The sequence below is a fragment of the Nyctereutes procyonoides genome, unplaced genomic scaffold, assembly GCF_905146905.1.
Source record: "Nyctereutes procyonoides isolate TBG_1078 unplaced genomic scaffold, NYPRO_anot_genome, whole genome shotgun sequence".
Classification (NCBI taxonomy): Eukaryota; Metazoa; Chordata; class Mammalia; order Carnivora; family Canidae; genus Nyctereutes; species Nyctereutes procyonoides.
Window position 1 is genome coordinate 9,508,800 of NW_026575131.1, and position 144,179 is coordinate 9,652,978.

At 43.8% G+C, this 144,179-nt stretch overlaps 1 protein-coding gene across 2 annotated transcripts; it reads right to left on the reverse strand.

Moving 5' to 3' along the window:
- Positions 1 to 26,731: 26,731 nt before the first annotated feature.
- LMCD1 (LIM and cysteine rich domains 1) lies at positions 26,732 to 85,483 on the reverse strand. 2 transcript variants are annotated; one of them, XM_055344569.1, is made up of 6 exons: positions 85,318 to 85,483; positions 55,639 to 55,727; positions 49,728 to 49,983; positions 42,593 to 42,922; positions 29,785 to 30,000; positions 26,732 to 27,419 (listed from the first exon to the last, which is right to left on the reverse strand). In XM_055344569.1, exons 1-6 carry the CDS (start codon positions 85,357 to 85,359, stop codon positions 27,261 to 27,263), a joined length of 1,092 nt encoding a protein of 363 aa, XP_055200544.1. In that variant the 5' UTR covers positions 85,360 to 85,483; the 3' UTR covers positions 26,732 to 27,260. The 2 variants fall into 2 exon arrangements, with proteins under 2 accessions (XP_055200544.1, XP_055200545.1); XM_055344570.1 differs by lacking the exon at positions 49,728 to 49,983.
- Between the last annotated feature and the right edge of the window lie 58,696 nt (positions 85,484 to 144,179).

A 144,179-nucleotide genomic window follows, 5' to 3' on the forward strand; every position in this document is an offset into this window, starting at 1 on the left:
ACCTGAAGGAGAGCAAAATTTCTCTGTTGGACACTGGGCTTATTTTTGGTTTGAAAAATGTTTCCCTATAGTAGGTGATCTTCAAGTTAGCCCAGGTCATTTTGGCATTCAGGATGCTTCTGAATTTGGGAACAAAGCCTGAGAGGGAGCAGCTAACCATCGGTCAGTGTGATCTACTGGAACCGGGACCACCTGTGGGCTGGAAGCCGGGGGGGGGGGGGGGGGCGCAGGGAAACCAGGAGCTCTTTAGAACTTTCTGGGAAGAGCATAGATTCTCACATCGGTCTTGGGTTTCCATTGTAGCTCTTCCTCTCACTGTATGAGTGATGTTGAGCCTTTTAACCCTCTGAGCCTCAGTTTTCCACATCTGTAAAATGTGGGTAGTGCTTTGCAGTGTTAGTTGTGAAGATTCATTGAATTAGTGCAACACTTGGTAATAGCAGACATTGTTACATCTCTAACAGCGCTGAGTTCTTTTTAAAAAATCTGTCCCTCTTTTAAAAAGGAAAACAAACTAGTGGAGACTATGAATAATGTAGATTCCATAGGCGGCTTGAATTACGGTTTCAGAATGATTTCTAATATATGTCTCTCATACACGTCACTTTGTGTAAGTTTGTCTTTCTTCACTGTTAAGTTTTGTTAGAAAGTTTTTTGAGAGAGAAAAGTGCAGCTGCATTTCAAAAGAAAGATGTGGGGCTTGCCTTTGGGACAGCTGGGCCCTACAGAGCAAGGGGGAGTCTGTCCTGATGAGCAATGACAGGTGGGCCCAGGCAGGCCCTGATCTGTGCAGTGAGGTGGGGTGTAAATTGGGGAGCCCCCGGGCTGCTGAGTTGGAAGCACCTTTGTGCGGCTGGGACAACAGGACAGAGCGGTGGTGTGCAGGGGGTCATCCAGGAGAGACGTTGCAAGGCTTTGCCACTCACTACTCCTGGGGTCCTGGCTAGGGAATGGGGTGCAGGAGCATCAAAGTGGGGAAGATCCCTCCTGCTCTTCTGGCCTTCACTTCCTCTCCCCCATTTTTAAGGCCAAACTTTGCATTCCATGTTCTCCGTGCCACCTACTGTCCTCAGTTACCTGCTCACAGGGCTCAGCCTAGCCTGGCAGCCAGCTCACCGCAGGTCAAACTGAACCTCCTCTGTTGATCGTTTCTCTCCTGGAATTTGTCTCCCTTTCCCCTTCCTCCCGAGTCCCAGTGTTGCACATTGTCACTAGGATTTCCCAACTCTGAATTCCATGATACAGCCAGCCCATGCCATTCCTCATTAAGTTAAGTCAGCAGATTTCATACTATTTATAGGATGAGGCAGCAGTTTAGACCTGGCGGCTTGGAGGCTGGCCTTGTGGCCACAATAGACTTCATTTTCTTTTCTCTTTTTTTTCTTTATTCTCTGAGTTTTTTTTTTTTAAGATTTTATTTATTTATTCATGGGAGAAACAGAGAGAGAGAGGGAGGCAGAGACACAGGCAGAGGGAGAAGCAGGCTCCATGCAGGGAGCCAGATGTGGGACTCAATCTCTGGACCAAGATCACACAAGACACTCAACTGCTGAGCCACCCAGGTGTCCCTTGCTGATGCTACGCCATGCATAGTGTCACACACATGGATGCCAGGAGAGTGGCATGACCATGACTAGGTGGGAGAAGACGATGGGATCCCCATGTTTGGTCCCTCTCCTGGACTCTGCCCTATGTGCCTCTTCTCTTGACTGATCTTAATCTGTATCCTTTCTCTGTAATAAACCATAACTGTGAGTGTAAGAGTTTTCATGAGTTCTGTGAGTTTTTCTAGCAAATTATTAACGCCGAGGGTTTGGGGCAACCCCCTGCATTTGCAATCGGTGTCAGAAGTGAAGGTCATCTTGCGGATAGTGCCCTTTGACTTCATAGTTGGCCTAACTTCGTCACTTGTGTGAATTTACATTCATGTGTATATGTGTATGTGTGTGAGTGTCTCTAAAATTATATAATTGAGAATTCTATTCAGGGTTCTGGAACTTGAATTATTTCATTTTTTGCATGCTTGGAGACCATCTTTTAAGGCTTCTGTGCCTTAGTTTCCTTGGGTATAAAATGCGGTTAGTAACACCACCTGTATCCATAGGGTTGTTGTGAGGAATAAATGAGAGAATATTTTTAAAAAGTTCTTAATGCCCGACATGGACTTAGGGCTACGTAAGTGATGATGATGATGATGATGATGATGATGGTGATTTCCATGCCAGACCTCTGAAGTCTAGCTTATTGCTTTATTTTTTTTGAAGATTTTATTTATTTATTTGAGAGAGAGAGAGAGAGAGAGAGAGAGAGAGAGCGCACAAGCAGGAAGGAGAAGCAGACTCCCCGCTGAGCAGGGAGCCCAATGCAGGACTGGATCCCAGAACCCTGGGATCGTGACCGGGAGCTGAAGGCAGACTCTTAACTGACTGAACCACCCAGGCACCCCTATCTTATTACTTTTAATAGATGATTAATGGTCATTAATTCTGTTAGTTCCCTTTGGATACCCCACAGAGTAGTAGGTTGGGGGCTGGAGTGCTTTATGGGAAATGACTCTTTGCTGCACTACAAGGTCAGATAAATCAGCCAGCTGATCTAGAACAAGTGTTTATAGAGTACCAATTATTTATCAAGTCAACATTAATTTGGCACACACCATGTGCAGAAGCCCTGTCCTGAAAACTGTGGAATTATATAAGCAAATGTACTGGGGGAAGGTAAACGAAGAGAATGAGCAACCATTGGAATATCCACTAAGTGTCACACGCTGTGAATCTGTTATTTCATTTTTTTTTTTTTTAAATTTTTATTTATTTATGATAGTCACACACACAGAGAGAGAGAGAGAGAGAGAGAGAGGCAGAGACACAGGCAGAGGGAGAAGCAGGCTCCATGCACCAGGAGCCCGACGTGGGATTCGATCCGGGGTCTCCAGGATCGCGCCCTGGGCCAAAGGCAGGCGCCAAACCGCTGCGCCACCCAGGGATCCCTGTTATTTCATTTTATCCTCACCACACCCCTATGGGAAAAATGTTAGGACCCTCATTTTCTGGAAGAGCAAACTGAGTCTCAGGTTAAGGACTTGCCCACAGTGACCCCAGCCAGGATGTGTTGGGGGTAGAATTGAAGGCCGGGCATGCTGTTTTCAAAGCCTGCTCATTTTGCACTATGTTTCACTGCTGCACAAGATGTGGGCCTTGCCCTGAGAGAGCTCACTGTTTCTTTGGAGAAGGTGAGGTAGAGGTGGGAAAGACGAGGCACGACACAATTAAGGAAAGCTCCAATTCTTAGAAGCATGTCCCCATTTGTAAAGTTGCTTTGTCAACCAACGTAGCATTGGAATTTTCAGAACGACTCTGACACAGGCAGGCATCATCATTCTCGTCCGCAGATGAGAAAACTGAGGCTCAAAGGGGCTAAGTGCCTTGTCCAGCTTAAACATCAAATAAGAGGCGGAACTGGGAGTTGAATCTACATGCTGCAACGAGTGGGCTTAGTGGTACCACTGCGAGTGACCATCTCGGTGACCAGGAGGGCCAGGCTCCCCAGGGCAGGACCTTGCCCACCCTGCCCCTGCCCTGGAGAGTATCTGCATCTTCTCTGATTCCTAACTCCTTTCTCTTCTGGGCTAGCTGCTCCAGTCCTCAGGACACTGAAAACACATTCCTTCAGACTGTTGGTAATGGAGCATTTCAAAATTGAACCTAAATTAAAAATAAAAGCTTTAATTAGTTTCTTTTGCAGTTTTATCTGCAAACAAATAAATGACTGCCTCTGGAGGGCTTTCTTCATTTTTCCAGGCATGATTCATCGCCAGATACATGCTTCCTCCAAGATACAGTAGAAAACTAATGAGCATCTAATCTCTGCTGAGTAGAGTAGGAAAAACGCAAGTTGAATGCAGGGATGGCCACAGGGCATGTAGCAAGCGACTTAGAATGCTGTGGGACCTCCTGTGGCCTTCACAGGGGTGGCTTTGCTCAGAACCACCAAAATAAGACCGTGAGTGAAACTGGCATTTATTTTCTGTGAGCTTCAGCTGGTGAGACCCTGCCAGCACTTCACCCTCCCTGTGGAGAGAGCCCAACTACACAGTCTTTATGCAGATACCAGCCCTTCTTCCCTCTGGCACAGCTGTGATGTCCTAAAGGTGTCCCAATCCCTCCTGGAAACTGGGATCTGGTTTTCCTCTTTGGAATCACAGATAAACTGGAACAAAGATTGGGACCATTCTCTCAGGTTCCGAGGACCACAGGATTGCTGGGATGTGGGGAGTCATTCAGAAACCATCTGCTCTGAGAAACCTTTGTTCAGAGGAAGCAAAACCAATTAGTTTGCCCATTCATCCAGCTACTTTTGACTGAGCACTGACTGTGACGCTTCCAAAATGTGAGGAACCGAGGGCACAGGCAGGGACGGAACAGATGTGGACACCCCCTCCACCCCTCCGCTACCCCTGGGAAGCTTGAATACTCTTTGGTCATGATGAAGAATTTTCACAGCCAGCCTCAGCTGGTACCCACAACAAGTACGTGGAGGAGGCAGAGATTGCTCATTCGAGGTGACAAAACCGAGGTTGGAGAAGAGAAATTTGACTTGGTGACAATTGAAAACCAGTGTTGGAACCAGGTCTTCGAAGTCACAGCTTTTTCTGCCCCCCCCCCTTCCAAACTCATACACTTTGCTAACTTCGAGCAAGTTACTTCATGTTTCAGAGCCTCAGTTTCCCCTCCTATAAGGTGGGGCTAAGGGACTGTAGTCTGCAGACTTGCCAAGGTAGTAAGTTAGATGATGTAGATGAATATTAATAGCAGATATCTGTCTGTAGAAATAGATCAAGTAGATCATAATATGGTTACAGCACTTGACATTCTGCCGAGACCATGAGCCCAATCACCATTACAGCATTAATACCAGCTAATCTCTATTGAGTGCTGACTATGTTTCAGGCAAGTTCTATTACAATCTCCATTTTGCACTTGAGAAAACCTGAACATTCAGAAGTGAGGTGATTTGCTTGATGTTACCCAGTTTACTGCTCAAGGTGATAAGGCAAGTACTCAAGGCCACAATACAGGCACATGTTCCATATAACTTTGGGAACTACATTCACTTTTTTTTTTCCACTGGTAGAAAGAAAAGGCAATTATTTTGGACCCCACAGAGGAGTTTCTTTCTTCAAAGAGCTTATACTCAGACTTTGCAGATGCTAAGCTATGCATAAACTCCTGAAGGAAGACTGGGGCCTTAGTGGTCTCACCTGTCTGACGGGGGATGGTGGTAATTTTCCAAGCTTGTGGTGAATATTGAATAAAGAGTCTGAAATGCTTTGCCCTTGGACTGCTGCCTGCAACAAGAATGGCTTGTCCTCATTTGTGAAACTCAGAGGTCCAGAGCATTTTGTGCTCTGTGTAATGATGCCATTCGACACAGAGATAAATCATTTTTCTAAACTTCCAGCCCAGAAGGTGGTATTTTATTGAGACAAAAGGACACCCAGCCGATTATTTTGGAAACTGCAAGTAAACTATCTAAATTCAACACCGGGGTTATTAATGACCTCCTGTTTCAACTGAAGACCTGACTTTAATGTCATTTTTTTTTTTTGAGAGAGAGAGAGAGAGAGAGAGAGAGAGAGAGAGAATGCTGGTGCAGGGGTTAGTAGTGGGAGGTCAGGGGCAGAGGGAGAGGGAAAGAGGGAATCTTAGGCAGGTTCCATACCCAGCCTGGAGCCTGACATGGGGCTTAATCTTACAACCCTGAGATCATGACCTGAGCCGAAATTAAGAGTCAAATGTTCAGAAGACTGAACCACCCAGGCACCCCTAATCTCATTTTGAACACACTTGTTCAGAAGCTATTTCCTCATTCTCATTTTGCCTTTAAAAACCTGCCTTTTAGAATATCCACTGGAAAAAAGACAGTCTCCTCAATAAATGGTGCTGGGAAAATTGGACATCCACATGCAGAAGAATGAAACTAGACCACTCTCTTGCACCATACACAGAGATAAACTCAAAATGGATGAAAGATCTTAATGTTAGACAAGATTCCATCAAAATCCTAGAGGAGAACACAGCATCAAAACACCCTTTTTGAACTCGGCCACAGTAACTTCTTGCAAGATTCATCCACGAAGGCAAGAGAAACCAAAGCAAAAATGAACTATTGGGACTTCATCAAGATAAGAAGCTTTTGCACAGCAAAGGATACAGTCAACAAAACTAAAAGACAACCTACAGAATGGGAGAAGATGTTTGCAAATGACGTATCAGATAAAGGGCTAGTGTCCAAGATCTATAAAGAACATTAAACTCAACACCAAAGAAACAAACAATCCAATCATGAAATGGGCAAAAGACATGAAGAGAAATCTCACAGAGGAAGACATAGACATGGCCAACACTCACATGAGAAAATGCTCTGCATCACTTGCCATCAGGGAAATGCAAATCAAAACCACAATGAGATACCACCTCACACCAGTGAGAATGGGGAAAATTAACAAGACAGGAAACAACAAATGTTGGAGAGGATGCGGAGAAAGGGGAACCCTCTTACACTGTTGGTGGGAATGTGAACTGGTGCAGCCACTCTGGAAAACTATGTGGAGGTTCCTCAAAGAGTTAAAAATAGACCTGCCCTACGACCCAGCAATTGCATTGCTGGGGATTTACCCCAAAGATACAGATGCAATGAAACGCTGGGACACCTGCACCCCGATGTTTATAGCAGCAACGTCCACAATAGCCAAACTGTGGAAGGAGCCTCGGTGTCCATCGAAAGATGATGGATAAAGAAGCTGTGGTTTATGTATACAATGGAATATTCCTCAGCCATTAGAAACGACAAATACCCACCATTTGCTTCGACGTGGATGGAACTGGAGGATATTATGCTGAGTAAAATAAATCAATCGGAGAAGGACAAACATTATATGGTCTCATTCATTTGGGGAATATAAAAAATAGTGAAAGGGAATAAAGGGGAAAGGAGAAAAAATGAGTGGGAAATATCAGAAAGGGAGATAGAACATGAGAGACTCCTAACTCTGGGAAACGAACAAGGGGTGGCGGAAGGGGAGGCGGACAGGGGGTGAGGGTGAATGGGTGACGGGCACTGAGGTGGGCACTTGACGGGATGAGCACTGGGTGTTATTCTATATGTTGGCAAATTGAACACCAATAAAAAATAAATTTATAGTAAAAAATAAATAAAAATAAAATAAACACTACACACACACACACACAAAATAAAAATAAAAACCTGCCTCTTGTCTTAAAATAATGCTTGATGCCACTTTATTGAGGTGCATAATTCAAAGGGGGAAAAACAACAGAATATTGAAATTTCTTTTATCTCAGTAAGCAAAAAACTAGAAATACCCTGTACTACTCCACCAATTTTCAGATGTGATAAACTTAAGGTAATAATTTCTTTCTGTAGATTTTTTTGCAAGAGTATACTTTCTTATTGTGATAAATATACACATACATAAAACTCAGTGACATTAAGTATTTTCAGTGTTGTGCAGCCAACACCACCATCAATTTCCAGTACTTTTTCCTTATCCCAAACAAACTCTATAACTAGTCATCATAAAATCCCCATTTCCTCTTCTTTTCAGCCTGTTAACCTCTATTCTACTTCTGTCTCCATGAACTTGACAATTTTGAGTACCTCATCTGAGTGGAATCACATAATATTTGTCTTTTGTGTCTGGCTTATTTGCTTAGCTTAATGTTTTCCAGGTTCATCCATGTTATAGCATATATGAACTAAATTGTGTTCTCTGGCCAGCTAGAATTCATATGTTGAAGTCCTAACTCCTCAGTACCTCGGAATATGACCATATTTGGAGATAGGGTCTTTACAGAAGTGATTAAGTTTAAATGAGGTTGTTAGAGTAGGCCCTAATCCAATATGACTGGTGTCCTTATAAGAAGAGAACATTTGGATACAGACACATACAGAGGGAAGACCATATAAAGGGAGAGGGAGACTATGACCATCTGGAAGCTAAGGAGAGAGGGCTGGAATGGATCCTTCTCTCCCGTCTCTCAGAAAGAACCAACCCTACAGACATCTTGATCTTGGACTTCTAGCCTCCAAAACTGAAGAAAATAAATTTCTGTTGTTTAAGCCACCCAGTCTGTGGTACTTTGTTATGATAGCTCTAGAAAACAGCATGTACCAGAAATTCCTTCCTTTTCATGGCTGAAAAACATTCCACTGGATGTATAGACTACATTTTTCTTAATGCATGCATCTGTCAATGGACATTTGGGTTATTTCCATCTATTGGCTGTTGTGAATAATGCTGCTTTGAATTGTGGTATACAAGTATTTGCTTGAGTGTCTACTTTCAATTCTCTTGGGTATATGCCCAGAAGGAGAATTGTTGGATCATATGGTAATTCTGTTTAACGTTTTGAGGAATTGCCAAAATGTTTTCCAAAGTGGCTGTACCATTTAATTCCTACCAACAAAGCACAAGGGTTCTAATTTCTCTGCCAATTGCCAAATGGCAACTGCCATTGCCAATACTTGTTATTTTACTTTTTTGGGGATATGTTTGTTTTTTAATATTTGTTCACCCAGAGGCATCAAAATCAACAACAAAGAGTTACACTTCCAGGATGACAGAGTAGGCTCCTAATAGGCTTTCCTCCCACAGAGAACAACTGTGAGCTCTGGATAAAATACAAAAATCAGTACTGAAGCCTCTGGAAAGTGCATGAAAGTGAGCAGATTTTGTAGAGGGTCAAAACTTGAAAGAAGAGAACATTAAATAGTTTTTAATTTTGGGGTCTTTAGCTGGAAGGTGGGGTGTAATCATTGTGAAATGAACAGTAGTGAAAACTCTGGTGGAAATCCTGCCATATTTCTGGCCTGGGAACTAGATTTCAGTTCTGTGAGGCTGTTGTGACCACTGGAGAGCAATAGTAGAGTTCCGGACAGGAGAGAGCTGGAGAAGGGGACCGCCCCCCGCATGTTCTCCTTATTCTTCAAAATGCCTCTGGCTGAATATAGAAAGCACATTTGCAGGACAGATGTAAATAGATTCCAGCTAAGGTTAAACAAAATTATATGTGTTTTTATGTATTAGCAGTAACAAATTGGAAAATGACATTTTTAGACATTACAATATCATCAACTATTTAGGAATTCACTTAACCAAAGATATCCAAGGCTTTTTCAATGGAAGACATTTACAGTTAGAGAAGTAAGACTTACATAAATGGAATGATATACCGTATTTATGGATTGGATGACTCAATATTGTTGAGATGACAATTTTCTCCAAATTGATGTACAGATTCAGCACAATCCCAGTCAAAATCCCAGCAGAAACTTTGGTAGAAATTAATAAACTGATTCTAATGTTTATGTGGAAAAGCGAATGACCTAGAGTCAACCAAAACAATGTCAGAATAGAGTTGGAAGATGTACACTATCTTATATAGTGTAACTATAGTTTCGAGACTTACTATAAAATTGTAGCAATCAAGAGAGCGCAGTATCAATGAAGAACAGACATATAGATTAATGGAACAGAAGAAGAGTCCAAAATAGACCTACACATACATGATCAATTGATTTTATTGGTTTTCAACAAAGGTGCTGAAGCAATTCAACGGGGGAAAAGAATAGTCTTTGTGTTGTGGGCCAAAGCCATTCCCAAAGCTAGTCCAGAATCAAGGAACAGGGAAGTAAACTCTACCTCTTGATGGAAGGGGCAGCAAAATCACATGGCAAGGGCTATGGAGGCAGGGAGACATGAAGGACTGGATTTGTTTTAGAATCTACCACCCCAAGCAACCTGAATGAGGCTTTGAGACCACTCATCAGATCACTCTGTCTACCTAGACTTCAGCTCAAAGGCCACTTCCTTTGAGAGGTTTTCCCAGATGGTCTACCTCAAGGTGACCCACCCATTACCATTTATCACACTGTTCTGTGCAGCCCCTTTATAGCTCCTCTACAATCCTGTTTCATCATTTGTTCATTAGTCTGTCTTCCCCATTAGGATATGATTATAGTTTAAGATGGCTTTGAAGTAGGTGGAAAGAATTGAGGCTGGAAGGGTAGCCAGAGGCCAGGCTGGGGCTGCAGTGTTCCAGTAGGGAGTTCAGACCTTAAGCTGTACAAAGGGTCAGGAGTTTACAGCAAGGGCGTAACCTGATAAAATGGATATTTTCTGACAAGACTCCTGTGGCAAGGGCACCAGAGTAGAATTGGGAGAGGTGGGTGGGAGAAAATTGTGAGGTGGGAAAATTGTGAGGTGGGAGAAAGGGAGAAAGGGAAGGGGTGGGAACAGAGACAGAACGCAGTCCATTTGAAGGTGGCTGTGTCAGTCCAAGGGAGACCTTGGGCAAGGAGGGTTAATGGGGATGGGCAGGCAGGTCCCTGAACGTGGATATGGCCCAGCCCTCTGATTTTTCAACAGAATATGGCCATTTAGATGTTCTATGTGGAATCTCAATGTTTTTCATAGTTGACAAGTAATAAAAATGTTTAAGCTGTGTTGGATAGTGGGGCGTGGCCTGAACCCCCCTGATGGCCTCTCTGCCAGGCGTTATAATTGATTGCACGGGCATAATTATAACTTAACTTGAATGGCTGGAATCCAGGTTATTGCTCTGAATGGCTTATATGCAGCCCATGATGCCCCACCTAGGAGACAAGGTTAGAATGTGGAGGGCAAGGAGCAAGGGAACATGATGAGCCCCCCGAGTAGAGGGAGGCCCAGCTCTCTGCCATCGCTGGGAGGATTCCAGTACATGATGAGTGCTCATGGACCAGCTCTGCCATTTCTTCGTTGGACTTTCTTCCTCTGCAAAATGGGAGTAGCTCTGTACTTCCCAGAGCTGGTTGGTGGAGGAAGCAAGATCATGTAATCCCTTATGTGATGATAGTCATGCACCACACCCATTTCTGCACCCTTTGCCTAAATGAATTCACGTAATGTTAACAGCAACTCTGTGAGGTTGTTATCATGTATATGTATTTGGTACTTTTAGGCCAAACCTGCCAAACCTGTAGAGGGGAGAGGGGCTGGAAATTGAGTTTATAATGGATCATGTTTACATGATGAAGCCTCCACAAAAACTCCTAATGTGCAGGGTTCAGAGAGCATCCAGGTGGGTGCACACTTCCACATGGTGGGAAGTTAGCCCACCCCCACTCCACAAGGACAGATACTCCCATACTTGGGACCCTCCCAGACCTATATATCTCTTCATCATATCTTTCATAATAAACCTGTAAACATAAGTGTTTCCTTGAGTTCTGTGAGTCATTTTAGGACATAATCACACCCAATTTGGGGATTGTGGGAACCCTGATTTATATCCAGTTGATTGGAAGTACAGCTGACAGCCTGGAACGTATGATGATATGAGGTCTGCACTAAGAACTCCATTTTAATGTCACAATTAAGTGAAATTTAGGACACCTACCTGGTGTCATAGAGTTGGTTGGTGTGGGAAAAAAGCCATCCATCTGGTTCCAGAAGTATTTTGTGGGTAGTGAGTATACTGAGTTGGAGAAATATAGTTTTCCTTTAGTTGGTTGTAGAGGAGTTTTTCCCTTATAGGGGTATAATGCAGAATGACTGGGGATGGGCCTTTCAGATAAGGTGGCCAGAGGTGGCTCTATGAAGAGGTGATATCTGAGTTAATGCTGGAGCCAACCATGTGACAATCTGGGGCAGGAAGGAGCATTCCTTGGCATAGCAAGTGCAGAGTTCCTGAGGCCGGGATAGGTTTTGTGTGTTACATCTCAGGCAAATGTAGAAAGGTCTGAATGACTGGACTGGAGTGTGGTGAGCAAGGGAGGGAGTGGGAAGAGAGGAAGTCAGAGAGGTTGACATGTATCAGATTTTACAGACTGGGTTTTATTCTACAGGGAGATGTTGTAAAGCTGTACTTAGGGAGTGACTTGAGCCAATGCATGTCAGACATCAGCTCAGAGGAAATGCATCATAGTGGGGGTAGGAGTGGACATGAATCGGGATAGAATTGAAGTTGACCAGGTGAGTGATGACAGAGCACCAGTCACAATGCTGGGCATTGAAGGGGCCACAGTCCTCACTGACAGCGTGGAGAGCAGACCATCAGGGAATAAATCCTTACATACCTGGGACAGAGACAAGCAGCTCCTCTCCCCAAAATGCCAGTTTCATGAGTCTTGTCTTCCTAACTGGGCCATAGGGTTCTCAAAGTGTCCAACTTTCTCTCCTACATTGCTTTCCTGCTGGAAGAAACCAGTAGAACCTCTTGTAAAGTAGCTACTCCCTGGAACAGCACTTAGTAGTATATCCTAGGCTCCTAACTTTCCTCCTCACTGTGGTCTGGGTGAACTGTGAACAGAGCTCCAGCATGTGCCTTGAATGTGGGTGGCTCTGTAGGGGTCACTGACTATTTTCTCTGCCTTTTGTTACATGTTCTTGTTGAAGTATACAACTTAGAAATATTACCCTCGACCAGTCGGTATTTTAGTGTGGATTCTGTGAGAATGAAGGTCATGTTTGCCTGTCCTGGTTCACTGAACTACATTCAAACTCTGGTTGACTCAGGGACTCTATCCACCGCCAAGGACTAGGCTCAGTGTGGATTAAACTATTTAGGGTGGCTTGATTTTTGTTTGTTTTTAAATGGAGGGGAAGACCAAACTGCATCACAGGGAGAGTCTAGTAAAGAGTGACAATAAAACTAGAAAAATGAATGGTTTTTTTTTTTTCCCCTTAGGGATTAATTCTTCCTTTGCCCACCTACCTCAATTAAAATATCTGAACTTTGGTCAAAAAATGATGAGAGAAGTGCCTGGGGGGCTCAGTTGTTCAAGTGAGTTCAAGACTCACACTGGGCTTCAGGCTGGGCATGGAGCCTACTTAAAAAAAAATGACAAGTGAAACAATAGCAAAAATAGTGACAAAATTATCTGTAATAATTGCTTCCTGTTGCATGAGTTGCTATCACTGTTCTTAAAGAGGAGTAGAAAGGTCTCAAGGCCAGGAACCAGGAAGCAGGTTCTAGTTCTAGTTCTGCTACCTCCTAGCCCTTTGGTTTTGAGCAAATTCCATTTCTCTCAGGGTCTCAGTTTCCTTGTGTATAAAATCCCTGACACATTTTATCATCTATGAAACTCAGTGACACCTATCCTGCTTTGCCAACTAGCTGCCAGGTGACCCTGGGCTTGCTACCTCACCTTCCTGAGCCAGAGTTCCCCATCGGCACAGAGGAGTTAGAACACCTACTCTGGTGTAGGTAATTTCCGAGGCCCATGGTAGGCCCCCTGGACACATGATTCCGAGGCTGTATTCCTGGCGGTAATGTCATCCTACTGAACAGTCCTGACATTTTCCCCATTAAAATTTTCCTTCGCTCCACACTTAATATCCTATGATCTACAATGACACAGTCATGGAAAAACGAACACAATTGTTTTGAGCTTGTTTTTCCAGGTGCTGGAGGGTCTGTCAGTTTTGGGGAAAGAACAGGATCAAGCAAGTCCTCACCAGTTACACGAGGCCAGGAGCTGGGATCGTGTTTCATGTGTTGTCGGATCTGTTGTCTACTGTTCCAGGGTGAAGGTTCGTCACTCTCGGGTTAGCTCTGGCCCATTTTCAAAGCTGATTTCCTTCCTGACATTGCCATCCTGGGTGGGATAGTGGCCCAAGTCTGCTACCCCAAAGACCCCAAAACTGGTCTGGCAGCCAGTAGCTCCAGGACCAAAATGCTGCTCCAACTGGTTGGTTGGTTAAGAAAAACAAATGTGGGGAAATTTCCCTTAGTTCTGCTATTCATCACCCTGTGTATTGTTTGGCCAAATTGTCTGCTGTACCTTCCCACCCCTTTCTATGTCCTTCCTCAAGGAGCTTCCAGAAGGAGCCATCCTGGCAGGATGGTGGCAGCACAGGACACAGAGGACGTTAGCTCCTGTCTCTGTGAAGTAGTCACTAGCCAGGGAGGAGTCTAGTGGCAAGGTCTAGTCTGGAGCTTTCTGCCTAGTTCCTGGGAACCCTGGGGTCTGTGGGGAGACCGCAGATGATGCCATCAGTTTGAGGCACAAGCTGATTGGGGTGAGGGGGTCTCCTTGCATTCCTACTTTCATTGCTTTCATATACAAGGAGGCTGTATAAAATTTCATCAATATTCAGAACATGAGAGACTCCTAACTCTGGGAAACAAACAAGGGGTAGTGGAAAGGGAGGTGGGCGGGGGGATGAGGTGACTGGGTGATGGGCACTGAGGGGGGCACTTGACGGGATGAGCACCGGGTGTTATGCTATATGTTGGCAAATTGAACTCCAATACAAAATATACAAAAAAATGCGTCAATATTAATAGTTCAAAAATGTTTGAACGTGTCTGAGCTAGCCCACTGGATGCTACTGAAAGAATGTTCATCTCAAACTGCTTTAGGAGAAAGCTGATATTTCTTCTGGGAATATCAAAGAAGTAGGTCATACATGAATAGGACTCTATCATTTTTGCAAGTCCTTCCTGTCTGCTGTCCCAACCGATCCTGTGGCAATCCTGAGAGGTGGGCAGGATGGATGCTATCGCCTCCATTCTATAGGTGGCGGTTGGGGTTTATAGGGAACATGTGACTTGCCAGGGAGCAGGAAAGTTTAGATCTGACCTCAGGCTTTCTGCCTTATAGGCCAGTGCTTCCTCTGTTTTATATCTAGAACCCCCCAGAAGAACTGGGAGTCAGCCTGCTGAAAGGACCCTGGCAAGAAAAAGCCCTCAGCTGGTGAAGTGTAGCAGAATAGGTGCCACTCCAAGTGAGCTAAAGGCCAAAGAGAACAAGTGGATTCCTAAAAAGCTGTTAAAACAGGGCACAAAAGGAAATCCATGTTTATAAAGTAAATTTGTATTTGTAAAGGTGTCTTCCTTTCCTGTAATAGGAAGAGAAAGTCTTAATAACTCTTATCAGTGGAGAAAGCATGGATTTAATTCTACACAACAAACCTTACTGAACAATCCTTATTTACTGTACGGTTCTGGTCATCTTTCCATAACTTGCCTCTCCCTTCTGGAAGCCCCAAACCCCTTTTCCTTTGTTTGGACTAAGATGATCTATAAGCCTCATTCATCTGGCTACCTCCTTGAGCCACATATTTCTTGGCGAACTTCGGTGCATAGGTATGTGATTGAAACTCATTTTTTCTTTTCGCTCCTCGTTTTAGTCCACCTTTTTTCAGTTTGATTCATTGGTTTCAGTCAATGAACCTAGGATATATGGAGGGAGAAGGAAGTTTTTTCCTCCCCTACATTGGTCTGCCAGCAGTGCCCAGGGGTCAGGACACCAGTGGCACGGGTACAGAGAGCAGAGCATCAGCATGGTGTCCTAGTCTTCAGCCTCCTCTGGAAGATCCTATCTCTAAGTAACGACTGGGGCTGACTCCTTCGGTGTTGAGTTATAATCCCTACCATTTTTCTTCTCCCTTAACCTTTCCCTGCTGCCCTGCAGTTAGAGTTCACGGAAGGGGAGAACCCAGGTGTCTGGCCTTGAGTTAAGACTGACATGGTAACCCCCTTTCATCCTCCATAGAAAGGAGGCCCACTTTGGCACGTGTCTCTAACATATTTGTTAGAATAACCATCTGGACTGCTCACTGCCCAGTTGCCTGCTGATGACTTAGCCTTTTGGAAAAAAGCCATCAAATTCTAAAGAATTAGAGAAAATAGCTCATATTATACATTATAAATGGAACGGACAAGATCCAGATTAGCTCTGTTTCTCATTATTCTTTTTTTTGGAGAGTTTCCTAGTGTGGAGGATGCCACTTTTGTCATGAAAACTTTGCCTGGAACTGGGATTGCCTTTAAACTTTGGGATGGAAAGAAGTTTCATAGAGTGAATGATGTCCTGACTCCAAAGTGAAATTGGTCCCCAGGCCACTGTTGATAGGAAACTGATGGCTGATAAACAGAGCCATGTGCGCATCCCCAAGCAGGGGACTCTTTTGCAAGACAGTAGAAAGCAATCATGGTTTCAGCAAAATCTGGAAGATCCCTTTCTACCTGGCAGGCTGACAACCTGACAACAGCCTGACCAAAACAAATATGTGTACCCATCAGAAGGCAATGTTGACTCTGAATACAGAAGAAAAAAGGAAAGTCAGGAGGCCTGCAGTGGGCTGCCAGATATTTTATAACTTGGGGACCTGACTTCTCATTTGTTCTTATGAAGTATCTCTGGAGCAATGTAAATTGCTGTTTAGTTGTTCCAAAATAAGGTGTTTTCATTTGAAATTGTGGGCGTTTCATTTAGACTACTTGGCATTTTTTTTCCTGGCCCCTATTTTGAAAACCCTTTCATTTAAAAAATAAAAAAGCTTTATTTTAAAAATGTGAGTGTTTAGGTGCAGTTGTGGTTCATTCTCTCAGATCACATGCTAATTTAGAATTTGTGATAGTTTACTGAATTGATTGTCTTTAGGGAAGTTACAGTAGTTGGATGTGTGTGAAAACCACCTGTAGGGGAGGGGGGTAGAGGTGGGGGTGAGCATTCAACCTCTGAAAGGAAATGACAATTTTCAACCTCTGGTTTCAAAACTATCCATACTATTAATGGAAGCAAGCCATGAAGTTTTTCCTAGGTGGAAAAGCAGGGGTTGCTCTGGTTTAGAAATTCAACTTGCATACCCTCTCGTGTTGTAAAACAAGAAGCCAAGAACTCTGTGTCTTCTCCCCTTCTCAGGTGGATTTCTTTGTATGAGTTGTTTCCAGTTGATGTGATGCTTCCTCAGGTGTGGATTTTTTAGGTCACTGTGCATACCACCCACTTAGGTAATAACCTTGTAAGGGGCTGGGGCAGGGGTTGGAAGAAATTCTCTCATATTAAATGTACACTGTAACTCTACAATGAATCCTTGTTGTAGGAGTGTGGCGTTTTCATTTAATGTGTACTTTGGAAGTGAGGATACAAGACCCTCAACTTCTGTCCTCCATTTCTGAAAACTCACAGGAGCACTTCACTGATATTGAAAGACACAATAAGTTGCATTTTACATTGTTTTATAAGTCATAGTTTGTATGAATACAGACACTAGCACCCCCACCCCCAGTTGTCTAATCGGCTTAGGCAGGAGCCCACTGGCCAGATGCTGATTTTGTAAATAAAGTTTTATTGGAACCCAGCCATGCTAATTTGTTTACATACTGTCTGTGGCTCCTTTCCCACTACAAGAGCAGAACTGAGTTGCAACAGAGGCCATATGGGTTGCAAAGCCTAAACTATTTACTACCTAGCTTCTTATAGAAAAAGCTAGCTGACCTTGGTGTAAGGTTATGCAAACTGGCCCCCCACAGACTACATAGCCTACAGGTATGTTTTGATGGTGTTTTAAAGAATGAAGCAATAAGCAGGCTACAAGCAGCCTGGCTCCTGCTGTTGCCACTGGACCTCCTTCATGCATTACCCTCATTGCTGGGCACCTGTAGGCCTTAGATCCCCAGTCCTGATTAGCAGACTCAGGAAGGGGCTTGACTTGGAAGTCTGGAGACTCATCTGGCAATCTTGCTCCACCTTGAGCTTACCATGTGACCCTAATAAAGCTGCTTCTGTTCTCTGGCCTCAGTTTCCCCATGTCTCACTTGGCTTCTAACCAGCCCTTTCAACTGTAACACGCTCCAGCCTCACTGTTCCAAGTGTGGTCCTCAGGCCAGCAGCAGTGACATCACCCACTGCTTGCTAGAAATGCACAGTCTCAGGCCTCAGCCTAGACCTGCTGAACCAGAATCCATATTATAACAACCTCTCCATCCCGGGATTCTCATAAACCGTAGATGTGAGAAGCACTTCTCCAGAGTATCAGCTTCCTAATGTGATGATGTAGCATTGAAGTGAATTAGAGGCAGCTGGGGATTTCAATTTCTGAGCTGTTTTTAGTCCTAGGGTGAGTTAGGAGAGACATAAAATGTGTGGTCTAATATGATTAATTGTATCATTTCCCTAGGCACTTGCTTAAGATTTTGTGGGACCCACTGTGAGTCTGAGGGTCAGCAGAACTGCTCACCATTCTTAAAACACACATGGCACCAATGCAGGACAGGTACCACCTGGCTTTGAAATGGTGGGTTGACTTTACCAGTAAAGAGAGAGTATCTGTATTCACAACTCTGTGTGTGCGTGTGTGTGTGTAGCAAAATGCTGAAATGTCTTTCTCAATGAGGAGGTCCTATTTGGGCATTTGCTAGAAGGTCTCAGAAATTAGAAATGAGAAAACTGAAGACCATGTTTGCCGATGGTCTGTTGTTTTAAGAAATAGAACAAAATTTTTAAAAATTGCTGTTTCCAAGAGTAGAGGAGATTACGTTTGAGTCATCTTCTTCCAGGGTCCACTGTCTGGTAACACAAACAACAATAATGGTAATAACCGATACTTACTGAGCACTTACTATGTGCCAAGAGCTGTTCTCAATCTTTTAACATGCATAAAACCCCTTTAATTCTCAGAGCAGCTCCATAAGAAATACTATTACTATCCCCGTTTGAGGATAACGGAGAAACTTGGGAACAAGGTGAAACAATTTGTCTAAGGTGACACACTAGAGTGGGATTAGAATGGAGGCCTCTAGCTCCAAGTTGTCAGTAACGATGTTCTGCTGCCAGACATGTTGATCTATTTGGTGGGTAACCGGGAAGGACCAGGCTGCCAGGGGCCTATTGCAATATGCCCTGGGGAATATCTTGGGAAGAGATAATAGGCTCGATTGGGCTTGGATGCCCTCTTGTCTGAGTAGGTAATTGTTATTTATTCCTCTCCTCTGATAGATTTAACTCCTTCGCAGCAGGAGCCATGTCTCCTTTGTCTGTTGTTGTATTTCTAATGCCTTAGCACAGTGCTTGGGCTATAACAAGAGCTGAGTAAATGAATGAATGAATGAATTAATGAGTGAGTGGCCTGTTGCTTGGAAGACAAAGCACAGAGTCTGACACAAGTGCAGTCTGGTCAAGGGCTGAATCCCTCACATGACTGAGACTCTGAACATGGAAAGAATCCCTGAGGGCTTCCTGGAAGAGGGAGTGCTTGTGCCGAGCCTGGAAGCAGAGTGGTGGAATGCTGACCGCTCAGGTGGGAATAAATATTGAAAGCACAGTGTTTGCAAACTCTGGCCCAAGATGTCACAAACACGTCCTGCAGAGGGGACCACACAGGCAATGTGTTGAATGGATACCTTCCTGCATAGCTTGGGGTTTTGGCTGGAGCATGCTCTTCTGTCCAGCTTTGGCACCACAGGGTCCCCTGGCATCAGCTAAGGATGCCTGCCTGTCTGTTCCTTCTCCCTCCCCTGCTTATCAGCTGAAGATGAACTCGTAGAGCTCTCCTGTCATCTGAAGCACAAACCATTCCCTTGTAGGGCAAAGGCTTGTGATTCTTTGCAACAATATTTCATAATTTATATATTTGATTAAAAACCAGAACCTTTGCCAGCAGCCTGCATAATCCAACATATTGGGATCATTAGCTGTTTGTGTCACTCTTCTATTTTAAAACTTTCCATATTTGAACTCATGGAAGTACATCCTTCACATTTATTAAACTTTTCCCATAAAAACAGTTTAGTAAGTCTCCATCATCTCTCACAGAATTAAGAGAAAAGGCCACAATAAAACCCTTTAGACATTTCCTTTAGGGAATACCATTTTATTTAGGCCTTTAAAAACATTTGTCTTTTTTTTTTTTTTTGCCAGTAATTAAATAAAGATCAAGACAAATGAGAGTTTTAGTGGCTTGCTAATTAGTTCAAGATGAGCTTTGTGACTTGGCTTCTATCCTTGCTCTTGGGGCAGCTCCTCCCAGGCCTCGCAGGAACCTGCATTCCCCAATCCTGGGATAATCTTAGCCCCTTAGGTTCCTTGGGTTGGTTCTCTTCCAACTTCTTAGACTGTTCCTTTTCTGTGCTTTGCTCCTGTTGTTTTATCCACCCTTCCTCTCTGGAGAGAACAGCTTGACTTTGCCCAGCAGGTTTTTTGTCCCCCCTACCTCCAGCTCTAACAGGGCCTCTCTCTCACTTGTTTTTTTCTTCACAAGAGGTCGTTTTAGGTGATGTACTTGTGGCTACCTTTGTGAATCCCTTCTCTTCCATCTGCAGTTGGCTGGTTGGCAGGGGATGGAGATACTGCCAATCACAATACCCTGGTCCTCTGGCACAGGGATTGGTGGAGGCATAGCTACATGACTCACATAGGGCTGATAAGAGTCATTCCCAGAAATCCCCAGAAAGATATGGTCCCTTTTCTTTGGGCTTACTAGCTCCAAGGGCAAAAGCGACCCTAGCTGCTGCTAGTGGCCAAGACTCTGACCATCTAAGTGAGCCTACCTGTGGATGGTGCCAACATGGAGGGAACCAGAGGTGAAACACGGAGAAAGGAATCAAATTCTTCACTATGTAATTAGAATTCCTACATCCATTTGTTCCTGACATTGGTGCTCCTCTTGAACTCTCTGACTAGAAATGTAGATTCCCTCTAATTTTTGTGTTTGTTCAAATTGGTTTAAATTGGAGTTCCTTCAGTTGCAACAATAGTGTCCCAAAAATATTTATTCTGTCCAAATCCTTTCTGTGGTTCAAGAACCAACATTGTCCCAAACTCAAACCATTTATGCTGATGCCTCTCATTTCTGTTACAGAACAGAGAGAATCAGACCAAGAGATGGTTTTGCTTTAGATTAGTAGAATCTGACCAAATATAAATAGCAGTTGAGAAAAGAGCCAACACAGTTTCCTTTAACAGCATCACCTCCAATGTTAGCATTTGCATAGCCTTGTCTTTTATGTAAATTTCTTGTATTTGATTGCAAACATTTGAAGCCAAACTCTGATAACCCAGTGAGTCAAGCACTCATGTCACTATCACTTGTGTCCCCATGGGACAGACTTGATTAAAAATCCAAATGAACTAAGGAGTGTAATGGCTTCAGAAGTATGTAATGCACCCAAACGTTTTTGGTATCATTCATGTTGTTTTTGGCTAGAATCAACAAGACCTCATTAATGAGAAACTATATGATGAGGAAATATGTCCCACAAAGAGGAAATGTCTCACCCCATATAAAGAATAATGAAATGTATCATCTCATGTAACAAGAGGCCCAGGGGCATGTTCACTGGCTAGATGACTTAACCAAGTACCTAGGCTATGTTTGACTCTCACATCTATCATCCTCAGTTTACTGGCTGGGTAACTTGTCTCCTCAAGGTTCTAAGATGGCACCAGGAGTTCAACCCAACTGCACCTCACTTAGGAAGAGGGGTTTCCTTGAGAAATTGCTGATTCTAAAGCTGGGGTAAAGAGAACCCAAGATGAGCCGTGAACCCCTGATTGTGCCAGAATGTTAAAATTGTTTAAAGAATGGTAGTGACATGTCAAAAGGACATAGCCAGTTTGAAAGAGCTTTCTTGGGCCAAATTTGGGACAGTTTGAACATCCAAATAAATAACGATAGTATTAGATTATAAGTGATTGAGCATCAAAATAAATAATGATACTGTTAGCTTATAGGTGATTTAATAAAATAGAAATCTTGATCTTCAAATTGATATAAACAAGGGAATACCTAGAAGAGAGAGGTTTTCCTTATAGTAGAATGCTAACTAATAAACATAGAAGGGATGACTTGATTAGAAAAATCAACATTTGGCAGCTATCATATTAATTAATTAATTCCATCAAGAAACATCAATGGAGGGATCCCTGGGTGGCGCAGCGGTTTAGCGCCTGCATTTGGCTCAGGGCGCGATCCTGGAGACCCGGGATCGAATCCCACGTCGGGCTCCCAGTGCATGGAGCCTGCTTCTCCCTCTGCCTGTGTCTCTGCCTCTCTCTCTCTCTCTCTGTGACTATCATAAGTAAATAAAAATTAAAAAAAAAAAAGAAACATCAATGGATACTTAGAAGCAAAGGGTGGCTTGTTGATGAGGTACAGGATGTTAACATAATATCAAATATAAGCACATCTCATTTTACTGCACTTTGGTTATTGCATTTCACAGATATTGTGTTTTTGTTTTATTTTTTTACAAATTGAAGGTTTCTGGCAACCCTCTAGTGGGCAAATCCATCGGTGCTATTTTTCTCTGACAGCATTTGTTCACTTCATGTCTCTGTGTCATCTTTTGGTAATTTATTTAATATTTCAAGTGTTTTCATTATTATTATATTTATTATGATCTGTGATCAATGATTATGACTTGCTAGAAGCTCAGATGATGGTTCTAACTTTTTAGCAATAAAGTATTTTTAAATTAAGGTATGTACATTGTTTTTTATTTTTTTAAAAGATTTTATTTATTTATTCATGAGAATACACAGAGAGGAGAGAGAGAGGCAGAGACACAGGCAGAGGGAGAAGCAGGCTCCATGCAGGGAGCCCGACGTGGAACTCGATCCCGGGTATCCAGGATCACACCCTTGGCTGAAGGCGGCGCTAAACCGCTGGGCCACCAGGGCTGCCCTGTACATTGTTTTTTAGACATAACGCTATTGCTTGCTTAATAGACTATGGTATAGTGTAAACACAATTTTAATGTGCACTGGGAAACCAAAAAATTCATTTGCCTCACTTTATTTGTGATACTTCAGTGGTGTGGAACTGAACCTGCAGTATCTCCAAGCATAGGCCTGCACCTTCCCACAAAATGCTTATTTAATACAAAGGAGAAAAGAGTAACTTTACAAAGGAAAAACCTAGCTTAATCATGTTGAAAATTAATATCAACTCTTTATAGCACAAATACAAATCTTGTATCATCTGTTAGGGCATGATGAAAAGAACACAACCTCACTTTCATGACATTTCCACTAAAAATGCATAACCTGAATCTAATTATGAAAGAATATCAGACAAACCCAATTTGATGGACATTTTACTTAATAAGTGGCTCTTAGATGTCGAGGTCATAAATGTCAAGGAAAGAACGAGAAACACTTCCAAATTACAGAACACTAAAGAGACAAGATAACTAAATGCAATGCGTAATCCCGGACTGGCTCTTTTTGTAGTAAAAGATACTATTGGTACACTGGCGAATCTGAGGATTCAATGTAGAGTGTTAATTTCTGATTTTGATGGTTGTTTTGTGGTCATGTAGAAGAATGTTTTGTTCATAGGAATTGTACATTCAAATACTCAGGAGTGGTGGGGCATTGTGTCAGCCACATCTTCACGTGGTTCAAGAAGAAAAGTTCTTTGTTCTCTTCTTGAAACATTTTTTGTGAGTTTGAAATTATATTAAAAGGGGGAAAAAAGGGGATCCCTGGGTGGCTCAGTGGTTTAGCACCTGCCTTCGGCTTGGGCTGGGATCCTGGAGTCCCAAGATCGAGTCCCACGTCGGGTTCCCTGCATGGAGCCTGCTTCTCCCTCTGCCTGTGTCTCTGCCTCTCTCTGTCTCTCATGAATAAATAAATAAAATCTTTTTTTAAAAAAAGGGGGTGGGGAAAGGCAGGGCTATTTCTTCCAGAGCGTCTCTTTCCACTAAGGAAGAAAACGTTTCTAAGCAGCTCCTCAGTGGAGAAGCCCCACTGGTCAGGACTGAATCACATGCCCTTTTTTTGGGAGCCCAGGGCCACTGGCAACAATGGGTCCTTCAAGAGCCCTAGGCTGCTTGTCCTTGCATTTAGGTGCAAGGTGCTCCAGTAAGGATTGGGGAACCAAAGAGTGAGGCTATCCTTCTCAAGAAATTCATAGGTGGAGCCTTTCAGGAAGTAATAATTATAGCACAATAGCATCCATCAATGATCTCAGAGAGCCTGGGATACTCCGAGAGCACAGATGAACCTAAAACACCCCAGAGGGGAGGGCGAGGCCAGGGAAATCTTCCTAGATAATGGGAGGAATGGGAATGGCGGCTCTTTTTGCTGAATGAGGGATAAAATCATGCACAAGTTTAACACTGTAGCCTTTGAAAGCATACCACCTTCCAGTTCTGCTACAGAATGCTGCTCAGCCCTGGTGGTCCCACAGGAGGGGCAGCTGTTGAACAGAATGCAGGGAAGTCCAGGGAAAGGGAACAACCTGAGCAATGGTGCAGAGGTAGGGAAAGCACAGAGCATGTAAAGGTTCACCTGGCTTCTGAGCGGGGAGCAGGAAGCAAGGTGGTTTGGGGCCAGGAAAATAAAGAAGCTTGATTGTAAGGGCTAAGAAGTGTGCAACAGGGAGCCCCTGACTGTTTTAGGAGAGGCCTGTTTCTGAGCAGTTCATCTGGGCGGCGCGTGAAGAGGATGAGTTCATGGTCGGCAGACTCACTAGGAGACTATTGCCAGAAAATGTTCAAGGTGAAATATGGCTTTGGGGAGGGGGGTAAAGCCATGATGGGAGTGAAAAGGCTGTGTTGAGTGACCCATCTGACAGGAAGGGAGTGTCAGAGAGGATTTAGGTGTTCCAGGTGGAAGCATGGGGAGTGTCATTAGTAGACAGGGGGATGGTAGGAGCCCACTTTGGGTGGTATCTGGGGGTGTGGACAAAAAAACCAGGACAGGGGATCCCTGGGTGGCGCAGCGGTTTGGCGCCTGCCTTTGGCCCAGGGCGCGATCCTGGAGACCCGGGATCGAATCCCACGTCGGGCTCCCGGTGCATGGAGCCTGCTTCTCCCTCTGCCTATCTCTGCCTCTCTCTCTCTCTCTGTGACTATCATAAATAAATAAATAAAAATTAAAAAAAAAACAGGACAAAATCAGGCATCATGCTGGGGTTTAACAGAAGATCTCTCCTCTGTTAGATGCACGATTAGATGCATGCATCTAATAATCTTTTAGTCATTACCACCGCTGCTTAAAACTCTTTGAAGGCTCCCCATTTCCCCTCGGACAGAAGAGACTGGTCTTTTTTTCTTTTTAGATTTTATTTATTTACTCATGAGAGACACACAGTGAGAGGCCGAGACATAGGCAGAGGGAAAAGCAGGCTCCATGCAGGAAGCCCGATGCGGGATTTGATCCCCAGACCCGGGATCATGCCCTGAGTCAAAGGCGGGTGCTCAGCCGCTGAGCCACCCAGGTGCCCCAGAGACTGGTCTTTTCTGTTTCCCACAAAACTTTTCTGTGCCCCACTCTCATCTTCCCTCCCTGTAGGACACACTTCCCATCCATGAGCCACAGCACCACTGTATTTCCAACACTAGAAAATAGGGATTGAATAAACTGATGTCACTTCAGCCACAGGGTCTTTGCACATGCCATCTGTGCATCCATCCTTAACCATCTTCCTTTCCCTCTTTGCCTGCTCAGAGTTTACTTACCCTCTAGATCTCAGTTCAAGTGTTGCTTTTCCAGGAGCACCTCTCTTGACATCCCTGACTAGGTCCAATCTCTTTTATATGCTTTCTAGAGACATGTAATTTCTGTCTCCCCTTTCTGTAGTTTTACATCAACTTGCAGGAATATTTGTCTAAGGCCCATCTCCCCCACGGACTGTAAAATCCATGGGGCAGGGGGCAGTGTTCTTCCTGTGAACACTCTATCTCCTGGACTCAGCATGGTAATGGAACTCTGTGATGCCCAGTGGATATTTTGCAGAACGAATTAGTGAGTGAGTGAACGAATGAGTGAATACTCCATTGGTGCTTCCAGAAAGGGATTGAGAAGCAGGTTATGCTTGAGAAGCACCTTATAGGATGGAGTTTCAAAACGCAGGTGATGTTGGTCTTTAAGAAACCAGCACAGAACTAGCCGAAGCACAGAAGAGGGCTTGATCAAAGGCAGTTGGTGAATCTCTAGGATAAATAGGGAAATGGAAATAAAGAGAAACAGAGTTCCAAGGCCAGAAAGACAATTAAGCCAGACTTTGGAAAGATTCAAATGTCAAGGGGAGGTCTTGGTTCTTAACTTGAGACACTGGGGAGCCATGGAGGTAGGTAAGGAAGAGGACACACCCAAAACTTCTCTCTGCTGTGATGGACAGGACAGGGAAGCAGGTGGGTGGAGAGAGGAGCTGGAAACAGAAGATCACCAGGCAATTGCAGTAGCTTTGGTCAAAAGTGCAAAGTCGGGGTATTGTAGGTAAGAGATGAGCAGGGTGAAATTTGGGTGGGGAAATGAAAGAAACTTGGCAACCGATGGGAATTTTAAAAATGAACGAAAGCCATGGGTGACTGGGCTGTGAGCTCATAAGACTCATGTCTTTTTTGTCTTTGTATCCCCAGTAGAAAAAGAGATTCCTTTTCTTAGAAGTCGTGGAAAGGAAACTAATCTGGGAGCTGCAAATGCTCAGAGAGGCCATAAAAAGAGAAGAAATCTGGCCCAAGACCTATTCTGTTTGGCTCATTCAGTGTTCACTTGGCAACATTGAAAAGCAGAGAGATTTCTCATAAACACCCCACATTTTTTCAGTACTGCCCACACTGGTCACCATGTCCCACAGGGCACCCGTTGGCTGAGCTCAGGTGGCCCCATGTGGCTGCTTCCCAAAGGTCTACCTGGTCTTACTTTCAGAGGAGTTCACTCATTACCTGTGAGGGCAGCTGACCAGCTCCTGGGGGGCTGCTTTTTGGTGTACCGTGAAATCGGACACGTTCTGCCACTGATCAGGGGGACGCGGGTTCTGCCCCGAGGACCCACACTCTCAAATCTGATGAGACACAGTTAACATAGAGGCACAATGGCACTTACGGCACCTCCTGCCACCACCTGCACTCAGGGTCACAGAGCTCGCAGGATGCCACGATAATCACGGTAGTTATCTATGGTGTAAATAACTGCATCAGGTGATATGTGAACTACATAAAACTTTTATTGATACGTTTATCATGCCAAAAAAGTTTTTATTTAAAATTCAAATTCCATTTGAAAAGGAGGCCACAAACGATTGTTGGGATCCCAGCCTGCTCCTTGGAGGAGCCCCCACGTTCACAAGAAAGCACGCACATTCTACAGCTATGTGATTTGATCACCCAGAACTGTATTCTGGGAAACTCCTAGAGATTCCTTGCAGGATGCCAGTTGTGTCTTTAGTCGGTAGCTGGGAAACAACAACAACAACAAAATAACTCCATTCTAAGACTTCTCAGAACATTTCTGGTTTTGCAACTACTGATCCTCAGGGACCTACCACCACCCAACCTAGAATATATGTATGTATGTGTGTGTGTGTGTATATATGTATATACATATTCCCGCTGAAAAATCACTGTTTTTGTTGCTTGCTGCTGTCACATCAGACCCTTAGGATGGCTTCAGCACACCTGGCTTTCCTTCTTGGTGGGATCCTGTGGATTCTGGCTGTGGATGGATGGGCAGGCCCCTCAGGAGCGTTTGGACTTGCTACAAGTTGGGCACAGAAGCTGCCCCTTGGTGACGATATATGCCCGGCCACTCAGCTGCTGCTCACAGCCCTCGCAGACAAAGTGCTTTCGGTGCCAGGCCAGGTCTTCCACGCGCTGGTAGTCCTCTGAGAATATAATCTGGGGAGGGGAGCAGAGAAGATGTACGACTCAGGTTCTGTCCCCCATAGAGACAGTGTATGGAGGACTAGCTGTAGAATGGCGGTTCCTCCTCCTCCAATCTCATCTTTTTTTTTTTTTTAAAGATTTTATTTATTTATTCATGAGACACACACACAGAGAGAGAGAGAGAGAGAGAGAGAGAGAGAGAGAGAGAGGCAGAGACCCAGGCAGAGGGAGAAGCAGGCTCCATGCAGGGAGCCCGACGTTGGACTTGATCCCAGGACTCCAGGATCGTGCCCTGGGCCGAAGGCAGGCGCTAAACCGCTGAGCCACCCAGGGATCCCCTCCAATCTCGTCTTGACCTCAAATGTATCAGTGGAGGATACTGATCTAAATCTCAGGCAGCAAGTATAATATTTGGCACAGGTCATGATTGCATTTTAGCTTCTTAGATGGGGAAAAAAAAATTCTCTGCCACAGGCGGTTTTTACTTATCTAGCTCTTAATACTCTTTTGCCCAAATTCAAAACCCAGTTGTGTTCTAAGATGGGATTATATACCCCAGTGAAGACAGCCCAATGACAGCTAAGGGCCAATGGCCAGTCTTCAACAATGAGGTCACATGGGGTCACTTGGGCTTGGAATAAAGTGACACTTTGGAATATGTATACATATGCTGAGGAATCCCTGAGGCTCAAAAAGAGGAGAACAGCATACTTATTAAATGTGCTTTCTGATTTGGGGGTCCAACAGGAACCAGGGAACCAGCTGCATGACTTTGGGCAAATTACTTAATCTCTCTATGCCTCAGTTTCCCAATCTGTGGAATGGGGATATAAATACTACTCATCCCACAGGGTTTTATGAATGCTACACATGTTACTACATAGGAAGTACTTGGCATAGTGACTGAGACACAGCCAATGCCATGTGATTGTCACTGGCCTCTCTGAGCTGCTCTCTTTTCAAATGTAAAATGGAGATAATGACTATCTCTCACTATTGTCAGATGAAAATGACATCACAGATAACGTGTGGAGCAAATGGCTGACCCAGTGTAAGTCCTTAATAATGGATGGAATGTTGTGATTCTAAGTATCCTGTTGTCCTCATAAAAATGAGGTTGTGGGGACTTGGGGCACCTGGGTGGTTCACTGGGTTAAGCATCTGCCTTCAGCTCAGGTCATGATCTCAGGGTCCTGGGATGGAGCCCTGTGTCGGGCTCCCTGCTCAGCGGGGAGCCTGCTGCTCTCTCTCCCTCTGCCTCTCTCCCTGCTCATGCACTCTCTCTCTCTTTCAAATAAATAAAATTTAAAAATCTTAAAAAAAAATGAGGTTGTGGGACAGGCCTGCTAACAGTCCTTTCCCCTCTTAACCTCACTTGACAACACAGTTATTAGGTAAGACAGCTGTAGGACTTTAACTTCATATGAAGAGCAACATGTGGAAGGTCAGGGGGAGGAGGCAGATATTGGCTCAAAATGAAGAAGTTTCTAACCCTCATTTGTGCTAGTGATGAAGGTAGTGAGTTTCCCGTTGTCACAGGCATGCAGACTCTGTCACTGCTAATGTGTCTTAGAGCTCCTCTAGCCTGAACTCATATTGGAGAGTCAAACCCTTTTCATAGTATCTCTATTGTATTAAGTTAATGTTTCAGTATCACGTCATATTATATTACCTTATAAGACTACCAGTAGCTCCTATTTATGAATTACTTGGTCAAGTTCTGTGCCATGCATTTTCATGAATCATCTCATTTTATCCTCATAGCAACCCCTTGGGATGGGCCTATTTTCCTCCCATTTCATAAGCGATAAACTGAGGCACAAAAGTTAGGTAACTACACCACTAATTGTGCACAGCCAGGTTTGAGTGGGGGCAGCCTGCTTTCTGGGACCCACCCCTCATCCCAGAGTGTTCTTCCAAGCACTTACTAAGTGCCAGGCATCATGCCAAGGATAGGACCTGACAAGAAGGGACGCCTGGGTGGCTCAGCGGTTGAGCATCCGCCTTTGGCCCAGGGCATGATCCTGGAGTCCCAGGATCGAATCACACATCGGGCTCCCTGCACGGAGCCTGCTTCTCCCTCTGCCTGTGTCTCTGCCTCTCTCTCTGTCTCTCATGAATAAATAAATAAAATCTAAAAAAACTTGACAAGAATGACATGTCTGACCCATCCCAAACAACCCCATGAGTGCAAACTAATTTCTGCCCCACTTTGCAAATGAGGAAACCGAGGCTGAGCGCAGGAAGAGAGCTCTGAGCTTCAGTTTTCCTGTCTGTGGATCACTATCACCCATGAAGCCACTCTCCCCTTGGCCTCCAGGTCCCGTCCCACAGTAGCGGGGGTACCCTCCACACTGTCCAGCCCCCCGATTCTTACCTCATCGCAGCCGGAGCACCGGGGCCGCAGGCTCTCGCAGTAATGACGGCCACACCAGGGCGCACCGTCCTTCCAGAAGTAGATGAGGTCCACCAGCGGCTCGGAGCACTTGACACACACAAAGCAGGTGGGGTGCCACTGCTTGCTGTAGCCTGCCCTGTCTGAGTAGACCACAGGGCTGTCGGCGGGGGCCACTCCCTTGCAGAACTCACAGACCTAGAAGGGGAGGAGGACACCAGGGATGCAAGGGGGTCAGAGGACACTGTGATATGGGTTTGAGTTTCCACTCAACTTCCTGAGGGAGTTTACTTCACTTCCTGAGGGTCCTCCAGTGAGTTACTGTACCTCTCTGTTCCTCAGTGGTCTCATCTTCAAACTGGGATAATAACAAGGCCTACCCCGTAAGTTACTGTGAGGACTGAGTAACGCTAGTAGTTTAGCTCACTGAATCTCAAACTTTTTATCCTCCAGGACTCTTTAGGTTCTTACAAATTATTGAGAACCCCAAACAGTTTTTGCTCATATAGGTAATAGCTGTTGAGATTTACCATAAGAAAAATTAAAACTGATTATAAGACTAAGTAATTACTTAATAATTCACTTAAAAATCATAAACCAACGTGTTAACATAAATAGTCGCAATTAAAAATAACTTTATTTTCCCAAACAGAAAAATTTAGTGAGGAGAGAGGCACTGCTTTGTATTTTTGCAGATCTCTTTAATGACTAGCTCAATAGAGGACTATGGGATTCTCACAGCTGCTGTAGCTTTGTATCTTTTGCAATATGTTGTTTTCTTTGAAATATATGAAGAAAATCTGACCTCACACTGGTATGAAGTTGGAAAAGGAAGGGAGGAATATTTTAAGAGCCTTTCCATATAACTATGGATATTGTATCAAAACTGGACGAGTGGTAGTTTCCCCAAAGTCAGTGTGGAGTCTCAACCATATCAACCTTCCATCCTAGTTACATTAAAACCCACTGGATCACCTGCACTTTGAATGGATCTTTTATCCACATATAATTATCTTTTAGTGAGCTTTAAGTTTTAGAGGAGTTCTAAACTTACAGAAAAATTGTGAGGATAATACAGAGAGTTCTCATATACCCCACACCTAATTTCCTCTGTTTTGAACGTCTTAAAGTAATATGATATACTTGTCACAATTAATTAAGCAATACTGATGTTAATATTAACTAAAGTCTCAACTTTATTTAGATGTTCTTTAGATTTTACCTAATATCCTTTTTCTACTCCAGGATATATTACATTTAGTCCTCCCATCTCCTTAGGTTCCTCTTGGCTGTGATTTATCAGACCTCCCTTGTTTTTTGTTTTGTTTTGTTTTTGTTTTTGAGGGCGTTAGAGAGAGAGAAGCCTGAGCTCAGGGGTGGGGGCCGAGGGAGTGGGAGAGAAAGAATCCCAAACAGGCTCTACATTCATTGTGGAGCTGGATATGGGGCTTAATCTCATGATCTGAGTCAAAACCAAGAGTCAGACACTCAACCAACTGAGCCACCCAGGTGCCCTAGACTTCCCTTGTTTTTGATGATCTTGACAGTTTGGAGGAGTACTGGTTAGGTGTTTTGTAGAGTGTTCCTCGGCTGGGATCTGATGTCATTGCCATGATTACATCGGGAGGAAAACCACAGAAATTAATTGCCATTCTCTCATGACATACTATCCAGAGTACATATTAAATCTATCAAATCTTTTGAGTCATTTTGGAGTTATTTCCTGCTCCTCAAAATTCTGGTGATGCTGATGCTGATGGTGATGCTATCGTTTCCTTAAGAGAGGTCTGTGTCCAACACTATGCTCAGGATTCCATGCTCCTTACTAATACCCCTTACAGAAACCCTGGAGAGTTATGCCCCCTTCTAATTCAGCTCCCTTTTAAGGAAATCATTATTTCCCTCCAAACATTCCCTCTCAGAGACGTTCAGTGGTTGCTCAGTAATGCACAGCTGGGAGGCAAAGCTAGGATTTGAACATGGGCCAAGCCTGACTCGGAAGCCGAGTTTCTTACTACGACCCTGTGCATAGGCATCAGCAAACTGCAGCCATAGCCAAACCTGGCTGCTGCCTGTTAAGACCCACCAGCTAAGAATGGATTTTACATTTGAACTCCAAGTCAGTGAAATGTTTTCTTCCTAGAAAGAATTCCATTTTTCTCATTAATGAACTTGAATTATGGAGTGAATTGTGCCCCTCTAAATTCCTATGTTCAAGTCCTAACTCCCAATGTGACTGCATTTGGCCATAGGACTTTTAGCAGGTAATTAAGGTTAAATGAGGTCATAAGGGTGGGCCCCTAGTCAGATAGGACTGGTGTCCTTATGAGAGACCAATCACCTGCTCTCCTTCGCTGTGAATGCACAGAGGAAAGGCTGTGTGAAGACACGGAAGGAAGGCACCTATGTACAAGCTAGGAGGAGAGGCTTCATCAGAAACCTACTGTACCGGCACTTTGATCTGGGACTTCTAGACTCCAGAACTATGAGAAAATAAATTTGTTATTAAAGCCACCCAGTCTATGGTATTCTGTTATGACAGCCTGAGCTGACTAATATAACCTGTATTACAGAAATCTAGGCTTAATGATATTATTAGATTCTGAATTTCAGAAATAGAAAACTTGGTGGAAATTTGTTTTCTCTCCTGATACATGAAGTACCTATATGATATCAGTTTTGGCTCTTGGTCTAGAACACCTGAGATATTTACCACCTGGCCCGCCACAGAAAATGTTTGCAGACCCTGGCTTTAGATGAGAAATTGATCTAAGCACCAATTATATATCAGCCCAAACAGAAACATTATTTTGTCGCGCCAAGATGAGGAGGCATATGTTAAGAGCTTAAACACTTGGTATTCTTAAGTTATAGACTTGAATGACACACTTAATATATATTCTTATATACGAAGAGGATGAAATAAGAATTGTGATGATGAAAAGTAGGGAAAGAGAACCAAACGACAAAGAACGCCCATGTACTGACAGGGGTCCCTAAGCATAGTTGTTGTGGAATGAATGGCTAGATAAAACATGTATTTGGATAACTAATCTGGACTGCCTGACAGTGTTCCTTAGAATGTGCTGGCCTTGTTTCAGTTATGCCCCCAAGAATGAATGGTGTGAGTCCTTCACTACAATGAAAACCCTGTTCCCCTGCACATGACCGAGTCCCAGCTCCCATGGAGCTCATCAGAGGGTCTAAACCAAAAACAAGTGATGAATCATCATTGACTTATTTTCACTATCCTTTCAGCACAGCTGGGAAGTGTAAACTCTTTGGCAAGCGCTGTATGAGTACCAAGTGAGTTTTCTGTCTGACTGGCTTTCTAAGTTTCACTGGACGAAATTTCCAGCCCCTTTATTCCCACGCAGATGGGACTTAATGTCAATCCACCACCTAGTTGGGCATCACTGTGATATACCAGCGGGGCTTCCAACTCCAGATTTCCAGATGTTGCTTAATGTGGAAGCAGGGAAAGGGGGTATAAATGCATCTGGATGTGTCTGGGGACCCTTGGAAGGCACCCACAACCCACAAAAGGAAACGGGGACGGAAGGTCAGAGAGGCAGTTTGGGGGACCATGAGCCTGGGTTATGGTTTTGACTTCTGGAGGTAATGGGGAGCCATTACTGGTTCTCGAGGCTGGGAACACCGTGTTTGGTTCTCACTACAGGGAGATAATTCCAGTGACAGCAGCAGCCCAGAGGGGGGAAGGGAAAGAGATCTGTGCCCGCAGAGCTTGGTCCTCACTGCGTCTGAAAGTGCTGTCTCAAGTGACTCCCTCAATGAGGAGCGTCCCTTCCCTCACTGTTCCCCCAGCATCCCTGGCTCATGGTCTCCTTACTACCAGTAGCCAGCCCTTTTAAAAGCAAACAGTGTCACTGCCATTTTATGAAAACAAGATGTCCAAGTAATGAGCCCTGTCAACATGTGTCAGGAACCAATTTTCTCCTCTGGCCTCTGAGTTATTTTCTGTGCTTTCCTTGTCATCTCAAAGGATAGTAGATCTAACAGTGTCCTGGCTTGTCAGCCTAGTGGCTCCTCAGGCCCCAGGGGCAGGCTGGCAACCAAGAGTCAGAATGCCTAGCCTGCTTGGCTCCTAAGATCCTGGGCCTGCCTTTCTCTACACAAACTTATTCTGCTACATCTTTGGTACTGAAGTTAACAATTTCTAAATTGCAGTGGATGATTGAGAGTCGGGCTAGGTGTGTGACCTTAGTCAAGTTACCCAACCTCTCTGTGCCTTAGTTTTTTCACTCATCAAGAGGATACTAATAATATTAATATCATATAGTTGTTGCATAGATTAAATAAGAGTTAATGGACTTTCTTAGGTCTCAATAATAATTACCTAAAATTATCCATACTCAAGTTCTCTTTATAGATGAAAGACCTGTAGCTCAAAGGGTTAAATCACTATCCCAAGATGAGAAAGACATGTTGAGGGCAGGATGTGCTTTTGGTTTCGACTTTGGGGTTTCTTTCCATAACACCACGTTCACATAGATTGACAGGACAGGACATTATTCCTCCCGTCAACGAGCTTTGTTTTTTCCCATCTCCATTTTATCCATCTGTGCATGGCCAGAGGATAGAGTTGTGTGAATTGCACGGTCACTCGCTCCCCCAGGCTGACGGACAGTCAATCCCTTCTCCCAAACCACCCCCTGTAAGACAGTGATTCTCAGACCTGAGTCTGCTGGGCACCCCCAGAGGGCTTGTTAAAACAGATTTGTGCCCCGCACCTGGAGTGTCTGATCCAGATAGGTCTGGGATGAAGTGCAGGAATCTGCAGGCTCCTGGGGATGCTGGTGTGGTCAGGGCACCATTTTGAAAACCATGGTTACAGACTGTTTAAAATGACCTTAAAAATAAACTCAGCAAAAATGACACCACCAATTCAGTTCAGTTACAGCAAAAGCCAATCTGAATTCCTGGGATGCTTTAATTCTAGACGATTCTTAAGAAAGCCCAGTGTGGTCATTCTCAGGCTACTTTCCCTATGAAGGAGATAGTGTGGCCAAGTAAAAGTCCCTTGGGACTATGTTAAGAGGCAGAGAGAATGCTTATCATTAGCCTATTAGTTGGTTCTTATTCATACTCTCAACGGTCTAAATTCGGAGCTTGCTGTTGAGAATCTTCCTACATTTGCCATAGAGCTTAGTTTGCACGCTATTCCCCTCTGTGGGGAGGAGGTATGGTACAAAACTTTCACTGGTGGAACAAACGTGTAGTTTGTCCTTGTGCCACTGAAGTTTTGCCCTGTCCCTGTTCAAATGGTCAGAGATTCTTAATGAAAAGGGTCTAAATGAAAGGGTTTGAAAATTCTGTACTTTGGGCCTTTGTAATCTGTAAAAACACCTGCTTTGAGGAAGCTGAGCACTATTTTAGATTTAGCTGTCTCAGAAGCTAAGACTTTGAAGGGTTGGGGTTCCCTCGGTCATGGTGTGTGGAAATAACATTGGCAAATTCTTGGACACTTCTCCAACCAATGAGGTGTCAAAGTCACTTCCTTTGATTGTGGTCCCTCCTTAATGACTTGCTTCTATTGAACACAATGTAGTGGGAGGGATGTTACAGATTCCTGAGGTAGGTCATAAAAGACAACAGTTTCCTCCACTGGGATCCCTCTCTGTATACACACCTTGGGAGCCCTGGGCAGGCAGGAAAGGAATCCTGAGGTCTCTTTGCCAGGGCAACCATGTGGAGAAACACACAGAGATAGGGGAAGAGGCCCTTGGAGCCCCTCCCTGGCTGGTCCAGTCCAGCTGTTAGTGTCTTCTTTGCATCAAAGCCACAAACCAGTAAGAAAACAAGCTTCAAAAGACTCCAGCTCCCAGCCTGCAAACTGCTCCCAATGATGCCACATAGGCAGTGTGGCACTCAACCCTGCCCAAATTGCTGATTTGTCGGCAAGATAGGTAATACTTTTTTAAGCCTTGGGGAGGTTTGACATGCAGGAGTAGGTGACAAGAACATTCAATGTGGGCACACAGAATTATTAAGACTTCAGAAATGACAGTAACCGAGAAACAGAGTGTTTTAGGCAACAGTAGATTAGGGACAGTAGCCAAGAGTTACGTGGCCAGAGAACTGTCTCTAAGGACGGAGCTGTATTGGCTTTGAGTGAAGGATCAACAGATAGGCCGAACCCTCTCTGGACCAGTGATAATCTCTCTGTTGGGGTTGCCAGAAGCTCTATCCCAATCATTCTGTTCTTTTCTGGAAGGCTCTTATCCAAAGGCCTACTCAGTCTAAACCCAGAGTGCCTTGTGAAAATCTCACTATTACAATACAGTAAATATTAACACAAGGGCCTTGAATTCAGGCACTGGGTTCTTTCCAACACAAATACTCAACAATTTATTTATAAACAGCATCTCCCCATTTCCTCTTATGGTGATTATTCACCATCTTTGCTTTGCAGCCTCATGTATCCCAAAGGTTTCTTGTTTTTTGTTTTTTTGTTTTTTTTTCTTTTCTTCTTTCCTTTTTTGGCTCCGTGTCATTTTTGGCATCTTAAGACTCGTGTGTTCTCTTCCCTCACACTGTCATCTCCCTGAGACTCTTTGCAGTACAGATTGGGCAGGCTGCGGGCAGTGGTTAGGGTGGTGAGCTTTGGAAGGAGATCTGTACCATTGCTTCATCACTGTGAGCCCTTAGACAAGTCACCCACCTCTCTGTGCCACAGTTTCCTCATTAGGAACATATGGCAGGCCGTGGCTCATAGGAGATGCTCTACATATGGTGGTCACTGTTCTTGGCCAACTGTTTCACCTCATGCTTCTTCTTGGGGCAGATAATTGAACATGTGGCTCTCTGCCAAGCAAGGTAGCGTGTTAGGCATTTCTAACCAAATCTCCCTCATTGGTTATCTGATAAAGGGAGAACACAGAGCCAGGGAGCCTTAATAAATGCTACCCTTAGAAGAGAGGCTGTCAGCCTAGGGTGTTCTCAAATCCAGATTTGACAAGTGTGTTGGCAAGGACTGTCTTCCCACTAAAGGAAAAAGCCATACGTGCGGTCATCCATGTTGCAATGGCCATGTGCAGTGCCTGCAGCTACACATGAATTATGGAAATAGGAGCTTCCATTTGCTGGAGTCTTTGTAGGGTTTAGGGTAAGACAAGGCTTACTTCCAGTTCTGGCTTAACTACTCACAAGTTAGATGACTAGAAAAAGGGGAAATTATGTTTTTTTAAAAGAATTCTTAGGATTCAGTAAAACAGGACTATGTGAAGCCTTTGGCATAGCTCTGGGTACAATCTCGACAGTCAAGGAATGGCAGATGACATCATCATCACCCTATTAACCTATACTAGCAAATGAAGTTGTATAAAACCAAAGTAATTCATAAAAAGCGAATATCCATCTTCTATTGTGTTCTGGTTCTGGGGTGAGCGAACTACATCTATGGGCCAAATCCAGCCCACCACCTGTTTTTGCAAATAAAGTTTTATTGGTATATGGCCATAGTCACCTATTTAGATCCCATCTATGGCTGCATTAGGGCTACAAGGCCAGAGCAAGTAGTTGTGACAGAGACCGTATGGCTTGCAAAGCCTAAAATATTCACCATCTGCCTTTTACAGAAAAAAATTTGCCAACTCCTGTTTTAATCAATGGAATATTATGCGGCACACTCCAGAAAAAAACAAATAAAAAAGATGCTTGTGAAGCCTCCGTGGCAACATGGAAAAGTATTTATAGCATAAAAAAGTGGGATAAAGGGAATTTTCTGTGGAAAGAAATTCCTTTAATGTTGTTAAAATATCTCCGCTGTAAAGGAGGGAGGCAGATGTTGAGAAGCTTGGTAACTATGGTGATTTTCTGGGTCTTTTGGCCTGGGTCCCCTAGCTCAGGCAGGTCTCAGGATGTGGGGGTGGGGCCCCGGTTTCAAATTCCCAGAGAGGGGCTGGCAGGAGAGCCAGCCTGCGGAGCCCACAAGCCAAACATCTGCTGCACAAAGATTTGGAAGTGCCTTGCCCACAAATATGTCCCTTGTTGGGGCAGGAGGCAGGCTGTGCAAGCCAGCTGCTGTAAGTTTCCATCTGAAAGGCGGCCCTTGGTGGGAGGGGTGCTGCGGGGAAGGGGCTGGGTGGGGGGCACCCTGCAAGGATGATAAATCCTAAGGGTGGAGATTACACTGAGTGTTAGGTTTTGGCTTTCTTTCCCCTTTCTTCAGTTACAAGTTTGGGGTGTAGGGAGAGGCAGAAATTCCATGCCCAGGAAATCCGTCTATTTCATTTCTGAGAAAATACCAAGTAAGCATTCTAAAGGGGGAAATGGTTTGGTGAGGCTGTTAACAATCAGAGCATTGAGGTCATTGCCCTTGCGGCCCAGGCGCTCATAGGTTCCATCCAGGTGGGAGTGGTGGGGAGCAGAGGGCCTGGAAAGCCACGTGGGGCTTTGCCATTCTGGAGTGAACGTTCCAGGTTGCTGGAGCTGGCAGTTCTCTGGCCATGGAGCCCTATGAAGCCCTCCAAACCCATAAGAACTCATGGTGGGTGGGATTGGGGTGTGATGGGCAAGTCCTTCCACTCATTGTTCTTGGCATGCAGACCTGGGGTCCCCAGATTTTTTCATTGGGCTAGGCTGTGGGTGACTCCAAACACTACTGCTCATCCGACTAACTCATCAAACAAACCATCCTGTTGGGGGCGGGGAGGAGGTATACAGACCTGGAGTTGGAAAGCTGGGTGCATATCTGTACTCAGATATAAGTAGCTGCATAGCCCAGGTGCTGGGTAAGTTGGGCTCAGAGGGTGCAGTTCCCACAAGCGGGCTGGCCCACCCACTGTTACCTGGCCTCACCCCTAACTCAGTCCGTGGGGGCATTTCCACATGGGCGATTTGGAAAAGGCTTCTGGCAATATGCTCCTCTGGTCTGGATAACCCTTTCCTCTGAGCACATTTTGGTGGAGCAGCCTGGTGAGGAGGACTGGACAGCCTGACTTGGCCATTGCGGGCTTCGGGCCCCTCCCAAGGTCTCTGAGGAAGGACATCACTGTAACAGGCTGACAGAGGCTGGAGAGCCATCCTGCAGTGTAGCAGAGGGGAAAGGCAGACTGTGGCCGTAGGTTGCTGAGCAGTGTGATTGGGTGGGGTGTAAGGCAGTGTATAAATCAGTTCTGTGTTTCCAGAACTCCTCGTGGACCTTTCAAGGAACGGGAGAGTGCCGTGCAATGCCCTCAAAGCTGGACTCCCTAAGCCAGGAGGCCAAATACATCTAGAAAATGCCTGTGTTGTCATCTCTTCGATCCTCACCATATACGAATTTGGTGATGTCATTTTTCCTGAGCCTATATGTAAGATTATTTTTGACTTCTTTAGCAGTGGTTGTCAGAAGTGTGGCCCCCAGACCCGTGCCAGCATCAGCCTGGGTGCTCAGTAGAAAAGCTGATTCTCTGGCCCTACCTGCACCTACTAAGCTGGGGTGGGGCTCAGCCCTCTGGATTTTAACTAGACTTTCAGGTGATTTTAGTTTGAGAACCACTGCCACAGCTCACTGGAGGCTCTCGGAGGTCCTACCACAAAGAAACCCATTTAGTTTTGGTCACTCTGTCTCCCAAACTTATATGGCCATGTAACCCCTTTATGACCTAATATCCATTAGCTTTTCAAGGAACCAGCTTTGGGCAACAGGAAAGATGGACTTGGGGTCTGAGGGATGGTGGTTCAAATCCTACAGCTTTTCTTCCAGTCATTGGGGGGTGGGTTTGGGAGCTTTAAATCAGATACTCTAATACTTGGCGCTACCCTTAGGTCAGAGAAAGCCTGCCAAGTGGTAGCTGCTAATGACAGCAATAATGATCATTCTTAGGGCGGCTATGTCACCAGTGTAGTTCTAGGAAAATAGGTCTCCCATGTCCTTCCTTTTGCCTCCATTTTCCCCCCTAAATCACTGCTTGGATCTGGGGTGTCAGTCTGCGCTGTACAATTTCCTCCCCATATCTGAGTTCTCAAACTGAATGCCCCGGCCACTTCTGGTGAAGTTTATCGTCCACATCAGGGGAGCAGAAATCAGGCTTCCTGCCTGATGCTTGGCTCTGGTAAACTGTCCTACACTGCCCTTTTATGAGAAACAGAAGGCACAGCACACAGAATGGCCAGCACCCATGTCTACTTAACTTGGCCACTCACTGGGGTAAGGCAAAGCAGTCCAGGGAACACACATCCACAAGTAAGTTTGGGTTTGCTGGGGACACACTGCCTATGGTCTATGTCTATCTAGCTACTTTTATAGGATTTACTCCCTGGCTTCAAGGAGATAATCAGGGCATTAAATGAGAGCACCCAGGCTTCTTTCTTCCTGGAACAGATCATAAGCAGGGTTTTATAACTCTGCATCACGTAGTAGGAAAAGTATCAGATCCAGGTTCTCCTCCTTAGAAACGGTGGGAACCTTGGAAAAAGTTACCTACCCTCTCTGAATCTCTGATTCCACACCCATAAAATGGGGTTGGTGAAATTCAGCCTCTTGGCAATTGTGTGAATTAATAAACAAAGACCCTGAAAGAGTGGGCAGTGTTTCTGGCTCAGAGCAGGTGCTTAATAAATAAATGTGAACATGGATCCCATCATCATCCTGACCATCTAAATTGCCCCCATCGTTCGAGGCTCTATTTAGTTAGAACACTCACTTATTCATCCATTTGTTCACTCATTCATGGTTCACACATTTATTGAGCACCTACTACCTCTATCAATGGCACCTGCTGAAGATACAGAGAGGAAAAAGACAAGCCCGCAGCACCTAGAGGTGACATAAATACATGGCATACAGACATGAAGCCGCTAATTACATAACGTGTTATCTAAACAAGACTGGGGTTAGGGTAAGGAAGGAGAAGGCTGTCTTCCCCAGCCAGCCCAGCCCAACCAATACGGGCTTCCTTTGATTCTGTTTATTGTCTGATCTTGTTGTTTATGTACTTCCAAACTGTCATAACTACTTCTTAAACTTGACGGTAGGCAGAGACCCGGGTCTCAGGCCACCTTTGCCCCACTTCCATGTTGTACAAATATGTGGGGCTGAGTCAAGGATAAAATATGATCTCAGATCAGCCGCTCTCTCCTGGGAATGGCAATTGGGAAATGTCACAACGACTCAAAGAGATTGCCGTCCAATTTGGAATTATGTAGTATTTATGCTTTAAGGACAAATAACTATTTGGATAGAGGGCTGGATGGGGAGGAGACTCGTTTATGAAACATGGTAACTGAATCTAAATTTTTAAGTTGCTGATACATGCATTCTTCTTGAGAAGTGGGTCTTTTCAACATCATTGCCAAATTTGTGGTAGGGAAAATAAGTTTTGTTCTTTTGTCTTCAAGTTCTCAGCTTAGAGGCCCTGGGTGGCTCAGTTAAGTGTCTGATTGAGGTAGTGATCTTGGGGTCCTGGGATCGAGTCCCGTGTTGGGCTCTCTGCTCAGTGGGGAGTCTGCTTTCGCCTCTCCCTCTCGCCCTCCCCCCATCTGTGCTGTCTCTCAAATAAATAAAATCTTTCAGAAAAAAAAAAGTTCTCAGATTAACACTATGAGGCCATAGTTCACTGGATGGCAATCCCAAATGAATGTGCCAACAAATGGGGGTTAGAGTTGCAGGATGCAGGTTTTGGATGACAAGACTGGTCCTCTCCGAATGTAGTGACAGCACCATTGGGGCTGCCATTTCTCTGGGATGTCTGACTCACACAGGTGACTGCCAGCCTGTCACGTAATCTGAAAGGCAGGTAATTTGCTCGAGGGCTTCACATATTGGGACATTTATGTCTAAATATCAAATACAGGCAGTCGACGCCAGTTGGCTGATAGGGGCAGAGGACAAAAGGGGGCCAGAGGCCAGGAAACAGCAAACATCAGCCATCTGTGGCACTGTCTCAAGCTAGTCCTTTTACCTCCTATGGGACATATTAAGACAAGCCAGTTCATGAGGCTTTCACCAGACACTCTGGATTCTTCATTTTTTCTCAAACAGCCCCCAGTAGTTCACTCTCTTACAGCACATCTTCCACACGCTGCTTGAGGACACTTTCCCAAGCCCAGCTCACACCCCATGACATCTCCCACTGAAAGCCTGCCATAGCCTCCCATGGCCCTCAGAGGGAAGTCCTACATCCACAGTATTCTCCAATGTGGGGACGGTGTCCTCTGCTTGTTTGATTTCCTGAGGCCTGGTGGGCAGTACAGCCTCGTCAATACTTGAGTGATGAATGGATGGCCTACCTCTTCAGGAAGCGTGCTCCTCCTGACCTTGCCAGCCTCGTGTCCCCACACCACCAGCATACCATGCTTTCAATCACATGGGGACTCAGTTCAGGCCTCTGGCTCCGCAGCACTCTCTGGAACTCAGGTGTTTTTTTTTTTGTTTTTTTTTTGTTGTTGTTTTTTTACCTGCTTACCTCTTTAAGGTGGTACAGGTCTTCCCTGCAAAGCCTGAAGATCTGGATGTGTCCTGGTTATTCTTCCCAGGCCAGGATGGGCCTCAGGTCCTCCTCCAAGCCTACACTCACCCCAACCAAGGTTAGATGCCCTTTCTCTAAGCTGTGACAGTTTGGTAGTCTGGACCTGCCCTGGATGATCAGCCTCTCAAGCACAGTGATCTTATGCTATTTTCTGCAGGATAGTGCCAGGCACAGAGTAAAGGAACACCAAATAGCTGCTGGCAGTCTGTATGAAAGAATGCATGACCAACAGGAAAAAGCTTGGAGCTGGCACCCTGACCCTGCAAGCCCTGGGCCTGGTGGTTTCAGCCACACCAGGAGGCATGGGAGAGACTTACATATTCTTTGGATGGGTCACCGATGCTGCCGTTGGTGGTTGGGGCGGTGGTCTCTGTGACCTCTGGCTTCTCCTGCTGCTTCCCCTCCTCCTTGGGCAAACCACCCTGCCCTGGGAGGGCCACCTCTCCCACGCCCAGTGCCTCGCTCTTGTATTGCTTGACAAATTCTTCCATCACTTTCAACTCATTCTCCAGAAGTCCACGGCAGCGAGAAGGGTCCTGGTCGTAGATGGGGAGCTGGTGCATGAGCTGGCGTCGGCGGTAATAGGCACCCTCGGTGCCTGTCACTGGCTGCTTCTCTTTTGGGATGAGCTCCATGTACTGCAGACCCTGGTGGGGAGGAGATAAAGCTACTGTGATTCTCAGGTACCCAAGCAGACATGTGGAATTGGTGAACAGCTTCCAGCTTCTTCAGGTTTTCTGCAGAACCGAGGACAGTCAAGGCAGGAATGCTGTGAATTTGGCAACACCCAAGAGAGGCCTAAATAAGTTTCACTCTCCTCTACATTGTCACAGATTCACATTCTGGATGAGAATGGTGTACCTGAAGTCAGTGTTCATTTTAGATTTGTTGGCTTTGCAATACAGGTTTGGTTTCCTTCAATACCATTCACCTAATGGCAATGTTCCTAATTACAAAAGAGTCAATCTAGTTTAAAATTGCTTTTCTTAGAAAAGTATAATTAAATAATGATAGGCATAAGGTATTTCATCATTTATTAATTTAAAAACAGGCCAAGGCACCTTCTAATAGAATGAATTGATAAGGTATCAAGGTCATAACATTTCCACATCAATTATGACTGGTAACCACATGAATAGTAATATGTCCATAGATAACTGTCCAATTTTGGCTTTTTTTTTAAATGAACAGTAACCTTATACTTGGGTGGGTACCAGGGATGGGGACAATTGGGGAAGATAAAGGTCAAAGCCACAGAGCATGAGAAAGTGTGAAAGGAGAACTGTTTATCCTTGACAAGTATTCTCCACTTCCATGCCTGTCCCTGCCTATGACCCTGACACCCCCACCAGGTTGCGTGATTCCTACTGCCCGGGTGGCCGTTGCCATATTTACCCTCCTGGAACTTGCCTGCCCCATATCACATTGCTTGGGGCTGGACTTATTTTGGAATTGAATTGTGTTACTCAACATGGAAAGTCATACAATAATTCATAATGAATAACCATATTGGTTGCCTGATGTTATAAGGAGCAGGGGTAAGGGAGGAGAATATGAGTCCAGAGCCTGGTTTGCTGAGTTTCATAATAAATGAATTCTGGATAAGACCAATTTTAGAGAAGGGAGACACAGGTGACCCGGGGTCCTGTGGGACTCATGAAGTGAGAGGTGGCTGTGGATGGTCCCTAGGAGGCTCTGTCCTAGATCCTGGATCACCTGGCTGAGCCGCCTCCTGGCTCTGTGGGCTCACGGCACACCCTCTTACTATCCCTTCATCCACATAGTCCCCAATACTTTTCTAGGTGCTTTTGCCAGACACAGGAGATGGCCTGGGGTGGGGCGTGGACAGAATTCTGGGGTACCAGGAAATTTGAGTTTCTAGCTCTTGCCCTGCTGCTGCTCTCTGTGTAAGACTGAAAAAGTACCCAGGGCCGTGGACCTGTTTCATCATCTACAAAGTTCGAGGTAGACTGCATGATCTTCAGGGTCCTGACCACTGTGAGAAGTCTGTGGTGCCCTTACTCAGTCCTTAGCATTATTATGAGAGAGAAGCAGTAGCACTGACCTGAGTCTACAGCTCAGAAAAGTGGCTCAAGGAGCACATGGATTCGGGTTGGCCAAAGAGGCCAAGATGCTGAACCCCAACAGATGAAAGTGCCAGGGAGCCACACAGCTGACTACATGTTTGGGAAGGGCTGAGTCCTGACTCTGTCTTGGGAAAACGGGGTGCTGTTTTTCCCTGGCTCAGTATAAAACTGCAGGTAGCTTCCAGCACAAACATGCCAAGCAAGCAGGTCTTAAGAATCTAGTCTCAAACTTTGGGGTGCATAAGAATCACTTGATGGCCTTGTGAAAAACCTTCCTGGGCCCATCCTGGACTGTGATTTAGGAGTCTGTAAAGGGCCTAGAAGTGAGCGCTTTAGTAGGTCCTCCTGGGTGTGTGTGAAGCAGGATATCTGAGGATTGGGGCCTATCTGGAGATAGGGGGTGGTGGTGGGACAGGATGTGACCATCAGAGGACAGGGAAAGCAGTGGACCAGCAGCCTACAGGCTGGGGCAGGGCACAGGGCCCTGGGGATGTGGGTTAGGGACAGTGTGGGCGACAAATAACTACCCCAGACATTCTTATTTCGTGTGTGGGGACTGCCCTGCTCCCAGGATCTATGGAAGGATATTGGAGAAGTAGAAACAAGAGCGATGCTCACTGTGCCAGAATGGGCACTCAGATGGCCAACATCTCACTCATTCCAAGTGCTGAAGCAGATCTAGTTGCATGGCTGATTGAGTTCATGGGAGCACAATTTCTTCTCCTAGGAAGGCTACCGACTCCTGCAGGATGAGTGGTCGAAGGCATGGTAGGAGTAGCTAACACTTACATGGTGCTTCCTATGATCTGGGCGCCCTTCTAGGTACCTGACACAAGCTAACCCATTTAATTCTCACAGAACCTCTAGGAGTAAGGAACTAATATTACCCCTCAAGAAACTGAGGCATGGAAAAGGAACCTCCTGAAGCTCCCACAATGCATCTGTGGTAGAGACAGCTTTGTACTCAGCAGAGCTTGGGTCTCATCCATGTGTGTACTACTTCTTTAGGAGATGAATGATTTGCAAAAAGAAAAAAATTTCCTTCAATCTCTAGGGAGGTTTCCTTCGGTCTTTGTCAGAGTGAAGAGGCTGTGTAAACCCTGCCTTGTGCCATGATTCTCCAGTCCCTGGATATGGCTATGACTCTGGTCTGTAACAGGAGGTATCCCTTCCTGCTTAGCTTTACAAATAAACACTGCGGTAGAAGTCCCGCAGCAGTGGCCTTCTGCAAGTGTCAGCCACCTGCTTGTTGATCCCTACATTCAATGTCCTTTCATGGCTCTGTCCTGGCTACAGGTGTCTATAGCCCACAGAGCTCAAGGATTCCTGGCCAGGGCCCTGGAGACAGTGAGTGTTCCTTCCCAGGAACCTAGTGTTCCTGTGGCAGCTCAAAGACCCAGCTGGGTACCATAGCATCCTGCTGCCACTGGCATGTGTTCTGTGATGGCATGCCTTGCCTGGCTGGCCCGAGAATCCTAGTCACACACACCTGCGGCAGATGCTGTTCATTGACCCAGGAGAGGGTATCAGAGTCCATCTCGATACACCATTCAGACAACTACTGTTGGTTTGGCATGGGCTTGGGAAGGAGATGATGGGGACAGAGGTTTGGGTCAGAGTCAGCTGCCTGCGCCTCTCAGAGCTTGTAACAGAATCTCTCAGGAATCTCTCCAGGAAGCTGATTAAGGTCATGTTTCCAAAACCTTTAGCAAGAGACCTTTTCTTGGAGCAGTTAGGAAAGGTTGGTTTGGGTTTCAAGGTTTTCATGAGGACCTTTCTGAGTCATTTGGTGCTTTGCTGTCTGGCTGGGACATCTTGGGTGAAGTGGTTCCCAGAATCGGGCTTCATCAGGAGAGGAATCAAAGGGCAGAGAGAAAAGTGGAAAAGGTACTTTATTCTAAGAGTTGGGCAGTAGGACACACATGGATTTCTGGAATCGGAAGACCTGATCCTGCCTGTTCTTTCTGCTTCTCTAGCTGTCAGGCAAGGATGGTAAATGGGCTTCGTGTTACATGTCAATCCTAGTCAACAGTGGCCACTTGGAGTGTTGTGTCGAAGATTCTGAGGCCAATGAAGGCACTACGAGAGACAATGCCCTGATTGACCAGCCATGTTTGCCTTAGGCATGAGAGTAGAGGATGAGGTATGAGTGCCACACCTGCGTAGGCTCCTCAAAGACTTTCCCCTGTAAAACAGGGTTACGATGCATATAGGGAGTGGTAAGGTGTTGATGATCTATCTATTTATCTGTCATCTACAGAATGTTCAATGGATGCTGGTTCCCTTCATCTTTTCCCCCTTGCCACCCCCCAGATCCTGGATAGCCTTCAAAGATCTGCCCAAGTTCCTCCCTATTCTTAGGAGCCTTCCTTAAAAGTGCTAATCCAAGGTACCTGCTTTTTTCCTGCCTCTCTTCCTATATGTCTGGTTCTCCTGGCCTGGCTTGGTAGCCAAGAGCCTAAGCTTTGGAGTCAGGGAGGCCTGAGTCCAAGGGATGGCTCTGCCATTTAAGCCAGTGATGGGACATTTAGCTAGCTGTGTCACTTCTCTCAACCTCAGTTGCCCCCTCTGTGAATAAGTATAGTAATAGTATATATCCTTAACAGTTAGAATTTTCTAGATGAGACCATGCAAGTACAGCTCTTAGCATAGGGCCCGGTACATGTAAATGCTCAGTAAACATTAGCCATTGGGTTTATTGTTACTAGCCTTAAAGGCTTAAGAATTTCTCCGTTTTTCATTCTGGTTGGGAAGGATGACAGGAAGATTCAGTCCCATTTCCAAAATATAATCAGTCCTGATCACTTGGTAATTAAACAAACATCAGGAGGGTGAATGGGAAGGGACAACTGTCCAATCTCAGAAAGGCAACTTGCTCAGGCAGGCCAGATGCAGGGCAGACAGAGGGGCCTTTATACCATGTGGTTTTACGAGCCAGCATTAATCATAGCCTGACGATGCCTTCCTCTGATTAGTCTGGGGCCAAAGCATTTGGGGTTTTCACCAGCCAGTTCCTGACGTCCACAGCCAGCTCTTTTACAAGCCGCCTGCTTTACTTTCCACTGACATGTTGTAGACCTGGGTGATGGCTTACCCAGACCTGGGCGCTGGAGGCAGACCTGGGTTTGGAGCCACCCAGCATGTCCTGGTACTGCTGTTGTTGGATGCCACCCTCTGGCCCGGATCTGCCCCTGTCTAGCCCCTGCAACTGGTAAAGGCCAACTGACCACGCTGTGTTTCCCTACACGTAAAATAATTCCTACTTCACATGGTGGCTGAGCTCACAAATGCTGACCTATTCTTTTAAAATGTTTTTTTTTTTTTTAAAAAGTACAGCTTTTAAAAAAGTAACTTTGCCAGTCTCCACTTGATCTAGAAGGGATTTCCCCATCTTTCCCTCACTTAAGCTATAGCTTAGAGCTGTGCTGCTCAGACTCTCTATGGTGAAGGATCAGGGTTTTTTTGTTTGATTTTTCTATCTATTGCAGAATGATTTGTGGGCTCGCTGCATGAGATGAGAATGTAGCTCATGCCACATGAGATTCCCACATGAGTCTGAGCATAGTGGAATTCTGTTCAGTGAGAGGAGTTCTCTGATCACAGGCATGGATGTCAATTGCTACTAAATCTCTCCAACATTTATTCTCAATTTCTGTACCTCTCGTTGTGGGCCAGTCACAGGATTTTTATGGCACAGTGTTGGTCCATAGACCACATGTGGAATGTCACTGGCCAGGAGGGTGACATAGCACAAATACCCATCAAGCCTACTATGTGCCCTGCATGGTGCAAGGTGTTGGATAGGATGGGGCACAGGATAGGTATGGCATCTGCCCTTTTGGGGCCTTGCTTCACTCCAGTGAGAGAGATGATAACTAAGCAAAGACATACATAAGACAACCATAGCTTGCAATCAAAGCTTCTAAAGAAACACTGGAGAACTGAGAGAAAAAAAAAATGAGGGCAGCCTGGGTGGCTCAGCAATTTAGCGCTGCCTCCAGTCCAGGGCATGATCCTGGAGACTCGGGATCGAGTCCCATGTCGGGCTCCCTGCATGGAGCCTGCTTCTCCCTCTTGCCTGTGTCTCTGCCTCTCTCTGTGTCTCTCATGAGTAAATAAATAAAAATCTTAAAAAAAAAATGTAGCTGGAGGATAGGTGGCATCTGCTGTAGACTGGGTGGTTAGGGAAGGCCTGCCTTGGACCTGTCAGAAAGACCTAGCCATGCAAAGAGCAGGAAAAGGACATTTCAAGTAGAGGGAACAGCAAGTGCAAAGTCCCTGAGGAGGGCAAAAGCCTAGAGCATTCAAGAGCAGGGAAGAGGAAGGTCAGGGCACTGTAAGGTAATGAGTAAGGGGTCACAGCTGTTGGGGAGTCTGTGGTGGGGATATGACCATGCAGGACTCTGAAGCCTCTCCTTTTTTCCCCAGAAGACATTTAATTAAATGCCAGGCTTGCATCCCTAAAATCGTAGGACCTTTTTACTCTCATTAACTTGTGGAAATCACCTTGGTCTTTGCTATTGCAGGTATGGTCTAGGGGCCAGCAGAATCAGCATCACCTGGGAGCATGTTAGGAGTGTGGAGTCTCAGACCAGCCCCAAGCTCACTAGATGTATTTCTGCAAGCTGTCCAGATAATGTATAAGGTAGTTGAAATTTGAGGGGCACTGGTCTGGTCCCCTGGGTCTTGAAGGTGGCTGCGTGCGGCATTACCTGAGGAGTCAAATACCCATATCTGTTGATTCTGATCCTGTAATCTAGAGCTTCTGATTTAATGGTCTGGGGTGAGGCCTGTGCATGGGGACTTGTTATGGGTTTTTGTAGTGGGCAGCCAGGATGTGACTTTGTGCAAGTCATTTCTCTTTCTGGATCTTGTCCTTCTCTGGGTGCTTCTTCCCAGGGTTGTGTAAAGCTAGTTCAGTTCTCCCTTCAAGCCCAAGAGGTCTCAGTGGTTAGAAAAAAGAGGGGACTATTTCTGTGCTCCACCACAGGCCTGCAATGGGCATATCCCAGGCCACTCTGAGGAAAAATGAACATCTCACACATGAAGACAAGCACTCTGAGAGTCTGGAATCACAAACCATCCTTTGTTCAGAAATGGGGAGCCCAAAGGGAACCATGAATGACCCTGTACCAGAGCTGGAAGGGCCCTTTATAATTCTCAGAAACACTTCTATCCATTTCCTGGATGAGGAAAACCCAGGGCCAGTTTTCACTTCAAGATCACATAGTGAGGCAGGAATGGGCTTAGAATCTTATCTATTTCTATCATCTCGCCCTCTTCCTACCTTGTCTTTGAAATTCAGGCATAGCTAACATTTACATGGATAGGAGAACAACCCTTTGGTTGGAGGATGCTGTCTTACCAGTTTCTGGGTGACTCCAGGGGGGGCCCACTCATAGGTGATGGTGTCAAAGGTGGGATCTTTCCCAGTGGCAATGGGATTGGTCATGATCATCCGATTCCTCTTGTAAATCCGGATGCCGTCCCCACCTTTCACCCGGGCTGTGAGGGTGGAATACTTGGAGTCCATCAGCAAGCGGCCAATTTTCCGATCGTCTTCCAGCTCAGAGCTCAAGCAGTGATCCTCATGGCTGCATTTGCATGACTTGCATATTTTCCTGGGGTGGGAGGTTAATTGGGACAAATGAGATCAACCTCCAGAGAAGAGGAGCAGAGTCTCCTGCTGGTAGCATCTGCCTTTTTGAAAGCAAGTTCAAGGTTTAACTTTAGTAACTTGGAACGGTTTGCAGCAGATGAATGGTAACCTGAGACCAAAAGGCCTTGGGATTGGGAACTGAGTTTAGGAGACTGTCCATCAGTCGGTCTATGGGGAATGTGGGATATGACTTTTGGTGGTAAAAGGAACAACACATTTTTACTCACAGTGATTATGACAGCAAAGGTTGGTTCATTCATTAGAGATGCTTGAAAGCAGGAGTCTTTATGATCTGTGGGCTGAACCTGGCCCACAACCTGGTTTTGTAAATGAAGTTTTACTGGAACATAGCCATGCTCAATTCATTTACATATTGTCTGTGGATGCATTTGGGCTAAACAGACAGACTCGAATAATTGCAACAGAGACCATGTAGCCCACAGAGCCTAAAGTATCCATGATCTGGTCCTTTGTAAAAAAAAAAAAAAAGTTTGCTGACCCCTGCTTTAAGGAAATCTTGAAATGGTCTCCCAAGATTCATTAGCCTTGGAGCTTCAACAACTTTCACTCTTTAGCACTCAAACTGAAGTTAGAACACAGCTGGAAATTTTCTTCGAAAAATGGGTGGATAGGACCCAGGGGGAAGGGAATGAGCTCAGGAAACCCCTTAGGCTGGAGAGATTGATGTTTGCTGGCAAGGCTCTGCTGCGAGGCCGAGAGAAGGAAAAGCATCCTGGGGGAAGCGTCAAATTCACTCGAAAGCCTGATGCTTCTCTCTGACAATTACAGACTACAGCATCTGGCTGCTTCATACCCATGCTGTTGAGGTTTTGAAATCCAGAGGGTTCAAGGTATAGAGGAAAACCACTTCCCTCCCTTTCTGGCCTGACACCTGAGGTGTGCTGTATCGTGGCTGCTCTCACATATGAGATTTAAGAACTTGTTAATAAGTGAAGTGAGCAACGTCAAGCCCTGCGACACGGATGAGGCAGGCCCGAGCAAGAGAGAGGTCAGGGCAGTAGCACGAGTGCTTCACAGCCAGGGATGCCTAAAGGAATCCTCCTTTTCTTCACCAGTAGTTCTAAACGCAGGTCAGTTCTGTGGCAATGTCTGAAGACATTTTTGGTTGTCACAATGGGGTAGCTACTGGCTTCTGTGGGGTAGAGGCCAGGGGTGCTGCTAAACATCCCATAATATATAGGATAGCCCCCCCCCTCCACACCAAAGAATTAGCCTGTCCAAAATGTCAACAGTGCTGAGGTTGAGAAACCCCTGTCTAATATAAAGGGAGGGAGGCCCCACTGCAACCTTCCAGGAGTGCACTGTTGGGATCGGGGAGGGAGAGAAAATCAGACAGAACTGTAACTGTAAGGCTGGGCCACAGGAGGGTTTCATATGCTCTGGGGTGGCTCTGTTGATGTGGACCAGTTCCCCCAGCATGTATGTATGTGGCACATGGCAAGAGGCTCAGTGTGGTAAGTGTGGGACACAGCAGGTTACATTTCTGCAGTGCAAGGCTGATTCTTGTTTTTAATGCAAGAAGCTTGTAGTCCAGTTTCACATTCAGTGGGTTACAATGTGAGAAATGGTAAAATCGATGATCTCAAGGATAATGCTGGTACTCCAAAACAGAGTATGACCCTAAAGATGATGTGGGGCAAAAATAAGCAGTCTTTTCTTCTGGTCCTCATAAGAAGGGGTTGCTCATTTTATAGAATTGGGGCATTTTATTAATAATAAACATTCCCTTTCCTCTCCCTTTTATGAGCCAGGCATGAAGGAGACGGTTTCTCCAACATAGGGGAGAGCACCACTGGTTTACATGTGGGGAGTGACAACAGCAGAGGAGGAAGTGGTAGGAGGAAGAGGAAGGAAGTGAGGGAAAGCCTGGTGTCCCATCAGATCCTCTGAGCCCCATTGCCTACCATGCATGGAGCTGGGTGGAGGAGCTGCCATTTGCTTTTTTTTGTTAAATAAGACTCTCAGGATGCTATTAGAGATGTGGCAAATGCAAAACACTTTAAAATGGAAAATGTTGACGGATATGAGATATTCTTTGAAATTGTGTCAGTGTTATTTCTCCTTTTATTCATATTGTCATGTTGCAAGGCACTGTTGCTGGGATTCCATGGATGAGGAAGACACCTTCCTAGCCCTACTCTACTCTTTCCAGGCACTCAGACTGAAGGGGACACAGACACAACCCAGAAAGATCCTCAATAGTATTGAAACAGCTATTTATTCTTCCTAGGCTACCAGCAATGGAGGAAAAGGCAAAGCCTTGGACTCTTATCCCATCCTGAACACTAGCCCAACACAGGCCCATGGTCAAGTCTATCATCTGACAGCGAGAGGGCTAGTGGGTATCAGGAGTTGGCAAACTACATTCCATTAGCAGAATCTGGCCCATCACCTATTTCTGCACAACCTGTGAAGCAAGAATAGTTTCTACATCATTATAGGGTTGAAAAAAATTCAAAAGGTTACTATCTTATGACCCAAGAAAATGATATGAAATTTGAATTTCACTCCTGAAATAGAGATTGATGGGAACATACGCACATTAATTCATTTACATATTGCCTATGGATGCTTTCATGCTACAAGGGCCACGTTAACTAGTTGTGTTAAGGACCAAACGGCCTGTGAAACCTAAAATGTTTATGAAGAGACTGTTTACAGGATGTTAGCTGACCCTTGGTCTATTTGACGAGTTCCAAACTTTGCTGCACACCTAAATCACCTGGGGAGCTTGGTAAACTTGGAGATGCCCTACCTTGGCCCCAGCAAGTCAGATTCCATGGGTCTGGAGTGGAATCTGGACAGGGATACTTGCAATCCTGTTCAGAGGTGATTTGGATGCACATCAAAGTGCCAGAGTCCCTAGTTGGTTCCTTTCAGAAATGTAAGCAGCTCTGGTTGACTTTCTCTAGATTGTCTCTCAGAAAGCAGAGGAAGCCTAGCTCTGAGGGCAGAGTTATCCGTGAAGATCCACTGCCCCAGGGAGAAGATGCAGAGTTAACATGTAATTCCTGGGGCAGCCGCCTAAGCTGGCATGGAGACAGGACCTCATCAGAAGGGGTGCCATAATGAGGACACCGGGGTGATCCAAAGAATGACCCCTGAAGAATGTAAAATTTTGTGATCTCAAGATCCATTTTTCATACTATCATCTCATTTTTTTCATACTATGTCCCCTCCTTCCCTCAAAGCAGGGTTTTTCTCTATTTACTGAAGCCAGTGAGCATTTTAAAAAAAATAAAGCTATTAGGATTATGATAATATATATATATAAAGAATCTCTGCATGCAAGGAAGAGACTTTCTGTCGGGCTCTCTCTGAAAAGCCTGGAGTCCTAGACATGTGTTTCCCTCTGCCCTGAGGAGCAGTTCAGCACCTTGAGGTTGGCTCCGAAGGCCAGGGAACCTGGCATGTCCATCTGGGAAGCAGGAGGCTGCAGGCTGCTAGGGGAACCTCCCCTTCTGTTTTCATGATTTGCTGTTTCATGAACGTCTGCTCTTGCCTTCACTCTGTACCCTTCGAAGTAATTCTACCATCTGTGCCACCAATACTAATATCATTCTAATTCTGCTGTGTCAATCACTAATTTGATGACAGACAGCTTGCCTCAAACTACGGATTGCGAAGCCAGAGTGGAGCCTAGAGCATATGGGCTCCAGCATCCCCATTTTTCAGAAGGGAAAGGCGAGGCTTACAGAAGGGAAGTGTTTGTTTCAAGCAGAGTCAGGAGGTTAACTTGTCCTGTGATTATCAGTCGAGGGACCTGCTCATTAAACCAGGCTGGCTGTCACTTTGGTTATTCAAATATCTTTCAAACTACTAAAAGTATGAGAACTGGAGCATAAAAATGGTTTCACGTGGTTTCCCATTCTGGGACCTCACTGTTCCAATGTGGCTTGAATTCAGGTCTCCATTAAAGTTATTCAAACTAAGACAACACTTGGTATGTGGGACCCAAGGCTACAATCTGCACTTCTCAAGGATCAATTCACTTGATGTTCAAGTCCTTTGCAGAATGGTGGGGGAATGTAGAGATTAAAACAATGCTGAGACTCCTGGTTACAGCCCCAATTGGTAACCAACTCCTGGTTACAGGCTCAGAATTGCCCTCCTGCCATAAACAGCTAGAAAACCAGACAAAATATGTTAAATGACCCTTTTCAGATGTCAGACAACAGGCAGCAAAGGACTGATCCTTTAGAGGGGGAAACATTGAACTGAGTCAGTGGGTGTATTTGGGGAACATTATCTCCTGCCTTAAAGAGTCTAAAAGGAGGTATCCCAGCTGTCTTTGGAGAGCTGATGAGGAGTCAGCATTATTCTGTAACACCCTGATGGCAGATTCAGGACCAGGGGGTGAAATGATAGGGAAGCTGACTCTCCTCAAGACCAGAAAGGGCTCAAATGGCCAGAATAGATGCGTGGGGTGTTCCCCCAAAGGGGAGTGTGTTCGCTGTGGGAGGAATTTGTGCGGGGGATGGAGTGGGGTTTGGACGACCTTGACGGTCCCTTGCATCCAGAAGACCACATGAGCTCCTGTGAGGTTGAGGACTGTCAGGGAACGGAGTCAAGGAATAATCTTGTGCTTCGAACAAACACAGGACTGGTGAGTGTTTGAGAACATGGTGTGGGGTTCAAGAAGACCCAAGTTTGAATCCTGCCATGTATTGGATGTTTCCCTGCTACCCACTCTTGGTTTACTGACTTGAAAAACGGAGAAACTTTTCCCTACTGCTCAAGGTTACTTCAACGTTTAAATGTAAAAGACTTGGTTCAGCTCAACAAATGTTTTTGCAATTGCCATCTCACTATGGAAGTCAACAACTCTGAGACAATTACCTCCCAAATTGTGCTCCCCCACTGAATGTCCAAGGAAACCCTCTGGCAGGGGAGATAAAAACTCCCTCTTTGCTCTCTTGCCCTACAGAGGTTAGGCTGTCTCTCCCAGGGCTGCTGGGATAGTCACACAGGCTGTGCCCTGCACAAATCCAGTGGGTGATACCCACATAGATGCTGATGGGAACAGTGCCCGGGAGCTGTGCAGTATGGCAGCCCTACTTCTGGCTTTCAGAGTCCTCAATGAAAAACAAGAAAAACTCTGCAGATCCAAGTCTAGCTGTATCTTATGGCCCTCCTTTGTGGGTATGAGTATACTGCGGCCTGGTTTTAAAGTACTAGGGACACAGTGACTTTTATTTCTGGCCCTGGGGTCCTCTGAGGTCACAACAGGGGCAACAACATAGTACAGGGGGATCAAGCACATGCACCAAACCCCAGGGTAGAGCAATCTGGAGAGGACCAGGCACCAATTAAGAGGTACCCACATCTTCCCAGTGTGGTCCTTGGTGGGCTGAGCTTGGAGGCCTCCACCTTGAAATGGTGAGTGAAGCACTAAACTCCTTTCTCATCTTGGCTCCCAAGGACTTCTCAGTCATTTCTGAATTGGGCCATGCAGGAGTACATTCACTCTGGAGCCAGTCCTCCCTGAAACGCATGCATTGTAAGCAGCCGCAGCAGAGAAGAATGACTAGGGGTTCCCAGAAAGGACAGCCAAGAAATGAAGACAGGCATAGCCTCTCCTGACAAACTCTGTTACCTCCATGGATGTGGCTCGAAGCCTGAACACGTCCCCTTGCATTTCAAACAAGGCACACCTCTTGCTGACTGCTGCTGGCCCAGGGACATCTGGAAAAGAAGACAGAAAAGAGGGTGTTTTCCTTCCAAATGTCTTGGACCGGGGATGCTTGACCTCTAAAAGACCTGGCATGCCCGCAAAGGGATTGTGTGGGGTTCAAAGGGCTCAAGATGAATAAGCCATCAGTTACTGTTTACCAAGAATGGAGAAGACCAGCTGGGAAAGTAGCCATAGAGCAGGCAAATGTGGAAGGGTGGGGCCCTTCCCAATAAAAATGGACCAAGGCAGGGTCTTTCAGAGCTGTTGCCAGCCGGCCCATAGGGTTCCCTTGGAAACCCCCTGCTGTGAGGGATCATCTGCTCCTTCCTCCACATTCACCAGCTCCCCTGGTCCACTTGTCACTGGAATGGAATCTTCCAGTGAGTGACTCCTCTCCCTCATTTATTTGTGATTTATTGATAGGGTGGGATTAAACCAAAGCTATAGGCAGACACAAATGTTCATGCTGCCAAATGTTTATAGCTCAAAGCATAACAAATATTTTGCTAAAACATGGAAAATCAGGAGCATTTCAAGACTGGTTGTCCTCTGAAAGGAGAACAACACATGGGATAGGTTTTACTCTTTGTCACCAGCTGCTGCAGCTGCTGTGTTGAGACCCAAATGCCCGAATGGATCTCAAATCAGCAGCATCACAGGAAGCTTGCCAGAAACACAGCCCCTCAGGTCCCACCCCAGCCCTTCTGATTCAGAATCTGCAGTTCAACAAAATTCCAGGAGATTTGTATTATATTAAAATTGGAGAGCCAGTGGATCTGCTGGCTAAGAAACTTACCTATCTCTCCACTGGGGGTGGGGATGACTTGCTCCAGTTACGTACATGTATTATGGTTTTATCAAGAACAAGGCATAAGCTCCTCACATCTGAACAGACTATTGATTCATTTAACTATTTATTTAGCATGTGTCAGGCATAGGGATACATCATAGGACTTGGGTGTACCCTAGATGTACTCACAGACAAGGGGGAGACCGAGCGAGAAACACGTACTTATCACTTGCTCCTGAAAGGGTAAGTTTGAGGCAAAGGAAACTGCCCGTTATGTAGCAGAAAGGCGTGGGAGCCTGGGAGACCAGGATTCCAAACCCAGCTTCATGACTTAATAGCCATACTGGCCTTGGACTAACCGGGCTTCAGTCTCCTTGTCAAATGGGTATGAAGATGATATACGTAAAGTGCTTATTCACACTGGGTACTAAAAAAATGGGAGCTGGTGTAATTTTGCACACAGACTGTAGGTACACAGAGGAAGGGGTGAAGAAACCCGTATGGGAAGTCCAGGGAAGCTTCCCAGAGGAGGTGACTCTGGATGGGGGTTATACAAAAAGAGCAGACAGAAACAGAGAAGGGATTTCTAGAAGGGAGAAAATATGCACAGGAAAAAGATGCAGAAGAGCATGATGGGTGGGATGTTGCAATCTGAGCATTACTCCTTTACTCCCTTTGCTTTTAAATGGGGAAAAAACCAGCAGTGGAACTTGTGAGACCATCCTCATCGCTACTGTTAGAATCCAAAGAAGTACGTGAAAAGACACACTTATTCCTCACAATATTTCTCTTCTGTACCTCAGATCTTCCCACAATGACTCTAGCTCCCACCTCCCACTCGACAGCTGCTGTTTATACCATGTCCTCCCGGGCTTCACTGTTCAAACACACATTCGCAACTCTGGAGAGTAAGCACCATGCTGCACATGTTTGAAAGAGAGCATGTTCACATTTGTGCCTGGTCAGTGCTAGGTTCTTGTTAAAAATGAAAAACGAGAGGATGTTCCCTGTCAAAACTCATCATCCTAAGCTGGGGAGCTTTCATTCACAGGTAGAACTCTGTTCTCTAGAACCCTGGCATATGAAACCTCGCAAGCTTCCACCTCTTGTTCTGCTTCTGCCTCTTGTCACCTTGGATTCTACTAGTTGAAACACAGTGATCCTTTCACACTTAATGTTTGAGCGATTCAACAGCTATTTTGGAAGGTATACAACTTATGAATAAGGCTTCATTGTTGGATCATTTCAGAAGGACCTAGAGGGAGCAAAGCCTGGAAACAGAAGAGCTGTGTGGAAGCGTTTCATAAAGGCCAAAGCACCCTGCATGCGAGCATCGCTGTTCTTCTAACAGAGTGGCTGATTTAACAGTCATCCTATAAGGGGATTAGTCCTGATGCTTGGCCGGAGAGCTGAACTGCTGGCTCAGGGTTTGGCTAGAAATAGTGATGTAAGGCAGCACAGCACAGCAGAGCACAGGCCTGTGGGGCAGGGGGCTGGCTCCATGGTGCCAGCTCTGACATTTATTAGCTGTGCAGCTAGAGGCAACTCATTTCCTACCCCGGCCTAAGTTGCTCCTCTGTAAGATGAGAAAACTGGCCTGGACTGAGGTTGCTGGAATCCTGTTCCACAGAATCCTTGTTCTGTGAGATGTTGCAAAGTGGTTGTTGATGGCTGGGAGTGGGAAGGATTACATGATCAAATAAAAATGGTGGACACGGGATGTGAAGTGGCTTTCAGAGCCTCTCAGGGGCCAGCCTATGTGAAGAGCAAGAAGAGAGGTGGAGGGACGCCGGGGTGGCTCAATGGTTGAGCATCTGCCTTTGGCTCAGGGCACGATCCTGGCCCGGGGATCAAGTTCTGTATCAGGGCCCCTGAGGGGAGCCTGCTTCTCTCTCTGTATCTCTCGTGAATAAATAAATAAACTCTTAAAAAAAAAAAAAGAAAAGAGGTAGAGAACAGGCAGCTATTTCAAGTGAGGAGGTCCAGGCTTTGGGGTCAGAAGGCCTGGATATTAGTCCTAAATTTGTTCCTTTCTTCTGCTGGACTTGGGCAAGTGACTAGACTTGCAGAGTCTCCGTTTCTCCCTCTGGGTTGTGGGGATAATAAGAACCAACCTGTCTCGTGGAGCTACCGTGAGGCTTAAATGGGTTGCCGCAGTGATAGGGCTTAGCATGCATGTATTATGCACTGAGTGTCTACTCTTCTCGTCAGCACACCTTGTGTAAATGGTCTGGGAGGCCCTGACTCAGACATTCAAAAAAAAAAAAATTCATTCTCCAGCTTGAGAATTCTGAGGAATTTTAGAGGAACTACTTTCTAACTCCACACCTCATATACTTTCTTACTGTCTCTTTTGCTTCATGTGTATACGTGTTGCCTCTCTGACTAAGTGCAGGAAGCAGAGAGTTGGCCTTAGTCTCCATCCTGCTAGTGGGACAGTTTCCATGGCGATAGAAGTCCGTGGGAGAGAAAAATAAATGGCCTTGCAAGGAAGAAGCAGATTTGGGCCATCAGGCCACACTTGCAGCCAGTTTCCTGGCCAACTGCTTAACACAATAAATAGCCATTTGTCCCCTGCATGTCAGACAGACCCAGCTATGTCGGACACAGAAAATGATGATCCTGTTTATTAAGGAGAGGAAAACATCAACCAGAAACAGTGCTTCAAACAAGATATTCTGGTTTATAAACAGTAGGTTTCTCTGATGTGGACACCGTCTCAAAAGAAAGATGGTGCAGTGGCTGCTCACAGTGGCTCACAGTAGCTGAAAACAGAAGAGCTTAAAAGGAGTCATCACTTTAAAAAAATGGGTTCCTGGAATGTAACATCTATTCTATCATTTTTCCTGAGGGGAGATAACATGTTTTGACAATTTTCTTTGGCTCGGGAGAGTGGGATATTGTGGAACTGAATTGTGTCAGGGACTTAAAAGGACTCAGCTCAGGCCAGGAACCCTGGGGACACATGGGCCAGGGGCAACAGGCCTCCTTCTCACTTTGAGCATTTCTTCCAGGTGAACCCCCAGGGGAAGTCTAATGGGGGGAAATGTCACCAAGAACAAGGTAGGACAGAGATGAAGGTAAAAGAGAGATGCAATTTGGAGTTTAGGAATGAATGTGGGACTTGGGATTAGACCGTGAGAGTTCTCATATGTAACTTGGTTTCCTCTTCTGCAAAATGGGTTTTCCCTGCCCCTTTTTTGCCTCCACAGGCTGTTGTAAGCAGCAAGTCAGATTAAAAGGTTGTTCTTAGTGTAAAATATTTACCATTGTTAAAAAAATTATCCAAAACTCGAGTGTAAGGCAGAAAAGTGGGTGGCATGTCCTCTCAGTATCATATGGTGGCAATGACATTGGCCCCTGCTCTGCACCCCCTGCAAGGATTATCTAGGCAAATTTACTTTGCTTTACTCCAAGACTTGGTGAGGCTACATGTTACCAGATTTTTGTCTGGTAAACATACAAATATAAGGACTTTTTGTCTTTTTGAAACAGATAAAGGTTATGGTTTCTTGTCCTGTTGGACATTAACTAGTTAAGTACCTAACCCATAAATCTTGTCCTAACATTAAATTGCCTATAAATACCCAACCCCTAAAATAATTTTTGAACTGGTCTAAATATCTTACTTCATTAACTAATGAATTAGATAAACCTTTTGCTAAGTTTTATTTTATATTTGCATAAGAGTCACGATCTTACATTTTTGAAAATTGTATCTTCACACCATCACATGCCCTCCTGATCATCCATGGGTTTGCTTTCTGAGCTAGGGTGTTTTGAATATTGCCACTAAATTTTATTCCAAGCCAATCACTCTGTCTTGTCCTCTACAGGTAAGCTCTATAAGCATATGTGCTATTAAAGATTATTAGCCAACATGCTTTAATACTTGAAAACAAACCCTTTCCTCCTCACCAAGGAGAGAAGGTGGAGTGGAAGTAGTTAAGGGTGGAATGAGGTGAAATTTATGAGAAGGTTTGGAAAAGAACTGCCATCATAAACAGAAAACAATGCTGCCAGAAACTACTCTACGGCTAGCAACAACTCCAAAATGTTAACAGTTTGACAATCTGTGGAGTGATTTTACTTACTTAAGCATTCTCTTTCAGAACACTTATGACAACCTGTGAAGTATCATCATTATTTCCAATCAACAAAGGATGCATGACAGACAGAGGAGAAGCAACTTGTCTATTCTGAATGGTCTAGACTGGAGCTCCTATGGGGAAGGTGTGTGTGTGTGGGGGGGGGTCTCCTAACTCTACCCTCATCTATACTGGCCTTTAAGCAAAAATGTTATAGCTTTCTTAATGATTCTGACTATAGCTAACATTTATTGAGTACACTTTATGTGCCGTGCATATGCCAAGGATTTCATAAGATTTATGGTTGATGACCCTGTGGGAGAGAGGTACTTTTAGTGGCTTCATTTTCAGATGAGGAGGCAGGCCCAGAGAGGTTAAGCCTCTTTTTCAGGATCCAATAGCTAGTAAGTGATGGAGCCAGGAAGTGAAACCAGGTGGGTCTTACTTCAGAGTTGTGCTCTCATCTCATCTGCTATGGTGCTTTCCATCAAGGGTATAGCACTTGACAGTTTACAAAGTGTATTTACATTCCTTATCTCACTTGGTTTTCACAACAACTTTAGGATGTAGACACTCTGCATTTGGCTCATGAAAAAAAAAAACAAGCTCATAGAACTGATGGGATTTGCTAATGCTCAGGACATAATTCACACTCATGTCTTTGGAATCCAGATCCTATGATTTCCTACCACACTGGGAGTCTCCAGACCTCAGACTGCCTCCTACAAGTCTAGCCTTGACTCTGGGCATTAGGCCAGTTGGGCTCAAACAGACGGGACAGTGTGTCTATAGGAGTGGGAGGTTCAGGTTAGGGTTGGGGGCAGCAGTTCAGTATTAGGACCGTGATCACCTTGGTCCTAATATTTCTACCATCCAACTCTGTTCTGCTGAATAAACTAAAGTACGGATGTTCAAGGCAATGGACAAGCCTCAGGGGCAGCTGGAGAGGCAGTAGCCAGAGGAGAAAGTGAATCAGAACCACAAGCAATGCCTGTGGGAGAAAAGCACCAGGACATTGGCTTCCCTCACTGGAAGCGCAAGTGAAGGGCAAGTGGTCACGTACACTTAGTACCAGACCAGGGAGCTGGAGCTCCCACTCCAACTCCAGGCCTCCAGATGACTGGATACACAGTGGCTTGGGGGGCAAGATGTTGAGAACTGTCTTCTAGAAACTCTTAACACTTTAAAAAAGAACAAAACCATCAGAACCAAGAAGCAAGTCATATCTGGGTTTATTCCCAACTCTTAATAGTTTGTTTATATCAAGGACAACTAGCACCCATCTCATTTTGAAGTTGTATTGAGCTACTTTCAAAGGGATAAACGTTTTTGAGTGTTAGATGTCACAGGGCTCCCATGATGTGGTCCAAATTTATCTGTTTCTATTTCCATATCCTCTACTACTTCTATGCAGATTCTCTTTCCAATCACCTGAGCCTCCTGCACTTCTCCTAAATATACACTGAGGTTTTTGCTCACATTCATGTAAACCACAGAGAGCTTCAACTCCACCCACTCTTTAGGGACCAGCTCAGGAAGTCCCATCTTTTTTCCATAATAAAAACAATTAGTCACAGCTGCAACCAGTACTAGGCTTTACCGTTCTCTAGTCACTGGGCTATGCCTGAGCTCAGCCAAATACTATACCTCCTCAGGTAGGGGGTCTTGTGGTGGTTCTCAAAGTGTAGTCCCTGAGAGGTACCTCCGAACTGGTGAGTAGTGCAAATCCTTAGTTCTCACGCGACTCACTAACACAGATAGATACTCAGTGTGGGGCCCTGCCATTTGCTGTTCTAGTCCTTCAGGTGATGTGGATGCACAAGTGAAGTCTGAGAACCCCCCTGATCTTTGTTGGAATCCCCAGGCTGTGTGTGAAGTAAGTGAAGGGGAACGGACTGTCTTGGTTTGCCTGAGACTGAATCAGAGCCCAAATGTCGGGCTGATTTAGTGCTGAAACCGGGAAAGCTCTGGACAAACCATGATGACCAACCACGATGAGTTGGTCTTCCCTAATTAAGAACTATTCAAAGAGGTCAAATTAAAGTGCTGGTGCTTAGATTTGGACCCGCAATCTCCATTTTAATTACACCACTGCACAATCAGTGATGACGAGAACCCTTTCCCTGATAGTTTGGGGCCCTGACACTTATTTTTCAAAGAGCTCCTACAACTGTAGAATTACAAATGCAGTCAGTGCCAGGAATTAGAATAAGACTGTGCCTTGAGTTTGTAGTTTAGTAGAGGGATTTGGCCTGGTCTGTGTGTGTGTGTGGAGGCAGCGTTGCTCAAATGAATCAGACACTCTAATTAGCATAAAGATCAGCCTGGATCTAAATAATATGAAGGTTCTGGTCTCAAGCCTGGATGAGCCTGATAGGCCATCGTTCTACAGACCTCCCAGTGAAAGCTGCTGCCGCTGGTCCACAAACCACACTTTAAGGAGCAAGGGGCCACATCAGCGGTTCCCAAACTGGTCTGCACATTAGAATTACCTGGGGAGATTTCACACTTTCAAAGTCCTGGTTGCATACTGGAGCAATTTAGCCACAATCTCTGGGGAGGAGCCGCAGGGCTGCGGTCATTCTGGAAGTTCTCCGAAGGATTCTAGTGTATGGACGAATTTGGGAACAACTGGGTTTCCCCATTGTACTTTCAGCCACCACAACCTGGACTCAGGGTCTCAGTGCATCGGTTTGACGTCTCCTCCCGCATTCTGCCTCCAGGCCACTGTTCCCTACAAGGTGAGTTTCTACAGCACGACTGACTTTTGTTATTTCATTTTGGTCCCTTCTTCGCTGGCACAAAACCACATCACAGGCTTTCATGCCAAATGCAGGAGAAACTCTCTTAATAGCCAGACAGAAGGGAGACAATAGCCCTCCCTCTGCTTCTAAATTTCACTGGCCGGCTGACTCCCTGAGGGACTCAACACTGATGCTGAGATCCTTTGCCAGGCCTGAGGTCAAGGGTGGTCCTCCCCAACCTTGGGGCCCAGGTATGGACTCAGAAGTCCTGCCAGACAGAAGTGCCCAACCTAGGACACCGAAGGCCCAGAAGGTCACAAGCTGCATCATGGAAAGTTGTCTCTCCTCTTCCCCGCCACTTTAAGAAGTGTGATCCTTTTGGAGAATGACCTTGCTGGGAAGTATAATGAAAGGCCTTACATTCATTTTCCCACTCAAAAACCCTATGGTCTTGACAAAGTCTGGACTACTTCTTCCATTTTTTGAAGCTCTTCAATGACTGAAAGAATGAGCTGCCAAACAGCTTTACAAAATCTTAACAGGGACGCCTGGGTGGCTCGGCGGTTTAGTGCCTGCCTTCAGCCCAGAGCGTAATCCTAGAGTCCTGGGATCGAGTCCCACATCAGGCTCCATGCGTGGGGTCTGCTTCTTCCTCTGCCTATGTCTCTGCCTCTCTCTCTCTTTTACTCTCTGTGTCTCTCATGAATAAATAAAATCTTAAAAGAAAAAAATCTTAATAGAGTAATGAAATCAGTACATTAACCAGTACAATAGCTGTCCATCCTTAACGTCAAAGTGATATTTGCTGCCCTTCCTGAACATAAGCCCTCCCTGTGACAGGTCCTGTATGCTACCAGAGGTAGGGATGGGGGCCCAGAAACCCAGGGATGCTGGGTGAACAACACAGACTCTTTCTAATCTGTTTGCTCTTACATTAGGGGGACTTTTGGCATCCTATTCCATAATGTATATTTATGTTCTTTTCATGTAAAATGGGTGTTCCCAATCTTGCTCCCTCCAATCTTAGGTACAACCTACTGCTCTGTGTTTATCTTCTGGCTTCTGGCTCACTCTCCCCCCTATTGATGCTTGTACTCCGGGTGGGGAAGTCTCAAGCCAGGGCTTCAGTCTGTGGCCAAGAAAACCATTTCCCCAAATAGGAGTTGAAAAGTGGGGCTTGTAGCTTCAATCCTGGGGGGGTTCTTTTATCCCACCCGGCCTTAAGATGGCTGGCTTAGAATACAGTACACCAGTCAGAGGAGTGAGCAGAACTGGCTGCTGGCGGTCTTGTTCAAATTTCTATTCTGCACTGGCTAATCTATGTTTTCTATAATGCCATGCAAATTAGCCAGGGAGACAAATTAGGATAAAGCACCTCCTAAAACCATAGCAAGTCTCACAAAGCCAGCAACAAAAACCATGTCAACATCAGAGGTCATATCTGGGGGCACAAGTATTCTTCAGGGGACTGTGTGTGTACATGGATGTGTGTGCAGATGTACATGCATACACGTGTGGGTATGTGTCCAAATCTACTGTTTTTACCCCCAAGGTTGCTTCTTGGGCATTTCTAGTCTTCTGTCTGGACGAGCACAGATATAAGGAAATCACTTCAACTTAGATACCCTTTTCCTGAATTGTGTAATAAGGATAAAAATGCACAGACTAAACAAATTGAAATTAGCTCAACTGATCTCGTATTCAGAATTCTATGGATGGAAAACTTGTTATTTTTCCTTTTTGTTTTTAAAGACCAATCCTATTTAAAGCAACAGAAAAGGAAAACATTTGGTGGGTGATGAGCTGATGGCAGAAATGCTTGAGTTGTCAGTATTTCGGGGTAAAGATTCAATTATCTTTCTTATTAAATGGTTTGTGTGTATTAAATTGATTCCACGGACCAGCTGTGGTTGGAAGAATTAGTCTGATGGATTTAGCCCATGATGTTAGTTAGGAGTGTCTGGTGTCCCAAACAAAGTTTTGAACAAATGCCCAACAAAAGAGTACTTCTCACTCTCTATAAGAAATGTGTTTTTTTCTCTCTCTCTTCTGTCAAGATAGTTTGTCCTGGCATGACTGTAGGAGAATTTGTGTTTGGGGCAAAATACACCATGTTCTTCTTACTATTGTTCCTCTTACTATTCTTCCTCTAAACATCATGTTTAATACATAGAATTAAGTTGAAATCAGAGCTGCCAGCAAGGAGAAACAAATTCACAGAATCCCAGTACATGCTTCTCTAGAGTGTGTGGAAAGTTAGCAGAAGGCTTGGTCGGCCCGGCCCCTTAAGCGTGGTGAAAGAGGCCTATTGCTCCTGTGTCTCCCCAACCCACTGTCCCTGAAATAGATCCTAATCCTTCTCTTCAGGTTTCTAAATGAATAATGCCCCTGGGGAAGTTCTAGAAACCACTAGCCAGTTCCTCCTACCACTTCTTCAGGAAGCTTTCCCCTTTAAGTTCCTAACCACCATGTATGACCTATTATACACCCATCCACCTGTATGCACACACACATGTGCACACATCCACACATATGCATGCACATGCAGCCTTCTTTGGAACGATTCTATACTTGCAATCATTTGTTTGGTTCTGTCTTCCCCTCCAGGTAAGGAAATTATTGGAGATTCCTGAGATTCACATCATGCGTGAATGAAAAGGGTTAATCCAGCTATGAAAACTGAGTAGAAAAGCAAATCCATATGTGGAAAGGGAAATATGAAATGAAAGGTTTCTCTGTTTAAGACCGTGCTCGTGCCTCCCTCTCTATCCCCCCTCCTGTCTCTTTCATCCAACCTTCACTGATTTCAGGCTGGTTCCAAAAAAGCAGGAATGCCCAGACCCAGGGCCATGAACAGAGTAGGCACATGGAAGCCTGCCTGTGGGCAACAGTTGACCCATCCTTACTGGCCGCATCCTGTATTATCTCCTCCCGATTAGAGCGAGATATTGCAATCATACTCCTCCCTGTTGTCAGACCTGGTTGGCTAAGTCTGCTAGTAATGTCTACCTCCTACCACATCATTACTTGGCATAATGGAGCAGACGCTGTGAGTGCTCTGCTAGCCAAGATAGGGGATTACTGCCCACTTTTCTTCCCTTCTGTCTGTGTTTTGGTAATTTTACTCTTGTATTTTTAGCACTTCATCAAAAATAGGCAAAGAAGCAATACGACTCAAATCAGTACATTTTCCAAGGGTTTGTGGCTCTTGGAAAGACCTGACGTGAGGGACATTTGGATGGAGGAGCTATAGAGATTCCATGTGACAATTCACAGGGCTGGGCTCCTTTCCTGCTCAGCATTGGCCAGAGCCCTTGAAGGTGGGCAGCCTTGAAATATTCGTAGAATATCTCTTATCTTCGCAAGGTGATAAGGCTGGGGTCACTTTGAAATGGGAGAAATATGGAACGAGGCAGAAAGTTCCAAATCCAAAACTGAGCGATTAATGGCTGGATGACTGCATCTGTGTAATGGCAGTGCATGGAAAATGCAGGAAGTTTTCAGGCCCTGCTCGGACTCTGACTCCTTTAACTTTCCTTTGGTAGAGCAAAAATGATGGTGACTGAGAAAGAGAGGAAATCAGCCTCTATGCCGCCAGCTTCCTGCTGACAGCTGATGGATACCCATGGCTGAGTACAAAGCAGGTCCACAAATTTTTTGTATAAGGGACCCTGCTGGCTGAAGTGGTAGGATTTTTAGGATTGAACTGATATTTTTCTTTGACACCAGCTCCCTTTGAACTAGCTACAGATGCTGCCCAGGCTAACATGAATAGCGAATTGCACAAACAGACTGACAAAACCATTCTTTCCTGTTTTTGAGAATTGCCTGTTTTTAGACAAGTCAGCCCATTATTTGAGGGGTGCATTGCTTCTTTAAAAAAAGTCACTGGGGAGAGGGTCCTTCTACCTCCCCCACATCCAGACTTTTTATGGATCTCTTTTGAGACCACCAGGTTCCCAAAGTATGGGCATTGTTTTCACTGAAAGGGATTTCCATAGAGCCAAGAATGGACCTGGCATTTCTTTCCAAAATGTTTCCAGAGGCTCCAATGCTATCTTTTTTAAACTTGTCTTTTTTCTTTCATGGATCAGCCCTGCCAGTTCTTGGGAAGATGTAAGTAAAGCCACTAGGCTCACTCAGAGCCAGAAGTTATCCAGCCCTCTTGGGAATTTTATCAGAGATTTACCAAGTGGTTTGAGGGAAGTTAAGATAAAAGAAAATAAAGTCCTTGTAGGGTTTCTTTATTCTCCCCTCCCCCATTTCCTAAATGAGAACAGGCTGTCGGTGTCCCCAGGCCTAATACCTTCAGGCCATACTTGGAAATTAAAATCTAATTGGCTTCACGGTTCTTAGGTTTCAGCCCTTAGTAGACTCCTCCTCAAATTAGAAGACTGCGGGCTTGAGGCTGGCAATACTTAACTTATTGTACCTCCCCGGTTTTATATGACTCCTGATTTTAGCGGCTGAATGTCTTAAGAATGTCTTCCTATAAGGATATTAATTTGGGGTGTGTGTGTGTGTGTGTATGTGTGTGTGTATGCATGTGTCTGAATTCTTGCAGCATTACTGATCTAAGGATAACACACTTTTACTGGAGTTAATTTTGGAAATGGAGAGACATAGCAAACCAAGTTGGAAGTTTTGTTAATCTTGCTTATCTGAATCTTGATATGGTAATAGGAAGTGTGCCATATAAAAGTACGGCACTATTACTGAAAGTATGAAGGCTTTGCTTATGCAAATGATTCCTGCTGGGAATCTCACACATAAATTCTTAGGTGAATTTATGGGAGTAGAAGCTTTGAGACACACACACATTTCCTTCAGCCAACTTTGGTGCCTTGATGTTAAGAAACTACTGTGTTTCGAATGTCTTTAGCAAGATGGTTTCTTGGTTTAAAACAAAAGTACCCTTCTTATTTTTCCTCTTTGTTTTCTTCACTATCGTATGTTTTTCAAACTAACATTAAATATATTTTCAAATATTTCATCCTTTCCTTGATTTTCCCCCCAATGAGCTTTCTCCATAATGAACCAGTTGCACATACTTTATATAGTGGAATTCTATGTTTAAGAAAATCTGACACAAGGGAATCAGATTCTTAAATGAAAACACCTTACAGAGTATTTAGGTCAAATTTTTCTAAGCCTAGTTTTATGAAACTGCAATTAGCAGATGGTCATTCACTTTGCAAATAATTTGTTTTCAAGATCTCACCTTTGCAGCTCATCTGACACAATTAAAATGCAAAATCAGAACTATAGAAGCCAAGTCACTTTCCAGAAAATTATCTCTTGAATAATTTTAGGATTATTCTTTTAACCATATGCCCCAGAAAAGATGCCACTTTCCTGTATACCTCTGAGTCTGCCCATATGCAGTTCTTTTTGCTTTGAACATTTATCTCTCCCTATACTCGACTCTTATTTGTCATTCAGGTACCCCATCACATTGTCTTATGAAACCCTGTATTTTGTACTGCTTTGCAGTACCCATCATGATTGTAATTATTTATTATTTAATCCTGAATATAACTCCTTAATGATATTCTTTCCTGCTAGACTGGAAGCTCAATGGGGGCAGGGTCCCTATGTACCTAGTTTATTGCTCTATCAGCAGTGCCTCACATACTGCCTTGCACATAGTAGTAGCTCCTCAGTGAACATGTGTTTGACTAGCTTCTTTTGTAACTTTCATTTTTGCCTTCAACCAATGCCTCTTCAGTGCTACATTAAAAGCTAAAGTATAATAGATGTCCTTCATCTGAGGCTGATGCCGACAGGAAGAATTGGAAAAATAAGAATCACCCTGATTTCCTGCAGTTTCTGGAATTCTAGTCTTCCCTGGTTGCCCAACCCTTCTCAGCCCTCCTCAATGGCTCTCTCCTCCCTTGTAAGGTTCTAGAACTGGTTCTTACCTCCTCTTGATTCTCAAGATGCTTCTCCTTTATGCATCAATGTATGCAAATAGCTTCAGCTATTCCCTCTGACTCTCATTGTTATCTCCAGGAATGCTTTCAGTTCCTGGAATCTTTTCGTATGACAGAAGTGCTATCTTACCTTCTTTGCCACCAAACCCACCGGTTCTCTTCTGTTTATGGTATTCCTGCCCATCCAGTCACCCAGACCTGTGGTCTGCATTCTGGTCAGTTGTTCAAGCCACGTAGACATGGAAAGAAATGCTCTTTTTCTTGGGCAGGATCCAGCAGTTCCTCTTTGAGGGGCCCATTTCTAGTTTGTACCATCCCTTCTGGGGTGTCTGCCAGAAGGTAGGAGATGCTCCTCTGATGGGAGAGCCATTTTCTGAACCTTCTGGAAGGTGACTCACCAGATAGAGAAAATCAGACTTCTCTAGAGCAACTCAGAATGCAGCAACCACAGGCTTCTCCATGAAACAGAATATATACAAGCACTGGGAAATTGTGAAAACTAGGCCAGCCTGTGAGAGTCGTTAAGCTCTGTGGACTTTCCATGGCATTTCTGGTCTTGGCTCATTGCTTTGGAATATCCCTTTATCCACTCCTGCCCTTGAAATGATTTGCTGGCAGAGCACTGGGGGAGCACCCGTTCATGTTGGAGCTTGAGGAGTTGAACCCATGCCCTGGCTACTTTATCACTACTCATGTGACCCTGGTGAGTAGTTTCTGCTCTCTGAACTTCGATTTCTTTTCACCTTTAAAATGGATCATAATTCCTACCAGCTTCATGGGGCTGTTGTGAGAATCAAATATGACACTGCATATGAGATGTTGAGAAAACTGAAAAGTGCTATACAGATTAGGGATAAACAAGTATTAGATGTTCAGGAAAACCTATGTTGCTCCTTCATGAATTCTGTCCTCAATATACCATCTGTATGATTGTTTATTTCCCTTAGAGTAAATTAAAAAAAAAAAAAGAAAAACAACTTATTTCTTGAAAAAAAAAAAAACCCTTTACCATAAATGTATTAAAACAGAAGGTAACCATAACAAATACGACAAATATGAAACATCATTACATTCCAGCTAATACTATTGTCTTTTAAAGGGTCTGAGCCTGAGGGCTACTCTCTATCATGGCCCATCTTTCTGGAACCCTGCAAACATGTTACATATAGATAAGAAATGGCATAGAGGGAAGAGGGAGAGCTGTGGATTGAATTTCCCACATTTATTTCACGTTCATCACTTAGCTATGTCACCAAGGCAATTTATTTAATCTGAGTCTTACTCATCTGTAAAATGAAATTTCTGTAAACATTAGGAAAAAACTATGTAGCACAGTGCCTGGCACATGGCCTGTGCTTGATAAGTGGAGTTAATATACCCAGTACAAGAGCAGAGCTTCTATTTTAATCCCTCATATCAAGGGCAGAACTTAATAAAATTTTTGGTGTTTTTGCTTCCGAGGAGTATAGAGTGACTAATAAAACTGAAGAGAAAATTCGGGGCTATTTGTCAACTAGCAAAGTAAAGAGGTGATTTAAAGTGATTAACTGGACCATCCAGACTTTAGAAAGATGGGGAAAATATCAACCAGCAAAGCAATTTCACTCAGCAAAACTTTGAAGAGACTATCCACTCTTTCAAAAGAGTGTTCATAGTGTCCAGGGCTAGTCTAAAATTATAAAGCACTGAGAGGTGGTGATATTAAGCACTTTTTAAAAAAGGAGTGCCAAATCTAAGTCTTCAGGATGAGAAGAAATATGATGGGTCCAGGGCCTTCTCAGAATTTCTTGTACTTCAAAGAGTATGTACTTGGCAATGATTCTGCTACTTTCCTGAGTTTGGTCAACGTGGCTGAGGGAAGGCAAAACTCTTAAAATCCACACAGATGGAACTTCTCCACTGGCCCTATTTTGGTATAAATATTCATCAGGGACTAGAAACTTAAAGTCGATATCGGTCTGAGCTATGAGTGGTTTGGACTAAACTTCAGCCAATTCTCAGTTGTCCCGCTGGCTCTCGTCTCTCAGGAGGGCCAACTCTCCTGAGATGTGGCTGCTGTTGTCCAGAGACCTGAGCCAACTGCCGCCCTAGACCATGGAAATCATTGCAGTTTGTTCTCAAGAAACTTCCAGCCAGAAAGTGGGGGGGCCTCTGGGGTCAGATGAAGGTTTAAGTCAATTGTTTGAAGGAAGGAAACAAATCAAGGCTTGGCTCAGCCACCATCCTAAAGCCAATCCTTTCGTAGGCGAGTCTGCAGGAAGATAATTAAACTTGGGACCAGGCATTAAAAATTCAGAGTCTGGTTTGGAATGGTGCCTTCCCCCAACTCTCTCACTTTCATTTCCTTTTCATCTCCAGATTCTTCCTAAATTTGCCAAAGAGTCTCCCTCCCATGTCTCTGGCCCCGCTCCTACCATGCTGGTTTTGATCTTGGTCCATGGGTCAGAAGGTTTTAGATTAAGCTGCATGGGTTGGGATCCCACTGAGGGGTGCTGGTCTCATGTACTCTATTCCATGTCTGTCTTGTGTCCTTTGCCCTCTCTCTACTTCCACCTCCTCAGGGTTCTTTGTCTCTACCAAACAGTTTCCCAAAGTGGTTGTATCTTTTTGTTTTTTAAATATTTATTTGAGAGAGAGAGAGAGCGAGAGCCAGAGAGAGAAAGCATACACAGGGGAGGAAGAGCAGAGGGAGAGAATCCTTAAGCAGACTCCCCACTGAGTACAGAGCTCCACAGGGGGCTCAAGCTCACGATGGGGGGGGGGGGGAATCATGACCTGAGCCAAAACCAAGACTCAGATGCTTAACCAACTGAGCCACCCAGGTGCCCCAGCAAAGTGGTTGTATCATTTTACATTTTTCCTGGCAGCGTATGAATTCTAGCTGCACCATGTCCTTGTCAATACTTGCTACTGTCAGTATTTAATTTTATTAGTCTTCTGGTTGTGTAATGCTGTCTCCCGGTGCTTTTGTGTTTTTCTGATGAGTAATAACATTGAATACCTTTCCTTTCACTTAGTAGCCATCTAGACATCTTCTTCTGTGACATGCCTGTTCAAATCTCCACCTATTTTTTAAAAAATTGGACTCCTTTTTAAAAATTGATTTAAAGGAGTTATTTATATATTCTCGATATAAGCTTTTGTCTGATATATGTACTGTGAATATTTTCTTTGTGGATTGTCTATTTTTAGTGGCATCATTTAATGAAAGCAAGTTGTTTTTGGTGACCAGCCTTCATATTTATTTTCTGAACATCCCTTCCAGATGGAAAAATCAGCAGGATATACGATTTACATTGCTCTCTTACTGCTCTAGCATTCCATATAGTAATAAACTATGACAAGTTTGTAAATAATTTAAAAAGCTTTTAAAAAATATATTACCTCTGTTTATCAAGGTTTTCTTCTTTACCTTCTTAGCCTTCTCTGATTTCTTATCATCTCCCCCTGCCTCCAATTCTTTATAAATCAAGTATTTCGCTTGTGGATCAGTGCTGATTTTTCATGAGTATTTATGACATGGGTTTGGAGTTCTTAGTGCTTTTGAGATGTCTATCCCCTTCTCTTTTGCCAGGTTTTGTACCTCTTCTCCAAGAAATAGGATAGTTCGGTGGCATAGAAGTGGCCTTCCCAACTGGGTGAGATTAGAAGGAGAGGTAAATATGCTCAGATGGAGAAGGTGGCATGAGTCACCGAACTTATGTCAAAACAAAAACTGGGGGCTGTCTGTTGGCTATCTCACTCAGCTAAAAGCTGACACTAGGTCTCTCAGAAGGCAGGAACTAACCCAGGAAACTGGTGCTTTGACCTTAATCCTGAACAATACAGAGGACTTGGTCAGTTGCCAGAACTGGAACATTAGAAAAAGTGGTCACTGCATCCTTGAACTGAGGAGCTAGGGAAATAGAAGCAATGGGAAGAAGTTGGAGAGACAGAGAGATTTTAGCTCACAATAACAAAGAACTAATATTTAGAGGAGTTCAAAAAACAGATCTCTTCGGGAGCTGCGAGTGCTGGTCAGTGGCATTCTCAGAGGATCTGGCTGTCCTGTCTAGTTCATCTCATGTTTACGGATGGGATGGCTGAACAAAATAGAGTTTGAAAAACCTTTTTGAACCTGAAATACTATGATACCTCAAATTCTTATCCCAGCTCTTGAGCAAGTCACAAGGTCAAGATAGATCTGTTTCCTTCTTTGTTAAATAAGGAGGTGGATCCAGGGAACTAAAGCCCTTCCTACTTCTTAAAAATTAATTGTAGTTGCTGAAATATACAGTACAAGCATTATTCAAATACGTATATGATGATTTCTCTTGTGGTGGCTCCAACCCTGGCCTGGATCCAAGAAAAGTAGAGGCAGGTGACGACAGTCATTCTAGTTACTGTGAATCTTATTACAGGGTGTCTCTCCCCATGAGCTGTTTAGGCATGTTGGCTGTGTAGGAGGACAGACTCAAGGAAACACAGCTTTTCCATCAAACTTTGCCTCTTCTCAGGTCCTTGCAAACACAGGCATGATTCTTACAACTTTATTTTCCAGATAACTGACAGGGAATTATCTGGGATTTTTTTCTTTTTCTTTTCTTTTTTTTTTTTTTTTTTATTTAAAAAATTTTTTTTATATATTTATGATAGTCACAGAGAGAGAGAGAGAGAGGCAGAGACACAGGCAGAGGGAGAAGCAGGCTCCATGCACCGGGAGCCTGACGTGGGATTCGATCCCGGGTCTCCAGGATCACGCCCTGGGCCAAAGGCAGGCGCCAAACCGCTGCGCCACCCAGGGATCCCTTCTTTTCTTTTCTTTTCTTTTTTCTTTTTTTTTTAATACACCATCTACAACTGAACAATCAAAAACAATCTTCCCAGTGGCATTTTGACACCCAAACCATGTGTTTTTCATTTTGAAGCCTCACCTGCTTTAACACATGGCAACAAGGAACTCACACTGTCTGACCAAGTGAGAAATCTGAAGCGCTGTTCAAAAGGAATTGTTTCGATGTAAGATTCTGGATCTTGTTAAACAAGTTCCATATTTCAAAAGTTGGTTTTTTTCTCTTATTTCATTAAAGATTCCTACTTGAGATTTCTTTTGCTCTTAATATCATTTATGGCTTCAGAGTTTAAAGGTGAATAAAACTTGGGGGCACATAAATACATACCCTGTCTTGTTCTGGATTGTTTTCAAGTTCTGCTCACACATGCGGTGTGCTGAATTTCACAGGGTGTGTGTGTGTGTGTGTGTGTGTGTGTGTGTGTGTGTTCCTTTCTTACCATTTATATTGCGTATTTTCAGTTACCTGAATCTAAATCTTCCTGTAAAAATTCAAACTCAATGGGGGTGAATTTGTTGGATTTCCTTTGCTGGAACTGGAAGAGTCTCAAGACACTGCCATGAAGCTTTCTGTGTGCCAGTTTTGCAGGGCCTGCTATCCTCATCACTCTAAAGTGTTTTGGTTGAAAAGCAAGAGGAGCCAGTCCTCAGATGAGAAAATAAAAGATACATATGTGGGGATAGATGTATACATGGAAATGTATTTCTCCACAGTCTAAGATGGATGATATTCTCCAAGTTAGAAGTCAGGTAGGATGGAGAATATACGTGTCAGACTTGGAAAGCATAAAACTGGACCATGACCTGATCCAAACAGCTCATTTATCCTTGTCTCTCAACACTCAGCTCAGATGTCGCCTCCTGGGCAAGCCTCCTCTGACCTCCCAGGTAGGGTTAAGTACTGCCTCTTCTAACCTCCTTCAGTTCTATACTGGTACCTCTGATCAAGGTCTTTAGGAACTGTTCATTTTCTGATGGCCACACTGGCTGTTCTTTCTCTGAAACCATCAGCTTCTGAGACTCTTTTCCTTTTCCTTTTTCCACTTATCAGCTCAGTCCCTTAGTCCCTGGCATATAAAAATTGCACATAATAAATGTTTGCATGAGCTAAATTCTTGTGTGTGCCAAATTCGAGGTGAAGAATTTTCGTCTAAGTAATATTTTTATTCTCTTTACCATTTCGTTCTCGTTAGCTCTATTCATAGTGAATGGTAACTCATGTTTAGAACACAATATTAGGGCAGCCCGGGTGGCTCAGCAGTTTAGCACTGCCTTCGGCCCAGGGCCTGATCCTGGGGACCTGGGATAGAGTCCCACGTCGGGCTCCCTGTATGGAGCCTGCTTCTCCCTCTGCCCGTGTCTCTGCTTCTTTCTCTCTGTCTCTCATGAATAAATAAATAAAATCTTAAAAAAAAATACAACATTATTTGTCAAGTACTGTGCTAAGAATTTAACAGGTTATTGTTGAGGACAACAACTTTTAGGCCTATTTTACTGATGAAGAAACTGAGGCTGAGAGGTAATATGACTTGTCCAAGATAATAGGAAATGAGTAGCCAAATTGGGATTTAAACCCAGATTGCTCCAAGAGCCTCAGATCTCAACCCACTACAGCTGTATGTGTATATGTGGGTTTATATATGTACATATTTGTGTATATGTGTATAGAGTACTGCTGAGGCTTTATTTTGACAGACGTCTTTATATATTTGGGCTCTTTTTCTTGTCTGACATGAAAGCCTCCCTTCTCAGAACAGTGTTTTAAGTGCATAAAATAGGTAGGATTACAGAGGAAACCACTATTACTGAAATAGTACCACTATGTAAAAACAGATCTATAATTTAGTAACATACATGCCTTTATTAAGTTAATTAACAGGACTTAGCAGTGCATTTACTGTGATTTCAGAATATGGACAAGTATAAATGGTACATTTGACATCTGTCTCAGCGGGAATAGGACAAGAAAGTATCAGAATTCCATTGGTATCAAGGGCAGAGGGCTCATACTCAGCTATCTTTTTCTAATGTAAATGTCTTGTACAATAGCTTTATTTAGTTAAAAAAGAAAACAAGTCAAGGGGTTGCTAAGTTGTCAGGGCTTTGCCTTCATTCACAATTGAAAGAAATGCTGAATCCATTAGAGGCTGGGTGTGTGAGGGTGTAATTTTTCTTCATTTACAGTCCTTGATACCTTCAATTCTATCCACAGATTCCTAGTTAAAAACTTCTCTTCTATCTGCTAAGAATATGTAAAAAATTCCCTCGACTTCCTCTGAACTAAGCCCCCAAATGCTGATTCCTGCTCCCCCCCCCCCCCCCCCCGCTCAGACCAGATCCACTCAGCAAGGAGACTGGCTGGTCACAGTGCCAGGGTGGGGTGGGGAGCAAAGGAATGCCTTGGCAGGCGGGTGGCTCTCCTCCAGGATGAGGGCAGGGCTGCGATCCACTTTCCCTCCACTTTTTGCAGCCAGTGGATCAGCCAGGCCAGTCACCTTGGTAGTCAGCCTCATGAATCAGTACCTGGACATGCCACTTAGTCATACAGCCCAAATAGATGCTATCTTCTTGAGGGCAGGTTATAGGGGTGTTAGCCATCCAAGAACCCTTTCCCTGTGTCCCTGTCCTTTGGTGCCCCTGCCATCAACACCACTAAGGACAGAGCCTGGGGCGTTAGGCTGCCTCTGAGGACACAGGCTGAACACAGTTTGTCTACCACCATATCTGCAAGGCAGCTGAAGGGGCTGCTGGTTACCATAGTACCTGAGAGCTGCCAATAGTCCCTCCAGCCTCAGACTCTGTCACTAAATATCCTGTTTAAAATGCAGTAACTAGGGGGCGCCTGGGTGGTCAGTTGGTTAAGCGTCTGCCTTTGGCTCAGATCATGATCCCAGGATCCTGGGATGGAGCCCCACATCTAGCCCCACATCAGGGCTCCCTGCTCAGCAGAAAGTCTGCTTCTCCTTCTCCCTCCACCCTTTCTCTCGCTCATGTGCTCTTTCTCTCAAAAAAATAAATCTTTAAAAAAATGTAAAAACTGGGAGAACAGTGTGAACTCATTCCTCTGTTACACTGTAAAAATTACTGGGGTTGGGTATGGCTCAGATGTGTGCAGTCCTGGGGAATATGAGGTGGGTAGCAAAGGAGAAATAGTAGGTGTGTAGATGTGAGGGTGTGTGCACATGTGCTGCAGATGGTCAAGGAATACACAGACTCATAGAACACTGACATTATTTGGCCTTTATCCTACTTTTATGAGAAATTAATTTCACCTGACTCAAGTTTACAAGGCAGGGACCAAAACTTTCTTATTCATGTCTTGTATTCAGCACTCAGCACAATGCTTGGCACATGATATATGCTAAATAAATATTTGCTAAATGAAGAAATGAGTGACCATTATCCTGATTAATAAGCAGGATGTCTGAGGCTTGGTGAGGATAAGCCTGTCCACGATCAAACGGTTGGGGCCAAGGACTGGTCTCAGGCAGAGGGAGGGCTGCTTTTTAGAAGTGTGGCAACCAGCCACCCAAAGCAAATTGTTGCTATTGTCACAATTTTGCATATGATGCAGCCTGAGTATATTTATGGCTAAGTCTAAGTTTAGCTACAAAGAGAAGGTCCTGCAATCTGATATCTTAGAAGCCACATGTGATGTGACGTAGGTAAGCTGAACTTGGTTTCCCACACCCCAGTGCTTAACTACCTATGGGATTTCTGTGCTGTACTGAGGAGAGGGGATGCCAGTAAGAGCAAGAGGAAATATTTTCTGAGCACTTACTAGGCATCCAGGCACATTACAGGCTTTATCTCACTAACTATTGTTTAGATGTAGAACTATTGTTAACTCTCTTTCTCAAATGGGGAACCAGAGGTCCAGAGAGGAAAAGCAACTTGGCAGAGGCTGCAGATCTAGCAAATGGCAGAACCATGAGTCACATTTAGATCTCCATGCTTGCAAAGGCTATGTGTTTAACCACTTCTCAATTAGCCTCTAGATCTGGTGGCCAAAGTAAAGTTCATCGCCAAAATGTTCACTTGACCTTCTGAAGTTTGAAGGTATGAAGTTGACTGAAATTAGAGTACTCTGGGCATGGAAGCAACAGAACATAGAACATATCCTTTTCTCCTGCATTCATAAAAGATGCTGTGAATCAGTGTATCTTTCAGTTATGTCTCATATAAATTTTGGATATGGCATTTCTCCCCATATCCCAACAGTAACACAAAGGGACTGACCAAGCTGATCAATTATAAAGTGATCCCTAGATTCTGCTCAGTTCTTTTAAATAACGAGTCATTTGCATTTTTCTCCAAAGATTAATTTTATAAAGAATCTAATGTTTTAAAACGCAAGGAGAAAAAAAAATCCATAAACAGATCATGTGGATTTGAAACAGCCGCCATGGGCTGGACCCCAGCACTCCTTTGTCCTTCCAAAGAGTGACTTGCCAAATGGAGCCTTTGCTTTTTTCCCCCCCTCAGCAATCTTATTTCCTTTTTTTTTTTTTTTTTTTTTTTAATTTTTATTTATTTATGATAGTCACAGAGAGAGAGAGAGGGGCAGAGACACAGGCAGAGGGAGAAGCAGGCTCCATGCACCGGGAGCCCGACGTGGGATTCGATCCCGGGTCTCCAGGATCGCGCCCTGGGCCAAAGGCAGGCGCCAAACCGCTGTGCCACCCAGGGATCCCTCTTATTTCCTTTTAAAGCGTGTCCTGGTGGGGGCTTGGCTGTGTTTTGCTTGGTCCTGATTCACGTGTTATTGGGTAGGCCATGAGTCAGGCTGACCAGGCATGTAGAGATACATTCCAAAGGCCAAGCTTATCCCCAGGCTAGAATTTCCTGGAAGCTCTCAGACTAGGATCTCTAGGATTTTTTTATTTTTATTTTTATTTTTTTGGTCAAGGGTCACTGCTTCTTCAGTAATTTTAGGATACTGTTGTATGCTTCCTTAGATTGTCTCTCTACCAGTCTCCTCCCTTGAGTTCTATTAGACTTCTAAGAAAGCCAGAACTAGGAAAATCTAGAAAGCCCTTGTTCTGTATCTGGAAATGGCTTGGACTTATTGTGAGTGACAGTATATACCTAGTAGTGACCAAGAGATACCAGAGAGGTACAAATGCCTGGTAACATTTGGCAAATGCTGGGCAATTCCCGAATCAGACTATTAATGTGTAGATAGTGATAATCATAGCTTCTCTCTACCAGACTGCTACTTCTGAGAAAAGCCTTCTTATTTTTCCTTAGAGTGGAAAGAGCTTAAGTTTTGGGATTGGAGTGAAGACCTGATTTGAGTTCTTAACCTGCCATCATATGATCACTTAACTTAGTCTTCATTTACTCATGTGTAGAAAGGATATTCATATTTTTGTATGGTAGTCCTTAAGGCCAAATGGGATATGAGAAAGGCCAAGCACCGTACACATACTCAAGAGAGTCCTTCCTTCCTTTCTTTGGTCTTTCCTTGAATTTGTCTATGCTAGCAGAGAACAGACGACTCTTCCTGCAAAGCCCTTCAGTGACAAGAGTCCAAACAAATCGTAAAAGTTAGACCAAACAGGTCCCTTCTGAGAAAAAACCTAAAAGGGTTTGCTCCTCATATAAAAGAGCAGACAATGAGTGAAGAGTTGATCTGGGAGTCTGACAAAGATTTGTAATTGTATGATTGTTTCTGTTTTTGTGAAGCTACCACCAAATTTCTGCATCAAATATTTAAGCCTAGATACAAAGTTTAAGTTTTGGCTACTGAAAGAGTCTCAGTGCACATATGAGACCCAACTTCTTGTTCAATGCTTTTCTATAAAAACTTCATAGAAAGCATTTCTAGAGCCTTTGAAGATCCATGCCGTTGATATGTACAAAGCTCCAAGAATGGGTTTAGGACATCTTGAAGATTACATGTGAAGTTAAGGAACTATCATAATCTTGAAGGACTCCTGTAGAAGTTGTTGGTGGCCTTGCACCTGCTAAGGTCATGGCAGCTGCCAGCCAAATCCTCTTCCCGATAAGCAAATGAAAAGGGTATGTGTGTGTGTTGGAGGGGTGGGTATCTCCAAAGGAAGGCACTTAAAGAACAACAGCTGTGTCTCCCTTCTGGTTGTCCTGAAAAGCTGTTCCACAATTCTACTTTCAGTGGAACAGAGTTTTAGGCCTGTTTATCCATAATCATTTGTTATTTGGGAGATAGCCTGCTGTATAGGAAAGGTTAGTGGACTGGAGGGAAAAGGAAGACAGGTTCTCAGTCAAGGTCTGCTATTTCCTAGGAAAAGTGACCTATTCAAAGTCACCTGGTAAAGAAATGCCAACAGTTATTATAATGACTCAACCACTGCCAGAAAACCTTTCTCATAATAAATGTTTAAATGGTGTTGGATGAACACTGGGGAGATAAGAATTCCCAAGGTCAATACTCATCATGATAGATTTCCATATTATTATTCACACGCTATTTTGAATGTGCAAGCTGGAATGAAAAAATGATTCTCCTTTCCAAGGTCAAATCAAATACCTCTTCTGGAGCCCTGCTGACTCCAGTGGGTTGAAGGAGGAATTATTCCCTCACGTCTCTGGTCCTTACCCTTTCCTCACCAGGAGTGGCGGACATGGAGGTAGGAAAGTAAGATGCACATGTGAGCCTGTGACACTGTCCCTCCTTCCTGGTCCCCAGCTTTTGCTGGACTCAGCCTATTCTTTTTCTTCCTTGTTACCTTTGGCCAGTTAATATTACTGAGAAGATCAAACTATAGGATCTTCAGAGGAAAATACAAAAGTCCTTTTCCCACTGTCCTGCTTATAGAGTGGTGTGTAAACCCTGGCTAGGAGAAGGTCCTGGAGCCTAGATGGCCGAGAGGAAAGCCTAGAGATGGTCTGTGATTAGGGCTTTCCCTGCCTCCTATCGTCCCAGGAGGTGGACGCACTGGTGAAAGCCACTCATCAGCCCCTAACCCCACATATTCACACATGTCTGCACAACATGACAAGCATCTGTAATTTACAAAGTAATGGCTTCAGCATCTGTTTTCAGAGATCCTTTAAGAACTTGGATAATTTCTTTCTTTCTTTCTTTCTTTCTTTCTTTCTTTCTTTCTTTCTTTCTTTCTTTCTTTCTTTCTTTCTTTCTTTCACGATAAGGCTCTCTCGGGCCAACGTCCTTCTACACCTATGGGCATGTCTCCAATGCATTGGCTATGAAGGCCTTTAAATGACAGCTTAATATATTTTTAAGATTGAGGGAGCCAACGACATTCTCGAGGAGCCGTGTTTACATTGGATCGGCTCTCTGAGGCAATGTGCCAGCAGTTTTGCATGCTGCAGGAACTGGAGGTGAAGGCAGGAAGGGCTGAGGACAGGAAAGTCAAGAGGGAGGGTAGGCAGAGAAGGGTGTGGGGAGACACCCAGCTGAATCTGGCAATGCACTTAGAACCATCATGTAATGCTCCTTTGACACTGAGTTGAGGGGTGAAAAACAGACCTTTTGGAGCCAGGCCACTGGCACACATGCAGTCAACAGTGAACATGCTCTTAGATCTCTTGGTTCTAGTCCTTTCTAAATTCCTGCAAGTGGCTCTTTGGCAGCCAACAGGGCTGTATTGCCGCAGAGCCTAATGGGCTTCAGCACATTTTGGCAATCTCAGATGAGGAGCTTGACCCCTCTGGGCCTCAGTATCCTTGCTTAAAAAGTGACAAGAGCTCCATGCCCCCTCCAGGCCTAAAACTGACTCCAGAGTGAAATGACTGGTAATCTCTTCCATGTGAGCAGATTTTGTATCTGTTTGGGTAGAATGAAGATAAGACCAATGTTCAGCTCATCAAGACGGAGCAACTGGCTTTGGTTCAGCTGAATGGAAATTAGTTGCTCTTCAGATAGGATAGTCATAAAGGAAAGTGTGTCCTTCATTCACCAAAAGACTCCTTTCAGCGTTCACACACCCATCATAATATATACCATTGCCATTGCCACCAATAATAATAATAACAGCAACAACAATAACAACTAACTATTTGAGAGCTTCTGGGCTGAGCTCTTTATATGTACTATCTCATTTAATGATCACAGATACCTTGGGAGGTAGATGCTGCTACTGTCTCTCCAATTTTCAGATAAGGAGAGACTCAAAAGTTAATTAGCTAATACACAAGAGCACACAGGTAGTAAGTGGTAGAGTTACTAGGATAGGGTATGAACCTCTTGGTTCAAACACTATTTTGATAGTAGTACCAGTACTCCTAAATATGCTTAATAAACACTACAGAAGAACACAACGCAGTAGTAGTTGATTCCACCAAAAGAAATGGCATGTGGCCTTTCAGGCCCTTTATTACCAAGGAATGTTGACTATTCTCAGGGAACTCTCTGTGCTAGGAAGCCTTTCCCAATAGAAAAACAAATGATGGCTTAAGAGCAGCCATTGGGAGCATTTAACTTAGCACAGATGAGAGGAGGCTGGTAATGTTTTTAAGCTCTGCCACTAACTAGGTATGTGATCTCAGTCTGTCTGGGATTGGTTAGACAATTTCTAAGGCTACTCCAGGTTTTGGATTTTATGTTCTCTTGAAGACCTTTTATAACTTCCAGCTGCTAGGGATTCCCCCTACCACACTTCCCCTTGGAGGTAGGGCAGTAGAGACAGTCTGTATGCCATTTTAAACCATTTCTCATTTTGTAAATAGGTCCCTTGTCGCTCCAAGAGTCTATGAAATTGTTTCAAAATGCCTAAGTGTGATTATGTATCCTGAAGCCAAATGTTATAAAATCCCCCCACTGCTGTAGATTTAAAGAGTAAATATGGAATAAAAGCTTTTTAGAATGTTGTTGGGTATGACACGGTGTTCAATCACTATTATAATGTTAAGCAAGGAGAGCTTCTCCCCCACTCTCATCCTTTGCCTTGACTTTTTGAGTTGAAGACATTGGTTAATCTACATAGTGATGACTGTCCTCCTCACTGCCACAGTCCCAAGAAGTAAAAAAAAAAAAAAAAAAAAAAAAAGAATTACACCCTTTCATCTCTACCCACTACATTCTTTCTTTAAGCCTGTAATTGGATCTAAATGGAAAATAAACCTTTTGCAGGCCAAGGAAGTTGGCACTGGAGGGTGACAAGAAGGAGAACATGTTCCACCTCTAATCCCGATAATCACAGTCTCCGATGCAAAGGAAAATAAAAACAAGGCTTCCTCCAAGTGGTGGCTTTGGCTTTCAGTAAGAAGGAGGGTTTCCATGTACTGAGTCTTACTTCACACATTATCTATCAATCAGTTTGTAGTAAAACCACCCCCAAATCATCTGACTTTCTAGAGGACAGTGGGGTTTTGCCCCTTTACCTCCAAACTCTTTTACCTCAGTTTAATTTGGGGAGGCAGTTCAGACACACAAATATCCTCGTGCTATGACAAGTTAAAAAACATTCATGTACAAAATGTACTGTCCGCGAACACTAAGGTCTTAGCTGGACGGATATTCAGTGGTTCCCTGGTAGTTTATTGAGTCCTGCTGTGTACGGTATGCTGTGTTGGAACAGAGATGAACCAGAAAGGTTTGTCTACAAGGGGTTCAGAAAGATGTGTAGAGAAACAAAAGCAGTGCACGCATGACTTGCCCCTAGGTGGAAATTAACAGGTATCATACCAAGGTCTAAAGTGTACGAATTCCATAGAAGGAGAGAGAACTTGATTCTCCAAATAGCCTGGCAAATGTGATGGGACACGGTACATTCCAGAGAGATGCCCTGATTAAGTCTGACTTGGTGTACACATTCAGAAGGGTACACTGGACCCTGTGTGGGAGTCTGGGGAAAGTCAGCTGTGTAACGTGCAGCTATAAATCAGATGCATGAACTCGTGCCTCAAAGTTACATGGCTTGCACTTTTATTTTGATTCTGACATATGTTTGGGTTTTGTTATTTTCTTTATTCCTTTTTGTTTGTTTGTTTGTTTGTTTTCCTCTCATTCTACTCCACAGGTAATGGCAGAGGTCTCAGGAGGACTTTGCCCTGCAAGAGTCTAAAAATGACTGCTTTGGGAGATTAATCCAATCCGGCTCACTATCGTTGCTAGTGCTGCTGGAGAAAAGAGCGATCTATCATCCCTAGAACTGGAGACAAGGAAACGGAGGCACAGAAAAGTGAATTGGTCAAAAGAGTGCAGCTAAAAAGTGGCAGGGCCAGGGTTTCCGTGCCCAAGGCTTCCCTTAATAATCTCTGTGGTCTTCTGGGCTCTCTCTAACCCTGGGCTTCAGTTTCTCCATTGGCTTAGACTGTCTGTGTCTCTGCTCCCTTCCAGCTCACTTGTCCTCTATGCCTCTGGCCTGTGCCCTCTCCTGACTGCATCAAGGTAAGTAGTGGGTGGGTGTTGAAGCCACAGCCCCCTCCTGCAGTAATTCACCCATGACCTTCTGGGCTCCTGGCCAGCCCTTCCTGAAAGGGAAACGTGCAGACCCTGGGGACAGAAATTAGTTCCCTCGTGCTGGAACTGCTGCCATGGCCAACATCACCAACTAAAGAGACTGGTGTGTGTGTGCATGTGCGTGTGCGTGTGTGTGTGTGTGAGAGAGATAGAGAGAGAGAGAGAGAGTGCAAAATACAAAACAGGATGACAGCAAGAGGGGAGATTCCTTGTGAGTAAATATTTACTCTCCACCTCAATCCTGGGAGGGGGAAGGAAGAGAAGGGAGCTTTTTTTTTTTTTCTCTCCCTACAGACAACAGGATTACTATTTTCTTTAATAGTTTTACTTTATGTAAATTGTAATTAGAGAGGGGGGCAAACCATGAGCGACTCCTAACTCTGGGAAACAAACAAAGGGTTGGGAAAAGGGGAGGTGTGGGGAAGGGGGAAAGGGGCAGCTGGGTGGCTGGCACCGAGGAAGGAGGGCACCTGGCGGGATGAGCACGGGGTGTTATACTGTATGTTGGCAAATTGGACTTCAATAAAAACAAGCGCAAAAAGAAAATTCAAACAACATTGTAATTAGCATCACGGCAGCACTGAGATCCTTTGCAAATTCTACACAAGGGCGTTTAAGAGTAAGTGTCGGGGTGGGTGCGCCTGTTAGCTCGCTCAACTCTGTATTCCCAACTGTTCTGTTTTCTCGGGAAGTCTTGGAATTTAGCGCGTTTCCTGCTCCCTACGTCTAGGTAAGTCGCGGCCGGGCCTGCGGGAGGGACGCGGGGAAAAGCAAGGACGTGGGCGATACAGACAGGGCGCAGCTCACCTTCTGAACTCCCGGGTTGAGGTCCTTGGCCACCTTCGCCATCTCCCGTGGGGCAGCAGCGGCGAGCGCCCGGCTTCTCGGGCAGGGGCGCGAGGGCGCGCGGCGGGACAGCGCGGGGACAGCGCGGGGACAGCGCGGGGACAGCGCGGGCTCGGGCCGAGTTCGCGCGCCCAGGGGGAGCTCTGCGCGCAGCCGGCGCCGCGGGGCCCTTTAATTGGAGAGCGGGACTCCCTCGCAAACGGCGCCAGCCAATCGTCGCGGGCGCTCGCGCTCGGCCGGCCAATGGCAGCGCGCGGCTCTCCGCCCCGGGGGCGTGGTCCGGGCCGGGCGGCCGCGGCGGCGCGAGCGCTGCCCTGACGTCAGTGCGGCCCCTGCCCTGCCCTGCCCTGCCCTGCCCTGCCCTGCCCTGCCCGGTGCGGCCCGCGCGGCTGCGGGTCGCCTGCGCCCGTCGAGGGAGCCGCAGGAATCCGCGCCCCCGCCCTTCCCCTTTAAAGGACACCGGGCAGAGGGTGGGGAGGCCCGCCGGGCTCCCGCCATCCATTCAGGTCAAAAGGGAGAGTGATCAGACGGGAAGGCGGGGGTATTTTTAGTGAGCGGGCTCCAAAAATAAACGCTGAGCCGCGTTCCCCTTCCCACTCTTTCTGCCTTGTCCTGGGCGGGGGGGGGGGGGGGGGCGAGGGGGAGGAGGAGGCAGGTGCTGTGCAGCCCGCACCGACCAGGTCCTCCGGTCACCAGCCAGGAGGGCAGAGTCCACTGACTTAGGATCTTTTTTTTTTTTTTAAATTAATTAATACTTGTGGATTATTGATCTGCCTCGCGAGGAGAACACAGTCCTGGTTTTTTAAGCGCTGAGATATGCGTCTTCTCTCCAGTTGCATAATGACCTCCGGTGTTGCTAGGACCCTGATGATGATGATGATGATGATGCTCCATTGCATTTGGCACGTGAGGATTTAGGCTCAGAGAGGGTAACTGGTCCAAAGTTGAGCTCTTCAGCAAGGCTTTAAATCTTCGTTCGGGGCAGCCTGGGTGGCTCAGCGGTTGAGCATCTGCCTTTGTTCCAGGGCATGATCCTGGAGGCCCGGGATCGAGTCCCACGTCAGGCTCCCTGCATGGAGCCTGCTTCTCCCTCTGCCTGTGTCTCTGCCTCTCTCTCTCTGTCTGTGTGTGTCTGTGTGTGTTTCTCATGAATAAATAAATAAAATCTTTCAATCAATCAATCAATCTTAGTTCGTGGATGAGAGTGAGAACTTCCCCAGGGAGAAGAGGCACAACATTACAAGAAGCCATAAGCCAGGAAATTCTGGTTAAACCCGATAGATGAGGCTGTCGAGATCTGGACAAGCGGGATTCCATCTGTGGATTTTTCACCTCCTTGGGGTGAAGGGTCTGACAACACCTCACATAACAAGTCCCCTAAGACAGTCTCAGCAAGATCTACCTTCACAGTGTTGTATGCCTACACAGCGATGTCTCTGTTGAGCCAGACGTGAGGTCCCCAGGGGTGCTTTTCCCTGCCTGGGCGGAGAACCAAACCCCACTTTTTATCCTGGGGGAATATTGCTCTCTCCTGAGGTTTTTGGTCCTAAAACTCATGTTGGCAGCATCCCCTGCCAGAAAGCAGGGGTCAGGGGGCCTACCATAAAACTAGGTTGCAGGGAGACTGAAGGAGGGGAGAGGTCCCAGAGTACTTCATGTGACTGATTTGGGGGGATGGAGGAACTGCAGGCCACATTCTAGGGCTTCCTTCCTCTCTCTTTTTAAAAGATTTTATTTACTTATTCATGAGAGACACAGAGACAGACAGAGAGAGAGGGAGACAGAGACACACGCAGAGGGAGAAGCAGGCTCCCTGCAAGGAGCCCGATGTGGGACTCAATCCCAGAACTCCAGGATCACTCCCTGAGCCGAAGGCAGACTCTCCACCACTGAACCACCCAGGTGTCCCTCTAGGACTCCATCTCTTATCAGAGGTACTTTCCTTCTTAAAGCCTCCTCCATTTTTTTTTAAAGATTATGTTTATTTATTCATGAGAGACACAGAGAGAGAGAGGCAGAGACACAGGCCGAGAGAGAAGCAGGCTCCATGTAGGGAGCCCAACATGGGACTCGATCCTGGGACTCCAGGATCACGCCCCAGGCTGAAGGCAGGCGCTCAACTGCTGAGTCACCCAGAGATCCCCAGTTCTTGACACACCATCATCCCCAGCAATCCCAACTCTTGATCAATGAACCCAAATTTTGATTCCTTTTTTTCACATTCCTGGAAAGGGCTTTCCAGTTGTGATTCCCCTTTTCTTCTTTCATGGATCTGCTGTCATTGGCGTTTGTTTTGCTTGCTCCCAGCTATAGCCCCAACACCTCCCATGTGATAGACACTTAGAACCTGTGTGCTGAATGAATGAGGGTGGGGTTCTGGCTTTTAATCAGCAGTGAGCAGGCAGGCAGGACTAGGAAGAGATGGTGCAGTGCTGTACCGTGGTCTAGTTTGTCCAAACTTCCAAGGTGTGCTGCACATTAAACCAGGGTGTAAATAAACTGTGGCCAACAGAAGCCTGGCCTCGAAGAGGTTTCCATGTGAATAGCCCATTCAGTAGCAAACCCTTGGAACAATGGTGATGAACTGGGATGTCATGCCAGTAGCATTCATATTTCAGAGGTATAGGAACAGAAGCCAGGAGAATAACAAAGATGTGCTTTATCCCTTGCAAACTGCGCAGAAGCCTTCCCAGTGAAGTCATTTCTCACTCCTTTTCCAGCCACCCTTCTTGCCCCATCTTGAGAAATTATGGTTCCATGGAATAATTCTAATTTTATTGACTTTAACATCGTATAGCTTGAAACTCATGACCTCCTTCCCCTCCTTATTGTTACCCTTGGCCCCAGTGTCAATTAAGGAGGCAGATATAGTGACTCTTTTCAGAACATGAGAATCAGGAGCTACTGCTTGGGGTGGCCCAGTCTCTTTTTTTCTGGAGAATAACCTATTGTGGGCAGAAAGGCACCCCCCAGTCCCTGCTAGTACTTATTCTTTTCCTGGCTAAAGATGCTGACTCTTTGAACCCTACTCTTGAGCCAGATGTTCCAGGGGACCTGTAGTCAGAGTCTTGGGTGCTGGGGGCCCCCTCAGGTAAATAAAGGAATCATTTCCCTTAAGGAATGTCTTGGTCTAATAAATGTCACTGGGGCCCTCTGGGCTGCTTCTTCTTCTTCTTCTTCTTCTTCTTCTTCTTCTTCTTCTTCTTCTTCTTCTTCTTTTAATTGAATGTCAAGACATCACAGGATAATTCTAATTATTCCATAATAATTCTAATTATTTTTCTGGGAGAAGGTGGAGATTTGGGAACAGTCTAGGGCTCTATCCAAGGTCACACAGCCAGTAAGTGGCTATTATACCATACTACCTCCCAAATGAATCTTAAGGATTGACTATAGGGAGAAAAGTAAGCACTTGAAGGAAGATGGTATTGTTGTCATTGTCATTATCAATGGGTTTGTCCTAACTGGGACTTTTGACTCCTTTTCATGCCCTTTTCACTGTTTGTTCATTCATTCATTCATTCACTCATTCAACAAACATTGAACTGAGAACTATAGTGGGTTAGGAGACCCTGAGCTGAGGCTATGATAGACCATGAATAAGACTGGAAAGCTTCCTGTCTTCACACAGCTTCTATTCTAGTGGAGGGAGACAGGCATTAAATAGGTGAACAGATAATTAGATAAGGATATGGAGGATGGAAGTGAGTGCCTTAGAGGAAGTAAAGGGAGCAGAGATTCACTGGATATGTGGTCCATTCACATCAGGTAGTCCAGAAAGCTTGACTAAAGAGGTCATATGAGCTGAGGACCTGAAGAGGGAGAATGAGTCAGCTATGAGTAGAGTTGCCATGGAAAGAACATTTCACAAGAATGGAATCATGAGTGCAAAGACCCTAAGGTGGGTACAGGCTTTCTGTGTCCCTTTCTATGATCCCCTTATGAGAGATCATAAAGTTTCTGTGGCTGGAGGGTAATGAGGGACAGGGGGAAAGCATAAGGGGACCAGGGAAGTAGGCAGTGACTGGATCACACCCTGCTACAGAGGCCAAATTCTTTTCTGAGAACAGTGGGGAATTATAGATCAGTACTTTCCAGTGAGGCATAGTGTGTGCCAAGTATATAATTTAAAAATTTATAATAGCCACATTTTAAAAAAGTAGAAGGAAACAGGTAAACTATTTATAATACATCTTACCTAACCCAATGTATCCCAAATGTCATTTCTGTCTGTGATTGATTCCCATTCTGACATGTTTTACATTCTTTTTTTGGTGCTGTATCTTTGAAACCTGGTGTACAAGTTACACTTGCAGTACACTTCCATTGAGATCAACCACGTTGCAAATGCTTAGTAGTCACTTGTGGCCAGTGGCTACAGTATTGGACGGAGCAGTTGTAGGGTTCTACCGGGGATGACAGTATCTGATTTACTGTTTAATTCACAGCAAGGACACCCAAGGGGGTATTAACAGAGACCTAGCTCATAACTAACAACCTCTCATGATCAAGTGGAAAGGCTGAGGGTCTGAGAACCACTAACTGCGTGTCTGGTCTACTATGTTTCAAGCACTGCACTGGGAAAGACAAATGATTTGCCTAAAGTCACAAAGCTAGAAAGAAACCAAGCAAACCATGAACTAAGAACTTTTGGCTTCACGTCAGACACTTTAGGAAATCTCCCATAATCATGGCTTCCAATGATGATACTTTTATTGTTACATTGTAGCAAGTGCGGCTTAGTGGTTTTAGTATGCAAACATGAGTGACGGCTTCTATTTGATTATGATTTTTTTAGATATTAAAACACTTAAGAGTAGGTGTATGTGAATAATCCATGAATCACCTAGTATATTTTGGTGTGTATTAATTGATACAAACAATCCCCGAACCATATAGTATATTTTAACGTATATTAATTGACCTAAATATGCCCTGATATGCTTATATGTTTTGATTTGTGTCAATTTGACCCATCATTTATACCATGTATATGTGAATTGTTCACAACTTAAATTTTTGTCTTTCCTGTCATTCTTACAGTGACTTTAATTTTAGAGTAACTATCTAATTTTCTTCAGATTTTTGGGTGGGCTTCCTAGATCAAGAAAGGCTTTGCTTATAAGACCAAAACATCTGGAAAAAAACAAAACATGATTGTTGAATTCAAGCATTCTCTTGCGTTATAGCCCAGCTTTGACAGAGACTACGAAGGACACAATGAGAATCTATCCATTCAGGAATCCAGAGCCCTACATTTTGATCCTAGCTCTGCTAAAATGTTGTGGCTGGCCATCATCTCTAAGGCCACTTGCAACTCAAATGTATTATTATTTAGTAGGAGCAAGTGATACATTTTCTCTGAGTATCAGATATATATCCTAGTTGACGATGCAATGGAGCCATTCCCTTCTTTGCGAGGTCAACAAGAGAATGTAAAGAGCACAAGATTTAGACCCAGAAGAATCTCTGCATGTGTTTCAGCTCTGTCACAGGGATGAGCTCAGGGATTTGGACAATGTCTTTAAGAGTCCCTGAGTTTCTGAAAAATCAGGATAATAATCTTTATTCCTCCTCCCTTTCAAAGTACATCCACATGCTCATCTGTGGTGGACAGAATTCTAAGATGTCCCCTCAATGACCCAGACCCTCATGTAACAATCCCTAGGAGAATGAGAGGTCCCTGTAACTTGCTTCTAGCCAACAGGACGTCGCAAAGGTGGTGGGGCTTCGCTCCCATGAGTATGTTGTGTCTTATGTTCAAAGTGAAGGGATTTTGCTGATGTCATTAAGGTCTCTAACAGGTTAAATCCAAAGATAGACTATTCCTGAGTGGGCCTGACCCAGTCTGGCGAGCTCTTTACAACAGTGACTAGAAGTCAGAGAGAAGAAATCTCTGCCCCTGCCTCTGTCCTACTAGCTTTAAAGAAGGAAGCTTACCAAGTTTCACACTGGCGAGGAAATGAATTCTATCAATATTCCCTTTTTGAAAAGAAATACTTTTGCTCCCTTCAATTCTTAAACCTTCCTGGGGGCAGTAAGTCACCTGTGTTGCATGTGTCATTTTTAAAGCAGCATCTACTCTTGCCAAGGAGCCATATTACACATTTCATTTCCATATGTGTAATATTTAATGCTACATTCAGCCTATCCATTGTGTGTGTGCGTGTGTGTGTGTGTGTGTGTGTGTGTGTGTGTGTGTTCGTTCTGGGTACCAGGAAGGCAGTGAACAAAATACCTGGTATTTTCTATTTGCAGGCAGTAACTTTATGTATTGAAGCCTTGACACAACCCCAGGTGGTAGATATTATTATTCCTATTTGCATATTTGCAGATAAAAGAATGAAGCTCTACTGGGTTATTTATTTATTTTTTTTAGATTTTTAAAAAATCATTTAGTAATGAGAGATACAGAGAGAGAGGCAGAGACACAGGCAGAGGGAGAAGTAGGCTCTGCGCAGGGAGCCCAACGTTGGACTCAATCCTGGGACTCCAGGATCATGCCCTGGGCTGAAGGCAGGCACCAAACTGCTGAGCCACCCAGGCATCCCCTCTGCTGGGTTATCTAAGCTGCTCCTTAGTTAGGGATCACTGGGATCACTCATGAGATGCCTGGCTTTACAATAGGGCTTAGCTTGGACAAAGGTGGGGAGACAGGGCTCCTCACCTTTCAGGATTTCTCTGGATGTTTTCCATGTTTCTCTCCAGATCTGCTCTTTACTTTCCTCCTCCAGCTCTGTTCCTGGTAGGCTGCTGCACGGACTTCCTGCTTAAGCATCTGTGCTGTCTTCCTGGGAGCAGGAGACTGGTAGGAGATCAGGGGGGAGCACATTTAATCTTTCCTCTTCCTCCCTATTGGCCTGGGTTTTGGAGGTGGTGGTCATGTTCTTCTACCTCCAGTCACAGCTTCTGTGAACCTGGGGACAGCTCTCTCCCATGGCCCCTTTAGGCCTTGGGGTGGTCTCGCCTCTTGCTGTCACTGGCCTCAGTGTGCATCTTCTCACATGGCTTCATTGAACCCTGTTTTCTTCTTCATTGATAGTGCCTTGATTAAACTTCCTGTGGTTACCCCTTCAAGTATTTCTAGCCAGCACCCTGACCCATACAGAAGCAAGGTGGGTTTTAGAGATGATCTCAGTGTGGCGTTTGCTGGGTTGTTGAGATATAGAGCGCCCTGTGGGTTTCCCATGTAGTCTCTTCTGCTTCTTGCATGTGAAGTTGTTAAAATGATTTGAGTTTGGCAATTAATTAGAATAGGAAAATCAGTTAGAGGTGCTAGGAGAAACAAGACAGAAATTTGGGGACCTTTACTAGGGCAAGTCTGCTGGCCGCTCTTGTGTCATGAGGAGAAGGCTGACCATAGAATTCTTTGACCACTGACAGTGACTTTAGGTATATAACTCCCTTGTGCCTTGGGATTCTCCTGTGTCAAAATAGGGCTCATTGTGAGGAATGAATGTGGGGTCATATGCAAAAGTTTGTTTTAAGCCAGACGGCCCTTCCAAATGTTCTGTTCCCATGCCAGGGTTCTAGCTAACATTGATCTAGTTTTGCATCTTTGGGTATTGAGGCTTGAATGTGAGACACTGGAGAATTTGGAGCAATTTGCTGATGTAGGCCTTCTTGAATCATTATAACCTGCATGTACTTTGCAGCCAAGGTATATCAGAATACTTGTTGTGTTCTACGTGGCCCACTGGGAGTGAGGTGTTGGTATGACTTACTAAAGAGAAAATCTCTTGGACAGGATAAAGGGCATTATTGCAGCTCTAAATTCCCAGTGTAAGAATGATTTTGATCTTTGGGGGAGGAGGATTGGGGGACAGGTGGGCTAGCTTGGATAGGTCCGGTGGTGGGTTGATGCTGGCCTATCAAAGGAGGAATTCCCCAGCTTCAAGGGACATGCTCAGGATGAGTGGTACCAAGTGCCATTTCTGAGCTAACACCAACATGACTGCCTGACGACAATTTTATTGCATCCTCTGGGCATCTTCCTGAGGCAAGTGGTCTTATTCCCATTTTATAGAACAGCAGGCTGAGCCCTAGGAGTGGCTCATTTCACCACATGCCAGGATATGCTAAGGACACCTAATTCCCCCAGGATAGGGTCTGGACCCCTATGATAGAAATAAACCTCCCCTCCATGCCCCTCAACTACACACACATACACACTTAACACCTGTGGTCTAATTGTAGGTGTCCCTCAACAATCTAATAATGGGGACCATTTAGAATAAAATTCTATTTTGGAATAACTTTGTATTTGCTAGATAATGGAAGAAAATTACGTCTATTCAACCCCAACAGCCAGGGATTGAAGGGAGCATTGTAGCACCCCTGTTTCCCAGGAGACAGGAGATAAAAATCAATACAGTTAAAGCCATTATTATCATCTTTTCTCATTATCACATTTTCCATTCTGTTTACCACCTTGGCATCTTAATTTTCCAAAGCCTTATGAACCTATGTTACCTGGTAACATCTCTTTATGGGGTATTGATATCATGGGATATTCTGGGGAAAAAATGTATATTCTTCTGTATATTACCCTTAGGGGCAATGTTGACATATGTGGGTTTGGTTCAGATTAAAATGTCTGAGGTCCTATTTAAGAACTTGTATCAAAAAAAAAAAAAAAAGAACTTGTATCACTCGTAATTTGGAACCAGTTCTATGGCTTGGGTTCAAGGCCAAAAGTAGAATGCATAGTGAAGGAGATGATGTCTGGCTTGATCCATTTCCTCTCTGTTGCCTGCCTTTGCTCAGTGTTTAAATTGCCTGTCTGAGCATCAAATTCTGACCTACTCTCTTGTGTTTTACTGCGTGCTGCAGCCTTCTTATTCTTCTTTTGCTCATCCAAATCCACCTGTCCTAAGCACCTTCTCTCAATATCCTGCCCAAACTCCCTCACTGGGTTTGGCAGCAAACCATTGAGAAAAGAATGAGGGTTTTGAAGTCAGGCATATCTGAGTTTGAGCCTCGGTTATATCCTATTTATTAGCCATGTGGCTATGGGCAAATTAACTTTTTCCTCTTAGACTATTTTAGCTGTAGGATGGAAATGATCAGCCCTACTTTGAAACGGCAGCACCCCGCTTTATGAGGAAGCATGTGTGAAGCACCCAACCCATGGCTTGGCACAAAGTAATACCCATGGTTTCCTTCCTCTCCCAAGATTTCTCTCCCTTCCAATGTCCCCCAGGTTCTTCCTTGTTTATCACAAAGAGATTCAGAGTAACAGTTCCCACGATTCCCTCCTGTAGCCTCAGGGAGATAAAACTTGTGTTAGACTGTTTCTGCAGACATGGTTTTACTTGCATGCTTGTGGCAGATGGTGATTGGGCACAAATAGGGGTAAACTTCTCAGATGGTTAGTGGACATCTACCCAATGCAGACAGAGGGCCAGGACCTCAAAGGTATACCACCCACTGTTTTGGCACCTACCCTCTGCTTGGACACTTCCCGTGTTCAAGAACTCATTCTCTCAGTTGTGAACATCTCTCACTGTTACAAAGTTCTGTGTCACCTTGGCTTCCATCTGTCTTCCTAGACCCTACCTGTTCTTTCCAGCCTTTGTTATCTATTGGAAGGGCTCTCCCTTTCTTATAGGATGACAGTTGTTCTATTGGAAAACTGTTGGTCATGTGTTCACAAGGTCTTTTCCCCTCTAGACTTCAGGTACTGTTTTATCCTGCCTAAGTTATATTCTACAGTTCCATTCCACTTTGTCAGCAGTCATGCTTTCCCTTATCTCAGGTGCTGTGTTGCAGCCTGTTGGAGGGGTAGGAGCATCGGGTTTGAAGTCAGGCACATTTGGTTCTCATCCCTGCATGGGCACCTATTTGGAAACTCAACTTACCTACCTGTAAAATAGAAGCACTAATACCAGTATCATAGTACTTCCAGGCAGATTAAATGTGCTGATGTATAGAAAGTATGCAGTCTCTTGCCTGACATAGAAAAGATGTAACTGCATAAATGTTATTTACTAATTTCCAGGCAAGTAGCCATCACACTTGGTTCTTTTAGAAAATCTTCCTAGTGACCTTTATGGTTTTCATCAGCCTGCATTTGGTAGTCTCTCCCCTTCCCTTACACCAGGAAAATGGCATTAAAGAGTGTTCCATTTGTGTTGTTACAGTCACAAGGTTCTTAGGAGGATAGTCAAAATACAGCTCACTGGTCATTTTATGTTCATTCGAGGCAGGTTTTAATTTAAAAACAGCTTGGATCTTCTATGACTAAACATGTACATTCTAAGAGGTCCTTTGGGATTGCAGCAGAATGTTCAGACATTCCTGGGCAGAATTCCAGAACTCTTGAAAGATGAGTGTGTCCTGTGGCTGATGAACAAGGTATGAAGACACCAAATCCCCCTGACGAAGTCCAGCAATGCCTTGCAACTGATCAGCTTTTCTGGAAAGACAAGATGAGCTCACCAAGAAGAAAGGGGTGGATGGGAGATTTCAGGAAAGATTCTTAGTTATCAGAAATTAGGCATCAAAAGATCTGGGACTTCTTGTTGATTTCCCCAAGTTGTTCTCACAGCCCAAGACACATGGTTGGGCCATGATGTCATCTGACATAGATAGACACGCTGAGGCCAGAAACTGTCAAGCAGATTCTGGTTCATGATGGAGAGTGGGAGGGATGTGCAATTTGAGGGCCATGTGAGTGTGGAATGAGTAATGTTTTCCAGTAGTGTATTATCACCCATCCTATCATTGATGGGGGTGGAGGAAGAACTGAATTCTAAGATATTCAAAAACAAGTATTATATATCCCCCTAAAGACCTTACATTTTCCAAGTTAAAATCCTATATTTAGTAGTCTCAACTGTTGTCATGCTAGGACAATATTTTCATATCCAGTTGAATTTACATGACCAGTCTCCATCATTCGTTCATATGTTCATTCCTTCATTCATTGAATCACTCAGTTGGTCATTCATCGTTTGGTCTGTGGTTCTAGCAATTATTTGGTCTGTCACTTCATTGGTCCATTGGCTGTTCTGTCTTTCAGTCATTCAATGAATATCTTTTGGACATCTTTTTCTATACCAAGAGCTGGGCTGGGTATCAGATGTGTAGCAGTGAAAAACGAGTCACAGAATCTACTCTCCTGGAAAAATCAGATGTTAAGCAATTATAACAAAAGGTGATGAATGGGAAGCATTATGATAGGAAAAGCATGGGCCCCAAAGCAAAAGAAGTTTGGTTTGGCTGGAGATTACAGTTTTCTATTATCTAAAGCATCAGATTCCAGGTCTTGGATGTCTAAATACATAATTCCTAGCACTCATCTGTTAGAAAGAATAAGAGCTAACATTTGTGGGAGCTCTTGCCATGTAGCCAGCCACTGAGCCAAGTCCTTTACAAAGATGGTCACACTTAACCTTTCCTGAGTTAAGGACTTAGTATCCCCATTTCACAGACAAGGAAGTTGAGGCTCAAAAAGGATAAACAGCTTGGTCACATAGGGTGAAGTGGCAGAGCAAAGAGTTGAATCCTGGTCTGTCTGATTCTACAGCTCACGGTAATAACCAAGAACATTCTTGAGCCCAGGAAGTAGAAAACCTGTAACAAAAGACATTGAGAAGTCGGGGTGAGGAGAGCCTTTGGATCTTCCTAGTGTCCTCCCGAAGAATCAAGAGCTCTTCAGTGAGCCTCACAGCCCATGGGAAAAAGAACAAGAACTTGGGGTGACCAGGTCAGAGAGCATCATGGGGTGAACTACGTTCCTACATCCCAGAAGGCATGAGAAAGCTTTGCGGGAAAGTTATTTGTAACAGCAGAAAGACCTTAGGCAATCCAACCCAGAAATGAATCAATCTTATATTCGTGTGTACATTTTTAATGCAGTTAGAATAATATAAAACCAAATTAGAAAGCCTCATGTCCACATGATATCTTTATTTAGTGTAAAGCAGTCTATTACACGCACTCTATTTCCTTTTTGGTGATTAAAAAAATAAAGTGAGTCAGTCTTTTTTGCAAAAATAGTTCCATATTTCAAAAGAAAATAGTTTTCTTAGAGAACATAGCCTTCTCTCTATTTTTTCTCTCTCCTCATGTCCCCTCCTCCAACTCAATAATAAATATCTCCTGTCCAGATGTTAGATCATGTTGAGATAATTTGGAAATCTTCATGCTTAATTTAGAAATGATTCATATACACATTGAGTAGTACCTAAGTTTGGCTGGGGATGAGAATAGTTGCTCGTAGTGGTGGTGATTCAGGCTTGCCCGTGAGTGATCCGTCTTCTATCACTTGAGATATGACTGAATTGCTGTGATGACTCAGCTTGAGTCTGTGCAACTGTGAGTACGATGGTTAGCTCCCTCTCTTGCTGTCTCCCACGTGGTTGGAGATGATTCTGTGCTCATTGGCACTTGCTGAGTTTTGCCATGTATTCTCAATGAAGCCACGAGTGAGTCATGTTTCCATGTGTCTCCCTGTCAGTTCTGCTTGGTGTTCTGCAATTACCACAGGTCTAGTCCATGTATCACCTCCTTATTCAAAAGGATTCTTTTGCCCGATGTCTTAATTATCATCAAAGAATCTCCTTTTTAGACTTAAGAACCAGGAGCTTCAGAATCCAGCTAATCTGCCTATATCCCATATTGGCATACAATGGTATTACTTCTTCTTGACATCAAGTAGTAGTGCTCTACTAGTGTAATACTGCAACTACCATCAGCACCACCGCTACCATCTTTTTTTCTTCCCCTTAGGAAGTAATATTTTGGAATACTTAAAATGTTACAAACACTGGCTGGGTTCCTTATTTGCTTTATCTCAATTATTCCTCATACTAGTCACATGTAGTATTTATTATTTTTAAAGATTTCATTTATTTATTTGAGAGAGAAAGAGAGCACAAGTAAGGGGAAGGGCAGAGAAAGAGGGAGAAGTAGACTCCCTGCTGAACAGGGAGCCTGATGCAGGGCTTGACCCCAGGATCCTAGGATCATGACCTGAGCCAAAAGCAGATGCTTAACCAAATGAGCCCCCCCAGACCTCCTGCATGTAGTATTTAGATCCCAATTTTGTTTAGGAATTAAAACCAAGGCTCAAATATGTGAAGTAACTCACCTATGGTCTCACTGTTAGTAAATTGCAGAGATATTATCTAAACCTAACTTATCTGACATGATACTTTTAAACAGGACATCAGTATTTTCTACTTTCATGATCTTTTTTGCCATCTCATATCATCATATCACCTCTGTGCTGTTAATTATGTAATATTGGCTGCCTGCTATTCACTATGCTCATATGAACAAAACTACAAGAGCACACAAGTCATTTTTAGCTTGCAATACTTGTTAGCTACTGATACTTGGACCACTCTGCATCATCAATCAAAGTAAATCCCCTGAAGGAAAACAGAAATCTTGCCTTAGCATGGTCTCAGAAGGATGACATTCAAGCTCCCAGTCTCTTCTCTCTGGCAGACACTTTTCTTACCAATCTCCAGGCAAGAGAGCCATTAGTTAAGTAGTTCTTCCTCTTTGCTACGTGACTTCTTTTCTCTGCTGTACTGTACTGCAATTTTGTTTTCTCTAGTGAGGTCCTCAGTTCTTTCTAGGAACAGCCTCAGGGCATCCATAACATTTTGTTCAGACATTATTTCTCTGGGTTGGACAACTCTAGCCTTCTGCCCACAAGGACCTGGTGGTGAATTGGAAATTGGAAATTATCCAACATATTCTAATTTCATGGACACTCTAGAGAGTGGTGGCTTCCAGTATGGTTTTTAGACTCCGGAAAGAGTGACTCCTGTCCTGTAGATTCCACCCTTTTCCTTCTTCTGGCCACCTATCCCTTCCAGGCTAGGCTTAGTTTCCATGACCTCAGAATTCTCTTCTTAAATGGCTCCAATCCCATTTCTAGAACTGGGTGGTCCTCTGCCCTAAGGCCATTCTCCTCCAAGAATGGCCTTGTCACAGTTTATTTCTAGGCCCCAGGGGGAAACCAAGATGTAGTTGCTTATGGGATGGAGCAAGACCTCTTGGGGTGTGGGGTAGAGCTAGGAGTAGGAAGGGAAGGTGGAGACAGACCAGAAGCCAGAAGGGAGTCTAAGAGCTTGGAACTCAAACCCAGCCTTCCGGGTTGTTTTGCGGATAGGAGGATAGAACATTTTTATTGGGCCGTGTTTTAGTTTGATTTATAACTTCTGTATATTTAGATACATACCTCATGGGCCTCTTCTAGTATCTTTTTACCCTGGCTCCTTCAAGTGTTAGGGATAGGCTTTTTAGCTACCACTTGGGCAACCAGTAGTCCTAATGTATCTGAGACTAAGGGTTTCCTGTGATTCAAGATTTACTGCACTAGTGGAGAAAGACCCAGGAAAACTGGAAGAAAGTGTGTTGATCACTCTAGACCACCTATTACATATAATGTAGTGACTGTTGTTAATTTATATAACTATACAGAACTCAGACTCCTTCTTTCTGGGGCAGAAAGAACTTCTATTTACATTTTCATCATAATAGTGTGCAAGAAATTCCATTTAATGATAGACCTTCTCTCAGAGGCAGGAGATAATTAAAGGTCATTTAACCACTGGCAGGCATACTGTCTCCAGGGCAGGATGAAGCCATTAGCGGTGGCCTTTGTAAAATTGCTACTAAAATCAACAATGAATATTCATTGACCACTAGAAGAAGAAACACCATCAAAATCATTGCTGGAAGGCAAAATAGCTTTGTATACCTTGGACTGTCTTGTTTCTTCAGAACGAGGAGAGAGGGGATGTCCATGTGACATTATTCCTATCAATACCCAGTTCCAACTTTCTAACTTGGCTACAACCATTTAAAGCTACTCCTTTCTAGGAAGCTTCCAAGTGCCTAAGAGCTGTGGATATTTTGAGGTGTTTTGCAATTGAAAAAAGAGTAGGTGGAAGCATCTTTAGCCAAACAACTTTCTAGGCAAAATTGAGAGGTAGATGAAGTTAATTTCTACACATGATGCTGTCTCTACTTTTCCCACCATCTTGTTTCCTGAGTTTTTAGGAAAAAGACACTTATTCATTTATATCATCCATCCATCCATTCATTCATTCATCTATTCATTCACTCAGCAAATGAGGCCAAGAGTGGTAGCACTGCAGGCAAAAGAAATAACAAGAGCAAAGTCTCCGTGGTAGGCACATACTTGAAGATCTAAAAGCAGACTGGAGGGGTGGGCCAGATAAATGAGGAAAGAGAAGTAGAATAGGCTCTAAAAGTTGGGTAGGGACCAGGTCACATGGGACTTTAGTGGCCATGGTACAGATTTTGGATTTTATTTAGTGCAGTGGATTGATGATCCCCAGAAATAGCCCATCCTAGTGTGGGAACTATCCATGTTTTCTAATATGACCAAAAAAGACTGTACAGATATGATTAAATTCAGGATCTTGAGATGGGGAGGTGGCGGCAGAGTGGACAGACAGAAGAGGACAAGGCACTGTGACCATGGAGGCAGAGACTGGAGTGATGTGGCCACAAGCTGAAGAAGGTTGGCAGCCTCCCCAAGCTGGAGGAGGCAAAGAACACATTGTCCTCTAAAGCCTCCGGAGGGAGCATGGTCCTGCTGATGTGCTGATTTTAACCCAGTGATACAGATTTTGGACTTCCAGTGATACAGATTTTGGACTTCCAGTCCAGAACTGTGAGATAATAAATTTTGTTGTTTTAAGCCACCACTTTTGTGGCAATTTGTTACAGAAGCCAAAGGAAACTGATACAGGCAGTTTTTGGCTTTAGGCTGGGATATGACATGATGAGATTTCCATCCTTCAGTGACCGCTTTGAGAGCTGTGTGGAACAGAGATCAGAGGGGACAGAAGTAGGAATAGAGAGACCAGCTGGGAAGTTCTTGGCATGCATGCAAATGAGACACAATGGCTCAGCAGAGGTGGAAAGAAGTAGCACACTTGAGATTTTCTTTGGAGATAGAATGCCAGGACTTACTGACAGATTGCCATCAGGAAAGCAGGCTTTGAAAAGTCATCAACAATTTAATGTAAATATGCCTTTTCCGCCAAGAGAAACTTGTAATTTTAAAAAGAAGCACAAGGATAACCCAGCAGTGGGAATTCAGGCTCTATAATACCCCAGATGTGGAGAAAAGGGTTTAGTGGGTTGTGGGTTTATGGAGTTTCCCTGCAATCCATTTTGTTATGCTGCTTTGCTGACCACCTGCTCATAATCAGTCATGAATCCTTTTTTAGAAGTAGGTGGACCACAAATCAGCAGATGATAATTTCCATGCTGTCCCAAAGGGAATTTACTGGGTTGGAGAAGCACCTGAAAGCTGGGGTTTAAATACTCTATTTGAGGGGCTTCTGGGTGGCTCAGTTGGTTAAACATCTACCTTCGGATCACGTCATGATCTTGGGGTTCTGGGATCCAGCCTGCATTGGGCTCCCTGCTGAGTGGGGAGTCTGCTTCTCCCTCTGTGCATGCTCTCTCTCTTTCTCAAGTAAATAAAATATTTTTTAAAATGCCCCATTGATGTCCTTATGACATTTCAAAGGTTTCCTGTATTTGTTCTCAGACTTCAGCCTGTATCTGATTGACCTGGGGAGTTTCTATATCAGTCAGATTTGAGAAATGTGGCTCCAGAGATTCTGATCCTAGGTCAGGGCAGACTCTAAGACACTGCTTCTCAGATTTTAAAGATTCTAATTCAGCAGGTCCAAGTGGAGTCTGAGATTCCATCCGGGTGGATGACAAGCTCCTAGGTCTGTGGACCACACTTAGAGTAGTAAGATTCATAGGGATCATTTTCAGAGCTTTAAGCCCCAATATGCCATGGATGAGCCTGACTATAGTTTGGTTATACCACATGTGTCAGAAACAAAGGTAGCCCAGACACACTGCCAAACCCTTCTGTGCGATGGCCCAGCTGTCATCTTGGTGCAACAGGTTCTTCCTCTCTAAACCAGTGACACTCTTCATTCTCTCCTGCTGAGCTTATAAATGCCTCCTTGCCAAACCCAACAGGGGCCAGCTTCCCAGACTGGGTTACAAGGTTGAGATTTGCCAGGCTTGCCCCTTCCGGGAATGCCATGGGCCAGATGGCTTCCTTAACACAGCAGAGTCCGTCTTGTTTGGGGATTGGCATGCCACAACCGGCATGCTGTTTCCAACACATAGTCATGGCATGGTCTTCCCCCACTTCAAACCCTGCCCTGGCCCTGGTCAAGCACACTGGCCTACCCAAAGTTCCACCTCCATCTCTAACTTTTACAATCTACAATCCACTGATATAGAACCACCATGAGTTCCTCGTGTCATAGGCTTGCTTTCTCTTCTCTCCAGGTCTGAGTCACAGTTTAACTCAAACCATCCTCACATAATGATGAAGGATACACATATGGTAAAGAGAAGGAGGAGCAGAATTGTGACATAAAGAGAGGCAGTGCAAAATGGTGGTTAAGAGCACAGGCTTTAGTATAAATCCAGCTCGGTCACAGCTCAGCTGGGTGACCTTGGACAAGTCTCTGGACCTCAGTTTTCTCCTCTTTAAAATGGTGTAAATAGGGGTGCCTGGGTGATTTAGTCATTTAAGCATCTGAGTCTTGATTTTGGCTCAGGTCATGATCTCAGGGTTGTGGGATTGAGTTCTGCAGTGGGCTAGTGCTCAGTGCTGGGTCTGCTTGAGATTCTCTCTCACTCTGCCCCTCCCCACTACCCCACCCAGTGCTTGCACACACATTCTCTTTCTCTCTTTCTCAAATACATATCTTTAGAAAAAATTAAAATGGGATAAATAAAATCTTTCGCACAGGGCTGTCAAAAGGGCTTAATGAACTAATGTACTTAACAGGCTTAACTTTGTGGCAGGCCATTATAAAAGTGGACATTAGCAATTCAGATTAGCCTCTGCTGTTTGTCACTCTCTTCCCTTCTCACCTACCCTACTCTTCTCCTTCTCTCCTTGCTCTTCCCCTCAAGACCTTGGGGCCTTCAAAAGGATATAGTTCTTGGCATTTCCTCTAGGTGAAATTCCACAGAGGTAGGAAGTATCAGTTGTATTTCAGAAACTTGTTTTGGTAATTGACCAGTAGGAATGGTTTGGAGCTGTCCACTTAGCTACATTATCAGTGGCACTTTAAAAGGAAATGAATGAAAATGCTCATTATTCTGGCTATTAGCCCACACCTGGAGCAAACAGGAATCTCCAGGTCCAAACATTTCCCCTGAAAAGCTTTCTTTACCTTAGAGACCAATATCGACACAATGAGGTTGCGGTATCAGCAACATGGGGAGGCTTGAAGTCAAGGGCAGCAGAAGCCTTTTATGAAGCTGGCATCCAGGGCCACAGCGAACACCTTTCTCTCTATCTCTAGTCTAGGAGCGGGAGCTGGGGGTGGGGGTTTTCAGGGTGGCCCCATCAGACTGAGTAATCAGGAGCTGACATTAGATTTCTGATGAGATTATCACTAGAATTATGAGGGAGACTCTGAATTTGTACAGATAAGGTCCAAAGATGAGCATTTGCTGAGGCCCAGGGATCACCACTGCCAGCCAGATGAGACCTCATTTGTCCAGGGGTGCCTAAGGAAAAGAAGTAGAGGCTTTGACTAGGGTTCATTCACGCACATTAATCAACAAATGTTTCCCAACTACATGGCAGCCACTGCTGTACATGCTGGTGGTACAAAACGGTGAAGGAAATTCATAGAAATCCTTGCCTTCACGGACCTCACATGCCACATAGGGATCCGTCTTTAAATCTTACAGAATATCTTTGTACCCTACTCTGATTTCTGAGATCTAAGGGATCCTAGATCCTGGGGTTTAGGGGAGAAACCTTAAAGATCACCTCGTCTATTGGTTCGTTATTTTTCTTAGGGTCACACGTTTCTTTGAGACTATTATAGAAGCCATAAAGCCATGAACTTATCACCTCTTGAGTTCTGCTGGCTTCTGCCTTTAGTTTCAGAGGGTTTCCATCCTGTCCTCCTTACCTCTCCAGCTTCAACCTTCTGATCTGGTTCTACCATCTGGAGAACATTCCTCAGCATCCTTGCTAAGAGAGGCTTACCACAAGGCATGGATTTTCTTTTTTCTTTTTTTTTTTTTTTAAGAGATGGGGGACTTGTTACCCCTCCAGGCAGCCATTCCATCTAAATAGTGGGTAGAGGCAGTTCTACAGACTACAGACTCTACCAATTTTCTTTTCCACCCTGTTCCCTGCCTCTAAACCCTGAGACTGGGCGCTGGCACCAGTGTGTCTGGCACTTTATTCATTGGTGTTCTGGTTTTGTCTTGAAGGTAGAGAGAGAAATGCCTATTTCTACCACCCTCCTAGGTTTGGGGGTTATTCTGGGCTTGGCTACTAACCTTTTCCCTGAAAGGGAAAGACTCCAGTAACATTTCTTCTCGCAGTCTCTCTATAAAGATACTAGCCTAAGACAGGCCTCCTTAATCTCCTCCACCCTCTGTTTACCTTCTTATCTGAAAATATGACTGGATTTGCAGATTAGCCAAAGGAAACAGAGACTTGTTTTTAAGACTGGAGACTTGCTTTTTGAGCCTGCCAGTATTTATAAGGCTTAAATGACTTCTCTGTTCCTTGTGTTGTGTGGGAGGAAAAAGAAAACTCTTACCTACAGCCGGGTGAGGGAGCAGTGTCAACAAGGTACCCACCTCCCCCCACCTCAACTGAAAGCCAGTTTTTCTTTTAAACCTAAGTCCAGGCCATGTGAAATCCTTCAAGACGCCAGTGTCAGAGACCCAACTATGAGAGTTCCTTCTTTGAAGGGAAGGTAGTGCAAGCATGTCCCAGCGCTCTGAAGAGGTTGCTCTTCAAAGAACATTGGCTGGAGATTTTGGAAGTTAAGTGGTTATTATTTACCAGACAAGAGCTGTGTGATCTGTAAAAGCAAGACCCCCAAGAGGGTGGAAAGATTGCACTGATACACAAAATCAGGGGAGCCATGAGGCAGAGGGAGTCGGAGTGAAAGGAATTTTGTTTTCTTTAGCTCACTTGAAGCTGTTTTGAGCCACAAGTACATACAACCACCACCACCTAGGATCTGGATGTTACTGTGCAGGTGCCCAGAAGCCGGGCCATCCATTCTGAATCCTCACAGCAACTCCACCAAGAAGGAATCCTTGTCACCATTGCTCTTTAGCTTCCCAGAATTAAATGGACAGTGACTCTGGATTCATGACACATGCTCAGAATCACATATTTTAATAATGCCATGGACACCCATGACCCTGGGCTTAGAACGAAAGCTCAGACATTAACACAGACTCACATGTGTGTGTACAGTTTCCTCTCTCATTTCATCCCAGAGGCCACCATTTTCCTGAACCCCATTTCTATCACCCTCTGGCTTTTCTCCATATAATTCTATCTATGTGTGTTATAAAGATACATGCACACATTTCATTTTAATTGTTTTAGCTTTATATAAAAGGCTACTTATGAGGCTAGACACAATTTCAATGTGATACCTTGCTGAGATCCATCAAACTGAATACTTCTGTGTAGTTTATCCATAGTCATGGCTCTGGAAGATCACATGGTGGGAATATCCCATAGTTTATTCATTCACTTTTCTACTCATGAGTTTTTGGGTGGTTGCTAGACTTCTGCTCTTGTTAACAGTGTGACCTTTGAACAATCTTATGTGTCTCAGTTTTTCTGAATGGTTGCACCAATTTGCACACTTCCCGGCAATGTATAAGAGAACCTTCAGATTATGTCCAATGTAATGTTTGGAATTGTCAGATTTAAATTTTTTTCTGAGCTAATAGACATAAAAATTTATCTCCCATTGTGGCTCTGATTTGCATTTCCTTGATCACCAATGATACTGAATATCAATTCATATATCTTTTTTGGCTCTGTGTTTCCTCTTTGTGAACTGTTTCTTTTGCCTACTTTTTCTATTGCATTAGCTGTATTTTGCTTACTAAATTTTTTAATGTTCTTGTTACTAATCCAAAAAAAAAGACTTAATATCTGCATTTTATCAGTGGAGAAACTGAGTGCCCTAGAGAGTAAATGACTTGCTCAAGACCACGCAGCTATTCATGGAGGACTGATTTAACCTTGTATATATTGAGGACTCCAGGGCTACACTGTCTTCCTGCTGCTGAGTATGTGGACCTGAAATGTGAGGTCTGGTTCTAGTCCCTGCTATACCACCAGTGGGCTGGAGGGCATTGAATTAGTCCCTGTGTCTTTCTTCATCTGTACAGTGACAGCTTATCTTGCAGCTTTTCGTCAGACTATCTACATCATTTTTTTTTAAAGATTTGCTTATTTGAGGGGAGGGGAGAGGCAGAGGGAGAGAGAATCTCAAGCAGACTCGCCGCTGAATGTGGAGCCTGACGCTGGGCTTCATCTCATGATCTTCATCTCATGACCAGCTCAGGATTTTGACCTGAGCTGAAGCCAAGAGTCAGATGTTCAACCAACTGAGCCACCCAGACACCCCTCCATCTTTTTTTGATTCCCATTGCTTTTAAGAACCCATGTGGCTGATGTGCTGGGGAGGGACTGTCCCCTACTTGCCTGCACTCCACTTTGTACAGTCCACAGTGTGGTGTGCGTGGTCTCAGAACATTGTGTCTGACTGGCAGCTCCAAGGATTTTGCTTGCTTTGGGACTTGGGGGGCCAGGAGTGAACAAGGATAGTACTATCATCTTTCTCACTCTTCCTTAATTATCGTTTGCCATCTCTGTCTCCAGGAAGCCATGATTAAACATAGCAGAGGGAAAATTAAGGATATCGTTACAATAGCTTTCTATTATCTTGTCCACCCAACAAGTATTTATTAAACACTTACAATGCACCAGGCACACTGGGCAGATAGTGTGCTGAGGTATCAAACATGCTTGAGTTCAATGCCTTTTACTAGTTGTGGGAACTTCAACCAAGTTTTTCCACATTTTGGGTTGCTTCCATGTTTTTGGCCATAGTGAATAATGCTATTATGAATACTTATGAGTACTTTTTTATAGGAATATCAGGAGGGTAAAATGCAATAAGATACACCCTGACCCATGATGCAAACTCAATAAATAGGGGTGATGAGGGTGGATCCTATGATGGGGAGGAAATATCAGTGAGAAAGTGCCTGAAGTCTCCCTGAGGAACAATGGAGTCCATCTAACTACATGCCTACTGCAGAGAAATGCATCTGTACTCAGAACTTTTTGTTTAGAGCTAGACGCTGCAGATAGAGATCAACAGTAGAAGTGGTACACATTTACATAGCACTCACCATGTGCCAGGCCCTGTTCTAAGTGCTTTAAATATATTAACTCACTTAATGCTCACAAGAACCTGGTGAGATATGTGACAACTATAAATCTCATTTTACAGATGAGAAAAGTGAGTTGCAGAGAGTGTAATTAACTTGTCCCAAGTCACAGGCTAGTAAATGTTTGAGCCAGGGCTAGAACGCAGGCTGAATGGTCCCACAGTACCACTGCAGAAGGAGTGGAGCCGAATCCCTGTCCTAGGAAAGAGAGTTCATGTGTCCTGGGACCAACATCTTATTGTAGTGCAATCGGAATTGTCTGAATGGATTCATGAGTGTTCATGATGTTTACCACAAGGGAGAGACACTGGAATTTATCTCACTTTTTATCTCATTCCCTCATGTGTTGTTAGGATTTTTTTTTTAACATTGGACATCTCTTAATTTGATAATAAAGAAAAAAATCACCATATGGGCAGATACAAAACAAGGAAATATGGTAGAGGTGACTGCAGAAATGTGGGCTGGTGCTCTTAGAGCCCAGAGGAGGCAACTCCTAACTCTAGAGGAGGAGGAGATGGAGGGTTTTGCAGGATGGGTAGGAGGGCACTTAATAGAAATGAGCAGAGAGATTTATTCCAGGAAGAAGGACTCCTTGGGTAGAAGCAAGTGTAGTTGCCCTCAGAATAAGAGAAGTGTTGGCCCAGAGTGTAGGACATAGGAGGAACATGGTTAGTATTAGACTCCTTGTCCAGTGCCCTAGGATAGGGAGTGGCCATTTGTGCCTCTCTCCTGGATTCTACTCATTAATATTAATGCTAGGATTAGGATTTTTTGGTAACCATTTTCAAAGAACCAAACTATGTTTTTTTTTTTTTTTTTTTACGGCACCAGTCTGGCCACACAGGGAAAGCTGAGGTTATACCTGTTCCTCTGGTAAAAGAGGTTCAAAGAGTCAGGAGTCCCCCCCACACACACCCACCATCCTACCTTAGAGCTTCCCTCTCAGGCAGGGTCCTTGTCACAGCCTGCCCCTGTGTCCTGCAGCTGTGGACACACAGGGGAAGGGAGAGCTGCCCTTCCCAGTAGTTCCCCCAGAAACCGCAGGCTCTCTTTGTGGCCAAGACTGAGCTGTGAGCAGGTCCTGAACCAATTCCCTGTGGCCAGGGCAACAAAACATGCCCATTGGTGAGACTGGGGTTATGTACATCAGATGCCCTTGGGACTGGGACTAGAGTTCTCCTCTCCTGCACCCTGGAACACATGTGAGAGATGGTAGTTCCCCTCCAAGAACATTGGAATGATGCTCTCAGAAGAGAGAATAGATGCTAGGCATACAAAACCAAACGAAAAAGGAAAAAAACAGGTTTTTAGAAATAAAAAAATGGCTTATTGGGATACGAGTTAAGGTAGGGAGCCCCTGATATATCCACATGGAAACTTCTCTATCTCTCCAAGCTCATGAAGAATTAGGATTAATGAAGGGAAAACTATCATAGAATACGATCTTTCTGTTTCTTCCGATTTATCTCTCTTATCTCCATTTTTGGATATTTTCAGGCTGGGGAAATGTGACCCTTTGGAATACATTTTTAATATTGTTTCTCATCCAAGAAGTGACTTACTTTTATAGGCGCTCATTCAGAACCCACTGTTGTAATGGTTTTCATTCGTGATGTTTCCAAAGGTGAGCTCCAAAGGCTGGGTCAGGACAGTTCTGTAAGGGTTAGAGTTCATGACCAAAGTGTTTTTAAAGCTTTGGGGTTGCCATGGATACAGATGCTAGCAAAGTCATATGTCTCAAAGAGATCCAGGGTGTCTCCTGTGACTTTGAGAAATCTATGTTCTTTAGAGAGCTCTTTTCCTGACTGGTAACCACCTCTCAGCTGGCATGGTTGGATATATAGATATCCATAACCTAAGGAATGGGCACCTGGTTAGGGAGTCAGACTCTAGAATCAGACTTGTGTTCAAACTTGGCTCTACTGCTTATTAGCTGTGTGATCTTAGGCAAGTTCCTTAACCTCTCTGAGCTTCACTTTTTCATCTGTAAAATGAGGATAACATTAACATTGAGAGGACTAGATGATACAATGCAAGTAAACTTCACCCAGGGAGAGAACAGACCTAGTCTTTATCCTCAGGAGGTTAATAATAAAGTGACAATTAATAAAATGAACAAGCCTCCATAGTGTTTACAGCAAGAATGCAAATGTTGGCTTCTGAGTCTGGATTCCAACCCTGACTGTCTACTTAACAACTACGTGAACTGGACTCCCTGGGTTTACTATTCTTATCTGCAAAATGAGGATGAGGAGACCACCTTGCAGAGTTAGTAGGTGAATTAAGGTGATTTTTATAAACCACTTGGTACAACATCTGGCATAAAGCAAGTGCTCAGTCAGGGCACGGAAGCTCGGGGCAGCCTACATCCCTGCACAGGGGAGGGGTGCCGATGCTGTTATGGTGCAAGCCAGCTGAATTCACTGGGGTTGAGAAGAGAGGGTATTTCATAACAGACACTCATTCAGTGCTGAAAACTGCCAGATCCCCAATGTTGAGTACCCAGAAAGCACTCATTACATTATTTCCCCTTCTGACAAGATTTGACATGTAGAACAAATGCTTCTGTCATGCCTGTAGCAAGTGTCATCCTCCATAAAGGGAAGCTGTGTGCCAATGGCCAGTGTAACCTCAGCTTTCCCTGCGTGGCCCGGGCTGCACCATGGCAGCTAGCATGTTACACAAGCTGCCTCTCTCAGTGTCTGAGGGCAGAGCCTGGGTGGCATTTCACTGCCGTGACACGTAGAAGAGCACTCCAGGGATAATTAATTGCAGTTTGAAAGTCGGGGGGGGGGGGAGGGGGGAAGTACTCAGCTTCTAGACTGAATGATTCACTCAATACAAACAGTCCCCAGCTGCCTCCCACAGAGAGGATGCTGCTTCTCATTCTGGCGCTGTTGCCACTCAGGCTTGTAAGTGAGAAGCACACAACAGGGCAGCAGGATCAGAAGCAGGAGTGAGTGAAGATAGGTTTGCTTGGAGCCAAGACTTGCAGGTACCCTTTGGGGGCCTTAGGAGTCAGAGATAGTGAGGATACAATATGACGCTTATTGCCAGTTACTTCCTTCTCTTCTAATTTGATGTCTCTTGTCCGTTCAAACTTGTTCTTGTCTGTCCTTTCTATCTTGTTTTGGAGCATCCTATCTTCTGTGTCTCTCTCATTGTCTGATCTTTGTAGTATTGTAGGGCAGCCCTGCTCACAGTTGGCTTGAGAGAAGTGGAGAGCTCTCTCCCCCCCAAACTGATCCCTCTTAAAATAGACAGTAGTCCTTTCTTATCTGCTGGGCATGCGTTCCAAACCCCCCAGTGGGTGCCTGAAACTGCAGAGAGTAGATGTAGGGTTCAATACTATGTTTTTTCCTATACATATATACTTGTGATAAAGTTTAATTAATAAATTAGGCCCAGAAAGAGATTTGCAACAATAACTCATAATACAGTAGAGCAATTATAACAACCTACTGTGATAAGAGCTATGTGACTGTGGTCTCTTTTTCTCTCACATTATCTTGTATTATACTTATTCTTCTTCTTGTGATGATATGAGCTGGTAAAATGCTTACATGATGAAGTGAATGGCGTAGGTGATGTAGCATTAGGCTGCTATTAACTTTTTGATGACACATCAGAAAGAAGATCAAAAACCCCCTTGCCCTTGCCATATTCAGTTGGTTAGAAGCAAGTTCCATGTCCCACCACAAGTACTAGCAGGAGCAGATATCTCTCTTTCACACTCTCTTTCCAATCTGAAGATATAGTATGGGCAGAATGATAGGTACCTCTTGGTCTTTGAAATCACTTTGCTTTTCTGAGGACCTCCGGTGGGATGTCATTCAGTTCTGGAAACCTCTTCCTCTATTTGTTTCTGTCACCACAAGGTATTTTTCCAACAATCTTCCCATTTGGGAAAGGAACTCCAAAACTGTCTGACACTGAGTGATGGTCATCATCATTGCATAATTCATTTTCATCACTTATTATTAGTTCACTCAACAAATATTGGCCAAACAAACACCTCTCAGGTCATGGGCACTGTTTTAGGCACTGGAGAGACAGTAGTGGACTTGACAGAGTCCTTGCTCTCATGCAATTTACATTTTAGCTGAAAGAGAGACAATAATAATGAAATAAAGAAATGCATAGGCTAGCAATAGATTCTATGAAGGAAATAAGATGTGGACAGAGAGTGATAGAACAGTGGTTTAAACAGGGCAATCAAAGAAGCCTTTCTGAGGAAGTGGTATTGAGTTGAGCCTGGAGTTATGGCAAGGAGGCAACCATATTACCATCTGGGAAGAAAAAAACCCTCAAAGTAGGGGAACAGCACATGCAAAGGCCCTGAGGTTAAAAAGAATTTGGCCTATTTGAGCAACTGTAGGAAAGCTCATTGGCTAGAGATAGTAGGAGATGAGGTTAAGAAATAGGCTGAGGGCTGATCTTGCAGGGTCTTCTGGGTCATGGCAAGGAGTTTGGGTTTGATTTTTATACGATGGGCAGCTACTGGGTGGTGGGAGGGCTTCAGTAGGGATGTTACATAGTGTAATTTATACTTTATGAGGCTCACTGTGGTTGCTTTATGGAGAATAGAGTTTAAGGCAGCACAGGTAGAAATGAGGAGACCCATCAGGAGTCTGCCACAGTTTTCTAAGCTATGATGCCATCAGTTTGAGCTAAGGTCACAGCAGTGGGCTTGGGGAGAAGTGACTGGAATTGGAACATAAATGGATTTACTTCATTTACCTCCTAAACATGGGAGTCAAACCCTCTCTAGTTGTTCACTAGGGGAAGAAATCAGTCCTTGGGTCAAGGATCCATTTCTTTTGCTTTGCAAATGTTTGAAAATTTCTATAGTAAAAAATTAAAAAGGTAATATAGGTATTTCTGCTGTACCACATCAGGCTCCTCTCTCAGGGCCTTTAGCCAACAACTCTCAGCAGCATAAAGGATTGCTCCAAAGTGGAGCTTCATGAAATAGTTAGAATTTTGTTAGCTGAAGAATTCCACATGCTAGGCCACTTGTGCAAAATGACTTCTGCCCCCATGGTGTGATTGTAGGGCATCCATAAATATTTTCTCTGTGATTCAAGGAGAAAAAAAAATGCTACCAAGTTCCCAGGGCAAAGGAGTGAAGTAGATTTTGTGCTAAAGCATGAAGTAAATGCTTCTTGTTAACATAGAGGTACAGTCTAGCATCATAGAGAAGGACATAGATTACAGGTAGCGTATTTTTTTAATAAATTAATTTTTATTGGTGTTCAATTTACCAACATACAGAATAACACCCAGTAAAAAAAAAAAAAAAAAAAAAACAAAACACCCAGTGCTCATCCCGTCAAGTGTCCCCCTCAGTGCCCGTCACCCATTCACCCCCACCCCCCGCCCTCCTCCCCTTCCACCACCCCTAGTTCGTTTCCCAGAGTTAGGAGTCTTTATGTTCTGTGTCCCTTTCTGATATTTCCCACACATTTCTTCTCACAGGTAGCGTATTTGCATTTGAATCTGTTTTGCTGCAATGACCCTGAGCAAGTTGCTTAACTCCCCTCTGCCTCAGTTATTACCTCAGATGTAAAGTTGGATGGCAATAAAAGCAACCTAATAGGCTGTTACTAGGATTTAATGAATTAACAGTTGTGTAGTGCTATTAGAGAATAAAAGTAAATGCCATAAAGATGTTTGATAACTAGGGCAGCCCGGGTTTAGCGCTGCCTTCGGCCCAGCGCCTGATCCTGGAGACCCGGGATGGAGTCCCACCTCAGGCTCCCTGCATGGAGCCTGCTTCTCCCTCTCCCTGTGTCTCTGCCTCTCTCTCTCTGTGTCTCTCATGATAAATAAATAAAATCTTTAAAAAAAAGATGTTTGATAACTTAAAAACAATAGGTCAGAAAATTTTATTTTAAGGACCTCATGATATGTAAGGAACCCATTAAAAATCAGCATTGTTTTCTCTTCCTTTACTTTAAATGACAACATATTTATTGTGGAAAAGACCATGGGATTTGGTGTCAGATGGACATGATTTAACTCCTAACTCTGCTATTTAATAGCTTCATGGCCTTGGGTAAGTCACTTAACCTCTCCAGGAGCATCATGTCCTACATGAGTAAAATAGAAAGAATGATAGGAGTGGCATGCTGGTAAAATAGATAATAACTGAAACTGAAAATAAAAAGCCATTATTTGTAGTGTTTTCCAGTGACCTTATTTTAAATATGTCCACTATAACTGATTCAAACTATTTATGTGATGTCACTAAGCACAGAGTTGGGAAGAAAATGCACACAATCTGCTCTCGAGAGACAGTATGATTGGCTCCAGCAGGCTCATGAATGAAAGCAGAATTTACCATTTAATATGCATAGTCACAAGTTATTCAAAATGGAATAGAGTATTTTACTTAATCTTCAAAGCAACTCTATGATGGTGGGGTTAATATTATTCTTATTCTACAGTAGATACAGTTGAGGCACGGCTAGATAATTTGCCCAAGCTCACATGACTAGTAGGGTTACAAATCACTCAGTTCAGTGCCTGGCTCCTAAGAGGCACCCAAGAAGAGGCAGAGATTGATATTACTGCTTCTGCAATAGAAAGATATTTCCTAGTATTTACATATAATGTTATATACTAATGTTATAATGTTCCATTGGTTTTCACAGTTTACCTCCAATTGTCATACTTCTAAAGGAGATAAAATATTTTGTCCTTTTCATTAAAGCAAGGATGGGACTATGAGGTTCAGAGAATCACTCTTAGTTTATTAAAAGTTGAGGATATGACTCTGAACGTACTTGAAGGAAAGATTAGTGATCAAGAGAAGATGTGGATGTTTGTTGAGTACTTACTATATGCTAGGTGCTTCATATGCAAAAGAATTATCCCTCCTCTGCTCCTCATTTGACAGATGAAGATGTTAAGACTCAGAGCAATGTGGTGGCTCGCCCAATTTTAAATCATTAGTAAGTAGCTCCGCTGGGATTTGAAACCAAGAGAATGAGCCACACTTGGTTTCTTTCCATTGTACCATACTGCTCATACCTGGACTCCCCTGTCCTCTGAATGTCAATAAGGCTGTTTTCTAGAACGCAGGTTGGAACTCTGTGAAATAACCAACAGAGCCTTGCCGGTCACAGAGCATCTCTTGTCAGCTGGCCCAGCCCTTCTCCCTCTGACCACCATCAGTAAGGCAGTGGCACAGCCAGTGTCATGATCAGTGGCCTAGAAAAGCACAGGGTCCTTCCTATGGGCCTCTGGTACTGTTTATATGAAACTGCTCAGACCATGCCCCTGGGATGCCCAAAGCCCTGGCCAGTTGTAAAGAGAAAATATCAGCCAGTGCTCCATTCTGTTCACCATCTGTACACATTCCAAAAGACAAACAGTCCATTTTAGCTGATGACCAACTTAACTTTGAGACTGCAGAGTCCTAACCCTATTTGTCAGTACTCATGTTCATCTTATTTGCTTTAGGTCCAGGGCCTGAATCCAGAGAAATTCTGAATTTAGCTTTTTATCTACATGATCAGGGAGCCCAAGTGATGAGATTATATGTTACCTTTGTAAACACTGACAAAAATATTACTATTCTGTTACCTTGAGTTTTCTGACCCAACCAATTGAACGGGGAGAATTGTTTTTAATTCCTGCTAGAGGGCATAGCAAACCAATGTATTTCTCAAGCGTTACTGGGAGCCCTAGAATATCCAAATGAAAAAGGACTTTATTCACTTATTCATTCATTACTTCATTCATCAATTGTTTGGTCATCTGCCATGTTTCAGGAATTGTTGAGTGTCCAGGTTAAAACATCAGTTGGGCATGATTCTTATTAATGCAAAGCCTATGGTCTAGTTGGAGAGGCAGCTTCATAAAACAATCCTATTTAAAATTGCAACTGTGAAAAATATTATGGAAGTACAGGGACCAATGAAAGCATTTAATTAAGGGGCTTGACTCAAACTATTGGAGTCATGGCAGGCTTCCCCAGGAAAGTGGCATTTGAGTAGTGAGATGGAGAGTGATGGTGGGTAGTAGAGAGAGAACTCAAGGTAGAAGGAACAGCATATGTAAGGCCTTAAGGTTGAAGATAACATGGCTTAAGAGTGGAAAGAGGGCAGCCTGGGTGGTTCAGCAGCTTAGCGCCGCCTTCAGTCCAGGGCGTGATCCCGGATACCTGGGATCAAGTCCCACATTGGGCTCCCTGCGTGGAGCCTGTTTCTCCCTCTGCTTCTCTCTCTCTCTCTCTCTCTCTCTGTGTGTGTGTGTGTCTCTATGAATAAATAAATAAAATATTTTAAAAAAAGAGTGGAAAGAAGATCAGAGTAGCTGGATCATTAAGTTTAAGTGAGGGTACAATAGAATGGGACTGGAGAGCTGAGAAAGAAAGAGATCATGGAGGGACTTGATGCCAAATTAAGATATTGCTCAGTTTCCTGAGAACAGTGGGAAAGCACTGAAGATTTTTAAGCACCATAGTAATGTGATCGATGTTGTCATTGTAACAGAGCATCTGTGAAGGAAAGAATGGAGGGAGGAAAAGGCAGGTTGCATGTGGGACTGAGTTCAGGTATATCATTTAAACTGTCAGGGGAGAGATGATGGTGGCTTGACCTAAGATGATGATATTGCAGATGAAGAGAGAACTGGAGGCAACGCCATTCCAGGGAGATTTAGGAAGGTCAATTGGCAGGACTTGGGATTTTTAAAAATTTTAATTTTACTCTTTTGGGGGAAAAGATGGGAGGTGCCAGAGATGAATTCCAGATTCATGGTTGTGCAGATAGATGGAGGTTAATCTCATTCACTACCATGAGAACATCAAAAAAAGACCAGGTTTGGGGATTTCATTAGTCAGCTTAGGCTAGGTTATTCTGAGGTAATCAAATGACCCTCAAATCTCAGCCTCTTATAAGAACAAAGTTTTATTTATTGCTTGTGCTCTATAGGCATACAGGTTAGCTGCATTTCTGTTCCATATCATGTTTACTCTAGGACTCAGGGTGATGGAGCAGAAGCTACTCATAGGGCAGAGGGAAAAGAGATGAGGCAAACTATGTACTAGTTCTTAAAGCTTTGGAAATGACACACATCACTTCTTATGTTTCATAGGACAAAGCAAGCAACATAGCCATGCCTGAGCATACAATTCTCCTACAGGGAGGACACTCTAGTATAGAAGACAACTATTTTGAACAATACAATCTACTGAAGGGGAAATTTAAACTTCAGTATCTGAAAAATGCAGATAATGATAGTGAATTTATTTCATAGGATTCTTATGATGATCAAATTAATGCACAGAAAGTTGCATGCAGCACACCTAGTGGTTCAGAAAACAAAAGGAGTTTCCCCTGTAATACCTATTAATATATACACCCACTCCACATCAATCTCAGGTGTATGGTAAGAATAAAATTCCATCTGGCAAACATTTACTGGTACTTTTTATACTATGTGCTAGGCACTGTGCTGAACTGAGATTCAGACAGGAAAACTTCCCCTTTAAGGAATTTATGGTATAATAGGACAAAGAGATATGCCAGCAAGTACAAAACCCAGGGATCATATAACAGTGTTAAGTCAGGTTGGTCAGTTTTGGACTTCCATTTTTTCCTTTGTATGAGGAAACATGTCTGGAATCACCAAGATTTCTCATAAGTGAAGACTCTTGACTTGAGTCTTAAGGCCTTAGGGAGTTCATCAGATAGGCAATGTGGGAAGGGCATTCGAATAAATGTGAGCAGCATGTGCAATCCAAGATTTGGAGCTGCACAGTTCATTTGTGAACTCTATACAGTGAATGAATTAGGCATCAGCAAGCACCCAGTGCTTCCATTCTGAGACTCACCAAGGATGTTGGGTTATCAGGATTTGCCTAATGATCTGACATCACTGAAACCTCTCATCTAGCTGCCTGGTTTTTGTTTTATTCAGTAGGTATATGAGCTGAGTATAGGATGAGGAGAAAGAATTAACTTCAGTTGGAGAACGTTTTTTGCATAAAGTGGAGATACTGTTGGTAGTTACAATGGGGAAAGGAATTTTAAGGAAATTTTTTTTTGAGGAAATATTTTGAAAGGAATTTTAAGGGCCAAATGATACAGGGTAATCCCCTTTTCAATATTTCTGTACAGACCTTAAGTATAATTCAGCTTATACTGTTTGAATGTTGTAGGGAAGAGATTTGAGTGTCTATGTATTTATGTATATGTGCGTGTAAGTTTGTGTATGTTGGGAGGAGGTGATATGTTGTTGTACTTGATTGTGATATAATGGCAGCCTGACCATGAAAGTTCAGGTGCATTTGGGTTCCAGGTTAGCACCTCAGTATTGTTAGTATGTGAAATAAAATGTAGGCAGTGTTAGGATATGAAAACGTAGAAGCAGGCAGGGCCAGTTGTGAAAATGGCCTTGAACATCAAACTAAGAACTTGGATTTTAGCACTCAAAGTTAAAAACTATTTACAGGTATACAGGATTAATGTCCTATGGAAGACTAGAGAAAGAACTGCAATCCTTGGTAAAGATGGCTAAGCTGTCCTCACATGCCCTCAAGAGAGCCTGCCAACACTGGTGTGATTGTGGAGTGAGAGAAAAGGAGAATTCTGTTCAGTTTCAAGATAAACAGTATTGCTTTAAAAAAAGACACTACCATATCTCTCTATGTGGTGTTGCCATGGAAAGAACTATTTTCATCAGATGTGAGAGCAGGAAGCCACATAAAACAGAGAAATGGCCAGAATGCAGGCTTGAAATATCCTTGGGCTGCCCTAACTTAGCAGCATTTTTAGAGAGGGCAGTTTCTTCATGTTTATATGACAAGAATGAGAAAAATGAAAGGTCTCAATGACCTATTCCTTCCATTTTCCCATTGAACAGAAAGCATGCCTAAAATCTATGGAATGGAGGAAATGTTCCAAGTAAATGACAACTTGCTGAATGAAGAATGGTCCCAGATGGCACATCTGTGACCTCACACACATCACTGCCTTTCCCTCCCCATACTGCTACCATCTTTGAATTATATAGCATATCTAATTGCCTTCCTGTTAAATATATATATTAAAACCATTTAATCAGTTGTGGTTGACTTTCCAAGGGGTGTATTATGCTCCAGCAAAGTATGAAAGACGGTAATAGGACATACAGATATTTCCAAGAAAAATATGTTTTAAAAAAAGAAGCACATTCACAATATTGGAAAAAAAGAAAGCATAGTCAGAACTTGGAATGAGGTCCTAGAGCCACCTTACGTGTCTGAGAAAATGATTGGTGCCAGGGTAAGTAGTGGAGTCATGGGTTGGGACAGGAATTTGCAGTCTTGAGACTCTGGGAGCTAAAGGCTCCTGTCGAATGCACCAGAAACCAGGGAAGCAAATAATATTTTGTTGGCGTGTCTGGCTCCTCTGTGGTCCTGTGGGCAGGATCTTAAAGTTGACATAGTCCCTGAAGTTGAACAAGGGAAGGGTTGGCAATTTTAGGCAGCAAAAGGTTAGGATGGTAAATCTTGTGTTTTCTGAACTTTTGGAGGGAAACAACCTCTACTCAAGAAGTGAGTGTGAAGAGGCATCCATTTTAGAGACACTCATAACAACCAAATGTTACTTCCTGCTTGTTCCGTGCAATTTCTCTTAGTAACTTCTTGATTGCTCATACTAATAAACATGGGTTAGAAGGGCAGAGTGCAGACTAGATAGTTGATTGAAAACAATTCTGTTTGGTGTGGGAATGTGGGGTACAGCTATTTTCTCATGGTTGGTGATATTTTTTTCTTCAAGTTTTGCCTAACACATAAGGCATATGGGTTTGCTTTCTCTGGATAGCTGCAGATCAAGGAAAAGGGGTACAGAAGCCACTCGAATACCTGGGTCTGGTCCTGTTGGAATGGCATCTAATTTAATTGGACAAACATTGAGTGAGCATCTACTATGTTCAAGGCAACATGAAGGACAAAAAAAATTACAAAGAACAGCAGCATGTCATCCCTCCTCTGATGAATTCACAACCTATGATATGCACAGATCCACAAATAGCTGTGATTACTTCTAGAACTCTAAAACGATGTGAAGTACTCGGACTGGACATTGTCTATGTATGTGACCTCATTTAGTTTTCTCAGATATTGTGTTAATTGATGCTATTATGATCTCTATTTTTCACATGAGGAAACTGAGGCCCAGAAAAGCTAAACATTTTCCTAAGCATCCATAGCCAGTAAGTATTGGAGGCAGTATTCAAACTGTCTGATTCTGAGTCTGTGCTCTTTCTATAACTTCACCTTTTTCAGTGAGACCAGAGGGGAGCAGGAGCACCGATGGTGCAGGTGGGATAGGAGCAAAGTCTACTCTAGTCACAGGCTGAGGTTGGGACTGAGGCAAGCTACAGAAAGAAGGTAACACTGGTTGAAGCCCCGAAGAATGAATGGAGTTCATTAGGTTGTCCAAGGGTATGACAATGGAGAAGGGCATGACTCCACTAGAAGGAAACTCTGCAAAGGTTTGGAGGGAGGCATACAAGGATAAAGTAGCAGGGAGTCTGCTATGGCCCTTATCTAGGTTAAGTGTTGGAGGGAGGGGCCAGGGATAACCATTTCATGTTTTTAACAAATATTTGAGTGTTAATGTTGTGCCAGTCTCTGGTGGAGTCACTAGCTATATACTGGCAGCCAAAATTGGACAGGGACCCCAGCTATATGAGGCTATCCTTGAGCCAGAACATAAATGAGTCTACGAATATTTCAACAAACCACATGTGTATTAGCTAGTGAGATGCTGAAAATTTAAAGAGTACCACAAGAAATAGATCATAGATCAGATCCTTCTGATGAGGTGACCTTTAAGTTGATATCTGAAGACCAACCTTGAGCCATAGGGAAGGGCATTCCAGGTAGGGAGATAAGCAAGGACAAAGGCCTATGGTGAGAAAATTGGGCCAAAGAATATATCACAACCAAACCTACATTGCATTGTGTGCTTATGTTTGTCATGTGATCATGTGATGTTTGCTTCCTAGAGGCTCATGCAGGAGGGCCCCATGTTGGAAATCTTCCTAAAATTAGTGCATGTATTGTGGGTTCCAAATTACATAGAAACCACTCACGTGTTCAACCCAAGTCCTTCCCAAATGGATAAGCTGTGTTTGTCGTGTTCTGCCCTGGCCCTGTCCCCACCCTTTCACATCTGAACAAATCTGCCAGTGAGTAAATTGCCAAATTTTAACCGAATGGCACCAATTATGCTTCCCCCCTTATTTTCACTGTAGCCATGAAAAACAAAACTCCATTAATAATCTCCAGAATGTTCCCTTTCTAAACCTACATGAAATGAGGTTTTACCACTGAGATCATTTGAAGACTGTTCCCATTAATTAAACATGAGCTTCTTTTCCTATCTACCTACCTCATTCTTGGTTTGGAATGTTTCTTGGAAGTAATTTTTGTTGTTTAGCAGGAAGAGGAGAGTATTGAAATGTACAGACTGTCCATTTGTTTCTTATTTATCCAAGAAAAAGCAGGTAGAAGCTGTGAGGGAACAATAGAAAGGGAGCCAAGTCATATCCTTTTCCCAGCCTCTATCCCCTCCCTTGTCCTGTGTCTGCTCTGCCTCCATGTCCTCTTCTGCTCCTTACTTCTGACTACCCACACTCCTCCTCCTTTCCCATAGGGTGGTCATGTGACCTGGAACTGACCAATCAGTCCCCTCACAGCCACAGGAATTGGGTCAGGGATGGACATGAGATCTGAGCCAGGTCACTGAGCATCAAATCAGGGACTGGTGTTGAAAGATGGGGGGCGGGGGGCGGGGGGCGGGAAGGAACCCTCTTTCTCATGGGGCTATTGAGCTGGGAGCATTTGGGCTTGCAGCTCCTGTTGTCCATCTGCTAAAAACCTAGTCAAGAGAGGAATTGAGACAGATTCCTGAAAATATTACTTGAATATCTAGATCCATCCATGTCCTGAAGCCAGTATAATCTCAGATTTCTCAGTTCTGTGACCAGTAAATATAATTTATTCTTCTCTAAAACTAGGTTGAACTGGATATCTATTTCTTGCAACTGAAAGAGTTGTGTTGAATATGTATTCATAGCCACTCTATTGCTCCAACTCTTGTAACCATCCCAACTTGGTTTTTCCTTTTCCTCATTCAGAAGACATTTATTGAGCCCCTACTGTGTGCCAGACATATCACCATGGTACCAATGACCCATATCCATTTCTCACTACCCCCACTTTTCCTGGCAGGCAGAACTAATAGTTTACATTTGCCCTTCCCCATAGAGCTGTGGGTCAGGCATGGTGACACTTTTTCCATTCCCCATGGTGGATCTAGTCCAAGCAATTCTCTTTTCCTTTTCTTTTTTTTTTTTAAACCACATTTTAGCCTAATTATAAGGGGCATGCCACCAATTTCTGTTCAGTGATGTGTGAAGGGAAATCTTCTGGAGGAGGAGGCATTTTTAGGAATAAAAACAGGACTAGAAAAGCCCCCTTTCTTCTGATGGATATTATTTCTGTATGAGACACCGGGAACTGTAGCAAGAAAATGGCAGAACAAAAACGGGAAAAAAATCTGGTACTTGGTGACATCATTGAGCTACTGAATTAACTTAATATGGGTCCTCTGAACTTCCTCATGAGTGAAATAATAAATTCCCTTATTAGTTAAGACTTTGGATTGGGTTTTCTGTTGTTCACAATCAAAAGGATTCTAACAGATGCAGTTGCTCAGTAAATACTGATGCATTCTCTCTGCTTATTCTCTCTGCTGTTTCCATAGCCAACCTCAGTCCCCTGGCTGACTTGTTTTGTTCTTCTTCTTCATTTTCTTTGTTAGACAGTGAGTGTATATGCATGCAGGAATAAGGGGCATGGTGGAGGGGAGAGGCAGAGGGACAATAAAAATCTAAAGCATGCTCCATGCTCAACATGGAGCCTGACATGGGGCTTGATCTCATGAGCGGGAGATCATGACCTGAGTAGAAATCAAGAGTCAGACACTTAACCAACTGAGACACTCAGGCACCCCATGTTTGTCTTTTTAATATCAATTTAGTGTCATCTCCTCCAGGAAACCATCCTTGTCTATACTTTCCCTCCTCCTAGGAGGCTGTATCAGGGTACCCTTGCAGATTACTAGGGTTCCTTGTGTTAGCTTAAGCATTTCATTTCTCCCATTGTAATTGGCTATTGACTTGCTGCCTCCTTCTCAACTATGAGCTCCCAGGAGGGTCCCATATTGTTTCCCATTGTATCCTCAGTTCCTAGGGTTTTGCTCTATGTTCCAGATGGTCAGTATATGTTTATTGAATAAACAATGAATGACTGTGAAGATATTCATGGAGCCCTCTTCCCCCATCTTACTTAGATGAGTACTGCCAATGGCCTTTCAGAATGTTTTTTTTGTGGGTCACTTGCTGAATGAGTGTTCAGTTTCTCTGTAGTTACTTAAGTCCCCATTAGCTGGTTATTTCCTAGTTATCCCTAGTCAGCCTAGGAGTCCTGGTTTGGATTCAAACAGATCTGTGTTTAAGATCTCTCCTCTTTCACTTACTTGTGACCTTGGGAGATTTTCTGAATGCTTGGGAGCTTTAGTTTTATCATCTGCAACATGGGGCTGATGGCAATACCCTATATCATGAGGTTATGGTGAGAATTAATAGAAACAAATGCAGATAAAATGCTTTACTCAGCACCCATAATATAGTAGGTGCTCAATCACGTTCTCAATTGTGATTATTATGGAGCTTTATGCCAGTCCTGAGGGCTGGGGATGGAGATATGAGTAATTCTAGCATTGTAGAGGGCTGACATTTTATGCCCTTCATTATAGAGGAAGAAAGAACTCAGGGCTTCCACCTAGCATTTCCAATGATTATGTTTTTCCATAAATAGTATTAAAAAAACCCTAAAATGTAAGAATGTTTGAGTCCAGCTCAAGAATGTATGTTATGTTCTTTAAAAAAGAAATGTCAACAGAATATTGGGTGACAACCAGTCTCATGCTGATCTTTCAAACAAAGCAAAAAGGGCATTCCATGGAAAATATTTATAAAGAACCTTATCTAAAGGAAGTTAGCACTACGTTTCCTTCTAATTCAGAGGACAGGAGGTTCAGATCGTTAGACGTAACAAGACTTTGGGAATGAGGGCTGTAAAAGCTGAAAATCTCTGGAGAAGTACATGGGAGGCCCTACAGAGGCAGCCTGGTTGATGGGGGGCACTTAGCATGGTCCAAACTCTTCTTCCATTTTGCACAGGTTGATGTCTCCAAATCTCAGTTTTCCCATCTGTGTGTGGGCTTCACAACACATAGCCATATAACGAGAGAGATGTGAGGAGTGAGTGCACACGGCATATCTGGCACAGTGCCTTGCATATGGGAGGTCATCACTGAGGGTTTATCCCTCCTCCTCCACCCTTCCTCTTCTTCCTCAGTGACTATTCCATTATTACTGCCTAATATTTCTATAACTATTATTACTCCTTTCATTACTACTGCTACTTCTATTACTATGACTTCTGTTACCCCTATTTTTCTTTTACTCTATTACTACTACCTTAGACTACTGTTAGTATTGTAGTTTCTTCAGGAGTATTAGTTCTTTTATTACTACTACTATTATTTCTTTCTTTCCCTCTTCCTCCTCCTTTTTTCCTCCTCTATTACTACTATGACTTCTACTATTTTACTACCGTTACTACTATTACTACTTTTATTACCACCATTACTTATTTTTTTTTAAAAATTATTTATTCATGAGAGACACAGAAAGAGAGGCAGAGACATAGGCAGAGGGATAATCAAGCTCCCCATGGGGAGCCTGATGCAGGACTCGATCTCAGGACCCTGGGATCATGCCCTGAGCCCCCCAGATGTCCCACCACCATTACTTTAATTACTATTACTACTTCTAATACCACTGCATCTGTTATTACTTTTTCTGTTACTACAACTACAATTTCTACTTTAATATTGCTACTACTACTACTACTACTACTTCTACTATTACAACTGCTGTATGAGCTCATCATTTATAGCAATTATTTCACTTTATAAGTGGGAAATGTAGGCTGAGAGATAAAAACAACCTGCCCAAGATCAGAATTTGCTAGGGCCAGAGGTGAGATAAAAAACCAGGTCTCCTAACTCCTAATACAATGCTCCTTTCATTCCTCCATGCACTAGCATGACTGCACTATGTGCTACGATGGTAATTCCTAGTCACAGGAACTTAAGGTAATTAACTGGTTCAGGAGGAAACTTCAAGGAACACTGACTTGCTGTGTGACTGTGGTTGAATCATTTAACCCTTCTGTACCTTACTTTTCTCACCTGCAAAATGGGAATTAGAAAGTGCCTATCTCATAAGACTGTTGAGGGCATTAAATGAGTTAGTTCAGGTCAAAAGTGCTTCTAGCAGAGACTGGCGTGCTCCTAACCAGCAGGAAACTCACATTTGTCTTCCAGTCTAGTCTCCCTCTTCCATTCTCTGTTCTCCCTGCCAAAGGAAGGAGTGACTTAGCCATTTCCTGAGCAGGTGTCAACCTAGAAATCCAGAGGTTGTACTCCCCTTACTTGTAGGCACCACTGACTGGCAACTCCAGCCATCTCTGTCTATCTTTCCCTACTTGTCTTTTTCCTTTGCCCTTTCTCCCTCCCCCTCTCTCCTTCTCCAACAACACCTTTAATCTCTTGCGTCTTTACAGTATGGCTGGGAGTGGGGGTGCTGACTGGAGAGAACGTGTTTACTTTGAATAAGCACCAGTGGTGAGGATCCTTGATGCCTCTGAGCCATCAGAGACCAAGAGCACAGATGTTGGGGTTTACCTGTGTGTAAATCCTCACTCTGATACTTATGGACTTTGTGACCTTGAGAAAGTGACTTCACCTATCTGAGCCTTGGTTTCCACATTTGTTGTGAAGGTTAAAATTGAACAGATATAAAGCTCTTAGTACATTTTAAGTGCTAAATCAGAGAAAGTCCCACTTCACATTGTGTGTGTGTGTGTGTGTGTGTGTGTGTGTGTATAAGGGAGAGACAGACAGATCTTAACACATCCTGTCTCTTTATATGTTTCTACATCTTTGATGCTAGAAAAAGAGACACAGAAACTTAAGTGGGGTTGGGTGGGGTGATTTCTGGACAGCTATTACACTTGATATTAATTGCTATTATTATATCATAAAATCTCCACACAATCTGTTCATTCTACTTGTCCACATTGACCATCGGCCTAACCCTTCTGATATACCATGTTGATACAGAGCACGTTTTCTGGTAGCAGACCCTGAGATGTTTATTGGTATACATGATGTTTGTTAGAAGTCAACACCAAAGGATGGGGAGCAATGGGATTGGACAGAGAAAGAAGCTGAACTGCCCTGTAGGCTCCAGAAAGTCTCCTCAACTCAGGGGAGCTCAGGAGTGAGTACTGCCTATTGGAGCTGTCCTGTGTAGTATAGAAATGGCTAGGCTTTTCTATCCCACCTCCCTCAGTCACTGGATATGGGCTGCTCCCAGAAGACCATGACTTTGGATGGGACAGCTGAGGCAGGACCCCAAGAGCCAAGAGAGGCAACAAATTCTACTCTGAAGGCAGACATGGCTTTCAAATGTTCAGATATATAAGCTCTATCCATCACTTAAAAGATAGTTCCTTCTGAGTTGTTCTTCCAAGACAGACTGCAAGAACAGACAATACAGTTGCTACGAGAGATCTCACAAACCTTGTCAGCTCCTCTTATTTACCTAAGGAGATTCTGAGGTGGTGGAGGGAGGGGTTGTGATTTATCTAAACGGGTCACTGAGCTGGGATTAGAAGCCAATGATTGGAGTGGGGAGATTTGGGGCAGGGGAGTGGGTGGGTGGGGAGGATGGCACCTGGTTGGCTCAGTCTGTAGAACATACGACTCTTGATCATGGGATTGTGAGTTTGAGCCCCATGTTGCACATAGGGATTACTTAAAAATAAAAAAAAAAAGGAAGCCAATAGAACAGAAGATCTGATTTTTAAGTTTGTTTAATTTTGGGTCATTTAAATTTAAATAGCTACATGTGGCTAGTGGCTGTGCACCAGGCAGTTCCATAACCTTAGAAGAATGCGTCTCCTTAACCTCATTGTGAGCCCTTAATGTCACTTCCAGACAAACAACAGAGAAGGCAGAGAAACAAGTTGTTTGAGCTCCTCTTCCCTGCCCACCCTGAGACCACTTTTCTGAACCCATTCCAGGGTGCTGTTAATATCTTTTGTTTGGTTTCAGTGCACTGGAAAGACTTTGCTTGCAGATCTGTGAAGACTGCTTACTCTTCTCTACTCTTCTATGCTGCTTGCAAACATCTAATTTTGTTATTTGCAGACTAGTAATCTCTTATATTTCATTCATAAGGCATTCATCTAAACCTTACACTTTAGCTGCTTTAATTTACACAAAGAACTGGCAATTCAGCTCCCCAGGGTTCTACATTTTGGTTTACCCTGTACCTTTCTCCATCTTATTTTTGTGGTGAAGCATAATAATTCTCTCTCTACATAATATTCTCTTCCTACCTGGGTGGGTTGGCTGCTTCTCCAGCCATCCATGTGTACTATGCCTGATGCTCTGCTGCAGTGATCATTTTGCTATAGATCCTAGTAATGATTACAACACGTCAGCCTGTTAATGATTAGAAGGTACCTGGGAGCCTTAAATCTCTGCTTCTGCTTGTGAAGATGTAATTCTAATCACAGATGGCCTACAAAGCACCCTAGATGGAATTCCATCTAAGTTGGGGCTCGCACTCTCTCTCTCTCACTCATTATTATTGATTTTCAAAAGGTTACCATGTGCTTTTAAAATAAAAACAGTGAAGGTGCTCACTACTTTACAAATTTTGTCTTTGATGAGTATTCATAAAGGACTCCATGCCAGAATAAATACTTCTTCTTTCCTGTTCATCTTTAAGACCACGCTGTGAGGTAGGTCCTAACATTATGTGCATTTTACAGATGAAAAGAGAGAAAACTGTGGATATGATTCACCCAGAGGAACATGGAAGCAGAACCCGGTTTCAAACCCAGGCTTGACTGCAAAGCCCATGTACTTGGGCCACCCAGTAATCTGTTCTGTAGTGAGGGGAAAGCTGGAAACCCAGGAGAAGTTTGCATCATTATGGTGGGTCTCTTTTGCTTTTGATTGTCTAGCAATCTCCGCTACGCCCATTTCTTTTGGTAATAGCACCTTATCTTAGGATAGGTTCCCCTTTTGGCAGACCCTGAGAGGGGATTTGGGTACAAATGAGTTATTAAGAAAGTGTTCCCAGGAGAACTCATTAAGGTAGTGGGAAGTAGGTCTGGAGCAGGAGGACATGCCAAGCAAATGTACAATCTCAGCAAAGTCCCAGCCTCAGCCTGGTCCCAGGGAAGTTCTGGACTGTAGATGGCACTTGAAGCAAGAGAGCTGAGTTTTCCTACTCACCAGCCCCGGTAAATGAGAGATATAAATTCCCAGGCACTCCAGCTCTCTGGCTCACAAGTGGCTCCTGCAGCCCAAGGACTGTCCTATGAAGGAAGATGCAGGTAGGAGCTAGAAAAGCAAAACTTGGGAAGGGGAAAAGTGAGCTGGCCAAAGGGATTCAGGAGAATCTGGGTGGAGCAGTCAGTGGTCATGTCCTCTACACACCTAAACTTTCTGTTAAGAAAATATCCCTTTTGCATTCCTGTCGGTCCCATCAGTCAAGATCAAGGCTTTTCCACTTTGATACTATTAGCATTTGGGGCAGGAGGATTCTTTGTCAGAAGGGGCTTTCCTGTGCATTGTTCAATATTTAGCAGTATCCCTAGTTGTGATAATCTCTGGATGCCCAAAATATCTCTAGACAGTGCCAAATGTCTACGGAGGGGAAAATCCCCCCTACCGTCACACAGAGAGAACCACGGGTCAGAGTGATCTGGTTTCCCTGGCCAGTGGATGGATGTTTGACCCAGACTCTCTCACCCAGGAATTTTACTCTAGCTGAGCGATGATGAGGCAAAGGCACACAGGAGACTGGGCCTGACTTCTTGCACCTGAATGATCATAGATGTCTTGGTTTCTGTCTTCCTGGGGCCTTTTGGTTTCTCCCCATTTTCCTTTGATTTCTATTTATCAGGAAATTCCTTGTCTGCTTAAGCTAACTTGAATTTCTTTTTCTGCCTCTGGTAAAGGACCCTCAATGATTATTGTGGTTAATCCCTTAGAGTTGATGACTTGATGACTCTAAGCCAAGAATTAGAAGGCAGACACAGAATGGAGAACTCCACTTGACCATGGTCATTTCTTGCTGCTAAACCTTCACTTTCTCCCTCTTTCCCACTTTCACATACATTTGTGTGACAATCTTCCAGGGTTTGTTGGATTTATTAGCTAACATAATCAGCAATTCCCTCTGAAGAATCCCTCTTCCTTTGCTAGTTCACCAAGCATTGGCTACAGAATAGCCTATTTCTTCAAGGGACATCATCTTATTAGGAAACATATATAACTGGATTGTTTCCAAGGGTTTATGTTTTCTGTGTTTCAGCCACAGCTCTGCCTCTCCAAAAAAGGAGTTGCCTTTCCCCTCCTTTCTCCCTTTCTTCCTTTCCTTCCTTCTTTCTTTTTTTGACTTGGAGACTATCCATTCTGTTTTCCTGGGAAGCCATCTAAGACTCTGGAATTACTTAACTCCCAGAGATGTATAGTGTAGACTGTTCTTGATATTTGAGGCTGGCCCTACTGGGGATGGGTATGTGTGATTAAACATGTAAGCCCTGCAAGTCCTCCCACAAGACTCCCAGGATGTGGTCTTCTCTTACAAAATGCAGTTTTCTATTGTGTGTGTTTGTCTGTTTTGCATCAGCTTCACTACCACAAAGTATTAGGGGAAAGCACTAACGGTAGACTGAACGTTTTTAGAAGCACTTATCAAATCCTTATGTTTAAACCTTTAGGAAACATTTTAACTATTTAAGAATGTTGGGGATTTGCCACTAAGAAAAACCTTTTCTTTCTTAAGGATTCGTGAAAAATTACTAGTCCCAATTGCTAAAAATTATGTAGTGTTTCCTTCACCCACCCCCCCCGTCTGCCAGGAAGTTCACAGCCAAATTCGATGCTGCTCATAGATTTTTGTTATCTGAACTACTGTGTTTCATATTGCTTCTTTTCCCCTTTCCTTTATATAGATTTGCCATAGTACTTATTAGTACTTATTTAAGTACTTATTTTAGTAACTTTGTTAAAGTCTTTGTTGGAGGCTTCCCCAAAATCCTTTTGAGAAAGAAGTGGGAAATGAATGAATACATAATTTTAGCTAGTTGTTGCTCCTCTGGGGTTGATGATACTGTACTAAGCATCTTAGCATTGTATTTTCTAATTCTACCCTTTCCCCACTTTTGCACCATTGAAGTTAGTAAATGGACCAGCTCTGGACACTAATAGACACTCATTTAGTACTTGGTTGTTTTCCTTTGTTTTCTTCATCTTTGGTTCTTGGATTTTAGAGGATTAGGTACCAAGATAGTTTATTTCAAAATGAAGGCAGGAATATTTTACATTGGAATCATAAACCAGTGGCTTGGGTGAGGGTTGTCACAGTCAATGGAGTTATTTCATCCTGCCCTTTTGTTTGGTATGGCTAGTGTTTTTTTTTTTAAGATTTTGTTTATTTATTCATGAGAGACCCACACAGAGAAGCAGAGACATAGGCAGGGACATAGACATATGTCTGGGACATAGACAGGGAGAAGCAGGCTCCCGATAGGGAGCCTGATGTGGGACTCGATCCCAGGACCCCAGGATCATGACCTGAACCAAAGGCAGATGCTCAACCACTGAACCACCCAGGTGCCCAATATGCCTGGTGTTTTAAGAGGCATCACAAAAAGGCAGGAGTTACATTTGGTTGTACAATAAGCAGCTTAGCTCTTTCAACTTTTACTCCTTTGGGTTCAAAATTTTATGCTACATGTTTGGTGCTTGTGGTTATTTGCAGTTGATACACCTGCTTTATGGTTATTAACCCATTTCCCCAGTAGGTAACACATTTATAAAAACAAAAAAATAGTTCCTAAATTATAAGAAGTGTTCAATATAAAGTCATCCCAGATTCCCATTGAATGAGTGCTTATTTTACTTCTCTTTACAAGCTCTCCCCAGAATTTTAATGGAAAATTGTCCATTTTAATGGGAAATTCACTTTTGAGAAGAGGTAATATGTTATGGGTATATTGTAATGCCCTTTATATCCCAGACATAAAATGATATCATTTGTGTGTCTATGTGTTTGCATGTGCATGTTGGATGTTAATATCTTAGATGTAAAATGGTATCATATGTGTGTGCATGTGTTTGCATGTGTATTTTGAATTTGGGAGAGTGGACTGAATATTCCTTAAGCAATTTCCAGTACTGGTAAGTTTCTACAAGACAGAACAGCCACTGTAGCTCTCTGGACTTCAGTCTCTTTGGAAACCTTTTGATTAGATACATTCCAAACCCTTGTCTGTTATTAACTTCTATAGTACTGCTATCACCTTGAAATGTAATTAATCTTTGAAAGGGTATGGCCTATCAAGAGATTAAAAAGTCAACCAACACAATGGGATACAATATTTGATAATGATCTATCTGGGAGCATCTGAGTGGCTCAGTCAGTTAACTATCTGACTCTTGATTTCTGCTCAGATCATGATCTCAGGGTTGTGGAATCAAGCCCTGCACTGGGCTCAGCACTGGGCTCTGCACTGGGTGTGGAGTCTGCTTTAAGATTCTCTTTCCCTCTCCCCCTCCCGACCTCTCTCTCTCTCTAAAAAAAAAAAAATCATTTATTTGTTTAGGATCTAATATCAAGAATATATAACTCTTACAACTCAACAAAAAAAGACAACCAATTGAAACATGGGCAAGGGGCTCGAATAGACATTTCTCCAAAGAATATACACAAATGGTGGTAAGCACATGAGAAGATGCTCAATGTCATTAGTTGTTTGGGAAATATCAAATAAAAACCACTATGAGAGAACAGTTCATGCCCAACAGGCTGGCCATAAGAAAACAAAACAGAAAGAGGAAAACAAGTATTGGTGGGATGTGGAGAAATCGAAACTCTTATACTTGCTGGTTGAAATGGAGAATGATGTATCCTATGGAAGACAATTTTGCAGTTCCTCAGAAAGTTAAACATAGAATTATCATATGATCCAGGAATTTCACTTATATATATAAACTCAAAAGAATTGATAACATTCAAACAAAAACCTGTACATATGCATTTATAGCAGCACTATTCATACTAGCCCAAAGTAGAAACAATAGAAATATCCACTCACTGATGAATGGATAAATAAAATGTGGTATATCCATACCATGCAATATTACTCAGCCAAAATAAGGAATAAAGTACTGATACATGCTATAATGGGATGAAGCTTGAAAATATTCTGCTAAATGAAAGAAGCCAAACACAAAATGCCTCATATTGTGTGATTCCATTTATATTAAATGTCCACAATAGACAAATCCATAGAGACAAAAAGTAGATTAGTGGTCATCAGGGACTCAAAGGACGTGGGAATGGGAAGTGATTATTCAATAAGTAAGGGGTTTCCTTTTGTGGAAATAAAACCATTCTGGAACTAGATAGTGGTGACTAATGCACAATATTGTCAATGTACTAAACACCCATTGAACTATGTACTTGAAAATGATTAAAATGGTCAAGTTATGTGTATTTAACACACAACCCCAAAACATCCATGTTGGTGGCCATTTTTCTAGATTAAAAGAGATTTAAAAGACGTTAACAACTTAAAACAAAGACTTGGCCATTTTTGTTTCAATAGAATTTTTATAGATTTTTTAATAGGTATATATATTTTTTAATTTAATTTATGTATTTGAGAGAGAGCAATAGCAGGGGGAGGGGTATTGGGAGAGGGACAAGCAGACTCCTTGATGAGTGGGAAGCCTAATGCAGGGCTCAGTCTCAGGACCCTGAGGTCATGGTCTGAACTGAATTCAGATATTTAACTGACTAAGCCACCCAGGGGCCCCTATGGATAAGTATATTTTTAAATACATAGAATAATATCTGTTTTGCACAATGTTATTCAAAGTGTGATCTGTATATTGGCAGCATCTGTACCACTGGGAGATAGTTAGAAATATAAATTCTTGGGTCCTTCTCCAGACCTATTGAATTGAGATTCTCTAAAAGTGGGCTCAGGATTTAATAAGCTCTCCAGACAGTTCTTATGCATGCTGCTTTATCATTTATCAGACCAATGGTTTTCAACCCTTGGTGTTGATAAGAATCACCTGGAGATCTTGTTACATCTGCTGGTTCCTGGGTCCAGAGGTTGACTCCTACATGTGGGTGATGTTCATAAACCACATTTTTAACAGGCATCCAGAAGATTCCAAGACAGGTGGTCCAAGAACTGATTAAGGAATGCAAAAAGAATGGAAGGAGAATTGATTTTCAAGCCGTATTGGTCATGAATATCACCTAATAAGTTTGCTAAAATGGGAACTTCCAGAAGTTCACCCTGAATAAATCTAGGATGGGGCCTGGGAACCTACATTTTATTTTATTATTTTTAAAGATAATACCCAATTTTATTAGTATAGATAAAATTCATTTACCACTTAGAACCTGAATTTTAAATTCTAATTCAGGGGGTTAAGAGATTACATTTTGGAAAACACTGTTCCAGACGGTAAGATCTCTAAGGACAGAGGACAGCTTTCAAATCATCTTGCTATACTAGAGCTATGGCATCAGTCTAATGAAATGAGATTAACTGGGGTGGTTGACAAGTCCAGAACATGAATCCAGTTCATCAGTTACATTTGGTAAATAATGTAGGAGATGAGGTTCAGCTGCAGTTAATGTAAAAAATAACAAGGAAAAAAAAAGTCAGTGTAGTTTTATTCAGTGGTAGGTACGGAGAAAGTCAAGGCAGCTTAGGCTTACTTGACAGAAATCTTGATGTGCCTAAAACGAGGAGATGATAGTTATATGGTTCCATATATGGATAGCATATATGGTTATATATGGTGTTCAGGCCATGGCTAGAATATCTAGTTCTAGATGTCACACATATGGATACATTTCAGTGGGAAGTGAAACTAACATTTATTAAGCACCTACTGTATGCCAGCTACACTGTTACTTATTTTTTTATTATTTTTGAAAATTTATTTGTTCATGAGAGACACACAGAGCGGCAGAGACATAGGCAGAGGGAGAAGCAGATTCCCTGTGGGGAGCCTGAGGCAAGACTCAATCTGAGGACCATGGGATCACGCTCTGAGCCAAAGGCAGACGCTCAACCCCTGAGGCACCCAGGGGTCCCTACACAGTTACTTGTTAACCTGTTTGATCTCATTGAGTGTTCACAATGACCCTGTAACATGTAGATAATACCCATTTTAAAGGTAAATATAATTGAGACTCCTAGAAAGGGGGAAGTAACTTGCCCACTGATTTTCTACTTCTCCCCAGAATAACTCGACATCTTTCTTGCCGCTGGTGCCCAAGGCCTGGGAAGGCTACATGCTGCAAGATACTCATTATAGCCATGGCGAAATGTTGAGACGCCCCGTTGTCGGCCCTGTTGTACTGGGAGATGGTCCTTTGTGTAACATGGGAACCAAGCCACACAGTTTCCAAGTTCAACATTTCCTCGTGGAATGATTCCAGCAGAGCATTGGGATGACTTACTGTTTGCTTTGTGTCTCCGGTATGTGCCTGGTGTAATATTTACCAACTGGTCAGCTTTGTGGACACAGCAGGCTATGAGACTGTCTGTGTTTGCCCCGCTCTGCTTCCCGGCTGGGCCTGTTTCCATGGCAACAGTCTTTCCTGTCAGCAGCCTTGAAGGGATGCATAAAAGAACACACTGTTGAGTATTGCTGTCTGGAGCCTAATGAGGCTGGATTTTTCTCTTGGATCCCTAACAAGGAAAGAGGAGTAAGTCTTTCTCTTAAGCATTCCCACTGTATTTTCCTGTGCCCTGAAAGCTATCTTTCAGCTTTGTGCTCTAGGGAGTTTGGTTTTGTGATTTGGTGAGGAGTAGGAATTTCCCCCGAAAAGGACTGTCTTTTTGCAGGGCAATAATCTAAATTGAACCTGCCAGGTATTTTTCTTCCTCTTAAATAGCTCTCCCAAGTTTCCTTTCTCCGTCTCATTCAGACCTAAACATTTTTGATTTAGCAAATTATAATGGCACCGAGTGCCCTCCCGGCTTTGGCTTTACCCCTCCCATCTATGCCCACCCAGGGTGTCTCTAAACCCTCATGGAACTGAGTTGTTTCTCTGCTGCAAACCTCTGATGACTCTCTCCTGCTGCGAGATGAGGTCCATGTTCCTTATGGTGCCACTCGATGCTCTCATGCTTGAATGAGCCCTGCACTGACTGGTGGAGTTACGATGCCAGCCACATATACTGTCTTAAAATTTCTAGTAGCCACATTAAAAAATTAAAAATAAGCATATTAATATTAATACATTTTTAGCTCAATATATCCCAAATATTATCATTTCAACAAGAAAACAATGTAAAAATATTAAGGTATTTTACTTTATTTGTTTTGACCAAATCTTCAAAATCTGCTATGTATTTTATGCTTGTGGCACATTTCCATTTGGACCAGTCCCACTTCAAGGGCTTCGTGGCTAGTGGCACCAAATGTAGCCCTTGCATACATACCCCTGTAGTCTCCTTCCATTCCAGCTTCCCACTCTCCTCAAGTTTGCCAGTCCACCAGGCACACCAGAACTTTTGCCATCCTGTGAACTTTTTTTTTTAATTTTTATTTTTATTTATGATAGTCACACACACACAGAGAGAGGGAGAGACACAGGCAGAGGGAGAAGCAGGCTCCCTGCGCCGGGAGCCCGACGTGGGATTCGATCCTGGGTCTCCAGGATCGCACCCTGGGCCAAAGGCAGGCGCCAAACCGCTGCGCCACCCAGGGATCCCCATCCTGTGAACTTTTTATATCTTTGTGCCCCTGTGCCTTTGCACCTGTCTTTCTTGTTGATTGGCATTCCCTTCTGTACCTGAAATTCTCTTCATCTTTTGTAGATGAAGTGGTTTGTAAAGTCATTGCCCTTTATGCCTTTTCTCTCCTCTGTCCTTTTTCCCCTCCACTAGCACTTTGTGTCTCAAATACAGTACTGGATGTGTTGTATTGTTATTATTCACTTGAAGTTCTTCTCCCCTGTGGGGACTGGCCGTAAAGGCAATGGCATGCCTTGACCACTTTTGCAGCTCCCAGGAAATGTTTGAATGAGGAAATGAGCACACTGAAAACTTCTTTGGTGTTGGGATGTTCCAGTTTCTCTTCTGGTACAAGCAGGGCCACACTTCATTCCAAACTCTTCTTGTCCTTCGACTTTTGACGGTTGGGTGGTAGACTTCCTAATATGCTACTTCTCTCTATCAATCTACATTTTCACACATTTCCTGTGTCAAACAACATATACCCTCACATGAGTGGTATCCCACACCAAGCAGCATTGAGACGCTAAATAGGCTGCTCAAAAACACAAAACATCTCCCTCCTCCTACAAATGAAGTGCAACATTACAATATATGTCAAAAGTTAAAAAAAAACAAACAAAAAGTTCTGTTTGGGGTAATTCAGGCTATCATTCCATTCTACTGGTTCTAATTAGCTATTGTAAAATCAAGGGAAGAGAGTTATATTAGAATCATGGAGTCAATGAATTGAAGAATTGCTCCAGTGTGCCTTTTTGAGCCTCATGCCTGAGTCACTGTGCTAGTGACAGCCTGTCATGTCTTGGGAAGTATGTCATAGTGTAGGTGAACAAGCTCAGATGCAAGAGACTTGGGTTCAGTCCCAGTTCAGCCACTTCCTAGCTATGTGAACTTCAGTTGGTAGGAGACTGTCAGGCTCTCTGTGTTCTCACCTGTAAATTGGGGTGAGTACTGGTACTGCCCCTCTGGGCTGTCCTGGCGGTTCTCTGAGATACTGTGTGCCTGAGATAGAGATGCTGGGACACCAGGTTGTGGCATCTCCTTTGGTGACATTTATGAAAATTAGTCATCCTTGACCTACAGTGATCTGGGTGTAGCATTCCTTAGCTTTATGACTTTCCCAGGGCTGAGCTGAGGAATTCTTAAGGATTAAGATTCCTGTCTTTGTTCTTCTTGAGTCTCCAGTGGGTTTTGCATTTGGTGACATCTAGTGGTTCGATGGTAGTTGTCAAAGCTGAATGCAAAGCCTCACATTTCTCTCTCTCTCTCTCTATCCATAATAAATAAATAAATAAATAAATAAATATAAATAAATAAATAAATCTTTAAAAAAGGGGGGGGGATCTCTGGATGGCTCAGCGGTTTAGCACCTGCCTTTGGCCCAGGGTGCGATCCTGGAGACCAGGGATCAAGTCCCACGTTGGACTCCTAGCATGGAGCCTGCTTCTCCCTCCTGTGTCTCTGCCTCTCTCTCTCTCTCTCTCATCATAATAAATAAATAAATAAATAAATAAATAATAATAAATCTTAAAAAAAAAGTCTCAGATTTGTTCTTCCTTTCTGGATCTACGTTCCCCATCCCTCCCTCTGCGTTCCCCCAAAGCTGCACCCCTCCCCCAGGTCTGCCACCTTAGTGTCTCTGTTCCTCCATCTCTCTGGAGTCAGGCAACATCAGTCCTCCAACATGCCCCAGCAGTCAATCCTAATGGGTCCTGTCCCAGGCCTTCTCCTGCCAGGATGACTGGAATTAAGTTTTTAGTGCCAGATGATGAGTGACAGTTCCCTCTGCCTGAAGTCCCCTGATCACCTCTACATGGCAGAGTCATTCTTTTTTTTTTTTTTCAAGATTTTATTTATTTATTCATGAGAGACACAGAGAGATGGAGAGAAATGGAGAGGCAGAGACATAGGCAGGGGGAGAAGCAGGCTCCACGCAGAGAACCTGACATGGGACTCCATCCTGGGACTCCAGGATCATGCCCTGAGCTGAAGGCAGACGCTTAACCACTGAGCCACCCGGGTGTCCCAAGGGCAGAGTCATTCTTCATGGATCACCCTCAGCCACCAGCTCCATGAATCACTCCTGCTCTGCCCAGGCCAAGCCAGGCCCTGCTCCTCTGGGCTTTTAAGGTATTTCTTATTTCTCTTTATTTCAACTAATTTTTCATCTACTCATTCAGTCAATCCTGTTTTCTAAAAACCCACTACATATCAGGCACTCATTACATTGAATTGTAAGTAATAGATTCACATGCCTGTGTCTCCCATAAACAGTGAAGTCTACCTCCCTACCTTCATCCACCCTCTTCTTTCTCTTCATTCTCTCTTTCTCATTTGTATTTCAGGTGTTAACACACAACTGGCACACGGCATGTTCTAAATAACAGCTTATTTTAATATCATTTTCCAGGGTCAAACGTAAAAGAATCATAAATGCAGAAAATATCAGTGCCCTTGGTGCTGGGTAATATTTTGGGATCAGTACTAGGCCAGCTCCCACTGGCCTAGCACTTTTCAAATTAAACCCCAACTGACTGTGCTGTGTACTTAATCAGAATGAACATAAATCTATGGCTAGTTCAACTTAAGACATTATAGCAAAGTGAGTAACTGGATAGTTGGAGAAAAAGTGCAATGGAATTTTGGGGGTGTAAAGCTTAAGATAATAGGAAGTATAGCAGAAACTTTGACCATTTCATTTTCCCTGCTTTTAAAAAATAATAAACTCCCCTTAGGCAAATCAGTGATTCCCAGTTTTTTTTAACTGTGCTTCAACTGCAGAAGCCCTGAGAACTTTCAGTATTTGTATGTTACTTACAAATTGTATGTGTCCTGCTTCAGTAATATGTTGTTTTCATTAAAAAGTAGACAAAAAAAATTTTTTTTAAGATTTTATTTATTTATTTGTGACAGACACCAAGAGACAGAGACAGAGGCAGAGGGAGAAGCAGGCTCCATGCGGAGAGCCCAATGTGGGACTTGATCCCGGGACCCCAGGATCACAACCTGAGCCAAAGGCACATGCCCAACCACTGAGCCATCCAGGTGCCCCAAGAAACAAATTTTAATAATGAGAAAAGTCTAACACTGTCCTCTTATGCTTCAAGGAATCATCTACATCCTCCTGACACCTGGAATCTTCTGCCATTTGGGCCCATTGCTCTTATACAAATTCTCTTTTTTATTCACACTTCCTGAATATGTTCCATCTGTCTGTTCTTCCTGCCTTGGTTCATGACATTCTAACCTTTTGGAACTCTGTTTCCTTCTTTTCTTCTTGCCTGAAGTCAACCACCTTTGAAAGTCTGGCTCCAGATCTTTCCATTTCAGAAAGCCTTGGGGAAACTGAGGCCTGAGAGCAGATTACAGTACAGTGGTAGAGTGCAGGGAGGAAGGAGATGGACCCAGATTTCCCAACTGATTGTTCATTCATTCAACAGGTATTTATTGAAGACTAGTACAGTGTGAGGTGTGGAACCCAGCTCTATCGTATTCTAGCAAGTTCTTAAAGGTTGGCAAGCTAAGACTTACTGCCTTTGTCATAGTTGGAGCCTAGGGTGATATTTGAATAAGTCATGAAGTCGGTTGAATCCTGTGTCATGGTTTGATTGGGTAAGCTTGGTCTCTGAAATCAGACCTATCTTGATTTAAATCTTGCCGAAATGGCCAACCTTCCATATAGCTTTAGACAATAGTTTACCTTCCTGAGTCTCAGTTTCCTGATATGTAAATTAGGGCTTCTAGTATCTATGTCATAGGACTACTGTGAGGTTTAAAGGAAATGATGTAAGTAGAATGACCAACTTGCCCTTGTTCGCCTGGGGCTTCCCTGATTTTAGCCCTGAAAGTCCTACATCCTGGGAACCCAATCAGGCCAGGGAAAGCCAGAATGGTTGGTTACCTTAAAAGTAGGGAAGCTCCTTGGAAAGTCCCTGTCGTGTAGTAGGTGCTTCATGAATACTTATTTTTGTGTCCTGCTTCTCGGGTTAGACTTCTATTTTCTTATATCCTTGGTCCTTCTTTTTTTGTTAATTCTGTGAGGTTTATTGAGTGCTTGCTGGGTGCAAAGCTTTACACCAGGCACCAGGGATATGGTAGGGAACAAAGGAAGCCAACCCCACCTTCCTGCTGTGACCGAATTTCTGACCTGACTTGTCTGCATGGAGCCATGGCACTTTATAATGAACTCTTTAAAACAAAAGATTTTATTTATTTATTCATGAGACACAGAGGCAGAGGGAGAAGCAGTCTCCCCGCAGGTAGCCTGATGTGGGACTCGATGCCAGGACCCTGGGATCACACCCTGAGCTGAAGGCAGACACTCAGCCACTGAGCCACCCAGACGTCCCTATAATGAACTCTTAAACAAAAATTCTGGCATAATTTGTCCTTACATTTTCTCCATTCCTCACCAAACAGAGTATCTCTGAAGAGGGTTACAAATGCCTTTTCCACAAGATGCCTTTGAGAACTAAAAGAACACAGGAAATGTGATGAAGGGGATGGAAGGCATGCCAGAATTTAACGGGGTTGCCAGACCATGACACAAATGGCCCCTAAGCCATCTGGGAGCCTTTAGAAACCTTTTGGGGACTTTGTGTCCCACTCATTGTACAGAGGGGGCAAGCTGTGGCCTCTATCAGCATTCCTGCTGGGTCCCTTGAGGAGTCCTCCGTGCTGATCTGATACATCATGTGGCCTGGAACTCAAGGAAGAGTGTACACTGGCAGACACAGATCCGGTCTGAGCAAAGAGCAAAGTCTGGATTGGTTTTGGCCACAGAAGTTAGAAAAAGAATAGTTAGTGAACGGTCCTCTTGGGAACATGGTCATCCTTCTTTGGAGATGTAACTTTGTCAGTGGTCCTAAATGGTCTATGAGTTGAGTACCGAGATATAAGGAAGGGGTGCTGTGTGAGTGTGTGTGCGCGCACGCACACATGTACGTGTTAGTACACATGTGTGGTTATGGGAACCTCTGATAGGTAGCACAGGGCACTGTTTAAAAACCTAGCATTGCATTCAGTCCTGGCTCCCCCAATGCATATTGTGAATCTTGGGTAAGATATCTAGTACCTCATTTTCTCCATCTGTAAAATAGGGATAGATTGTAGGTTTGTTGAGAAGACCAAACTACCTTATTTCATGATTGGATGACTGACATTTTAACACCTTATAATTCAAGGGCATCTTCTAAGCAACACTGTGGTATTAGTTTGTTGGGGCTGCTGTAACAAAGTCCAAAAAATTGAGTGGCTGAAACAACAGAAATTCATTCTGTCATGATTCTGGAGGCTAGGAGATCTGAGACCAATGTACTGGCAAGGCCATGCTCCCTCTGAAGGCTACAGGGAAGGATCTGTTCCAACAATCTCTCCTAGCTTCTGAGAGTTCTTTGGCTTGTAGCAACCTACCTCCAACCTTCACACTGGGTTCTCCCTGTGTGTATGTCTGTCTCTTCACGGGACATTCTTCTTTGGACACCAGTTATATTGGATCAGAGGCCCATCACACCCCAGTGTGACCTCATGTTAACTTCACTGATTACATCTGAAGTCACCCTGTTTCCAAATTAGGTCATATTTTGAGGTTAGAGCTTCAGTACATTGTGAATTGTGTATTTTGGAAACACACAATTTATCTGTAACAAGTGTCTAACATTTAAAAAATTTTTTTCGATTAATGTCTCTTATAAGTGATGGCACCTTAGAATCAGTGAAATATAGTGGATCAATAAATATGAGCATTTAGCACAACACCTGCCATGTAGTAAACACTCAACTAATGATAAAAATTATTGTTATCACAAGAGTGAATACGTTCTTCGTACTTTAGTTTTATTATCTGTAAAACTGGGACAAAAGTACCTCCTTGGCAGAGTTCTTGTCACACTTAAATGAGGCATTACATATGCATGTGCTCAGCATGTGTTCTTGCATTTAGCTGAAACAGCCTGTGTCCTTTACTCCTTTCACTGTGCCTCTTCCAAGGTCTGCATGGCATCCACAGTGTGTGGCTTATTTTTAGCATTCAGTGAACACCTGTTGGATGAATGAATAAATGAATGAATAGTGAGCTCAGTGATTCCATTAGTTGACTTTCTTTTGTTTGGAAATAACAAGGATGCAACTTAAATTAGTTTAGTCCAAGAGGGGTCTGTGTTGGCTCAAACTACAATGAGGATGGGTTGAGGCTAGCTTTAGTGACGACTTTAGTGACAGGCTGGCAGGTTTCTCCATGCCTCTCTCTGCAAGAGGGCTTTATATTCGCTTTCTGAGTGCAGGCTCCTTCTGCACAGTGGGGAAGTGGCTGTCAGCAGGCCTCTGCTCTCATCATGAGAATTCCCTAGTCAGAGCAGAAAGCTTATCCTCTCTAGATTTTGCCCAAAAAAATCTCAAGAGAGGGCTCTGGTTGGTCTGGGGGAGCTAGGTAGAAACCACCCTTCCCTCTACCCCAAAACACCTGGACAGGGAGGTTAAGAATCACTTCCCTCAAAGGCATAGCATGATGATGGCCACTGAGGAAATGTGTCTTGAGCAGCAGCCCAACTAATGCCACCCACAGCGATGAGGATTAGAAAAATTAACGTGGTGAGAAGACTTCAGGAGATGTCACAAGGCAATTCTGGTAACTAGTGGCCACTATATGTGTATTTACTTATTTGACAACTTTTTATTTATTTATTTTTATTTATTTATTTGTTTGTAAAGATTTTATTTATTTATTCATGACACACACACACATACACACACACACACAGCGGCAGAGACACAGGCAGAGGGAGAAGCAGGCAGGGAGCCTGATGAGGGACTCGATCCTGGGTCTCCAGGATCACACCCTGGGCTGAAGGCAGGTGCTAAACCGCTGAGCCACCCAGGGATCCCCATTATTTGACAACTTTTTATTAAGGAGCTGTCACATCCCAGGCGGTCAACCAGGCCCATTGTACATGTTATTATTATTATTTTTTTGTCAATCTTTACAGTCAAGTTGGGTGGATAGATTACTCATACTTGACCAGTGAGGAAATCCAGGTGTAGAGAGCTGAAGTCCCTTGTCCCAGGTGACCCTGGGAGGGAGTGGGTCAACTAGGATCTGACTTAGAGTGTGAATCATGGCTTCATTACCCATAGTCATGACCTTGGGAAACATCCTTGATGTGTGGTACCTCAGTTCCTTTAGTTTTCCTCAGCTCTAATGTGGGGATTTTCATAATACTTAGGTTCCTAAGTTGGGAAAATTGCCCGGGACAGTATGTGGACAGGGCTTGTCATGGAGTGTGGCACAGAGTGAGTGCTTAATATGCAGCATATCACCTATTATTGTTGTTAGTAATAATAGTAGTAGTATTTTGCTATTATTTCCAAATCCCTGCTTTTCTCAGTGCCCGAAAGTGTTTTATGTAAGCAGCATAGAAGGCAAATTGTGTGAGGCCGCTGGAGGAAATTTACTAAGGAGGGACATTCCAGGAGGTCTTCCTGGAGGAGGAGAGAATCCAGCTGCTGTTTTCTGAAAAACTAGAAGGAGGTGGATAGTCTTCTTCTCTGCTGTTAAGATTCTCGGTGCTCAGTGGCCTAGGCAGGAAGGGGCCCTGGTTGGTTGTGCTCCTAAGGAGGCAAGTGCCTGGACATCTCAGGCCCTAAGATTGAAGGCTCCCTTGTGCTGTTGCTGGGCCCTCCATCTCCCTCCCTACTCTAGGTCTTGGTAGGGACAGGAGTGTGCTATTTTTGCCCCATTAGGCTCTTCTCTGTTAACATTGGTCAGTCTTAGCACTCCTGCCTAGGGTGATTTATCATGGGCCTGAATTTTCCCTCCTGCAGCCAGCAGTGCCTGGGAAACAGAAAGCTGGAGCAAGCAGCAGTAAGCAGGGGTGCAAAAGCTGCTCAGCAAACATGATGCATCCCCCCTTGCTGGGCAAGAATTGAGGCCAGCCTGTAGCCATGTCAGTATCCCTTCTCAACGTGCTTCTCTCCCAGGCTCATCCTCCACATGCCCTCTTCCTCCTTCCTTCCCTCCATCTTTCCTCTCCTCTTCTCCTCTCCATGCCCCCTTTTCTTTCTCTCTTTTTTCTTCATTTCCAGCTTCATTCCCTTTCTCTTCCCCCTCCCTCTTCCCTTGCTTTCTCCCTCCTTTCCCTACTGGGCAAATAGCTGATTTCATCAGTCACTTGTCCTGCTCTTTTTGGTGACCATCTGGAGCGTCCAATTATTAGAGGCAAGTGGAGGCTCTAGGTCTCCCTCTCACTGCCTCAATTCTGGGTGGTTAATTATGTCCCCTCTAAACTCTGCCACACTTGTTACTAAGCAAGAGGCCATGAAACCAGCCTTCCACTGTCCTGGGAGCTTCCTGCAGCCTGCTGTGCTTTTAGGTGCTTTGACAAGCCCCTGTGTGAAAGGACCATTGGGGAGCTGGACTTTCTAATCAGATCCAGCAACAAACAAGAAAGACCAGAAGGCAAAGGTGGGACACAAGACAGGCAGGACCAGTGGGATTCCAGACACAAGACACCATTCAGCTGCCTGGTTCAACAGATGC

Bases quoted from the DNA above. Each gene is read 5' to 3' on its own strand.
- LMCD1 (XM_055344569.1), bottom strand. From the start codon at position 85,359: ATGGCGAAGGTGGCCAAGGACCTCAACCCGGGAGTTCAGAAG. The intron at 55,728-85,317 runs GTGAGCTGCGCC...CTTCTTTTCCAG, and splicing joins TCAACCCGGGAGTTCAGAAG to ATGTCCCTGGGCCAGCAGCA. The intron at 27,420-29,784 runs GTAAGAATCGGG...TCCCCTCCCCAG, and splicing joins GGTGCTCCGGCTGCGATGAG to ATTATATTCTCAGAGGACTA.